Source organism: Lacerta agilis, chromosome 5, assembly GCF_009819535.1.
Source record: "Lacerta agilis isolate rLacAgi1 chromosome 5, rLacAgi1.pri, whole genome shotgun sequence".
NCBI lineage: Eukaryota > Metazoa > Chordata > Lepidosauria > Squamata > Lacertidae > Lacerta > Lacerta agilis.
The window spans coordinates 6,836,354-6,969,977 of record NC_046316.1 but is presented as its reverse complement, the minus strand read 5'-3'; the positions used below and the strand labels follow the sequence as shown (position 1 = coordinate 6,969,977).

At 43.6% G+C, this 133,624-nt stretch overlaps 2 protein-coding genes and 1 long non-coding RNA gene across 3 annotated transcripts; all 3 read right to left on the bottom strand.

The window, feature by feature from the left end:
• Window positions 1-44,917: 44,917 nt before the first annotated feature.
• On the bottom strand, window positions 44,918-70,324 carry ANO2 (anoctamin 2). Its single transcript, XM_033148352.1, has 10 exons — window positions 70,141-70,324; window positions 68,824-68,935; window positions 67,771-67,828; window positions 66,559-66,659; window positions 61,297-61,445; window positions 54,019-54,171; window positions 53,432-53,484; window positions 51,216-51,397; window positions 45,998-46,103; window positions 44,918-45,218 (listed from the first exon to the last, which is right to left on the bottom strand). Exons 1-10 carry the CDS (start codon window positions 70,271-70,273, stop codon window positions 44,937-44,939), a joined length of 1,329 nt encoding a protein of 442 aa, XP_033004243.1. The 5' UTR covers window positions 70,274-70,324; the 3' UTR covers window positions 44,918-44,936.
• Window positions 70,325-101,632: 31,308 nt separating this feature from the next.
• On the bottom strand, window positions 101,633-112,910 carry LOC117046235 (anoctamin-2-like). The gene is made up of 3 exons (XM_033148032.1): window positions 112,749-112,910; window positions 110,216-110,298; window positions 101,633-101,722 (listed from the first exon to the last, which is right to left on the bottom strand). The coding sequence occupies exons 1-3, from the start codon at window positions 112,900-112,902 to the stop codon at window positions 101,633-101,635; spliced, it is 327 nt and encodes a 108-aa protein (XP_033003923.1). The 5' UTR covers window positions 112,903-112,910.
• A 3,742-nt stretch (window positions 112,911-116,652) lies between these two features.
• Window positions 116,653-132,661, bottom strand: LOC117046474. The gene is made up of 3 exons (XR_004426578.1): window positions 132,616-132,661; window positions 124,299-124,363; window positions 116,653-116,781 (listed from the first exon to the last, which is right to left on the bottom strand). It is a non-coding gene; the product is annotated as an uncharacterized LOC117046474 (long non-coding RNA).
• Window positions 132,662-133,624: the final 963 nt, after the last annotated feature.

Genomic DNA, 133,624 nt, shown 5'->3' with positions numbered 1-133,624 from the left:
AATGCTGCCAATTTGTCTTTTAGAAGGCTAGGAGAAAATTCTAAAATATTTGTCCTAGAAACTTACCAAAGCCAATAAGCAATCCAAGTGGTTCGTTAATATAATATATAAAATATGGGATTCCTCAAAATAAGCACTTTAAAAAAAAAAATGTGAGCAGCCTTCTTCCATTTGGAATAAGCTGTTTTACTCCTGGTGTTTCATTGCTTTTATGTGTTTATTGGTACAGTAGGGGGAAATTCCGGTTCAGATTTTAGTTGCTACGGTATTCAGATATAGAAGACGATGTATTTCTGGAATAGGCATCAAAGCCAGATCCATTCAGAGCTGCTGAAATGGTTTTGGAGAATGGAAAAAGACATACTGAAAATTGAGCAAAACCCCTTTTGTGTGGAACAAGCACTCTTTAAGTCTTCCAATCCTCAATGCAGTCCACCTTCAGTTTTGCATAGCTGGTCATATGGAATAGCTAGTACCTGTAGATCAATCCTAATTCTGTCTGCCGATCTTTCTTTCTGGATTAGCGTGCAGATGTGTCTGGACATGTTTGTGTTGCAACACCGCTCCCACACTTCCTTTCATCCCCCTTCCAGCCCTTTCTGGGTTTTCATGTTTGTTTGAATTGTAACTATATTGGTTTAATTCCCCGCGAAGGGGCGAGCTCCCATTGCTCGGTCCCAGCTCCTGCCCACCTAGCAGTATGAAAGCACGTCAAAGTGCAAGTAGATAAATAGGTACCACTCCAGCGGGAAGGTAAATGCCGTTTCCATGTGCTGCTCTGGTTTCGCCAGAGGTGGCTTAAGTCATGCTGGCCACATGACCTGGAAGCTGTCTGCGGACAAACGTTGGCTCCCTCGGCCTATAGAACTTTTCCCTTTTCTTGCGAGGAATCCTATTCAGAATAAGGGAATTTCCCTTTTTTTAAAAAAGGGAAAAGTTGGCAGCTATGATAGAGCGAGATGAGCGCCGCAACCCCAGAGTCATCCGTGACTGGACCTAATGGTCAGGGGTACCTTTACCTTTATATTGGTTTAATAGCAATTTAGCAATGACAAAGAATGAATATGAATGAAGAAACAGGTGCCTGTTGCTAGTCATTTCTATTTTATTGCTTAGTTATACATAGATTTCTATATCGTTAAGGAACAAAATATCTTACGTTTTTCTGCACTTGGGTCAGATTCTGCACACACCCTAGGAGGAGTTGCTCTTTCATTTTGGTGGAAGTGAAATCTTGTCTCTAGTTTCTCCTTTTGTTCCATCAGAGTTCAGTGGCAAAATGTGTTTTACTGTGTTAGTCTGGAAACTGGACCAATGAAGAGATGTGGTGATGCTACAGGTACATTGCATAACCTGCTGTCCTTGCCCATCATTACGCTCCTGAGAAAGAACATATGAATGTTCATCTGCAAAGGCTGGAAAAATGGCTTAATTCGGTTTAAAAACGAAAAGAAAATCTGCTGTATAGTTTGGAAACGTGTTTGTTCACTGTGCAGTTGGGCATCTCTCAAATCATCATAACCAAATTTTGCATGGTGGTTCCTGAGTTCAAGGAGCAAGTTTTCATCTGTGCTTGGATAAAACTGGATGTCATTTTGAATCAATATGGGGGTACTGAACCTTTAAAAACTGCACTGATTTAACCATTGTTTTCATAACTTGTTTCTGATTTTGTTTGGTTGTTTCTTAGAAATTCCCAAGCAATGCAGGGCTCCAGGCTGCTAGCATTACGTGATTTAATAGTTTAGTAATTGTCAAGATATTAGTAGATGGTTCCGTAAGACAAACATCCCCAAATGGAAGGCAAAAAGAAGAGCTAAGAGACAAGTTGACACATAATATTTAATGCTACCTAAGGATTGATGTATGGGACATGGGTGGCGCTGTGGTCTCGCTACGAGAAGCCAAGTTACAGGGAACCAGGCAGAGGGCCTTCTCGGTAGTGGCACCCACCCTGTGGAACACCCTCCCACCAGATGTCAAAGAGAAAACCAACTACCAGACTTTTAGGAGACATCTGAAGGGAGCCCTGTTTAGGGAAGCTTTTAATGTTTGATTATTGTATTTTAATATTCTGTTGGAAGCCGCCCATAGTGGCTGGGGAAACCCAGCCAGATGGGCGGGGTATAAATAATAAATTATTGTTATTATGAACCACAGAGCTTAGGGCTTGCCAATCAGAAGGTCAGCGGTTCGAATCCCCGTGACTGGGTGAGCTCCCGTTGTTCGGTCCCTGCTCCTGCCAACCTAGAAGTTGGAAAGCATTCCAAAAGTGCAAGTAGATAAATAGGTACCGCTCTGGTTTTGCCAGAAGCAGCTTAGTCATGCTGGCCACATGACCCGGAAAAACTGGACAAACGGTCAGCTCCCTTGGCCAGTAAAGGGAGATGAGCGCCGCAACCCCAGAGTCGTTTGTGACTGGACTTAACAGTCAGGGGTCCTTTACCTTTTTAAGGATGGATGTAAATTCACATTCCCTAATTTTAACCATGATTGCGTGTGTGTGCTCAGTATGCAATCCGGAGTTCGCATCTCTGGTGTTCTGCCATACTCATTATTGGGTAAAGTTGCAGTAAAGCAAAAGGTGAACTGCTAGGCATAACAAATCAATCAAGAAAACATACGTGAAGGATAAATTGTTCATAGTTCCAGCATTTTGCATTGAATAGCCCCAAAGTATTAGTTCACAATGAGCGTTCCCCACATCAAACAGGGTGCGCATGTTGCGGGGTTGCGAGGGGTCCCTTTGAATCACGGTGGCAGCTCCTGGCAGTTGGATTGGCTTCACCTTCCCAGGTTGGGATACCTGTGGACTCCACCTACGCTAGCAGCCGCCCAATCCCGGCTGGGAGGTGTTGCCAAGGGGGATTGGCCAGGTAGAGGGAGGGATTATGCACTACACACAATAGATCTTGAGTATTAGTTCACAATAGGCAATTGGTATGGAATGTAGCTCTGAAGTACTGTGAAATGAAGCAGCCAAGGTGTGCAAGTTCATCCAGGGAGAAGCCAACAGGTAAGTAAGTTGCATTTTCAAACAACCGCACGGAAAATTTCTGTAACCCATAATACTCACTCCAAATGCTGCTTTAACACTTCAACTTCAACAGCAACAACCTTCTCTTGTAGCTTTCTAGTGCTGGAAGAAATGAACCACTCAACTACATTATGTGCTTAAAATCTTTAGAATCAATGCTCCTTGGGATCATTCTTTATATTAAATTCACATACCCGTATTTTTCGCTCCATAGGGCGCACTGGACCATAGGGCGCACCTCATTTTTAGAGGAGGAAACAAGATAAAAAATATTTTTTTTCTGGTTTTCCTCCTCTAAATGCCCTGTTGTTGTTTTTTGAGGATCAGCTAAAAGTTTTGCAGCTTTTTTTGCAAAGGGAAAAGCCCTGGTTTTTTTGAGGATCAGCTAAAAGTTTTGCAGTTTTTTTTTTGCAAAGGGGGAAAAGCAAAGAGGAAAAGCCCCGTTTTTATGGGGTTCAACTCACATTTCTGCAGCTTCTAAAGGAAAGGGAGCCTTTTCTACAGTTTCCAGACAGATAATCTAATCAGCCAGTCACATGTTGCTGGGGAAACAAACAACCTCCCTCTGCAGCACATTCAATAATGGAGGCCTGGGCAAGGGGGCGGGGCTGAAAGGGAGCCGGGACTCTTATCTCTCTCCCGATCTCTTGCTGATCAGCTGCTGAGTGGGGTCCTTTCAATACCCCCTTTTCTCTTTGCAAAATAAAAAGCATGATCCTCTTTTGGCCCCTGAGAAATTCAGCTCCAGGGACAACCATTCGCTCCATAAGACGCACAGATATTTCCCCTTAATTTTAGGAGGAAAAAAGTGTGTCTTATGGAGCAAAAAATATGGTATTCAAATCAATGGCTGGAAGGGTTTTTTCCCCCTTGGGGGGGCATACCTTGATACACTTTCCTTAGAAATAAACACTCCAAGCTAACCCAGAAGGAGAATGTATGCTGGTCATTCCTTCAACATACTCCTCTTCATATCCTATATATTTCTTAACTGATTCATTATTGCTTTGCATCTTCTGTGGGATAACCTTGGTTCTTTATGTGAAATTGCATTTCCAAGAGGAACTTGGTAGAGTTTCTGATATGCAAAAGATCCTTTCAGACGACAGAGCTGCTGGAACAGATCAAAGCTCTATTTGTCTAGCATTTTCTCCCATTGTAACCATCTGGCTAGATGTCTATAGGAAGCTCACAGAAGATATTCAAAGGCTGGGTGCCTCTGATCTTGGAGGTACCATATAGCCATCATGGCAAGTAGATATTGATAATGTCTATTTTGGGTCTATGGACCGCAATAGCGCTATGTGTGTGTGATCGTGATACTCTTTAAAGGGTAAAGGTAAAGGACCCCTGACAGTTAAGTCCAGTCGCGGACGACTCTGGGGTTGCGGTGCTCATCTCGTTTTACTGGCCGAGAGAACCGGCGTTTGTCCGCAGACAGTTTTTCTGGGTCATGTGGCCAGCATGACTAAGCCGCTTCTGGTGAAACCAGAGCAGCGCGCGGAAATGCCGTTTACCTTCCCACTGGAGTGGTACCTATTTATCTACTTGCAATTGCTTTTGAACTGCTAGGTTGGCAGGAGCTGGGACCAAACAACAGGAGCTCACCCTGTCACAGGGATTCCAACCGCCAACCTGCTAATCGGCAAGCCCTAGGCTCTGTGGTTTAGACCACAGTGCCACCCGTCCATGATACTCTTTATTTTCCATTAATTTATCTAACAGGTCTGTAGATACATATTTCCTTTGTGCTGACCTGCACTTCCTAGGGGCATCTTGCTAGGCATCGCTGGAAACGGGACACTGAGCTAATTGGACTCTTGGTCTGATCCAGCAAGACTCTTCTGTTGTGCAGCGCCAGGTGGAGGCTATTTGATTTGAACAAGTAGAAACAGTAAGCTGCTTTTTTCAATCAGCTAACAATTGTGAAATTGCACCTATGGCATCATCAAGTTGTACATATTGCAGACAAAGATTGCATGGATTGCTGCAGCCAATAAGGCTAAGCAACAGAATAAACAAAGGAGGTAAGTTGAAGGATGTTAAGAAGGAAGATGGGACTGAGCAGCAACAGGACTTGAGAAATAAAACAAATGCCCCAATTCACCATAGGCAGGAGACCCTTTTCGACACAGGAAATTGGTTTTATTTGAAGTTCCATTTATATCTTGACCTTTCAGTCCTGTTATTTATATCATGACCTTTCAGCAAATGCATTTTTTTTATGATAGCCCAAAATATATAGAACCATCCATTTTATTTATTAGAAACATTTTGGAGCAAAATAAAATCAATGGGATCCTGTGTTCTTTCTGCGCACTTTGCAAGTGCAATTCATCACGGATGTGGCAGGGAGAGCGAAAGAGCACGGGAATCGGTCCTCGAGCCTGAGAAATGAGGAGGAAAGGGTAAAGAGCTAGTTGTGAGGGAATTTGTTTTCTGAAATACTTTGCCTGTATTTGGTTACTGTGGATGGCGGGAGGTTGAAGGAAGCCCAGATGCCTGTACAATAGTAAACAAACACAAGGGTTTCCAAAAAGTCTTCTGAGAACTGGGCATTCTATATGCCTGGTGTTCTGAGCCTTGTATTCTTAAACAGTTAATCCCTTTTAAGCAGAGCTGTAACCATGAATCATCTTAATTGGAAGATTAATCAACTGCAGCTGTAGGGAGGACCATCATCTAATTCCTTCAGTATCTCCAAAAGGCGCCACATCTTTGACAGCCACTCTGAACGGGCCAGCTACGCAAGTGGAGAAGGGCCAGCACAGGGCTAATCTGAATTCTCTTCCCTCTTGGCACCAACATGGAATGGTTAATGCAACTTCAGTCATCGAGTCATTGCTCCCTTCGTCAGGGCTGTGGCCTCAGAGTCATGTCATAGTGGGACAGCTCAGTCCGTAGAGCATGAGACTCTTAATCTCAGGATTTGAGCCCCACGTTGGATGAAATATTCCTGCGTTGTAGGGGGTTGGACTCGATGGCCCTTACGGACCCTTCCAACTACAATTCCATGATCTATGCCTGCCTAGCCATTGTAATTGCTTCCTATATATCAGGCATGTCCAACAGGTAGATCGTGATCTACCGGTAGATCACTGGACATCTGTGGTAGATCACTGGTAGATCACTGGCTTCCCCCAAAGAAGCTGAACAACTGTGGCTCCCCTAAAAAAAGCTCAACATTTTACCTCCTCCCTGAAAAAACTCAACAACTTTGACCTGAACCCCCCAAAAGGGGGTAGATCACTGCCAGTTTTTAACTTTGTGAGTAAATCGCATTCTCTTGGGAGTTGGCAACCCCTGCTATATATATGTAGATCCTATAGCTAGCTATCCATAGTAGTGGGGTGTGAGAGAGCTGGAAATAATGCCAATATATTTCACATCTGGCAAACAATTTGTGGCCTTGGTTTCAGGTGAGTACATGTGCAGTTGAGTTGACTCTGGATTTGTATACTCGATTCTGAGGCATGATTTAAAGCACTTGCCCCAAGGGAACTGGAATCCTTGGATTATGGTGGGAGACTCTGAATGACAGCCTGGTATAGAAAGGCATGGCAGAGAGCAATGGGGACCCAGTGAAGGGATGTTTTATCCCATTAGGGATAAAATAATGATTCCATTCTGTATCGAAAGCACTCCAGAAAAATGGAGGGGGGGGGAAGCAATTGTGTTTCCGAGCACAATTCAAAGTGTTGGTGCTGACCTTTAAAGCCCTAAATGGCCTCGGTCCAGTCTACCTGAAGGAGCATCTCCACCCCCATCGTCCAGCCCGGACACTGAGGTCCAGCGCTGAGGGCCTTCTGGCGGTTCCCTCACTGTGAGAAGCAAAGCTACAGGGAACCAGGCAGAGGGCCTTCTCGGGAGTGGCACCCGCCCTGTGGAACACCCTCCTACCAGATGTCAAAGAGACAACCAACTACCAGACTTTTAGGAAACATCTGAAAGCAGCCCTGTTTAGGGAAGCTTTTAATGTTTAATAGATTATTGTACCGTATTTTTCGCTCCATAAGATGAACTTTTTTCCTCCTAAAAATTAAGGGGAAATATCTGTGCGTCTTATGGAGCGAATGGTGGTCCCTGGAGCTGAATTGCCCAGGGGCCAAAAGAGGATCATGCTTTTTATTTTACAAAGAGAAAAGGGGGTGTTGAAAGGCCCCTGCTCAGCAGATAAGAGTCCTGGCTCCCTTTCAGCCCCGCCCTCCATTATTGAATGTGCTGCAAAGGGAGGTTGTTTGTTTCCCCAGCAACATGTGACTGGCTGATTAGATTATCTGTATGGAAACTGTAGAAAAAGGCTCCCTTTCCTTTAGAAGCTGCAGAAATGTGAGTTGAACCCCATAAAAATGAGGCTTTTCCTCTTTGCTTTTCCCCCTTTGCAAAAGGAGCTTTGCTTTCCCCCCTTTGCAAAAAAGCTGCAAAACTTTTAGCTGATCCTCAAAAAACAGGGTTTTTCCCTTTGCAAAAAAAGCTGCAAAACGTTTAGCTGATCCTCAAAAAAAACCAGGGCTTTTCCCTTTGCAAAAAAAGCTGCAAAACTTTTAGCTGATCCTAAAAAAAAACAGGACTTTTAGAGGAAGGAAATCAGAAAAATATATTTTTTTCTTGTTTCCTCCTCTAAAAACGAGGTGCGCCCTATGGTCCGGTGCGCCCTATGGAGCGGAAAATGCGGTATTTTAACATTCTGTTGGAAGCTGCCCAGAGTGGCTGGGGAAACCCAGCCAGATGGGCGGGGTATAAATAATAAATTATTATTATTATATTACTAGCCCTCTCATTTACCTCCACCACCCCATTTCCCACACAGTCACACATTTACCAAGTTGCAAGTTGGAGAGGAGGGATAATGGCAGCCAAGGCTAACATTCAGGACCTCTTTCTAATCAGTTCCACTACTGTCAGTTCTGTAGGTTTGCTGCTACTGCTGCTGCTGCTGTTGAGTCCACCTGACTCATTGACCAGGCAAAATTTAAAACAAACAAACAAACAAACAGCTGTTGTTCTCAGTTTCAGGTGGGTGGAAGTCTAGGAAACGCTTTTACCACCAACCCTCTCAGCTGCTCCCCTCGCCCCCGCTGCCTGCTTGATTCCTTGGCACCTTTAGGCATGTGTGGGAAAGAAGAGAAGAAGGAAGCTGGTAAACAAGAGGAGCTGGTTGGGACCTTAAAAGTTGTGGGGTGTTCTCAGAATTTCCAGAACCTAGCCAGAAATTCCCAAGCTCCAAGAAGAAAGTTACTGCATATTTGAGGGGGGAGGGGGCAGAAGTATATCACTTCAATACTGACATCCCCCAAAGGGTCAAAATCTCCCCAAAGCCATGAGGAAGAGAGGACTATGAATGTGTGTTACTGAATCCTGAATCTGTTATAGGGCCATTACATTGTCACAGGTGGGACACTTGGACCATGTTTTTTTTGGTATTCACACATGTGTAACAATGTAAATATACATAAAAATTAACAACCAAAATTTAAACTATGTTCTTAATAAGATACTGAACATTTTACTATTTTTTATTATTTTTATGGATATTTTTGACAATTTTATTAAATGTTAAAGTATTGTCACAGGTGGGACAAAAAAAGGACATGGAGCTTGAGATAAGTTTGATTTATGGAAAAATACTGTGAGTTGGGAGGTGAATCAATGATAAACTCAGCATATCTGTTTAAATCAATGTTTATTGCTTACAACTATGCAATCAGAAATTAAGTTTAAGAAATGTAACGATACAAAATTAAGGGGAAAATGCTGTCACGGGTGGGAGAATCATCAGAAGACTTTTAACTTGAACACTTCTGTGAAGACAACGTGGGTGGACTTTTGAAAAGAAGGTCCATAAACTAAACCTCTTTTGTCTTTAGCTTAAAAAAAATGGTTAGACTGCATGTTTGGAATCTTCCTCACCAAAGTCCAGCGCTCATCTAGCATTCTTATCAGGCTCATTTTTCATGGAATGGCCCGTTACTGAGAGTATGGGGCACAAACTCTCTTCCAGGAATCTTAAACTGAAGTGGCAGAGAGGAGCATGAGATCTCTTGGATCTCACGCCCAGCCTCAGAAACAACTCCTCGCCTTCCAAGCCAGTCCAAGAGTGGGTGCGAGATCTGGAAGGTTTAGCTCAGGTTGGAACTAAGAAAGTAACCTACCCCCCAAATTAGCCCTCCCCAAAGTAAAAGTAAGCAACATTGTGTTTTGTGTGCTGTTCCAGGGCAAGCACAGCTGTGTACATGAGAATAAGCCTAGCCCTTCTCTCACTCCCAGCCGGGTGCACATGCTAAACATTAGCCAGAGTGGGACTGCCCATTTCATAGATTCACAGAACTGAAGAATTGGAAGCATCCATGACCGATGGCCATCCAACCTCTGCTTGAAAACCTCCAGTGAAGGAGAGTCCACCACCTACTGAGGGAATCTGTTCCTCTGTTGAACATCTCTTGCTGTCATAAAGTTCTTCCTGATGTTTTGTCGGGATCTCCTTGTAACTTGAATCCATTGGCTTCGGTCCTACCCTCCAGAGCAGGAGAAAGAAAGCTTGCTCCATTCTTCGTGAGACAGCCCTTTGTACAGGTATATTTGAAGATGGCTATCTCAAATACCTAAAGACTTGTTACGTTTCTTCAGCTGGTCAGTGATTTGGGCTGAGCATGGTAATATCACATCACAGTATCATCATATTATGGCATAACCTTTCATTGACTAGAGGCCACATCACCATCAGAGGCACGATGCCTAATCCTCAAATGCGGATTCTATGCACATGTTTGCAAAGGGTGAGAAGAATTGTTAGGAGTAGAATCAGGGAAATGAAATGGGGATCATTTATCAGGTGAAGTGGACTTTAGCCCATGACATCTTGTTGTTGTTGTGTTGTTGTTGTTCAGTCGTTCAGTTGTGTCCGACTCTTCTCATGAGGTGGCCAAAGTATTGGAGCCTCAACTTCAGGATCTGTCCTTCTAGTGAGCACTCAGGGCTGATTTCTTTGAGAATGGATAGGTTTGATCTTCTTGCAGTCCATGGGACTCTCAAGAGTCTCCTCCAGGTTGCCAAAGTACTGGAGCCTCAACTTCAGGATCTGTCCTTCTAGTGAGCACTCAGGGCTGATTTCTTTGAGAATGGATAGGTTTGATCTTCTTGCAGTCCATGGGACTCTCAAGAGTCTCCTCCAGCACCATAATTCAAAAGCATCAAATCTTCGGTGATCAGCCTTCTTTATGGTCCAGCTCTCACTTCCGTACATTACTACTGGGAAAACCATAGCTTTAACTATACGGACCTTTGTGGGCAAGGTGATGTCTTTGCTTTTTAAGATGCTGTCTAGGTTTGTCATTGCTTTTCTCCCAAGAAGCAGGCGTCTTCTAATTTCATGACTGCTGTCACCATCTGCAGTGATCATGGAACCCAAGAAAGTGAAATCTCTCACTGCCTCCATTTCTTCCCCTTCTATTTGCCAGGAGGTGATGGGACCAGTGGCCATGATCATGACATCTTAAGCATAACAAATTGTTCAGTTTTTGAATGTGCCACAAAACTTATTGCTGTTGTTTTTTCCCCCTGAAATAGGTGAATGCAGGTGCCCCTCTGGTACTGTACAATATTGTCCAAATTAATTATTTTGTTAAATTTGCGCAAAATAATAATAAACAAAGAATTTCAGGGGGGTAATATTTTGTCCTTGAACTCATGGTACAATGCTATACATGCCTACTTAGAAACAAGTCCCATTGAGTTCAGTGGAGGTTACTCTAGAATAAGTGAGTGTAAGACCTACTAAACAGTCGTGGAACATTTTGCCACCTCATTCTGATCCATACAGATGTGAAAGGCAGGTTCCACTGGGCAGGAGAATTAGGAAGTGTAAATTGCTTTTGAAAGCTCAGCAGAAATCACCACCCACTCTAAGGAGCCCCAAGGTCAGCAGTGGCAAGCCTTTCATCTTTTTAAAGTAGTCTGATATTTGCACTCTTTTTATTTAGCTTTTGTCAACAGGCTTTACCCTTCCCAGATTACGGACCTGTTAAACCTGTTACCTCGCTGTGCAAGAGAAAGAGTAATAATTACTCTAACCAGTGATTCTACTGTTGGTGAGATTTGCATGCATACGATGTTATGTAGGTCTCTGCCTACGATCAGGACAACACCTCTCCTAGCAAATTCCTCATGCAAACCTGTATTCCCACTCAGTCCAGCCAAGTGTGAGGGGATGGGTTTTAAAGGCTAGCTCTTCAGGAACACGTATTCAGGGTGGGTTTTATTTAAGATATTGTTAAGGCTAATGTGCAAAGAATTGTGTTTACTCATGTGCCTTCCCCGCTGTCAGAAGCAGAACTTGGGCCATTCAAAATCCTTAAACGCATAATTTTCCTGCAAGTGAAGAGTTGCACTACTGAAATCAGTGGGTGACATTTCTCTTGCACAAGCTCCACTCCCTCCCTCAGCGTAAAGCCATTGAAATAATCTTCAGGCTGTATGTTTCTGTCAGTTTGTGTGTGTGTGTGTATTCCCCTAATAATCAATTCCAAACATTCAAAATGCATACAGAAGGCTGGAGGTTCGTGGTTGGTTTTTTTGCTTTACAGATGTTGTGATAAGCACAATTCTCTGTCGGCATGGGGTTGAGTTCCGCCCTGACAGGAATCCAGGCTGGAACCGCAGGTTGCAGGTGGGGTGGAAGTATTTCTGGAATCGATCCAGGGTTTGCTCCTTTCCAGCTTCTTTCCTTCATCTGTCACCATCTCCCTGCTTATCAGGGAAAGGACCGTTTTTCTTGCTTATGCTGTTATTGGTATTGTGCAAGAGGCCATCCATATCTGTGCTACTTTGCAGAGTGCAATAGGGCAGACCCTTCCCTAGGAAGGTTACCTGATTTTGTGCAGAGGGCTGGTGATAGAGGAAGGACAGAGGCTGGAAATTTGACTTGGGTGGATGACAGAGGAAAAGGAGGCAAGGGAACGGCACAAGGGTAAACAGGAGCAATATGTGCTCATTTCTCTGCTCACACTTAGGCTTGGTTAGGGACTAAGAGTGAAGTGCACTCTTGCAGGCAGACACACAGGTGATGGCTGCAGATAGCAGGATCGCACATAGAGGTGCCTCTCTGCCACCCTTTCTCAGCAGAGAGGAGCACTGCCAGTGAGGGTCTGCTTGCTTTCCCTCCCACCCAGACTTGGTGGGATTGGATCCACCAGATTCAAAGCCTCTGGGTCTCACGAGAAGCCCACACATTGGATCTCTCAGGTGCAACAGCCTAGAACTGGTGTCACTAGAAAAAAGAAAGAACCAAAGAAGCAAGGCTTGGGAAGTCGTGGAAGATGCATTGCTCTTCTCCTCCCAGCCCCACTTAGGATTCCTTTCTCAGTTGTTGTTGTTCAGTCGTTCAGTCATGTCCGACTCTTCGTGACCCCATGAACCAGAGCACGCCAGGCACACCTATCCTCCACTGCCTCCCGCAGTTTGGTCAGACTCATGTTGGGAGCTTTGAGAACACTGTCCAACCATCTCATCCTCTGTCATCCCCTTCTCCTTGTGCCCTCCATCTTTCCCAACATCAGGGTCTTTTCTAGGGAGTCTTCTCTTCTCATGAGGTGGCCAAAGTACTGGAGCCTCAACTTCAGGATCTGTCCTTCTAGTGAGCACTCAGGGCTGATTTCTTTAAGAATGGATAGGTTTGATCTTCTTGCAGTCCATGGGACTCTCAAGAGTCTCCTCCAGCACCATAATTCAAAAGCATCAATTCTTTGTCAGTTACCATATGGCAAAGGAATGAATGGGTTGTGCTTTGTGGCAAAGGTAGCTTTGGGGATGGGATTTGAATGAAGGCACCACAGTTTAAGAAGGATATTGACAAGCTAGAATGTGTACAAAGGAGGGCAGCCAGGATGATCAAGGGTCTGAAAACCAAGCCTTGTGAGGAACGGTTGAAGGAGCTGGGTATGTTTAACCTGAAAAAGAGGAGACAAAGAGGAGATATGATAGCTATCTTCAAATATCTCAAGGGTGTCACAGGGAAGGTGGAGCAAACTTGCCTTCTCCTGCTCCAATGGGTAGGACACGAACCAATGGATTCAAGTTACATACAGGAAAGGAGATTCCGACTCAACATCAGGAGGAACTTTCTGACAGTAAGAGTTGTTTGACAGTGGAACGGTCTTCCCTCAGAGAGCCAGTGTGGTGTAGCGGTTAAGAGCGGTGGACTTGTAATCTGGGGAACTGGGTTCGCGTCCCCACTCCTCCACATGCAGCTGCTGGGTGACCTTGGGCTAGTCACACTTCTCTGAAGTCTCTCAGCCCCACTCACCTCACAGAGTGTTTGTTGTGGGGGAGGAAGGGAAAGGAGAATGTTAGCCGCTTTGAGACTCCTTCGGGTAGTGATAAAGTAGGATATCAAATCCAAACTCTTCTTCTTCAGATGATGGTGGACTCTCCTTCACTGGAGGTTTTTAAGCAGAGGCTGCATGGCCACCTGACATGGATGCTTTAGCTATGATCCCTGCATTACAGAGGATTGGACTAGATGAGCCTTGGGGTCCCTACAGTTCCATGATTCTATGCAGCTGTTATTTTATGAAGCCATATGTACACTGGTGCAATGACAATAGAAGCGCATCCATGTATTTTCCCTCTGTTGCCCTTGAGATCTTGGCTCATGGCTGCCATTGTTCCGACTCCTTGGCTTTAGGCTGCTGTAACATGTAAACACATAAGCCACCCTTATAAAAAGGAAAGAGATATAAATGCTCTTTAATAATAAATTTACAAAAAGAAGTAACAATTGTTAGATATATCTGCTGTAAAGGTAAAGAGTAAAGGGACCCCTGACCATTGGGTCCAGTCGTGTCCGACTCTGGGGTTGCGGTGCTCATTTTGCTTTATTGGCCGAGGGAGCTGGCGTACAGCTTCCGGGTCATGTGGCCAGCATGACTAAGCTGCTTCTGGCGAACCAGAGCAGCGCATGGAAACGCCGTTTACCTTCCCGCTGGAGCGGTACCTATTTATCTACTTGCACTTTGACGTGCTTTTGAACTGCTAGGTTGGCAGGAGCAGGGACCGAGCAACGGGAGCTCACCCCGTGGCAGGGATTCAAACCACCGACCTTCTGATCGGTAAGCCCTAGGCTCTGTGGTTTAACCCACAGCGCCACCTACCATCTGCTGTAGCAATTTGCAAATGGATATGATCACTGAAGTGAACATGAGGGATTAAGACCCAGATACTGACCCTTTCTAAACTCCTGAAGGCGTGCTCTGTTCTGATTCTGGAAATCGTGTGGCGGGGTAAGTAAAACATAATCTATAGAGCCAGACATAAAGAAATAGTTGGCCGAGCTTTGTATTTCTCCCCACGTCTACCCAGACCCACACCTGCTTTTCTGAACAGCCCAAAGACCTTTTAAAATGGCAATTTGATACCATACGGCTGACGGCTGCTGGACATCTATCTGCATAAACTGCTCAGCAGATGTAATTTTCAAAGCCAACATCAAATCGACCACCAGCGTGGATGAAGCGGAGGGAAACGGTGATGGAAAATACGTTTGTTTGTCAAAAATATAACAAATGCATTAGTCTAAGCAAGGGGGGAGGAGGAGATGTAAATGAATATGTCTAAGCAAGTAGAGGAGGAGATATAAATGAATGAGGTGAATTTGTAAACTAAGGATGGAGCCCTATACACATTGCTACTGAAGATGAGCCTTGGCTCTCCCCAGTTCAACCCTGTAACATCTCATTGCCATGTGCATTTAATTAATCTCAGACCTGCTTCGTCCCAAGAATAAGCCAACCTCAGTGTCGGTGACATACAGAGAGTCAACTTACACATTTCTCCCTTGAAAAATGTTACTCCAGCAGCCTTCAGTCAGAGGATTTTTGAAGATCAGTTCAATGCCAAGAGAATAATAATAATAATCTGAAAAAAAGGTTTGTCTGTTCACTTCATAGTAACACAAATTTTCCACCTCTGAAGCTGCTAGTTATACATACCTCTCCTTCCTACCTGTTTTCTCTCCAAAATTTCTCTCCTTTTTCAGACTCTCCCCTCTTTATTACTCCAGTTTGCAAGGCAACGAAATGGTGGAATCCTAAAGTGATGGAGAGAATTGTACCAGTTCTGATACAAGTAGATATACCATTGAAAAACAAACAAACCACCAAATCAATCAGAAACTCATCACAAGCAGAAACCAATCCCCTGTTGTAATTTTCTATTTGCAGGGAGTTTAGTAGGGAAGAATTCAAGATGTGACCTTCAACCTTGAAAACAATATATTTCATTCTACTGCCTCCAGATTATATAGAAAATCCAAAGAACCTCTGTGATGCAATCTTCAAGCAGAAATCAAAACCAAGCACCACGACGGCCAATAACAATAGTGTATATTTTTCTATTATGTATAATACCAGTAAGACAATGGATAGTGATCTGGTATTAACACTGTTTCGTGAGTGTCTTCTTCAGCATATAAATGCAAAATGAATAGACCAACAAATAAACAAATAAACAAAAACCTGCATGGAAATGTATCGCAGTAATCCATGAAATCAATATATCTACTATAAATATACATGATACAATGCAACAAAACAATAATAATGTAACATAATAGCCTACCTCAATATACATAGGAAGCAATTTTCTACAGAGCAGTCTTCATAAGAATATGTAACCACTGCTGGTAGTTCTCAGAATTTCAGGAGCTAATAAACCTACTCTAATAAACCGACTCTAATAAACCAGTAGTAATGTACGGAAGTGAGAGCTGGACCATAAAGAAGGCTGATCGCCGTAGAATTGATGCTTTTGAATTATGGTGCTGGAGGAGACTCTTGAGAGTCCCGTGGACTGCAAGAAGATCAAACCTATCCATTCTCAAAGAAATCAGCCCTGAGTACTCACTAGAAGGACAGATCCTGAAGTTGAGGCTCCAGTACTTTGGCCACCTCATGAGAAGAGAAGAATCCCTAGAAAAGACCCTGATGTTGGGAAAGATGGAGGGCACAAGGAGAAGGGGACGACAGAGGATGAGATGGTTGGACAGTGTTCTTGAAGCTACTAACATGAGTTTGGCCAAACTGCGAGAGGCAGTGAAGGATAGGCGTGCCTGGCGTACTCTGGTCCATGGGGTCACGAAGAGTCGGACACGACTGAACGACTGAACAACAAAATAAACCTACAACTGATATAGTCATGAGTACAAATGCGCTTGACATCTCTCTATATAATAAAAAATGGAGGCAAAGTTGCACAATATCAGTGGCTGTGGCATGGAAGCAAGAAGGGAGGCCCACTGAGAGGGGACATTGGTAGCTTGAAAGACTGGCAGAAGTTTTAGTAAAGTGGGGTGGAGAGAGACTGAGAGAAAAATGGTTTTAAACAACGCCGTAGGTTCAAATTAAGCAGGGGTGGAATAACACTGAGGGGGGAAGGAGGTGATTTTAAAACAATGGCAGAGGTTTGAGTAGAGCAAGCAGGGGGCGACACTGAGGGGGTTATGCTGAGTGACAGCTTGACAGCGACCTGGGAAGCTGCTTCTTTTTGGAATGAAATGGATGGGAGGGGAAATGGGTGAGAAGGGGCACTTTGCTGAGCTGCTTCCACCAAGAGGATGAGGGGGCTGCAGCAGGAAGTAGAAGCAAGCAGTAGCATGCAAGTAGGATGTCCCTGCCCCTATCCTACCCCACGTTGACTTTTAGTACTGGTTTATGTCTGTTTGCTCAGCCGCAAAGCTCACAGACTTACTGCTTCAACAAAGCCTGCCTGCCTCCAGACCTTGTGCAGCAGGACACAAAATTTTCAGAAGGCCCAGGATTATTATTGCGTGTTGAGGTCCCCAAATCACCCCTCAAATACATTCACACTTCAGACATAATTTTTGTTTGGGTTTTCGGCAATAATTTAGGCCACAACTTTATTAAAATACAAATTATGTGAGTGGTTGCGTAGGCATTGGTTCAGACTAGCTGTCCGCCAGGACAGAGCTGACTTTTGGTCAGCGACAGGAGAATGCCACCTGGGGAGTGTTAAGGAGGCCGGAGGCAGAGCCCTCCCTCTCCCCGGCGGTCCCAGGGGCTCTTGCATGGCCCTGTCCCCCTACCGGGGGTTCGGACAAAAGCAATATCGAGCCTCTGGATTCCTTTAATGGAATTCCCTGCACCATCATCATTCTGGAAGGGGGGGCCTCACCCCAGAGGTCCCGGGGGCTCTGGCTACAGCCCTATCCCCTACCAGGGGTTCGGACAAAGCATAAAGAGCCGCCGGATTCCTTTAACGGAATTCCCTGTACCATCATCACCATGATTCTGGAGGTGGGCACCACCCTTCCAGTAACCAACACAATAACCAATGCCTAACCGCCAACCTTACAAGTTGTGACTAGTTGCTACTGCAGTAGGCGAAAACCAAATGGCAACAGCCAATCAGCCAAATGGACAAAATTCCTACTGGGCCCCACCCCAAAAGCAGACGACCCCATGACAAGCAGTTGCAAGGTCAATGCAGAGGCCTAAAATAAAGGGAGGGAAGGTGGGTGATCCGAAGCATGCAACCAAGAGGAAGAACTCTCTGCTTGCAGGGCAATATAAAGGATGCTGGGCTGTCCATCACAACATTGATGCATTCAATTCTCCTCAGCAACAGGCAGGGACCTGTAAGAGCTGTGGCCAGCTAACCAAACCCGCCCAGCTACCAGGGGGTGTCTTGCTAGCCCCCACCGCAACGCGTGCTCTCCCAAGTGAGAACCCGATTTGTAACATTATCATCATCATTTTCAAAGTTATATGCCGCCTTTCCTTCCAAGTGAGTCCAGGATGGCAAGCACACAAACAGCGGAATGTTAAAAAGAAAACGCTGTATAGTACAAATGCAGGCTGGGAAAGATGTGAATTTAAAAATCTCATTGAAAGAGGAAGGTCTTCAGGAGGCACCAAAATGACGACAGTAACAACTCCTGTCTGGTTACAGGTGGGTAGCCGTGTTGGTCTGCCATAGTCAAAACAAAATAAAAATTTCTTTCCAGGAGCACCTTAGAGACCAACTAAGTTTGTTCTTGGTATGAGCTTTCGTGTGCATGCACACTTCTTCAGATACCTGAAGAATCTGAAGAAGGTATCTGAAGGTATCTGAAGAAGGTACCTGAAGAAGAATCTGAAGAAGGTACCTGAAGGTATCTGAAGAAGTGTGCATGCACACGAAAGCTCATACCAAGAACAAACTTAGTTGGTCTCTAAGGTGCTACTGGAAAGAAATTTTTATTTTGTTTTACGGTATCTCGTCTGGTATTTAAAGGGTGGGTGCCGCAAACACTGAAGTCCCGATTCCTATTCTATGTGGACAGACCAAACAACAGCAAATGCCTCTGGGCTGATTTCCATTCCTGACATGGGACAAATAAGTAAAGGCCAGCTCCCCTTTCCATCAGAATTCGCTGATACCCCTATTTTTAAGTTCCAAGTGGAACTTTGTTTTTTTACCCAGCCTCTGCAAATATAAAATTATGCCAAAGCGAAGAGTTCAATATAGGCTTTCTTTTTTTTTGGACATGTTATTTTTCTACGCCAGGAAGGTCCCCCATCCTAGGAAGCATTCAAACATGCAGCAAGACATCTCTTTGCACCAGCACGCAGCATTTCCTGAATACAGAGCCTTGCTGGTCTGCTCTTTGTCCTTCCTACAAGAAAGAAAGGGGGGGGGGGGAAACCACTTTAACAGTGTTTAATCTCACCATGCCTGGAGTTGGGGTCAGGAAAGGGACGTGAGTGGACTGCAGGTTAATTGAGGAAGAATTGATTTGAGGCACGATCTAAGTGGGTAATGAATTTGACAAAATACATCGTCTGTGCGGAACATTAATTTGGAGAAATAAATTAATTTAAGAGGAATTTCGTTTAGATGGAATGAGTTCTCTTGAACACAGTGGAATTTCTGAATAAAGACGGTAAGACCAGGAATAATTATGCAGGTTGCGTTTGAAGTACGTAGTAGGGACTCCACAAGACCATCGAGTCAACTGTCTAAAATTACTTAGCTGCACCATTAGACAAGACAACAAGGATCAAAACAGCTGTAAAATATGCGGGGGGGGGGGGGGAGAGAATAAAGATAATGCTAACAAAATAGAAAATTCTTTCCAGTAGCACCTTAGAGACCAACTGAGTTTGTTCTTGGTATGAGCTTTCGTGTGCATGCACACTTCTTCAGATACCAGATATTTTTGATGCCTTTCAAATGAAAATGATTTTCAAGGGAAATGACTCTTAAAGCAAAATAAAATAAAAAATTCCTTCCAGTAGCACCTTTGTTGTTGTTCAGTCGTTCAGTCGTGTCCGACTCTTCGTGACCCCATGGACCAGAGCACGCCAGGCACGCCTATCCTTCACTGCCTCTTACAGTTTGGCCAAACTCATGCCAGTCGCTTCGAGAACACTGTCCAACCATCTCATCCTCTGTCGTCCCCTTCTCCTTGTGCCCTCCATCTTTCCCAACATCAGGGTCTTTTCTAGGGAGTCTTCTCTTTTCATGAGGTGGCCAAAGTACTGGAGCCTCAACTTCAGGATCTGTCCTTCTAGTGAGCACTCAGGGCTGATTTCTTTAAGAATGGATAGGTTTGATCTTCTTGCAGTCCATGGGACTCTCAAGCATCTCCTCCAGCACCATAGAGGCCAACTAATTTTATTCTTGGTATGAGCTTTCGTGTGAATAAAGAAGTGTGCATGAAGAAGTGTGTATGCACACGAAAGCTCATACCAAGAACAAACTTAGTTGGTCTCTAAGGTGCTACTGGAAGGATTTTTTTGTTTTATTTTGTTTTGACTACCTGTAACTGACTCTTAAAGCAGTTGTTTAAGCCTGTCACCATGCTTAAACAAAGGTTTGAGGTAGCTCACTGCCTTTCTTTGGGGGGGGGGGTGAATGTTGAAATGTGAGTGGATGTAATTGCCCTACTTGTTTGTAAAGACTATTTCCTATGAAAGTAAGTTTTACTTGAAATATATGGCACTTCCTTTTCTTACACAGTTCTTTTTCCTTCTTGAAGTTATTCCATTTTGTCCTCTCAGCAACTACGTGGGGTATTTAACTCTTGGCATGACTTGCCCAGAATGAGCAAACATTGAACTCTGTGCCCCAGGAGGTTCTCCTGGCTCCCACTTTGCCAGTAGGCTTTTTATTTTTTTATTTTTACATAAAATATTCTGCTTTCCTCCCCCCCCCATCCGATTTTAATCAGAGTCGGGACTGGCACAGCCTCTTCCACAACTTTCCAAATTTTATATATTGGCATTCGCTACATCCTGTCACTAACAGGGACGCGGGTGGTGCTGTGGTCTAAACCACAGAGCCTAGGGCTTGCTGATCAGAAGGTCGACGGTTCGAAACCCCGCGATGAGGTGAGCTCCCATTGCTCAGTCCCTGCTCCTGCCAACATAGCAGTTTGAAAGCACATCAAAGTGCAAGTTAGATAAATAGGTACCACTTTGGTGGGAAGGTAAATGGTGTTTCCGTTTGCTGCTCTGGTTCACCAGAAGCGGCTTAGTCATGCTGGCCACATGACCCGGAAGCTGTATGCCGGCTCCCTCGGCCAATAAAGCGAGATGAGTGCTGCAACCCTAGAGTCGTCCACGACTGGACCTAATGGTCAGGGGTCCCTTTACCCTTTATATCCTGTCACTATTTGAATGTCACTATTTTGTACATGCAGAGTCCTTCCCCTTTCTTACTTTTCTTGTGGCACTCCTGCTGTCCACTTCGTAAAGGTAAAGGTAAAGGGATCCCTGACCATTAGGTCCAGTTGTGTCTGACTCTGGGGTTACGGGGCTCATCTTGCTTTATTGGCCGAGGGAGCCGGGGTACAGTTTCCTGGTCATGTGGCCAGCATGACAAAGCCGCTTCTGGCAAACCAGAGCAGTGCATGGAAACGCCGTTTACCTTCCCGCCGGAGCGGTACCTATTTATCTACTTGCACTTTTGATGTGCTTTCGAACTGCTAGGTGGGCAGGAGCTGGGCCCAAGCAACAGGAGCCCACCCCATCGCGGGGATTCGAACCGCCAACCTTCTGATCAGCAAGCCCTAGGCTCTGTGGTTTAGACCACAGCGCCACTCGCGTCTCTCTTCATGTTGCCAAGCAAACAAATATTGAATAATGTGCTCTAAATAAACAAAGTATCTGTGACGGCTGCTGAGTTGCTCCTGGATTTTTGTTTTCCCCCAACTGATATTTGTTGCCAAGGGTCTCTTGCTGCCGCCAAGGGTCTCTTGCTGCTTCTTTTTCATGGTTGTTAGTCCAAGTGAAAGCAAAAGGCAGACTTTTATGGCTGCTCCCTAATTGAAGTGCACCGGGGGGTGCTGTGCTGTACCAAAATGGGACAGGTGAGTTGAAACAGGGAAGAATATTTCATACAGAACTACGAAGGCGAAAGTTGGACAGACCAGTGGTTGCAAACATAAATGAGAATTAAACGAAGGATCGACATCGGAGTTGTTTATTGACTAACTAAGAAATACAATGTGCTATTAGATGATCAGCACTCCGCAAAATTCAGAGCATGGGAAGTCACCCAAAGATTTGCCTTTTATATTTGGCTATTTTGATTGTATTGTGATTTAGAATGTTTCAATGTGGTTTGGATTGGATTATTAAAATGGAAAACTGAATAATAATTATTATTATTTTTAAAAAAGGAACAGGCGAGTTGGGTTGGTATAGCACACCCATAACAAGAAGCTTCACTTTAAGACGCCAGACAAGTAACGACTCCAAATATTGAATGGTTTTGTTTGAACCAGTTTCGAAACAAACACGTTTCATGCCTCCACTGTGCCTATCAGGGTTGGTATTTTTTTCCAGCTAGGGGGAAACTTAAATAATCTAATGGAGGAATTGGGTCATGCTCAAATCCAGCACAATGCTATATGGATATGGACCCAAAAATGAGTGCCTGGAACACTTCAAGAACACTGAAAATGTGGAAGCACCCGCTGTTGTTGATTTCCTAATGTTTTCATTGTTTAATTAGCTGCCTGGGTGTAAAGTGTTTTGGGCATTTTCTTCTGGAACTAGAAAGAGGGATTTGGATCTACGAATAAAACATTATGCGTGTCTGGGGGAATGGCACTGTGTTTTGCCTGCTTGCGCAGTCCCCACGACATCCCCATCATGCTCCAAATCCCTCGCTGCTGGCATTGGGAGGTACAAGGGAATAACAAGGCACAGGATTGCCCTCCCCTCCCCTCCCCATGGCGTGCAGCTCACATAGTCCCAGCCTTGGTGGAAATTTAAAGTATCTCCAGTCTGAGTCTAACACTCTATTTGCCACACCTGAGCAGTCTCCAGAAAGGTGTAGCCTTTACACGCACGCACGCACACGCAGAGGTGCTGATGAGTTTTGACACGGACCTCGAGGCTAGTCTATCACGGAAATATATTTAGCATCACCGCGCAAAATAATAAAAAACAATACCTTCCCCAACAAAAGCAGCTGAACTGCAAAAAGGCAGCAGGACAAAGAATGTTTTCCAGAGGTTCTCAGAAAATGAGAACACTTAGTTTTCTTTGGCAAGCGCATTAGTTAATAAGAGCCAGATTTTTTAAAAATCCTCTTTTTTTTTTTAAAGGATCAGCTTATCCTCTCAGACATGTCGTGCTATTACAATTTCTCAAAAGTAACTGTGAAGTATAAATTGGGTACCATTACTCAGATTAGAAAAGATTTAAAGGGAGAAGGAGGTAGTATACGTTTCTGGATGCAGTGGTTTTCAAACTTTCTACCCCCAAAAGGACTCCCCTCCCCATATCGACTCGATCTGTCAAGAGGCATTGCAACTGTAAAGGTAAAGGTAAAGGGACCCCTGAACGTTAGGTCCAGTCGTGTCCAACTCTGGGGTTGCAGCACTCATCTCACGTTACTGGCCGAGGGAGCCGGCGTACAGCTTCCGGGTCATGTGGCCAGCATGACAAAGCCGCTTCTGCCGAACCAGAGCAGCACACAGAAACACCGTTTACCTCCCGCCAGAGTGGTACCTATTTATCTACTTGCACTTTGATGTGCTTTCAAACTGCTAGATTGGCAGGAGCTGGGACCGAACAACGGGAGACCCCTCTGCAGGTATTTGAACTGCCTACCTTCCGATTGGCAAGCCCCAGGCTCTGTGGTTTAACCCACAGCGCCACCCGCATTGCAACTGTAGTGAATCGCAAATGATTCTAGTGAATATACAAGGGTTTATGCACCTCTCATATCGGACATTGGCCAGGACATTGTGACCAAGAACACATCTAACATTGTCTTGGGCTCTCCATTGTAGGGAAAGATGAGAATTGGGTGACACACTGTCTCAGAAAATCTTGTCCGTCACTTCTGACCACCTTATCGAGTAATTCCTGATAAGCTTCCCGGGAATTGCTGTAGCTCCCTGGTAGAGCATCTGTTTTGCATACAGGAGTTCAATCTCCAGCATCTGCAAATCAGGCCGGGAGAATTCCCTGTCTGAAACCCTGGAGAGCTACCACCAGTCAGTGTGGACAATACTGAGCTAGATGCACAAACGGTCTGACTTGATGTAAGGTAGCATTCTGTGTAAGGAACAGTTTGAAAATGATTGGCCAAATCATAGAATCATGGATCCACTGTCAAGCAGCTCTTACTGTCAGAAAGTTCTTCCTGGTGTTTAGTCGGAATCTCCTTTCTTGTAATTTGAAGCCTTTGGGTCCCATCTTCTGACAGTGGAATGGACTCCATTGGAAGCTGGTGGCTTCTCCTTCACTAGAGGCTTCTAAGCAGAGGTTGGATGGCCATCTGTCATGGACATAGCTGTCAACTTTCGGATTTGAAAATAAGGGATCACCTATCAGTCACATGGCAGTGGTGGGCGGAGCCAGAAGCAAAAGTGGGCGGAGCCTGGGCGGAGTGACGAAAGAGGAGAGACGGGGCGAAGCCGCCTCACTATCTGGCGGGAAGGGTCGCGCGGGCTCCTCCCCCCGCTGCTGTTGTTAGTGGCACACTATCTAGCAGCGCCCCTCTCTTGCCCTCATTGATTCTCCCACGCCTGATCTCTGCTAAGCCGAGAGGCGCTGCCAACGTTCATCCAAGTATGAATCCTCCCCACCCCCACCTCCCCCCTCGAAATAGCGGGGTGGAGGGAGGAGGGAGAGGAGCGTGGCCGGGGGGGTGGGGGAACCCTTATGTAGAGAAGGCAGGGAGTCTGGCTACGGAGTTGGCCCGAGGGGAATCTCCCCCATAGCCTCCCGGAGCAAGTCTCCTCCACACCCCCTGCACCACAGGGTCTAGGGGCAGCTCCAGTTAGGTGCTGCTGCTGCAGCCTGAGCGACGAGCGAGCCGGGCTCCTTGGGAGAACTCGGGGACACCGATTGGACAGCGGAGGCCCAATAAGAGACAAAAGCAGCAGGAAGGTTTTCTGTTTCTTTTCTTTTTTTCTGCGCGTAGTAGTCTGGAGCGACAGGAAAGAGTTTTCTCCTGTCCCAGGCGAATGTTTGCAGGAGCTGCTGCCTCCTCCTCCTCCTCCTCCTCCTCCTCCTCCTCCTCCTCCTTCAGGACTTGCTGAGGAGAGGAGAAGGCGGAGGCTGCCAGACCCGCGAAGGCGACGTGCCGGCGTCGGCGGCGAAGGTTGCTAAGGGCCGGGTTTGGAGCCGCCCCCTCCGCGCTCCTCTCCTCTTTCTCCCCCCGCGCGCTCGCTTGCTGAGTGTGAAAGAAGCCGCGTGCCTGGCGCTGGAAATGGAAGCCGAGCCGGGCGGCAGGATGCACGGAATGGAGCCTTGCCTCTCTCACTCCCACCCGACAGCAGCGCGCATGAGGCTCCCAAGCTCGCTCTACCTGGCTGAAGTCGCTCTGCCGGGCCAGCCAGCCCCGTCTCTATTTCACTGCCTCTGCACAGACGAGGGGCCGGCTCTGCCGGGCGGGAACGCCCAAGGGCCTGGCCAGCGTGCCGCGCCCCGCCCACAACCCAGGAAAATACGGGATATTGATTCATACGGGATAAACGCGGGAAACGCGTATAAAAACGTGAGAATCCCGGCCAATACGGGATACTTGACAGCTATGGTCATGGATGCTTTGAGATTCCTGCATTGCAGGGGTTGGACAAGGTGTGGCTCAAGGACCCTTCCAACTCTACAATTCTGAGAGCCCAAAATGTTCCACGCTATTCTGGGACACTTTAGGTTGGTCTAATAAATATATTGCCTTAATATGTATTTTGGAATTTTTCTTAATGGGTTGACATGACTGCCTTTACTTTTTCTTCATTTCTTATGCAGGTGCTGATTTATCCTGCAAATCAGAATAATAATTATTTGCATAACTGAAGATGAATGTTTGTACAAAACCCAAATTTGTATGTATGTGGTTTTTATAGTATGTGCTTTTCATATTGTACCTCCCTCAGGGGCATGGCTGTGTCACCCATTTACAGTCATAATAGGTCCTAATTGGACATTCCATGCAGCAAATTATAGGAAATGAGTTGGCTACCATATATGTAATAAATAGGTTTGAAATAGATGTGAGTGATTGTTACAATGGCCATAATTTCTGGTGGTTTCTGTCCTCGTAGCACTTTGCTGGTCAAAGATAGACTTCCACTGCTATTATATGTATGGTAGCATAGTTTCTTAACTTCATTATGGTGTTTGGTATACTCATTTGAATTCATTAGGTTCAGAATTCATAGCCTAACCTGTTCCGTGCAATGATATATGACACTGAAAAGGATATTCAGAGTCATTTTCTTGTCAACATCTTCTTGCCAATCTGCATACAACTGATCTGCAAGGATGCCTTTTTTAACACGCTGATGCCTGAAACTCATTTTCTAATGGACTTCCTAGGGGGCCGCCTCCTTCTCCACATGGTAACGTGGAGGTGGGCTTTCCCCCTTGTTGGCACTAGTAGTGTAGAATGCCCCTCCCCGCTGAAACAAAAGAGGAGACCCCATTAGTGTTGGCATCCTAGGTAAAAGTAAAGGGACCCCTGAGCATTAGGTCCAGTTGTGTCCAACTCTGGGGTTGCGGCGCTCGTCTCGCGTTACTGGCCGAGGGAGCCGGCGTACAGCTTCCGGGTCATGTGGCCAGCATGACTAAGCCGCTTCTGGCGAACCAGAGCAGCGCACGGAAACGCCGTTTACCTTCCCGCCGGAGTGGTACCTATTTATCTACTTGCACCTCGATGTGCTTTCGAACTGCTAGCTGGCATTCTACTGGCTCCTTCATACACAGTTATTCAGACAAGAATTCCACTGAATTGAATTTGTGGTTTTATTTTTAAAACTACGTTTCACTCTTACGTTTTTTTAAATTGTTTGTTTTGTTATATATTTTAAGTACGGTAAGGATGTTTTAATGTTGCGTATTTTAATTACGGGGTGATTTTATAGTGGTTAGCTGCTTAGGAGCCATTTTAGCAGTGGTATATTAATTAGCTATTAATTACTTAATTAGTAATACATGTAGTGGTGGTTAATAATATTAAAGCCCCTTCCGCCCTTAGAAAGGAGGGGAGGGGGGTTGCAGTTAGCACGAGCCCTCCACGTGCACAGGGGATGCTTGCATCCCCTGGCACTATTGGGGGAGCTCTGGGTGCGGTGACCAGCTGGCTGACCAACCGGTGCAGCCGGCTAGGGCGTGCCCACTGCACTTAAGTGGGCACGCAACCAGAGCTCGCCCTCTTTTCCTGGGCTCCCGTTCGTTCCTGCTTTCGCTTCCCACCCTCCCTTTAGGCTAGGTTTTCCTTGACCTTGCTATGGACCACGGTTGGTCGCCGTTGAGGGGCCTGGTAGGAATTTTTCCACATGGCAAATTGGCTCCGCCTTGTGGTTTTCGCCTACCTCGTAGCAACTCGTCACAACTTTGGTTTGGCGGTTAGGCGTTGGATAAGGTCAGGAAGGTTAGGAGGTGGGGGGGAGGACGGGCCAACACCCCAAGTGCTGAAGGGTACTTCGTAAAGGAGTCCGGGGGGCGTGTCCGTGTCCGGAGCCGTGGGTGGTCAGGGCCTAAGGCACGCCCCAGATCGGTGATCACAGGGTGAGTCCTTAGCTGATGTGCAGCAGCAAGGGCTCACCCAACAGTGGTTATCCCTTCCTGGACTGCCAGCACGTCGTACTGGAGTCGGATATAGTCTAGTTAGATCCAATGCCTAAAGCCAATACCGCTCAACATCCGGAACCAATAAAGTTGTGGCCTTTTATTCTCCATTTAACCTTATATACGGTGTCTTGTGTCTTATTTATTCACGAGAGGGGTCGGGATATCGACATGCAACTGGATTTCTTACCCGTCTGTCACCTTAAGGCTCCAGGGCAGCAGGATACAAGCACATATAAAAATACAATACTGAAACCGTTTAAAACAATTTACAACCAGAAGAAAAGGGTCGCCCAGGGCAAAGAGGCTCTAGGTTATATTAACCTGCTATAAACACATGTAGAAGAATGGAGTAAAAATTATATAGTAGGGTTCTGAGGTCATGCATGCATGAGAACATATATGCCCGTGCCTTTCTGAAAGGTACCCTGTGTTTTAAGAAAGCGGGAAAGGGCAAGTAGCAAACTAATACAGCAGCCTGGGTACCACTTTTCCTACCTGAACAGAAATGGCTAAAACCATCCTAGAGTTTGCTTTTGGGGGCGGGGGCGGGTATTCAGTGGCCACAGCAGGACAAACCGTACAAATTAGCCGCAGCTCCTGGTTTAAAAGACTTGTCTTTTCACCTTCACCTTCTTAGCTGGGATTTTGATGCTTTGGAAATTAATACCAGGAAAATGCCACTGTCCTAAATGATTTAACAGAAGCAATTTATTCCTGTTTCAACCGGAAACTGAAACCTCAGTTTAAATAAAGGATTCTGTCCAAAGCTGTTCTACACACACAAACACACACAACTCACAAGGCAGATTACAGAGGGGGAATTATAAAACATCAAAACATTCTGGACAACAACCACACGAGAAATATGTAAAATAACCGAGCAAGTGTTAGAAATCACCCCAGAATTGATCTTACTAAACATCTTCCAAGACAATAATGCCCACCTACAACACAAAGAACTCATAATCCATCTACTCTCAGCATCCAGAAACATCATAACCAGACACTGGAAAGACCTGTCAGGAGTAAACATGGACCAATGGTACCAAGCAGTATGGGAAACAGCCCTACTAGAAAAACTAACCAGTAAACTGAAACTGACACAGGGACAAACTGAAGAAGACACCTTCACCCCGGTATGGTTCCCCTTCATCACATACACAGCCCAACAAGACAATGACAAAAATTTACCGACAGCATACAAATCAATATGGCTAACCTGACCCAAAATACCCACCAACCCCACTCACTCAGGAAACCGAAGATCACCACAGCCAACCACAAACGAACAACCACATCCCAAGCCAACTCCGACCTCTCTCACCGCCAAACGAGCACAAGCAAACAACAGGGAACCTACATACACAATGCTGACACCAAACCCTACTCATATCAAGTAAAAAAGAAACACAATCACCCCACCCCACCTACCTCCCCGTCCCACCCACTTCCTCCCCCCTTCCCCCCCTTTCTCTTCTAATGTCTCACCAACACTGACTTATAAAAATGTTGTATGGAAAAGCTTGAGAGAGACATTGTACTACCTTTGAAAATCTTTAATAAAAAATATTTTTTAAAAAACAGAACAATTTTCTGAAATAAATTTCAAAATTAAAAACTTCCACCATAGGCTGCAATAAATACAGTGTAGACTATAATCAATGTATACACAGTATTTACACATACGGCATGATGCATGGACTCATACTCTCTGAGAAATGTTGGCAATTGAAATGTTCTCTTTTCTTCATATTCCCCACCCCCCATAAAGCTCCTAGAAAAACCCTGAATTTTCACTTGGCATGGAATCCGATGGCAAACCAGGCCTTATCAACTCCACTTGATAATCCAGCACAACCGTGTGGGTGATTTCTCCTGAAGCCCCAAACTCTGAACCAGAGCACAGCAAACAGGGAGAATTCCACCCCCATTGGAATCTGAGCCGGAATCACTGTTTCCGGTGGGGGTGGAGGCATTTAGGGAATGGCTGCAAAGCCTGCTTGCTCTCCAGAGGAGTCTGAGCCAGTCTCGAAATACAGTCAGGACTCCACTGCGACGAAGGGGGGTGGTGGTGGTTCTGTTTTGTTTTGTTGTTTGCCTGCCTTGGATATCCTGGCATGCGAAACTAAAAAACAAAACAAAATAAAACAAAAACAAAGTCCCTCATGGGGTTGCTTCTTTACAGAAGCAAAGAAACAATTTCGTAAGGGCAAAGGGTTTTCTTTAGTTTTAGTTTTAAAAACTGTCAACATCCCAGACTGTGACGTGAGGCGGGGGGGGGGGCAGTCTAGCTGAGCCAGGAGGCTCACTTAAGACCCCCCCACCACCACCACCTCTGATCATCCAAGATGCAGGCAGAGATGCTTGCTTGTATATTTAAGTTAATTTGTGTCACTGGATTATTTCTCAGTTGCTCTGCTAAATACTGTTAACAATGAATGAATGTGTTGTGTATTGATTCAAGGGTTATAATATCTGTATTACTATTGTCTGTATTCACATTAGGGGAAAGTAACTGCCTTCCTGTTCCAGAAGGAACAGCTACTATTGGTTCATTCAAGTTGCTGCATTTGGATCCTCAGTCTTATTGGTTCCCACCAAAAGGCAGCTTTGTGATTGCTTGAGATTGTTCCCTCCAAAATGTATCCTTTCTAGCCAGTCTTTCTGTCCCTATAAATGTAGCATCCCTCTCCTCAGTTCCCCAGTCTTGTTTGTCTGAATAAAGAGTGTTGCATGAAGAAGCTGTCTCCTGCCTGCTATGTCAGAGCTGAAATCACTTGCTGAATCACAATCCCCACGTTACAACAGAATGGATAGATAAATGAATGAATGAATGAATGAATGAATGAAGCATGTGGCTGCCTATCTCACAGACTGCCAGGTGCCTAGGGAGTGTGTAATATTCCCTCTCCCTTTAAAAGAACAGGTAAACAAAAGATTTCCTTCCTTCCTTGCTGCTCCTTCAGAGAAGCCCGGGGAAACTTACCTGGCGATTCAGTGGAAATCTCCCAGAACCCGGAGAAACTGTCATCAGTTATAACACTGCTCTTAAAAGATATATTATTGTGTGGTCCAGCTTGGTTTCTGCACTGAACAGAAAGGCAGACAGAGTCATCTGGACCTTCTGTAGAATTCAGCCACCATTTCTCCAATGGGAAAATCCATCTCAAATATTGGGTTGGTGAAAGGCATCCTAGATCCCTCTTACAGATGTGGAAGGATGGAGTCTTGCCCATAAGTGATACAGGCAGCAACCCCCCCTTTTTTCTTTCTTTTAAAACCTTAGCTTGCTGTATTGTTTTTAACACTCAATTGGGAGCCGTCCAGAGTGACTGGGGAAACTCAGCCAGATGGGCAGGGTATAAATAATAAATAATCAGCATCAGCATCATCATTATTATTACACCTAAGACTGCCAGGTGTAGCATGGATGAATGTTTACTTTCCCTCAAAAATGGCAACAGGAGCCAACCACTCTCCATTGTGCATTTGAATGTGTGCAGTTTCTGCATTTTCTTAAACAACAACAAAAATCTCAGCTCAGCTCCTGTCATTGCATGACTTATTTTTTAATTATGAACAAAGGAGCTGCTTATCTCACTCATAATGGATGCACGGGACCATCAGAAAGTAACAACGTTGACCAACATACTTTGCTCTCCCACCGGCATTGTGGGGGACAAGCTACATTAGGCTTTAGACATACTTCCTGTAACTGAGCCCTGCACTGTGAACTGTCTGGAATGTAGATGGCCAACTATCTCTGATCAGGTGGGATGCTGCTTTTTAAAAAAATAATGTTATGGCAATTTTGCCCACAATGATACTGATATAAAGCAGGATAAGTCAGAGGAGCTGTTCATTGGCCAGTATTTGAATATTACATGAATATGTTATAAATTCAAAGAAGTGATTTTTAAAACAACACTAAATTGAACAAAAAGTTCCCAAAATCTGACCTGCAAACTGTTAAGTCCAGTTGCGGATGACTCTGGGGTTACGGTGCTCATCTCGCTCCATAGGCCAAGGGAGCCGGCGTTTGCCCACAGACAGCTTCCGCGTCATGTGGCCAGCATGACTAAGCCGCTTCTGGCAAACCAGAGCACCGTACGGAAACACTGTTTACCTTCCCGTCGGAGTGGTACCTATTTATCTGCTTGCTTCACCTGCGGCAAAAACCGCAGCTAGCCCCCTGCCCCCCATAGGTTCGGCACTGATCTATGTAGTGCTCAAAAATGTACAGGGATGGGCTTGAGGAAACAGCCTCCCCTCTTCCCTTGCCCAGGTAGATATGTCAACATTGCTCCAGAAGCAAAACTAAAGATCCCCTAATAAATCATACCGTTGAAGAGATCCAGAAATGTCCGTCGTCCCCCCCCCAAATACCAGTTTACTCAGCTATCTCCTTTGGGTTCTAATTGGCCCACAAGCAGGGGAGGTGGACTATGGAAATGACTAAAAAAAGTCCAGGAATCGGCAGTCTTGGCAAGGAGGTTTGGGTCTAATATTTGTTTCAGCAAAATCCCTTTTCCGCAGGGATGGTGAAGTTGTGTTTGGAATTTTTCACTCCCTTTGGAAGAAGAGGTTCACCAAATGAGACGAGCTCTTCCAGGTGGTCTTTGCATGACTGCTGAAGATTATGCACACGGCTGTCTTCTCACATCACCTTCTTCTCTTTATGTGTTTTCCGCAGTGCCTTCATGGCAAGTTATCCATTGCTTCTAGGAATTCATATTCCAATTCATTCCTTATGGTGCTTGTGTAGTTTATGCCCCATTGTTAGGGTGAATACAAAGCCTGTCTCATCAAAATGTTACTCGGAAATCTTTCCTTCCAAGAAGAAACCACAGGCTTGTATTTCAGGCAGGAGAAACACATCCATTCCACTGTCGAACAGCTCTTACTGCCAGAAAGTTCTTCCTGATGTTTAGTTACAGGTAGGTAGCCGTGTTGGTCTGCCATAGTCAAAACAAAATAAAAAATAAAAAATTCCTTCCAGTAGCACCTTAGCGACCAAATTTGTTCTTGGTATGAGCTTCCGTGTGCATGCACACTTCTTCAGATACATTTCGTGTGCATGCACATGAAAGCTCATACCAAGAACAAACTTAGGAATTTTTTTTAATTTTTTATTTTGTTCCTCATGTTTAGTTGGAATCTCATTTATTGTAACTTGGACCCATTGGTTTGAGTCCTACCCTCCAGAGCAAGAGAAAACAAGCTTGCTCCATCTTGCCCTTGAGATATTTGTTGATGGCTATCTTATCTGTGTGGAAGCTGCCCAGAGTGGCTGGGGTAACCCAGTCAGATGGGCAGCAAATAAATCATTTATGATCACCATCTCCTCCTCTCAGTCTCCTCTTTTCCAGGTCAAACATACCCAGTTCCCTCAACTGTTCCTCATAAGGGTTGGTTTCCAGATTCTTGGATCATCTTGGTTGCCCTCCTCTGCACACATTACAGCTTGTCAATATCCTTCTTAAATTGTGGTGCCCAGAACTGGCCATAGAATTCCAGGTGTGGTTTGACCAAAGCAGAATAGAGTGAGAATATTACTTCTCTTGATCGGGACACTATACTTCTGCATTAGCTTGTTTGCCCCTGTATCACACTGTTGACTCATGTTCAGTTTGTGGTCTACTAAGACTCCTAGATCCTTTCCACATGTACTACTGGTAAGTCAGGTGTCTCCAATCATATATTAGTGCAGTTGATTATTCCTGCCTTAGTGTAGAAGTATATTTGTCCCTATAGAAATTCATTTTTTAGCTTGGGCCCAGTTCTCCAACCTGTGAAGGTCATTTTGAATCCCAATCCTGTCTTCAGGGGCATTAGCTACCCCTCCCAATTTGGTGACAACTGCAGATTTGATTGTTGTTGTTGTTGTTCAGTCTTTCAGTCGTGTCCGACTCTTCGTGACCCCATGGACCAGAGCACGCCAGGCACGCCTATCCTTCACTGCCTCTCGCAGTTTGGCCAAACTCATGTTAGTAGCTTCGAGAACACTGTCCAACCATCTCATCCTCTGTCGTCTCCTTCTCCTTGTGCCCTCCATCTTTCCAAACATCAGGGTCTTTTCTAAGGAGTCTTCTCTTCTCATGAGGTGGCCAAAGTACTGGAGCCTCAACTTCAGGATCTGTCCTTCTAGTGAGCACTCAGGGCCAATTTCCTTGAGAATGGATAGGTTTGATCTTCTTGCAGTCCAAGCATCAATTCTTCGGCTATCAGCCTTCTTGATGGTCCAGCTCTCACTTCCGTACATTACTACTGGGAAAACCATAGCTTTAACTATATGGACCTTTGTCGGCAAGGTGATGTCTTTGCTTTTTAAGATGCTGTCTCGGGTTCTCATTGCTTTTCTCCCAAGAAGCAGGCGTCTTCTAATTTCGTGACTGCTATCACCATCTGCAGTGATCATGGAACCCAAGAAAGTGAAATCTCTCACTGCCTTCATTTCTACCCCTTCTATTTGCCAGGAGGTGATGGGACCAGTGGCCATGATCTTAGTTTTTTTGATGTTGAGCTTTCCTCTTTCACCCTCATTAAAAGGTTCTTCAATTCCTCCTCACTTTCTGCCATCAAGGTTGTATCTGCCATCAAGCAGATTTGATTAGCACCCCCCAGTTCCCTCATCCAGGTTGTTTATAAAGATGTTGAACAACAACAGGTCCGGGACAATATCAGACTACACTGCAAGGTTGTTGTAAGCTGCTTTCCATTTGGACCGAGCCCATGACAGTAAGACAGAAATATAGTAGATTTCCAAACTGGAGGATATGATCTCTGACTGTTCATTATGCTAATATCCTACAGATGTAGTATTAATTCTTTTAAAATTATACTTTGATGATGATTGTAATTGCCATCTGACTTCCAAAACACACACCATTAATCAAGAGATGGTCAGCTGATGCTCTGACTCACATCTGCACTGCAGCCTTAGAACAATTTAATTGCCAAGGAGTCATGGAAATTGTGGCTGAGTGACACAGAATCCTCTCCTAAAACGATCATTTCTTTAACTCTTTCAGGAAGACCATTAAAAAAACCTGTTCTAAAATTGATTTATGATCGTAGTGCAAATCTTTTCCAAGCATATGTCAATACAAGAGTGATACAAGGATGGCAACTAATTGATTGATGGATTATTTGATTTCTATTCTGTTTTAATATATTAAAAATACCTCTAAAAGCAGTGTATGGAAAACTGAAGCAACAACTGACAAAACAAAAATATTACAACAATACACAGTTACATATAAAAATGTTACACGAATACGAAGTTGTCAATATCAGTTCATTTCCCTTCTGACATAACCTCCCTCTGAGTTTACGGGTTCTCACCCAGAGTCCAAACAAACTCTCAGCTCACAATGAGAAGAGTTCCTCGAAACAGCGTACGTCACTCTAGTCTCTCCCTCTAGACCTGCTTTTTATGTGCAGGCCCAAGGTGGATGTTCCTTCCTCAGGCTGCCCACAGCTGTGTCCCATTCAGCTTCACTCTCTACACCCTGTTCCAGGTGCAGCAGATATGTTGGGTTTCCCCGGGGGTCCAAAGAATGGGGGAAGCGGCCCCCCGCACTCACAGCTCTTTCTTCAGTCTCTGTCCTCCTCTCCTTCAGCTCCAGAGACAACCAAAGATGCAATGCAAGATGCCACAAAGAACTAGGCTGAGCACTTAGCAGATAGTCATTGTTACAAATATTCGACTGATGAACTAGTTTGTAAGTGAAATGAGACCACCCCAAAATAAGGGGCTGGCTTCTGCATACTTGGGGAATGTTAACTCTGCGACTTAAAAGAAAATTAAAATTTAAAAACACCTCTAAAAATGCAAGAGGTCGTCATGGTTTGTATATGTAAGACTGATTCCTAAAGTAGTTGGGTTTTTTAACATAGAAAATGGAAATGCCATTTTTAACATAGAAAGATTTGTCATATATCTATCTATCTATCTATCTATCTATCTATCTATCTATCTATCTATCTATCTATCTGATAACACACTGACCAAGGGAGAGAAATTCAACAGCTACTGCTTTCCTCTGCTATGAAAATGTGCATAATTTGAATTTCTGCCTGGGCATAGGGCCTCTGTCAAGTAAAGAAGTTAGTAACCATTATTGATAAGCTAACTTTTTATTATGTTACAGGTAGGTAGCCGTGTTGGTCTGCCATAGTCAAAACAAAACAAAAATAAAAAATAAATAAAATCCTTCCAGTGGCACCTTAGAGACCAACTAAGTTTGTTCTTGGTATGAGCTTTCGTGTGCATCTGAAGAAGTCTCTAAGGTGCCACTGGAAGGGATTTTTTTCTTTTTTTCATTTTGTTTTTATTATGTGTCCATGTTATTAAAAAAAATATTCGTGTACTGCAATTTCATATAAAATATCAAAGCCGTTTACAACAATTATAATGCAATAAAAACCACACAGAAATCAAAACAGATCACCAGCTGAAAATTGTGGAAAATGTGTTTCTTAATTGTTTGAGTGGCACTTGTGGCTTAAAAATAAATGGCCATAATTCAAACTTGCAAAAATCAATATTTTTTTTATAACGAAAAAGTCTTCCCTTGTTTTGCTCTCTCCCCTCCCTTCCACTCTTCTTTGCTTTTCCTACAAAAATGGTTAAATTCTTCCGAAATAAAATGCAGTAGCAGCCAGTGGCAGCGGATGTCTGAGGGCTACGTGTACGAACAGGTTTTTTCGCCTGGGCCTCTCATCTCACTGGGCTTCACATCTGCAGTTTACTCCTGCCTGATGACGGCATGAGGAATAGGTGAACCTCTCCTCCTGGGAGGATGGCAAGTATGCACTGAAAAGAGAATTCAGGTATTTAAATCCTCCACAGTCTCTGCTTATAAAAACATGTGTTGCCTTCAGCAGAAACATGTTTAAGCCACTTGCTGTTATTGCTGCTACAATGAAACCCATTCTACTTTTGGCAAGCCCTCAAAAGTTTCACCTGAGCAGGAATCTCACATTTTGCTTTCGGTGGATTCCAGTGGAAAGAGAGAAGGAAGGGAAGGCGAGACAGAGTCTCAAAGGTGCACAAGATTAAAGGTGTAAAGGCTTTATGCATTAAAATAATAATAATAATAATAATAATAATCAGGGTCATTGAGATGCACTGCTCTGCATCTTCAGTTATGAGAACTGGACCATAAAGAAGACTGATCGCCAAAGAATTGATGCTTTCGAATTATGGTGCTGGAGGAGACTCTTGAGAGTCCCATGGACTGCAAAAAGATCAAACTTATCCATCCTTAAAGAAATCAGCCCTGAGTGCTCACTGGAAGGGCAGATCCTGAAGTTGAGGCTCCAGTACTTTGGCCACCTCATGAAAAGAGAAGACTCCCTGGAAAATACCCTGATGTTGGGAAAGATGGAGGGCACAAGGAGAAGGGGACGACAGAGGATGAGATGGTTGGACAGTGTTCTCGAAGCGACTGGCGTGAGTTTGGCCAAACTGCGGAAGGCAGTGGAGGATAGGGGTGCCTGGCGTGCTCTGGTCCATGGGGTCACGAAGAGTCGGATACAACTGAACAACAACAACAACAAACAAAAAATGTCGATTACAGAGCATGGCTGGGGACACAGTGTTGTGAGGAACATTGTGAAGTTTTGTTGTTTTTTAAAAGAAATGTCATCACACGATTGAATCTTCTTCTTGTGCATCTTGGTATCTGGTGGAACGCTAAGAATGTGTAAAACCCTGCAGAGGGATTTTACTAGTGTCATTGAAATCCCTTAATGCCCCCCACCTCCCTGACCCCTCAATTCCTCACTCAGGTTTCTGCCTGGGCAAGAAGCTGTCTGAAGTGTCACGCAATACTCTATAACAGGATCAATCTGGTTGGTGTACCAGGCTGCTCCATTAATTATAAGGTAAGGTTGTGGTTTGTATGTGTGGCTTCAGGATTTGCATAGCCATGATTATTCAGAAGGTCGGCGGTTCGAATCCCTGCCACGGGGTGAGCTCCCATTGCTCGGTCCCAGCTCCTGCCCTAGCAGTTCGAAAGCACATCAAAGTGCAAGTAGATAAATAGGGACCACTCCAGCAGGAAGGTAAACGGCGTTTCCGTGTGCTGCTCTGGTTCGCCAGAAGCGGCTTTGTCATGCTGGCCACATGACCCGGAAGCTGTCTGTGGACAAACGCCGGCTCCCTCTGCCTATAGAGCGAGATAAGCGCCGCAACGCCAGAGTTGGACACGACTGGACCTGATGGTCAGGGGTCCCTTTACCTTTACCTATTTGCCATGGTGAAACAAAATGTCACCTTCTGGGCAATCAAAGAGAAGGGCTGCAATTTTGAAGATGTTGCTTCAAATTCACGCAGGAAAGTCAGTCTACATGCATAATAGGCCACTGGGTGCTCTACCCAAATCTACCTGGAAGGAGGTCTGTTCTCCTGCCCAAGGTCTCTGAAGTCAGTTGCTGCAACTGAGGCCTTAAGCTACAAATAGGGGAGCCGGGAAAGTGACAGCCTTGAGCAGTGAGGTCTCTGGACATGAACTGAATAGGGACACTTGGAGAGTCTGTCCCACAAATCTTCAGAAAGGGAGTTGAACAGTGGCACCATCTGAGGAGCTGTGCTGAGTCAGAAATTCTGCGGACCTTCTGGAAATTCACCATGGCCAGGAGTCTATTGCATGACTTGAATACATAAATTTCTCCCTGTCATATAAGACAATAGATGTCCATGGATGGATCTAATCACAGCCACTCTCTTACACATTGTTTGCTTCTTGGTTACGGATGTCGTAAGTTTTCCTATGAATTAAAAATAAGAACTCTGAATGTTAATACAATGCTGGCATGGTAGAGAAGGATACTTAGAAAGAAGAAAGACTGTTTCTCCTTATGGCCTCATTTCCCGCAGAATGTTGACATAGTTCATTATTTTTAAACAAACTGTTCCCAGAACAGTTAAACCAATAATATGAAAAGAACATGGGTAGTAAAAAAGCACCAATGCTTATTCATTATTAAACTATCCAAGAACCACAGAAGGTCTAGCATGCTCTTGTTTCAAGGACTATGGTCTTGCACAGTGCCTATTCATTTCAGTAGGCTTGCGCAAGAGACCTTTCTGCCCAATCTGTCTTTTGAGCATCTACACCATTGACTGGTATAAAGAAGGCTGATTGCCGAAGAATTGATGCTTTTGAATTATGGTGCTGGAGGAGACTCTTGAGAGTCCCATGGACTGCAAAAAGATCAAACTTATCCATCCTTAAAGCAATCAGCCCTGAGTGCTCACTGGAAGGGCAGATCCTGAAGTTGAGACTCCAGTACTTTGGCCACCTCATGAGAAGAGAAGACTCCCTGGAAAAGACCCTGATGTTGGGAAAGATGGAGGGCACAAAGAGAAGGGGACGACAGAGGATGAGATGGTTGGACAGTGTTCTCGAAGCGACTGGTATGAGTTTGGCCAAACTGCAAGAGGCAGTGAAAAATAGGGGTGCCTGGCGTGCTCTCGTCCATGGGGTCACGGAGAGTCGGACACGACTGAACGACTGAACAACAACAACAACCATTGACTGGTGTGTGTGTGTCTTTGTGTGTGTGTGTGTGTGTGTGTGTCCTTTTTTACATGCACCTTAGCCCATATGGAAAGTAACCTCACTGACTAAAGGGGAGTCAAATGCAAGTCCTATTAAAAAAAAGCACTTTATACAATATACTATGAAATACTCCTATGAAAAAATGTACACTTGAGCTAAGATTGGAATAAAATCAGGCTTTTAAACGATAAATTATTTATTATTATTAATAAGAAGAAAACTGTTTTATGAAGCCATGTAACCGAAGTAGAAAATTCCCACAAGGCACTCTATTAATGGAATTGTGTTCCATTAAGGATAAAAGAAAGTCCTGTATCATAAAAAGGAAGTCATGTAAACAGATGGGACTTATTTTTCCTCATATAATATATATCTAAAAAGCAAGTATTCTATTATTATGATTGCACACTCTGTTATTAGCCACTTACTGTAGGACACACTTACACAAGATATGAGCCAGCAAAGGCTTTCACAGAGGTCCTTTCCGGCTTGGTTGCCTCATATCCTTTAAGCTGGAGACTGAACATGCAAGGTATGTCATGCAAGGTACAGCTTGGGCCTCCTGGCACGAATTGCGGGCTGTCCGATTCCTAACCTCTCCCCTGCATTTGCAATCCCTTTGTAGACAGCAAAAAAGGAGGCTGGGTGAACTCCTGAGATGGCAACAAGACTGTGGTTGACTTGGCTGACACAAGTGCAAGCATGTTGTAGGAAAACAGTATGGTTCACAACCATAAGCCATGAACTAGATAATGACCATGAACTAAGACACAATATTAGTCATAGCTCAGAACCAGCTGTTGGTTTGGTTGTGTTACTAAAGCCCTCTTCGTGTGTTCAGTTTGAAAGTAAAAAATGGAAGGTCTTTCTCCCTAATCCTAGATTGGAGCTGCCCTCTTTCTGAGTGAATACTTTTTGCCCCCACCCATGCTATATATAAAAAATGTCAAAAGTGACATATTGTTTGCTGGTACCGGGCACCTTAGGGAACACGTTCCCTTTCCTTTCAGACCGGGCCTGACAAGCCTTAGGTAGCTCACACACAGCTGTCAGTTTGCAGTCAGAGGTTACCAGAGTCCCTGACAGGGAGAAACAACTTTCTGACTAAGCTGAAGGGGCAGCTAGCCTGGACTAGCCAAGTTCAAAATCCCCACTCAACTGTGAAGCTAACTGGGTCATGGCTGGCTAGTAACTCTCAGTCTGATGTGTCTCACATGTCTGTTGTGAAGATAAGCAAGAGGAGGCACCATATATACCACCCCGGCGTGTTTCCATACTTGGCGCTGCTGCAGATGTGATGGGAGACCAGTGTATTAAATCTGCCCTATTTTCCTCTACATCACACGGGCATTTCCTGTCTCCAAGTATTAACCTTAAATTGCAGCATTTTTCATCCGAGCAAAATGCACTAAGGCTCAGCTTCTCTTAAGCTGCAGTTCAAAGTGCAATAGAAATGCCTAACTTTAGTAATTTTCTCTTAGTTTACTTCCCCCTCTGCATTCTCTCTGCCTCGCTTCCCACACTCAAAACTCTTCTTTTTCTTCATTTGTGTTTCCCACACTTCAGTTGTGGCACCAGAGGAACTCATGCGACTGCATCTCTTTCTGGTTCCAGAAGATGAACGAAGCCCTTTTTGAATTTGGTTTTGAAAAGCATTTTTTTTTTTGTCATAGAGGTAGTTCCTCATATTTCCCACTGCGTATGAAAGTGTCCTTGAACCCACTGATTCCAGTATTAGCTTTGCGGAATCCTGTTGGATGTGGCCTTTCCATCATTTCCCATCATATCCCAGGAACATTTTTAATGGATTGAATACTGCTCATTGCTTGGGTTTACTTTATATTTCCATATGCTTTTAGGTTTCTGTTGAATAAAGCTGTTTGGGCGGCTGTGCTGGAGAAAGAGAGGGGGAAAGGACCCTTCAGAGAGGTGAAAGTACAATGGCAGTCACTTTATGGGTAGCCTTACCAGTTTCAGGCTGATAAGGAAGGACAGCACTGTGAGAAAATGGTGAGTTCAACAATGGAAAGGGGAGTTGGGCAGGAAAGGGCAATCGGCAGATCTCCAGTTATAGACATTTAGGAGAGGCTTTCATTTGCGACCTGGGGGATGGGAAGAGAAGTCAAAGGTTTCTGTGGGAATGTTAATCCTCGGGGACCGAACCAGCTCTAAGAACCAACCTGCCAAGTTTCTATTAAACTGAGCTTTCAGGATCAAGATAAAAATAGATAAGTGTATCACATATGCAGACAGGGAAGCTGTCAGTCAAGGCTTTGATAACCCGGCAAGCCAGTCTTTTCTTTTCCCAGCCTTGCTTGAGATGGGGGGGATGGGGTGGAGAGGTGGGGAACTATGCAAGACTCCAGAGACTGTCCAGTAGACTAACATACATTAACATTCACAGAAAAAGGATGAAATTCTAGATGCAATTTAACCACAGCCACCTGCTCGTTCTCTCTCTCTCTCTCTCTCTCCTCTCTCTCTCTCTCTCTCTCTCTCTCTCTCTCCCCCCCCCCAGTGGCTCAACTTTCTCAGATTCTGTGGAACAATGGAGGCTATATACAATGAAAATGCATTAAACATTGGGAAAGCTTCTCCTTGAGGTGCTCTGAATGATCTATGAATAAATGAGAACATAACTGTCCAAGACGTTCCAAAGTTCACGCTAAGCGATTCTGGGTGTCCCCATTTTGTGCATTATCATGGACTATTGTGCACAAGATTTGCACCATGTGATTTGCCCCCTTAAGAGCAGAATTTCCCTTCATAAATAACTGACCAAGGGCCCAAAATCAGAATCGAGACCCTGGCATGGGGAGGCATGGGGCTGTGACGGACAACTGAGCCAGACCAATATGGTGATATAATGCCCCAAAATTCCACCAGAAGGCCAGAACCAATCTCTGATTGGTTACCAAGACAGACAGACAGACAGACAGGGCGGAGCCTGCAGGTTTTGGAGGGAAAAGGAAAGGAGCCATTTCTGAGGGAGGGTTCAGATAGTTTGGCATGTGGTTTAAGGGAAATAGTTGGAGGGAGAGTTGGAGAATTGGTTCTGATCTGTGTGTATAACATCCACTCTGAGGAAAATATCTACAGCCAGAGAAAGGAGTCTCTGAGCTTAGATAGCAAGACAGTGTTTAGTGTCTTGTGAAAGTATTCAGACAGGAGTTTACTGGAGGGCTGAGTCTGAGCTGTGGAAGGTGTGAGGATAAAGTCTCCTCAGGTCTCATTCCAGTCAAGAGGGGAGAGATTTTTCCAGAAAGAGAAGACTCCCAAACCAGTTTAGGAGGGGGTGGTGATCCCCCAGGTCTGTTATACTATTTGGAAATACCACAGGAGTGGGATTGTTAAGAGGTTGGGAAACTGACAGAAAGCACCACCTTGTTTGAGAACCAAAGTGTTAAGCTCTAACACCTATGCAATGAAGTTTTAAGAAACTGAAGTAACCAAACTAGAAGCAAGCTGAACATTTAACCAACTAGTCTAGAAGCCTGTAACATGCACTTGATTTACTATAATTATTAATGAGTGAACTGTTTCCTGAAAGAACTTTATCTCCTGACACTTCATTTGCTTTACCAACTTTCTTCTATATAATAAATCATTGTTATTTGCTCAACTGAAGTCTCCCAAGTACCAAAGTTTTACCTCACACAAAAACCCATAAGATAACCTGTGGTGGTTATAGGGTCTATGGATTGAGGTTCACCACAGGGGGGTTTAACTTTTTGCCCCCTGGTGCGAGCCCAATCTTGATAGAAATAAAATGATTGTTGCATGCCACCAATCTATATCTTAGCAGTGTAAGATTCCAGGAGTTTCAGGAACTTACTCGGAGTTTGTTTTTCCTTTGGGAATGAGGGACAGCGGAGGCTGTGGTGTCTTTATGATGTATGGTTTATTTACACATATGTACAACCTGAGCCTATGATAGAGGGGTTCAAAGCATCAAAACTCAAGGATGTCTTCTCTTGTAGCTGCAGCCTTAGATTCCAGCAGAATCTCTCTCTCTGGCTTCTCAGCTTACCGCTTTTTGCATCCAGCTTCTCAAATCTCCACTCTGGCCATTTGTCTTTCTAACTAATAGAAAGTTGATCAAGTAATAAGAGGGGCAAAAAAATCCCCTCATAACAATATTCTTTAAATACATTTAGATGGCATGCCTAAGTGGTAATTTCTGAATTTTACATAGGAACATCTTAATTTACTGTAATTGTACAGCGGCAAGTAATAAATGTGATCATGTACTAAGTTAATGTATAAAATCACATTAAATCCCTCTTAGGGATATCAGTGAACTAAAATGCTGTGCTTCATCTGAAGATGAAGCCACAGGTTATCACTTATAGATATGTTTGCATCAGCTGGTCACATACAGCACCGAAACTCCAACGATAACTTCAGTATTCTAAAATGGACATTTCCCCCGATTAAAGCTAGTTTGAGTGATGCTTCATGGATTCTTGTACTCAGTCCCGATTTCCAAATGTGCACATCACTAATTAGGAACAGCAGGATTGGGCTTTCCCCTGCCGTTTGTGTGGGTGTTGAGCAAAATCCATGATTTAAACTACTATTTTTTATTTTTTTATTTATAACATCAGTGTAACATGGTGCTTTACATAGTTTCAAAAGCAAAAACAGACAGGTCTCTGCACCGATGGAGCAGGTTGACAATGGGGGAGACAACAAAAGGAGGCAAGAAGGAGACAGAGGTAGCAGAGATGGAAAGAGTCGCTGCTCACAACCTAGACAACATACCTATACTCTAAATGGTGCTGGTACCAAAGGACAGGTTGCCACCGTTGCACCACCTTCCTCATTATGTCTCCTGCCCCCTGCCCAGCTTTGCGCCATCATTTATGTCCCACTTGCTCATCAGATGGGACTGCAATGGGACAAGAGCACAAGCTTGGTACTTTTTAAATCACAAGTAGGTTGCCTAGGTTGGAAAAGTATATTTTACTCTTAGAATCGTAGAACTGTAGAGTTGGAAGGGACCATGAGGGTCATCTAGTCGAACCCCCCTGCTATGCAATGCAGGATTTTTTTGGGGGGGGGGGGTCTTGTGGATACACTTCATGAATGGTGCTAGGCACATGTACTAGGTACATGTATGTGGAATCTGATACAAAATGTGATGATGGATTCGAAAGAGGAGAAAATCACGCTCTAAGCCAGTGTTTTTCAACCACTGTTCCATGGCACACTAGTGTGCCGCGAGATGTTGCCTGGTGTGCCGTGGGAAAAATTGAAAAATTCAAGAGAATTACTTTATATATAGTCAATATAGGCACAGAGTTAAATTTTTTAACATTTTCTAATGGTGGTGTGCCTCGTGATTTTTTTCATGAAACAAGTGTGCCTTTGCCCAAAAAAGGTTGAAAAACACTGCTCTAAGCAAAATGTTATTCTCACTCTCTATCAGATATGCATGCTGTGGTCTCTCTTGGCCCTTTTGTACTTTTAGATTGCAATCCTATACTCACTTACCTGAGGGTAAGCCCTGCTAAACTCTATGTGACTTCCTTCTGAATTGGCAGGTACAGGACTGTGCTGTTAGTGAGGCTTCCGCTAATTAGAGAGAAAAATTACTAAATGTCAAAGTGCTCTGTGACTGCAAATATTTTGTTTTTACGGTTCTGCAGCTTTCAGTCCAGCCACTCAGAACGAAGCCCAACAATATGGGCTGATGTACCCATATTGGTACATATGGGTACCAATATGTAGTTCTGTGAAGGAGGTAGGGATTTCTAAGAGAGGTATTAGAACTCTCACCAAACTGTAATTCTCAGAATTTGGGGTGGGGCAGAAGAACCAATGCAGGCAAACTGGTATAAAATTACATGAGTTTGTAACATAAATATACAGAGTGTTTTCACGTAGGACATCCGATTAAGAATACTGCAGAGAAATTTAAAAATGAAGCTTCTGAAAATCAGTATAACCTATTTGTCCGAATCAATATCCATTCTAGACTCAATCACTCCCCCCCCCTCAAGATCTCACCAGGTAAATTATTATTTGATATGTTTCGTACTGGCTGTTATTTCTTGCCCTACAAACCTATATGTGCGTCACGCTAGCTCAGCTGTCATGTTATTCCTCTCCAAATCTTGGGAACTGTAGCAGGGCTAGAGTGATGATGAGAATATTCAGCTGAAGAACCTAAGCGTCTTTCACTACTACAGTTTTTTTGGGACAGAGTGGTGGTGTAGATGTGCCCTGAAGGAATCATACATCAGTGTGGTGTGAACTAAAGGATGTTAAGCTGCCCCGTTGACTTCGGTTGAACTGGCAGAAACTCGCTGCTCGATTTCTCCTTCCTCTCGTCTCATTCTTGCTCCTCTGCTTGTCTCGCCTGATAAAGTTTTCTATCAGTTTCAGCTTCTCGTGCTCTTCCTTCAAGAAGAAATCAACCAGCACGCTCTTTTCTTTCTTGATCTGCTCACTGATGTCCTTGGGTATGTCTGGGATCATCCAGTCAACAAGTACGCTGAGGAACATTACCAGGTTCTGCATAAGAAATAAATTAAATAAGCAGGAGGAAAACGTGTTCCTTACAGCATTGAAAAGATCCCTAAAGCACTTGTTTTGGGGAGGTATAGCCAGGGGTGTAGCGCTGTCTGCCGGCACCTGGGGTGCATGCGCGCGTACCCCCCAAGTGTGGACCGAACGCACTAACCCAGCCCTCGCCGCTTTTGCACACTGGGCAGGGCAAGGCGCAGCAGTCATGGAAGGCTAGCTGAACCTCAAGATGTTTTAATTCTCTTCTACTTTAGCTGGGACCCAGGTGGCGCTGTGGGTTAAACCACAGGGTCTAGGGCTTGCTGATCAGAAGGTCGGTGGTTCGAATCCCTGCCACGGGGTGAGCTCCCGTTGCTCGGTCCCAGCTCCTGCCCACCTAGCAGTTCAAAAGCACGTCAGAGTGCAAGTAGATAAATAGGGACCACTCCAGCGGGAAGGTAAATGGCGTTTCCGTGCGCTGCTCTGGTTCGCCAGAAGAGGATTAGTCATGCTGGCCACATGACCCGGAAGCTGTCTGCGGACAAACGGCGGCTCCCTCGGCCTATAGAGCGAGATGAGCACCACAACCCCAGAGTCGGACACGACTGGACCTGATGGCCAGGGGTCCATTTACCTTTACTTTAGCTGAGACTGTTCCACAAGGGCAAGGGAATTTGAAAGGGTCAATGAACAAGCGTGAATAAAAATCAACGGACAAACAAGTATTGCAGGCAGCAATCAATGCATTACATGTGGCAGTGAAGTAATATAACGCAGAAAGGGTTTACCTGAAAGATAATGACAAAGGCCAAACGGGCAGATAAAACAGTCCAGTACTGCTTAGAAAATTCATACTGGTTTTCAGACCATGGTGGTTCTCTGTAATCCTTAAACCTGTAAAATGGAGCCATTGCTTTAAACTGCACATTTTGGAGCCATATCTGCTATACATAACATGGATCAGTTCAATTTTCCAGCTAGAAAGTTCCCCAGCAGTTGTGCAATTCGTACCCTTCATTTCCAGCAACAGTATTTGGGTTCTCCGATTAGGCTTCAATATTTCTTTTTCACACCCATCAACCACAGCCCAATGGTATAGCCATTGTGTCGGGCTGCAGTCATGGATTGCTTTTAACAATTTTGACTGACATGGGTTGACTCCGATAAATCAAGCAACACATTTGCTTTGAGATATTTTAGGTGAAGTGACTGGTGAATGGAATCCAATAAATAAACAAAGCTGCCCACATTTCACTGGATGCCAGGATTTCACACGTCTCCTCCCTAAATGGTTTTGAACAGAGGAGAGATGCAAAGAGCTTCTGTCTGTGCCCAGCAGTGGCAGATGTAGGCGCCTTTTCTTAGTTGATGGGCAGGAGATGGGAGGCAGAAGTGCCAGCATGCCTGCAACACATTGTGGCACTCTCTCTTTTTCTGCTTTTTTTTAGATGCATCAACCATTTTGTGTCATGTCACTTCCCATGCTCCCCATGGTAGCCATTTTGTGACTGGTACCCATGGAGCTCACTTTCTACCAGCAAGTAAATAGGCTTAATAGTGAACAACTATACACTTTTTATGAAGATAAATATAATAAATTGTTTTGTTAGGCTGTGATCCCCTTGAACTCAGTAGGACTTACTTCTGAGAAAGCATGCAAAGGAGAATGGTTGTTAGGCTCGTAAATATACCAATTTTGTTCTTAGAAAGAATACAGATGTATTTATTTGTATAGAAGGCACAGTTTTAGAACGTCCAACTTAGGTTCCCACAGTGGAGAGTTTCAAAGGAGAAGCATGCAAGTTCTGGCCTATATTTAGTGTAGTGGGATAATTTAAGGATGAGAGAGAGAGAGAGAGAGAGAGAGAGAGAGAGAGAGAGAAAATATGGAGGGAAGGGAAGAGTTGGACCTGCTGAAGGTCCCAGGTTCAATTTCAGTTCTTTTATTCTATTTATTACAAAATATCTTACCCGCTCTTCACGCTAAGATCCCAGGCCGTATTATAACAATTGCAAAAACAGATAAAACCACTACGGTTATAAAAACAAACGAGCTGCTCCAAATGAAACAGAACAGTATAAATTAAGGAGGAGAGGTGAGTCCCACAAAAACAAAATATTTTAACTGTTGCGAAGAAGTGTCTCTGCAACATATGGGAAAGCTGGACAATGAAGGTGCTAGGTGCTTCTGGGGATGGGGTGGGGCGAGTTCCACGACTTAGGGGCTGACACAGAGAAAGCCCTCTCCTGAGCCACTTTTCCCCAACACCTCTGGGGGTGGCAGAAGGACCAAGAATGCCCCCAGCAAGGTGAACAGGGGGTGAAGAAGAAGAAGAAGAAGAAGAAGAAGAAGAAGAAGAAGAAGAAGAAGAAGAAGAAGAAGAAGAAGAGTTTGGATTTGATATCCCACTTTTCACTACCCGAAGGAGTCTCAAGGCGGCTAACATTCTCCTTTCCCTTCCTCCCCTACAACAAACACTCTGTGAGGTGAGTGGGGCTGAGAGACTTCAGAGAAGTGTGACTAGCCCAAGGTCACCCAGCAGCTGCATGTGGAGGAGTGGAGACACGAACCCAGTTCCCCAGATTACGAGTCTACCACTCTTAACCACTACACCACACTGGCACACTAGGTGGAAATTTGGGGCTTTAAACACTAACGTGAGCAGCTTGAACTGGGCCCAGAAATGAGCTGGCATCCAGTGTAGCTGTTTTAAAACAGGAGTTATTTGAGCTCTAATTTGAACCCCACACGAAAATGGTAGTCAGGTGAAGTATATACAGCAGGACAGGGCCCTGTTTCGAAAATTCTTCTTTAAACTTTAATCTACCAGTGCACGTTGACTCTAAGACAGTGTTTTTCAACCACTGTTCCACGGCACACTAGTGTACCGCGAGATGTTGCCTGGTGTGCCGTGGGAAAATTTTGTTTATTTGATTCCTATTCAAGAGAATTACTTTATATATAGTCAATATAGGGACAGAGTTAATTTTTTTTAACATTTTCTAATGGTGGTGTGCCTCGTGATTTTTTTCATGAAACATGTGTGCCTTTGCCCAAAAAAGGTTGAAAAACACTGCTCTAAGACTATCTGCTGAAGAAGAATTTTCAAAACAGGGCCCTGTCCTGGTGTACATACTTCACCTGGCGTATAAACTTCTATAAATAAATCCATCTACGGAAGAGATTATTTGAAACAATTGCATCATTTGAACTACTACCCAGTATTATTTTACTTCTGTGGCCTGAGTTCTTGCCCTTTTCGTGTGGGGTTCAATCAAGAACTCCAACTTCTTTAAGTAATTTGAACCCCCCAGCACAGTAATCTGGCTGCTGCACTTTGGAGTTTCTGAATTATCCGTACACAAACGAGTGTGAAAGTATTCCCAGCAATGAGACCAAGTTATTTATAATAGCAACATAAATTTGAAATGACTGCTTCCAGCGGGGTTCAACCCTCTCTGGAGCAGGCTGTCTTCCTACAACCTGGACTTGAGAATGATCTCATATAACAGAACTGGGAAAGGTGCTGAGTTTGGAGCCTGGAGACTTACTACCAATTGGAAGTGACAGCCCTGATGAAACGGATCACCGGTCTGACTAAGCAGCATATGGAAATACCTGTCCAGTGGCAAATGGCTGCATTTCCACCTGTAAATGTGCACATAATGGCAGTGTGCAATTTTGATATTATATTGGCAAACTGATCAACATTATCTGGCCAATATTGTAACTTATTAGGATGACGGATGTCTGAGAATTCCAGCAAAAACAGAAACGGGGGTGTAAGTTATCAATGTTTGCTAATTCATCCCATGCTTGGAATAAAAAATCTATCCAGCGAATATTTGTCACTTTCAGTCCAAAAATGAACACACCTTTTTTTCCTTTTATACTGAAATCACTTTGCATTAAAATATTGTTGCTTTTGCTTTGAAGAAGCAGGAATTAGCTGTTGATGGTTATTACCATTTTGCAGACAGAGATTTAGAACCAAAGGGTGGACGTTCCCTTGTTAAAAGTCTGTATCTTAAAAACATAGCATATGAATGAAACACACAAATCTTTGTATGAAACAGAGGTACTTCTCAAAGTGATGGGATTGCCTGCAGTATTTGTCAAATGCACACTTGGTTGCAAACTCAGGTTTGCTCTGGTGTCGTGTGGATAAGCAAACTTGATGTTGGGGTCCAATAAATTCATCCTCAGGATCTATACTAAAGGAGTGTTTAACTGAGAACGGTGTCATTTTCATTTTGCCTTGAGCAGAATAAAAAATAATAATAACCCTTGTACTCTGCAAAAAAAAATAAAATAATTATGGCTAATTATATGTCACAGATTGTTGACAGATTTTTGCCACTGTTGCAATGTTCATTTAGAATGAATACCAGATATTTCAGAGTAGTGGATAAAAATGTTGCCCTACCTATGCTAAGAATGCATCACTAAGGAGTATTTGAATTTGTTATGGATTCAGTTAAAGGCACCTTAATATCAAGTGAAACCCATAATGGGAAATTCCGGCTTCCATGTAATACCATTGACTTGTATAAGGTCAACTTTCTCCCCAAATATTTTTCAAAAATGAAATGTGCGCATCTGTGTGTTTAATTGAGCCAAAAGACATTGCTCATAGCCTCCCTCTATCTTAAGAACCCAACTAGGTGTGAAGCCTCCATGACAGTTTTTGGTTTTACTTAAATTCCTCCATTGAGGGCTCCAAATTTGATCAGAGCGGGGGGAAGCGAAAAGGGCTGATCAATCTTTCCCCATGTTTTTCTGATCAAAAGCTCAATCCCAAAATTGTTTTCCACCTGTGGGGAAAACTTACTATATCCATTCAGAATGTCTTAGAGCTCAGGAAACAGAAGAAGAGAAGAAGAAGAGTTTGGATTTGATATCCCGCTTTTCACTACCCGAAGGAGTCTCAAAGCGGCTCACATTCTCCTTTCCCTTCCTCCCCCACAACAAACACTCTGTGAGGTGAGTGGGACTGAGAGACTTCAAAGAAGTGTGACTAGCCCAAGGTCACCCAGCAGCTGCATGTGGAGGAGCGGAGACGCGAACCCGGTTCCCCAGATTATGAGTCTACCGCTCTTAACCACTACACCACACTGGCTCTCACAGGGAGATTAAGGGACATCAAGCTCAAGAGGAGCACAAATTTTGGGAAATTGTCGGACCCCTAGAAGTGCCTTCAGGCCCAGATGCTGCCTGCAGAGCTTACTGTTGATTTCCATGCTGGAGCACTGGAGTCAAGGCACATCCATCCACATCGAGACTTGACTTCTAGAGACTTGAGGAAGAACGATGAACCTCAATCATGGCAACTCCAGTGAACATGTACACACACTAACAATATTTTAAGAACAAAATAAAATAAAAAATTCCTTCCAGTAGCACCTTAGAGACCAACTAAGTTAGTTCTTGGTATGAGCTTTCGTGTGCATGCACACTTCTTCAGATACTGAAGAATCTGAAGAATACTGAAGGTATCTGAAGAAGTGTGCATGCACACGAAAGCTCATATCAAGAACTAACTTAGTTGGTCTCTACGGTGCTACTGGAAGGAATTTTTTAATTTTATTTTGTTTTGACTATGGCAGACCAACACGGCTACCTACCTGTAACTGGAATATTTTAAGAAGGCATCCACAGAATGCAAAACAAGGACAGTGAGTTATATGGGCTAGGGGCTGCCCCTAGAAAACATGGATACCTGTTGGATACTATTTTTTTGTTCTCATATTTGTTTCCAAATGATTAAAGAAGAAATATTGTGTGTGTTTCCTAGGAAGTCAAGTCTTGGGCACGCTGAGCTTAAGAAAATGGGAGGAGCTTACAGAAAGGGCAAATGTAGCTGGAAAATTTACCTTTTGCCTTTCAATGGCAGAGGTCAGTCTTACTCTAATTTTAACCCACTAAAGTTAATGGAACCACCTACCCAAATTGATCCTGCCATAAGTCTTAAACACAACAGCCAGCGATTGGTAAGGCTGCTTTACCTGCAAAGGGAAACATCCTGTTCAAAACTTGAGGCTTCTGGCTGGGTTCCAGCCTTGAAATCACTGACGTTGAAGTATGAGAGAGTGTGATTGATGAAGCCATGCATGGTTCCGTTGTGACTATATGCATATTGATAGACAAGGCGCGGGATGAAATCAGAAGTGACAGATATGACAAAGGCCTGCGAGAAAAGAAAAACCTTTACCACATGAACACAGATATGCATGGTGCACTTTGGAGTCCATTTATGGATGACGACAGTGATCAAAAAGATCTCCAGAAATCCCCACAGAAGCTGTTTGTGACTTGAGGACAAGAAATCAGATTCTACCTTGAGTAAGAGCACGTGTTGCGGTCGGGGCCTGGCAAGACACTTCCCTGTCCTGTCGGGTGGGGCCGGTAGCCGGCCTTAGCTGCAATAGGGTCAGGAGGTGTTGCTGGGCAAAGCTAGATGTAGCAACTTGTGATGGACAGCTCAGCATCCTTTATATTCCTCTGCACATAGGGTGATCTCTCTCTTGGCTGCGAGCTTCGGATCACCCCCCTCTTTTCATAGGCCTCTGCTCTTGACCTTGCAACTGCCTGTCATGGGGTCGTCTGCTTTTGGGGCAGGGGCCCAGTAGGAATTTTTCCATCTGGCTGATTGGCTGTTGCCATTTGGTTTTCGCCTACTGCAATAGCAACTTGTCACAACTTGTAAGGTTGGTGGTTAGGCATTGGTTATTGTGTTGATTTCTGGATGAGTGGTACCCACCTCCAGAATCATGGTGATGATGGTACAGGGAATTCCGTTAAAGGAATCTGGTGGCTCTTATGCTTTGTCCGAACCCCCGGTAGGGGATAGGGCTGTAGCCAGAGCCCCCAGGACCTCTGGGGAGAGGGAGGCTTTGCCCCCAGCCTCCTTAACTCTCCCCAGTTGGCATTCTCCCGACGCTGACTGGATGTCAGCTCTGTCCCGGCGGACAGCTAGTCTGAACCAATGCCTACGCAACCACTCACCAAATTTGTATTTCAATAAAGTTGTGGCCTAAATTATTGCCACAACCCAAACAAAATTAATGTCTCCAGTGTCAATTCTTTTTTTGGGGGGGGGGGTGGCTTGAGGATCTCGACATGCAACTAGTTAGACTTTCAAGTATTAGGCCCTATTGGTCTCCACAGCAGTGTGGAAGAGCATCCTACCAGATTGACCTGCAATCTGGCTGTTTAATAAAAATAGATGTGCAGTGGATGACTGGCCAAGGAGTCTGGGCATTTGTTCAAGAGCTTTGCATAGGGAGCCTTTAATGCCCTTTTAATATAAATCTTGGATAGATTTTTACTGCCATCATTTTGATGTTAGATAACAGTTTATTCGTTTAAAAGATGAGTGAGCAAAGAAGGATGATAATAGAAGGATGAGCCTTGTGGCAATTTATGCAATTGAAATTGAACATATTGTTATGAGGGTTTTTTTGGGGGGGAGGCAGGTTGCATGCCTGAGCCCCCCCTTCTAATTCCTGGATCCAACATGGATTCAATTGCTGGAACAGCCCAGTAATGGCCCGCTAAGTATGAGTTGTTAAGGGAACAAAGGGGAGTGGCTGTGTGCCAGATAGTGAGAAGGATAAAGCCTGAATCTGAAGCAGAGTTTTGGGACTGCAATGTGAACTCAAAATAAAGCAGCAATGGGGGTTAAGGCTATTGATGGCTTCTAGCCACCATGGCTAGGCTCTACCTGCCGTGTCGGAGGCAGCAAGTCAGTTGCCGCGAAAAGTGACACAAGAGCACTGGATCAGGCCAAAGGCCCATTTGGTCTAGCATCCTGTTCTCACAATGGCCAACCAGATGCCTACAGGAAGCCTGCAAGCAGAACCTGAACATAGCTCTTCCCACCTGAGATTCAGAGCAATGCCTTCAGAGATGTACTGGAGGTAGACCATTTTATGTTTAGCCAAGCTTTCTTGGACTCAGACTCTCAGTTTAATTTGTGGTGTATAATTTCATTTTGTATTAATCTAGGCTTTAGGAAATTTTATGGAATGTTGTTGTTGCATTTTTATCATTTTTTAATGTAAAGTACGTAAATATTTTTATTACATTAAGTGGCACACATTTTTATAAACAAATAAACTGATGTTTAAAGAAGAAAAGCTTGAAATTCTTGACAATTTAAGTCAAATCCCCTCTTACCAGAGCATACATAAGCATACATAAGCAAGAAGCCAATACTCACATTAATTATTACTGAAAATTTTCCAATGCCACTCAGAATGTTAAACCAAATCCCTGTAAGAGAGAAGAAAGATTTGTTAAGCTGTGCAGGTTCCATTCCTGTTCTCATTGCAAACCAAATTCCAGACCTCATATTTTTCCTCTCCTGCCTTTGTATACACTATCTTTATCATAATTTTAAATTTAAAAACATACCTATATCTTTTGCTAAGATTTGTATTTAAAACAACCAGGAAGAAATAGACAGGAAGCAGATACAGAAGTTAGATAAGACGTAGTTATAGATGAAGTAATGTTAAGGTGTTAAAAATTAACAGAAAATAGTTTTTTAAATTAACATTAGATTATAAAAAGGTAAAGAAATTACTAAAGATGATTTACAAGGAAAGCAGAGAGAGGGAGTGAGGAAGTCAATTATACAATGTTATAAAAGAGGATTAGATATAATTAATTGTTTTTATTAATTTTTGGTTGTGTATTTTGTAGTAATGTTTTTTTGTTGTTGTATGTGTTGTTTGTTTGTGTTTTCTTAAAAATCATTATTTTTTTTGGAAAAAATAATAATAAATTTAAATTTTAAAAACATACCTATATCTTTTGCTCTTACTGTATCTGGCCTCCTCAGCTCAGTGACAAACTTTTTGGCATCCAGGCGAACTTCAATGACATTGTTGAGCAGGGCAAACACAGGAGCCAGAGGAAAGGAAGCAACGAAGAGCGTGACGAATCCAAACTGTATAACTAGAAGATAGAAAAACGTAGTTCCTAAGGGCTGTTGGCAAGAAGACCGGAAAAAACCAAGTCTGCCATCACTTGCAGAGCCATGACATATAGTGCTATGCTTATATAATATATATAGAAACTTTTAAAGTCATGGTGTGTTTGTGTGCATGCCACTGGTGTAGTGGTTAAGAGCGGTAGACTCGTTATCTGGGGAACTGGGTTCGCGTCTCCGCTCCTCCACATGCAGCTGCTGGGTGACCTTGGGCTAGTCACACTTCTCTGAAGTCTCTCAGCCCCACTCACCTCACAGAGTGTTTGTTGGGGGGGAGGAAGGGAAAGGAGAATGTTAGCCGCTTTGAGACTCCTTCGGGTAGTGAAAAGCGGGATATCAAATCCAAACTCTTCTTCTTCTTCTTCCCTCTTTGGCGGAGGGCTTGTTTCAGCCACCCTGAAGGAGATAGCTGTGAGAAAGCCCAATTGAATCTCGAGGATCCTAGCAACGGTCAGTTAGTTGTGAATGGCATTTTCATGGGGAAATTACTGGATATTATGGCTGAACTGCTTACATTGGCTTGGCCATGCTGATAGTACCAGGATGGTACCAGCTGGAGTTCAACCCTATTGATTGCCGCATTCAACGCAACTGATCACAGGATCCCTCTGTTTAGGCTCTCTAAATTGGGGGGTTTGAGGGCACATTTTTATTCAGGGGATCCATTCCTCCCCAGAGAACCACTTCCATGAGCTGGCATTATCAGAGTTTTCTTTGGCCCTCGTGTTAAGGAATTCTGTTTGAAGAACTGTGTTGTTGTATGAGACCAAAGGTCTATCCAGTCTAGCATTCTCTTCTCACAGTGGCCAACCAGATGCCTATGGAAAGCCCACAAACAGCACATTAGATTCTCCCACTCCAGCTCTATGGCAACTGGCAGGTGTTAAACAAGATGGCGCTGAGGTAAGACGCTCTTATCGGAGCTCGAGGAAATTCTTTGTTAAAAGCCTTTGTTGCTGGTCCTTCTCCTGGTCCTTCTCCTGTTTCTTTTTATCCCTCCTACCGTACCTTTCTTAATCAAAGGAGAAGCTATTTCATTTTTGGATATCTTGTCCACCTCGGTGTCGTCACCTAATTTTAACGAGTAAAAGTAGCTTATCAGGCACTCCCTCCTGGATTTCCTGATGACTCCTCGCATCAAATCCATTCCAAGGACTTAATTCTCAAAAACTCAAACATTCAAGGCTTTTAAAATTCCAAAACTACCAACCCACAAATCCCCCCTCACCACTTCTAACTTCTTCGACCTCCCAAACCTCCTAATCACTTCAATAAACAGAACGAGAAGGAGAGGAAGAACTACTTCAAGGGAGTGCTCTAATCGGCAGCCAATTCCAACTCTAAACTAGGTGACATTGCTCCTTGCTGGCCATGGGTTTCTTTCCTTCTGCCTTTGATTTTCTCTTGCACTGACCCCCATGTATTGGGATCTGTGTCTGATGCAGTAAAATCACAGGTGTGATTTTAGCTAGTGGCTTCCTAACCCATGAACTTTTGTTAAGAAGGGCCAACCAGGGCTATGCAGCCAAACTGACTGCTTTGGTGCAAACTATGGAAGGGAATGGGATGCGGGGGGCGCAGTGGGTTAAACCATAGAGCCTAGGGCTTGCTGATCAGAAGGTCGGCGGCTCAAATCCCATTGCTCGGTCCCAGCTCCTGCCCACCTAGCAGTTCAAAAGCACGTCAAAAGTGCAAGTAGATAAATAGGTACCGCTCTGGCGGGAAGGTAAACAGCGTTTCCGTGCACTGCTCTGGTTCACCAGAAGCGGCTTTGTCATGCTGGCCATATGACCCGGAAGCTGTACACCAGCTCCCTCGGCCATTAACACAAGATGAGCGCCGCAACCCCAGAGTTGGACACTTTACCTTTACCTATGGAAGGGAATAGTGGTGTGTGCTTTGTGAACATTTTGCCCCTTCTGAAACAGACCTCCTTTCCACTAAACTCCTCCTTTTTGGCAAATTATTTTGCAGCATTTGTGAAAGGATGGAAAACTGTTTGCAAAGCAGTGAGGGCAGGGGAAAGGGGGGACAGCTTGTTGTTGACATAACTGAACCAAGGCCCTGTCACATTGTGATGCAGTAAAAAAATAAGCCAGTGCATAGGAACAAGATTCACATTCAGATGTGCATCTGCATGCAATTCTACACATTTGCACTTTGTTACTTTTAAAAGAATGCACATTTGAATAGAATATCACTGATTCTTGTAATGGGAATGGTATTTCTTTCCCCCTAAAGAGCAAGCGAGCAGGGAAAATTTGTGCAAAAGCATAGAAGACTGGCATGTGGGTTTGTTTATGAACATTTTTACGCCCCCCCCCCCAATAATGTTGACTTTCACAGCAAAAACCAAAACTGACAAAAAAAAATTGATGCGGCGCTACAAATAAAGAGCCTGACTATTGTGTGTCTGCAATAGCCGCTAATGATTTCTCAAGTAATTGATGTATACAACATGCCTCCACAAGATGCTCCAAGATGACACTTTCAAATCCTGCCACGTCGCGGAGATTACAGAAGAATGTGGCAATATTTCTTTTGTTTTGATGGATTCTCCTGCTTTAGGGGGAATTCTTCTACATCTTCAGAATTAATCCTAGAAGGCTTAGAGACCCCGAACCTCTTTCTGCCTCGCTTTATATGGATGCTAGACTTCTGACTGCCTTCAGCAGGAAAATAATTAATTCTGTTATATTGGCTTTTTGGAAACTTTCCAGTGAAGTACCACAGAAATCCTTGGTTCATGCTTAGTAGAAGGGAAGGGGGAAAATTGGATAGTAAAATACATTCTTTTCAATCTAGATAAGATACAATGTTTTCTTTATTTTCATTGTACAAGTAAAACGTTGTACAAGTGCAACGAAATTGAATGCCATCCCATAAAAACAAGACAAGAAACAAAAAACACATTTTCAGCCGCACATGCACATACATACACACCCATCACAACTCTACAAGGTCATATTATCTGGTTACAGCATTTAAGATGGTTATAGCTCTGGGGTAGAAACTATTTTTTTAAAATCTGTTTGTTCTTGCTTTAATTGTTCTATATCTCTTGCCCGAAGGCAGTGGTGCAAAAATACTGTACCCTGGATGAGATGGATCCTGTAAAATATTGTTTACTTTTTTAAGGCAGTGGGAACTGTATAGCTCTTCCAAAGTCCACTAAACAGAAGTTCAGTGACAGACACGCCAGCTGGATGCAGGACAGAGAATCTGCTTGTGGGATGGTGTCCTGCATATCCTTAGAACGTTTATTTGGCAAAGGAAAGTATATCCTACCCTTAAAAAAATTCTCAGGACATGAAGCAGGGCTGGAGCTTAGGGTCACTGTTCTTAAGTTTGACTTTCTGATTTTAATCTTCGCTTTCTGTTGAGGGACCAGCCATCACCCCTGACCGCTGTATGGCAATTATGCTGTAAATATCCTGCTAGGTTGCCTTAAGTCTCAACATTTGCCCTGTGCAGTCTCTTCGAACAGTGTTCCCATGATGGCAGATACAAACCAGGTCTAGATGCAGTCAAGGTGCAGCTCGTTTCCAAAGCTCGCAAAGTCTTCAGCTAATTATAAGAGAGTGTATTATTATTGATTTTTGGCTTTCAAAAAACCCCTCACGTTATCAAGATTAAGTTATTATTGCAGCAGTATTGGTGTTCTGGCATGCAGGACACTTACCACATGTCCTTACCACAGCACATTTAGTTTCTGTTTAAATTATATTTCATTTCTAGTTTGAAGTCAGCTAGTGAAATGTATAAAGCATCATGCCAGCTAGTGACAGGGCGCTGCTTGTTCTAGCAAGCATTCTGGGCAGATTTCACAAAACAAAATACCTCAATCAGCATTGGCTACCAGGGGCAGAACTGCACATTGTAAGAAACAGAGGGGACAGTACCAGTGCTGTCAAGTATCCCGTTTTCCCCGGGATTCTCCCTTATTTCAAGCAGTTTCCCGCTGCTCTCCCTTATTTTTTATTTCCCTTAAATTTCCCGTTTTTAATGGAAGCAGCTCCTCCCCTGCTGGCCAGGGACTGGGTGGGAAGACCTCGCCTACTTGGAGAGAAAAGCCTCAGCCCTCAAAGCAAGTGGGAGCCGTTTCCCGTGCTTACAGGGGGGTGTATTCCTCCCCCTGCATCAGCCCCTATCCGTTGCCGCCGAGCCCCTCAGCCAGCCAATAGGGTTAGCTGGTGGGCGAAGCCTGGCTGCCTTTGAGCAGCTGCTGCTTCCTGTCCTGTTTTGATGGGATCAGACAAGAAGACAATGGGGCTCCATTGCGCGGAGCACATGGCTGCCCTCCTCTTTGCTCTGCTCTGAGCCTGAGCCCGCTTGGAGTTTACATTGCTGCTCCGCCCACTTTTGCTTCTGGCTCCGCCCACCACTGACATGTGACTGTGTCCGGGATAGGTGAGACTGCTGATCCCTTATTTTCAAATCCAAAACTTGACAGCTATGGACAGTACTGAGAAACTGGCCCTTGTTGGGCCTCGCCTCCATCATGCAACTTCCTTTGGGCCTAGATCTCATTATGTTGTATGTTTCCTTGCTCTTGCTCCATTAACAATGTGGAAGGAAAGGCGTTCAAGATAATGACATCAGGACCAGAGTGACTTGTACTATAGAAGTGGAGGCGGGTATCTGATATGAGCCTGCCACTTTTGTTGGCAGATCTGCGTTTCTTATTACACATGCTTTTGCTTTTCTCACTCGCTGGATCATTTAAGTTCTATTCCGAACTTAAAAATGGAAAGCGTAATGCTGGTGGTCAACAAAAGAGGTTCAAAGACTGTCTCAAGGCAAATCTAAAAAAATGTAGTATAAACACCGACAACTGGGAAACACTGGCCTGCGAAGAAGAAGAAGAGTTTGGATTTGATATCCCGCTTTTCACTACCCGAAGGAGTCTCAAAGCGGCTAACATTCTCCTTTCCCTTTCTCCCCCACAACAAACACTGTGTGAGGTGAGTGGGGCTGAGAGACTTCAGAGAAGTGTGACTAGCCCAAGGTCACCCAGCAGCTGCATGTGGAGGAGTGGAGACACGAACCCGGTTCCCCAGATTACGAGTCTACCGCTCTTAACCACTACACCACTCTGGCACTGCGAGTACTTCAGCTGGAGAACAGCCTTTACCAAAGGTGTCATGGGCTTGGAAGACGCTCGAACTCAGAACACAAGGGAGAAACGTGCTAAGAGGAAAGCACGCTTGGCAAATCCAGACCGTGATCAACTCCCGCCCGGGAACCAATGTCCCCACTGTGGAAGGACATGTGGGTCCAGAATTGGACTCCACAGTCACTTACGGACTCATTGTTAAAACTGTGTCTATGGAATACAATCTTACCAAGCTACGAGTGATCGCCAAAGAAGAAGACTTTTGCCTTTGGAGGACCTTACACGTTACTCTCATCTAGGGGTTCCCATATATTGTTTCACAATATCTCCCCCTAACATACAGACAGGTAGAATTGCCCTGCTCTCTCTCAGTTCATACGGCCAAAAAGGACCACTACAGGTGAAGAATCACACAAAGCTACACAGATTTCAAAACTGAATCCAATCAAGGTGGCATTTTAGGATTAGGCTAAATCAGTATTTCCATTCCTTCTCAGGGGCATGTTGCTGCATTTAACCGCAACATTATTTTTTTATTGCAGTTAAAAATTTCCTTTCTGAAATCGGTGACTCTCTCTGCGAGTCCTGTTCTTTTACCCAGTTTTGAAAGTATGCAAACATTCTCCACTGAAGTGCTCCTTTCATCTTCATTTCTGCCTGATGCCCTTTCAGAACAATCTCAACTGACAGCTTCAGTGCAGAGCATCTCAAAGAACTTCCGCTCCAGGTGGGTGGTCTGTGTCAATCAGCAGCGAATCTGACAGCTGAATTTAGTGATACGTACTGTGCACCACAGGGAGAAGGAGGTTTAATTTTACCCTAGCTTTCCATCTTTCTTGAATCTCATAGCCAGGACTCAGCATATTGTGCTGCTTTGTAAAATTACAAAGATGGTTTGCCATTAATATTAAAGATAATCAGATTCACCTGCTGGAATATATATATATATGTAATTGGAATAAAAATATTTAAATTGTACCTGAAGCCAGAAGAGGCAGGCCACTGATATTGGGTTGAGGACTTCTATTTAACAATAAATTGCAGGAAGAAACTGAATAGCTGTGCAAGCATAGGTTGAGGCAGGGGTAGCCTTGCCACATCCTCCTAACCTGTATGCTATAGGCAAGCCAAACTCTGCCCCAAGCACAAGTAATGGGTTTTCCTGAGCGTGTCTGGCTCCTCATCTGTTGGTTAAGGGAGACTCACCCGGCACCCATCTCCCCAAGCCCCAGGACTCCGAATGTGTGGTTAGAGTGGGTCTCTGTGCAAGGCCTTTTTGCAATTGTGCCTCTTCATTTGCATATAGTACCGTTCGGCGTTATTCTCTCTCCTGTTTAATTTCAAGCTGTTAAATTAGGTTAGTTTATTCTGATTGTTTTATGCAATGCTGTATGGGTATGGATATGTGTGTGTGTGTGTGTGTGTGTGTGTGTGTGTGTGTGTGTAACTCGAAAAATTAGAATGTTGTGGAAAAGTCCATTTATGTAAGCAATTGTTTTCATTTGCTACTGGAGTTTTATATATGAGATAGACTCATGACATGCAAAGCGAGATATGTCAAGCCTTTATTTCTTATAATTGTGATTCGTGCAGCTGATGAAAACCCCAAAGTTGAAATGGTTAATTTGGGGTTCTCATCAGCTGTACGCCATAACCATCACAATTATAACAAATAAAGGCTTGACATATCTCGCTTTGCATGTCATGAGTCTATCTCATATATTGGTTTCACCTTTTGGAGTTGAATTACTGAAAGAAATGAACCTTTCCACAATATTCTGATTTTTCGAGTTTCACCTGTATTGCAATTACTTATTGACTTATTTCTAATTATTCCTAGTAGGTTTTTTAAAAATGTTTTTAAAGAACAGGAGTAAATTCTGCATGCTTTATAAAAGTTGTATAAACAGCTTTTTAGGGGAAAAAAGACTGCTTTGATACTAGCTGCTGAAAAGAGATATTTCAAAAGCCTTACTCATTTCCATGTATTCTGGGGTCAGCCCAGTGAAAGGTTCCAAGGCGTGGTCCAGCTCCCATTGCTGAGGTGGCTTGGAAGGATCAGATTCATTAGCCTTTGTCTCGGGCCTCTCATCCTTTAGCTTCCGGAACAGTTTTTTTAACTTACTGGGGAATAAAAAATAAATAATTAATGTTGGCAATAAATTTAAGCAAAACAGGTTGGGGATCTCAAACAGAACTTTTAACAGCCTGACTAGTTGCCCAGGGAAGCAGCTTAAAAGAAAAGCATTAGAATCATAGAATCATAGAGTTGGAAGACGAGACCACAAGGGCCATCCAGTCCAACCCCCTGCCAAGCAGGAAACACCATCAAAGCATTCCTGACAGATGGCTGTCAAGCCTCCGCTTAAAGACCTCCAAAGAAGGAGACTCCACCACACTCCTTGGCAGCAAATCCCACTGTCGAACAGCTCTCACTGTCAGGAAGTTCTTCCTAATGTTTAGGTGGAATTTTCTTTCTTGTAGTTTGAATCCATTGCCCTGTGTCCGCTTCTCTGGAGCAACAGAAAACAACCTTTCACCCTCCTCTATATGACATCCTTTTATATATTTGAACATGGCTATCATATCACCCCTTAACCTTCTCTTCTCCAGGCTAAACATACCCAGCTCCCTAAGTCGTTCCTCATAAGGCATTGTTTCCAGGCCTTTGATCATTTTGGTTGCCCTCTTCTGGACACGTTCCAGCTTGTCAGTATCCTTCTTGAACTGTGGTGCCCAGAACTGGACACAGTATTCCAGGTGAGGTCTGACCAGAGCAGAATATAGTGGTACTATTACCTCCCTTGATCTAGACGCTATACTCCTATTGATGCAGCCCAGAATTGCATTGGCTTTTTTAGCTGCTGCATCACACTGTTGACTCATGTCAAGTTTGTGATCTGCCAAGACTCCTAGATCCTTTTCACACGTACTGCTCTCAAGCCAGGTGTCACCCATCCTGTATTTGTTCCTTTCATTTTTTTTTGCCCAAGTGTAGTACTTTGCATTTCTCCCTGTTAAAATTCATCTTGTTTGCTCTGGCCCAGTTGTCTAATCTGTTAAGGTCATTTTGAAGTGTGATCCTGTCCTCTGGGGTATTTTTTGTTTGTTTTACGTAGCAAACATAAATGTGTGTGTGGAAGAAGCTCAGGGCTCACTGTTGTCCTCCCATTTCATCCTCACAACCATCTTGAGGCCGAGATGACAACAAACCAAGGAGCTTTCTGGCAGTTCACCAGGGATGTGAGACAAGAGCTCTCTCTGCCCCACTGCCTGAACTTACTTAAATAAACACGTAAAGCATTGTCCTGGAAAATAAACTTTGGAGTATAATAATCAAGTATTCCCCAGGAATGACACCAGAGATACCAGCTTAAGGACACACATGGGGAAAAAAAAGATGCTCAAAGAATGTTTCGCATGCACCCCATGCCTATGTGTAAAAATCCAGGTTAATCCTCTGGTGCCAGGATCTTAACAAAGGGCCACGCTAAACCTTCCTCCCTGCAGCCTGCAATAAATCCCTTGAACCTGAAGTATGCATGCTATGCAAAAGAGATTACGGTGGAGTGATAGGTCTATTTATTAGCTACCTGTTCAAACAAAAAAGTTTTCTTTTACACCTAAACAAAGTGGGGAAGTAATGGCAGGTATTTGTAATAAAAAAAAACCCCATCAATTGAAAACTTTTGAGGGTAGAGAGCTGGACTTACAGTGCAATGCCAGTGGGGTCCAAACTTTTTTCAAAGAGGGCCAGATTTGATGAAGTGTAGGGCCATGGATTGAAGTTGTAGAGGTTTCGTTAGGATTTCACCCCCCAAAAATAAACTGCCGCAGGGGCCGGATTAAATCGACGGGCGGGCTGGATTGGGCCCCCGAAATGGGCTGTGGTGCAATCCTATGGATGTCTACTCAGAAGCAAGATCCATTTCTTACTCTCAGATAAGTGTGTCTTTTTATTATTATTATTAAAGATTTTCTTGGTTTACAACGTGTGTATAATGTCTCTCGTATTTTTCCATAAAACATTTTTACAGATCAATTTTAGTTGTTGAGACATTGGGGGGGGGGAAGGAAGTGGGTGGGATGGGTGGGAGGGTGGGGTGGGGGGAGGATGTTTCTATTTTCCTTAATATATGTAGGATTTGGTATCAGCGTCGCAAAAAAAAGATAAAAAAGAAAGGAATCTGACAAGGGTTTGCTCACAAAAAAAAGATAAGTGTGTCTGATGGATTATTATTATTATTATTATTATTATTATTATTAGGTTGTTGTTGTTGTTGTTTTGTTTTCCTTCCCCCCCTTTCCTTGTTAACTTTGCAAATAATAATAATAATAATAATAATAATAATAATAATAATAAGTGTGGATTGCAGCCCCCATATTCTTAGTTTTGTTAAGAATGGAAAAAAGAGAATTGGACCTCAAACTGGTGCCATATGGAGAATTGAACAGAGTGAAGGAAAATGCTCAATGTGCTTTGACAAATATGTCTTCATTGAGGTTGATGATTCAATCCCCCTTCCCCTGTTGCTACAAGGTGCTTTGCCAGTTTTAGTCCTCAGGTTGCTCTCAGATCACATCTGGGATCACATCTGAGGAAAGCATATTTGTCAAAAAAAGCAAAAAAAGAGAGCACTGACTACTTCCATCCAGTATAATGCATTTGCCATTACCAGTCTGAGGTTCACTTTTCATTTTTTTGCTTTTCTGGCCATTACTGGTTCCACTAACGTTCTGTTTCATTCTTATCTCCCTCTGGTAGGCTTCCTAAAGTAACTATAACGAGAGCCAGTACAAATCATCACTGTGCAGACCTAAAATATGATTAACAAATAGCCCCCGTGAGTACATTCTTGGCTGTGTATCCTGGAAGATCTGCTCCCTGCCTTGCAGGCCTTTTTCCACCTGGCCTAGGAGGGCGGTGGCTGGACTGACTCCAGCTACAAAAGCCGAGACTGCTGGACAGACTCTTGGGCTGGGGTGTTGTTTGGGGTTCTTGGTTGGGTGGCATACACCACAAAAAGTGGGGGAGAATAGTTTGTAGATATACCGTCTTACTGATCAGCTCTTTGGGATGGAGGTGCTGAGGTTTTAGCCCTCCCAACCAAAGAGCTAACTGGCATACTTGCAGCCAGAAATAACATTACATATAGATATTGAGTGCCTTTGAGTTACAGTAAATTCCTAAAAGGTTAATACCTTGTCCAGTGACGGTCAACTGGTGGTCTGAGCTAAATATGGCCTTTTTAGCTGGCTCCTGATGTCCCAGCCAACTTCTAACGTGTGGTACCTTGTTTCACTCATAAAGGGAAAAAGATACTGCTACATAGTAACAACATGTTCTTCTGGCCAATTTACTGTTCTTTGCCTGCCCTGCCACCTCCCCCAGTGGTGAAGAGCTACCTTGACCAGGGCCAACTTTGGGCAAGATCATCATCATCATCATCATCATCATCATCATCATTTATCATTTATACCCCGCCCATCCGGCTGGGTTTCCCCAGCCACTCTGGGCGGCTCCCAACAGATTGAATAAAACATCAAACACTGAAAACTTCCCTAAACAGGGCTGCCTTCAGATGTCTTCTAAAAGTCAGACAGTTGTTTACTTCCTTGACATCAGACGGGAGGGCGATCCACAGGGCGGGCACCACCACCAAGAAAGCCCTCTGCCTGGTTCCCTGTAACCTCACATCTCGCAGCGAGGGAACCGCCAGAAGGCCCTCCTTGGAGCTGGACCTCAGTGTCCGGGCTGAACGATGGTGGTGGAGACGCTCCTTCAGGTATACAAGGCCATTTTTATCAGACCCATTTTGAGCGAGATCTCAACCAAAACTGTGAGAAAGAGATGTTGTGGAGTGTGCAAGATCTCACCCGATTTGGGGCAAGATTTCACCCAAAATTACTGTGACCTAGCCCAAAATCGGCTGTGATCACTGCCGCGGCAGGAGGGGTCAGCGGCACTGCCCATTTCGCCTCAAACAGCAAAATTGGATGTGCTACCCCTGCTACTAAGAGATTTCACTGTCTTACGGAAACTCTCTTGACTTCCCTCACATTTGCTCAGACGTCTTTGCCAAAGCATTCCGAAATACTTGCCGCAAAATTCCTGCTACAGATAGCATTGAGAGGCAACCTTGTTTATGAAAATGAAGGCTGCTCCCAGTACTGTACCTTTCCCCCCCCCCCACACATGTTCCTAAAAAATTGCAATATCATTCTCGTTTTAAAATGTGTTCCAAGTAATTTATATTAATCAACTGACTCATCAGGAACTAATTTGTTAGGGGGGGAAACCACAGCACCCTTTCTCTTATGCTAATTAAGTTTGACCTCCGTTGAATTCACCCATCCATTTGTTTGTTCGTTTATTTGGGTATTGTTAATTTTGCTCACTACAGCTGCCCCCCCCCCCCCCGTGGATGTTATATTACATCAAATACTTATTTATTATATGATTCTCTCCACCCCCACCCCGCTTTCCCCCTATATAGTATCATGTATTGTATATTTTGCTTTGTTTTGAGACCTTTGGGTGACAAGCAACTAATTAGTTTAAACAACAACAATAATAATGTATACTTTTTTTTAAATCCCTTCCAGTAGCACCTTAGAGACCAACTAAATTTGTTCTTGGTATGAGCTTTCGTGTGCATGCACACTTCTTCAGATACACTGAAACAGAAGCCACCAGACCCTTATATATAGTGAGAGGGGGAGGGGTATTACTCAGAAGGGGGGTGGGAATGGGTGGTTGTCTTATAGGTGTGGAAAACCTGTTGGCGACTGTTAACGACTGCAATTGGTCTTACAGGAAAAAGCATGTATAATGAGATAAGAATCCAGTGTCTTTGTTCAGACCAGGTCTCTCCATGGTTTTAAGTGTGGTAATGAGTTGCAATTCAGCAACTTCTCTTTCCAGTCTATTTCTGAAATTCCTTTGTATTAAGACAACTACTTTGATATCTTGTATAGAATGTCCTGGAAGTCCTAGAAGTGTGCAGGCACACGAAAGCTCATACCAAGAACAAACTAAGTTGGTCTCTAAGGTGCTACTGGAATGATTTTTTTTTATTTATTATTATTTTTTTTACTATGGCAGAGCAACACGGCTACCTACCTGTAATAATAATGTATGCAAACCATGATAATATTTCAGTAGGCTTTGGCAAACCAAAAGCCACGGCCTGATACCTTACAGAAACAAGAGTATGAATGTGAATGTAATACATACGGGACTCCAATTTCAAAGATGTTGTTTTGGATCAGCTGTTTTCCCAGCATGATGATGCTCAGCTGAATGCAAAGCTCCATCAAGCAGCCTCCAGGAGCACACTAAAGGGCAAGAGAAAAGGGGGAGACACAACACCACTGAGTTTTCCGGAGAGTGGGTAATTCAGGGGCAACACCCGCAGGGCTATTGCTTGTCACTGCCGAAGTGCATGCAAGCAACTGGGCATTCCCACATATTTGCCTAGCATCAATCTGAGCTTCAGGAAAAACGGCAGGTTTATGAAACCCAGCTGATAATAATGACACCCTTATATGTTTTTGCTTGCTTATAATCAGAATTAGACTATTGCATACTTTCAAGCAGCACAGCAGGTTTATGAAATATCTATTTTGGCGATGCAGGAATCTGTCCAGTTTCTCCCTTTTACTCATTTCCCCCCCATCTTAAATCCAGTTCGTCCTGTTTCTATACCAGTTTGAATTGTGTGTGTGTGCGTGTGTTTAATGAAAATTCAGCAGCCTTTTACTCTGTGTTTCTCCTGCTGCACATTTTGTATGCCCTTTTACCTAATGTAACACATTGTACAAGCAATTGTCTGTAATAGAATGCATATACAGGTGAAACTCGAAAAATTAGAATATCGTGGAAAAGTCCATTTATGTAAGCAATTGTTTTCATTAGCTACTGGAGTTGAATATATGAGATAGACTCGCGACATGCAAAGTGAGATATGTCAAGCCTTTGCTTGTTATAATTGTGATGATTATGGTGCACAGCTGATGAAAACCCCAAAGTTGAGATTGTGAATTTGGGGTTCTCAACAGCTGTATGCCATAATCATCACAATTACAACAAATAAAGGCTTGACATACCTCGCTTTGCATGTCATGAGTCTATCTCACCTGTTCATTTCACCTTTTAATTGAATTACTGAAAGAAACGAACCTTTCCACGATATTCTAATTTTTCAAGTTTCACCTGTATATACATATTTATGCACACTTTCTCCTAATACATACTTTTGTGTGTGTTTCTTGGTTAGTGAACTACACAGCAAAACTCAGAGAAGAGCATATTTTGAAGGATAGCTGTGTTTTGGTTCCCATATTATTTTGGATGCGTGAATTCAGTTAGATTCACGTTAAAATGCTAAGCAAGCTGAATCCCTCTCCCTTCTCTATTTCAAAGTAAGATTTAAAATTGGATACTTACCTCTTCCATTCGGTAACCAGCAAATACATACACATAATGTCCAGGTCGGCCTACAAATCTGAGAACATGCACACACATATAGATTAAATCAGTATCAGAACAATTCATTAAATAGCTTACTTTGTGCAGCCAAGTGATGAATACTATTTTAAAACAAACATAGGACCATTATATTTTATAACTAACTAAGGTTATATATTTCAGCGGGTGGCGCTGTGGGTTAAACCACAGAGCCTAGGGCTTGCCGATCAGAAGGTTGGCGGTTCGAATCTCCACAACGGAGTGAGCTCCCGTTGCTCGGTCCCAGCTCTTGCCCACCTAGCAGTTCGAAAACACATCAAAGTGCAAGTAGATAAATAGGTATCGCTCCAGCGGGAAGCTAAACAGCGTTTCTGTGTGCTGCAGAAGTGGCTTAGTCATGCTGGCCACATGACCCGGAAGCTGTACACCGGCTCTCTCGGCCAGTAACGCGAGATGAGCGCTGCAACCCCAGAGTTGGACATGACTGGACCTAATGGTCAGGGTTACCTTTACCTTTACCTTAAGGCTGCAATACTTAGGATTGGGTGTGCAAAAACCCAGACAGCTAACCCACCATATCCAACATCCTGGTAGGCCTGAGCCAGCAGGGCAGAAGTGTGGGTGGAGGAGTGACCCCCACCCATTCCCCTGCTTGCCACTGGAAGCTAGTGAGGGGAGAGGAGAGATGCTGATAGACTCCTGAGCATGTCTAAATCTTCCCCCTGCTTGGGTGTGTGTCAGGGGACCAAGGCAGCTTTGGATTCACCCCTTCCCAGCTGATGGCATTCAGCTGATGAAAACCCCAAAGTTGAGATTGTTAATTTGGGGTTCTCATCAGCTGTACACCATAATCATCACAATTATAACAAATAAAGGCTTGATATATCTCGCTTTGCATGTCATGAGTCTATCTCATATATTAGTCTGACCTTTTAAGTTGAATTACTGAAAGAAATGAACCTTTCCACGATATTCTAATTTTTCGAGTTTCACCTGTACCTACTTTATGCTAAAGAATCATATTCAACCCACCTTCCTTTGAAAAATGCCACGTAAAAAATTGGTGCATAGGAGTTCACAAATTTCAGAAGGAAAGCTTTCATAATTAAATGCTCCTCGAAGGTTTTTTCTGTTTTTGGTATCTCTGTCGTGAAGAAAGCAGAAAGACAGGTGTATGCAAACAACTGATAATTTATGTGACAATAAACCAATAAGCCATATTCTGTGATCAAAAGGGATGCTGATAAGTTTGCAAAATGTCATATTTACATATGAAAGAAGGACCATGTCAAGACCTGTTTGGGAGTACAGGATTCTTAGCTTCCACGCTAGCCTCAGACAGAGGGAAGGGAGTTAAAAAATACACTTTCTCTCTGACTTGGGTTTCATCCTCAGCTTTCAGGTACTGAGTCAAGCATGGGTAGGCAACGTCCACATTTTGTTTCTGTCATACTGATGCTTACTTCATATTTCCTCTCCAGATGATAATAATAATAATAATAATAATAATAATAATAATAATAATAATAATAATAATAATAGTGCATTTGTGCTGCTGTTCGCGTGCTGCAGCCTTAAAACTTCCCGTGCCGCCACACGGAAGGGGTGCCGGCTTCTCGTGCCCGCCATCTTGGGTGGATATGCGCAGTCCACCAAAGATGGCGGGCGCGAGCGGCTGGCACCCTTTCCGAAGGGGTGCCGGCCACTCGCACCCACTCAACATGGCATGCACAGTCCACCTGGGGTGCTGCGCACACACGCTAGGGGGCAACGCGGCTCACTACGCCCCTGGCCATAGCCCCTTCTTCTTCTTCTGAGAGCCAGTGTGGTGTAGTGGTTAAGAGTGGTAGACTCATAATCTGGGGAACTGGGTTCGCGTCCCTGCTCCTCCACATGCAGCTGCAGGGTGACCTTCTTTGAAGTCTCTCAGCCCCACTCACCTCACAGAGTGTTTGTTGTGGGGGAGGAAGGGAAAGGAGAATGTTAGCCGCTTTGAGACTCCTTAAGGGGAGTGAAAGGCGGGATATCAAGTCCAAAACTCTTCTTCTTCTTCTTCTTTAGTCAATAACTGAATAACTGAACCACAAACCTTCTGGTTAAAAGCCAGATGGACTGACCCCTTGTGCCACATGACTGATACGATTGTTGCGGAATCCCTGATAAGCTTCTGGGGGATTTCAGCGTTTTACAAAATGTAGTACAGTATAAAACTCCTGCTCTAAATGATTGAAGGAGGTTTGAATATTATAGAATGAAAGAAGAGTCCTACTTTGTGGAACCAAAACAGTTACTGTACATTATTGGCAAGAAGCGGGACAGATGCACTTATGAATGGTGAAAAAGCATTACCCATTTCTGTCAACCATTTGGCAACCATTCCATAAATCTCATCTAGGATAAGTATCACAACAAGGTTAATGATGACAGCCGTTGCTGTCACCGTCACTCGGACGTTAGACTTGGTTGACTCATTGGGACTCATCGACAGTGCTGCCGCTGTGGTTATCCGGTACACAATCACACCAAAGACCAATGAAAACGTCAGTGAAATCTGAAAAGAGACACACGGGTATTCATAGAAATGCATACATTCGTGCATTTTTGCGCGTACAGTAAATCTTCTTGCTGCAGTTAATGAGCTTGAGTGGCATTAGAGAACCCAAAGGCCCAACTATTAAGCAGCTTCCTCTGTGAAAGGAAATGCTCAGCACATGACTGGCCAATGGGTTTTCTCCATTGACCTTTTAGGTTTGAATTAAATAGTATTGGTGCAGGGCTGTCCCTGCTTATGCCACCACAGCACCATCCAGTTTGCTGATCTCAATTCTGAACTGCCTGGGCATAGGAGAACCACTAATTTTAGGATATTCAGTACTGGCTAGAATTACCGAGCCTCAATTTCCCCTGTGCATCTAAATGTGCCCCCTAGATCACACGAACAAATGTGGCTCTTTATCCTGTTGAGGGCATGCTGTCTTTCGAGGACTCTTTTGGTGACCCACATGGCAGGGTCTTCTGGTGAGTCTGCCTCTCCATTATTGACAGTTTATGCCTTTGCTCAGAGAACTATTATTCTCCTTGTTGGATCTGTAAAGGATGACTGCTATTAGCATCTTTAAGAATATGTATATCTTCCCAAGGCATTCCACAATCTGAAGCTGACTCTTACTTCAACACTGGCAAGGCAACATCATCCTCTACTGCACTGGGTGGCGCTGTGGTCTAAACCACAGAGCCTAGGGCTTGCCGATCAGAAGGTCGGCGGTTCGAATCCCCGCGACGGGGTGAGCTCCCGTTGCTCGGTCCCAGCTCCTGCCAACTTAGCAATTCGAAAGCACATCAAAGTGCAAGTAGATAAATAGGTACCGCTCTGGCGGGAAGGTAAACGGCGTTTCCGTGCGCTGCTCTGGTTCTCCAGAAGCGGCTTAGTCATGCTGGCCACATGACCCGGAAGCTGTACGCCAGCTCCCTCGGCCAAAAAAGCAAGATGAGCACCGCAACCCCAGAGTCGTCCATGACAGGACCTAACAGTTAGGGGTCCCTATACTGCACTGGAAGGCAACGGGCTAGTTGACTGACACAGACCAGCCACATGCCACTCTGCCTGGCACCTCCTTGGCACCTGCTCAAGTGCTGCAATGCAACACCTGTGGCACCAGTGCAAAGGACATGAGCAAAGCAACACATATATATGTGCAATATCTGCTGGAGTTCATGGTCTGGACTGTCTCTCTCTCTCTGCCTAGTAGCTCAGTTAGGGTCTTTCCCAGTGATGCTTTTTTGTGATGCATTGGGAGAAGGTGACAAGATAAGACAACCAGGCAGTCCAAGGAGCAACAAGCAAGTATTGTCAGTGCCTGGGTGGCAGCTCAGGAAGATGGTTACCACTGTGCTCCAACATCCACGACCTGAGATGTTCTGGGAGAGGCAGCCATGATCTGGCAATTTAGCTGGTAAGTGAACAAATCCTGCACGAAGCACTGAATCTGGACTTGGTGGTACAACAGACATTTTAAACTTTTACAATTCTTAGTCCATCACCAAATCAGTCTAAAAGAAGGATACACTGATGGAAAACAGCAAATGTAATGCATATGTTAGAGAATATTGATTCATTCTGAAGATCCATGCGGTTACGGCAAATTTAATATAGGCTACTGTTAAAGAAGCAAGAAAATAAAATGCAAAATTACCATAAATAAGATAGATGCTAAGTTCACTAGATAGCCAGGGGTACGGTCCTTCCAGGTCAGTTTTTCCTTTTCATCCTAGTACAAGCCATAATAGGGAAAACATCAGTTATGATACTAAGTAAATAAATAAGGTGAAATGTTAAGCGCAATTTGGAATCTGTGTGATGAAATACAGTGCAATCATAAACAGTTTATTCAGAAGTCCCATTGGGTGTTATTCAACTAAGCTTTAACTACCTTAAACAAGTTTCTTAATTTCAGTGGGTCTACTCTGAGTAAAACTTACTTCCCTATCACTGATGGATTCCAGTAGATCTTAGTCCCTAATAAGTGTGAAAACGATTAGTTGCTACTATGCCCCCATTCCTTGCTTTCAGTTAGATTTTTATCTGTTAATCTGGGTTTTTCTTAGTTTCTTGTTTTCCCACTCTTAAATTCAGCCCTTCACATCTCCACACCATTTTTGTGATGTTTTAAAGTGCGCGTGAAAATTTATGTGTGTTCATTGCGATATTTGGAGAAGTGCACGTTTCTGTGCTCTCATTCCCATATTGTTTTGTGAAGTCCAAATTGGGTAGATTCATATATTAAAATGCAAACTGAACCAAATTTCTCGCTCATCCCAAATTTTACCCACTATATGAAGACACATTATCTGTAACTGAAAAAGCAGACTGAATTTTTACTGTAGACATTTCTTCCCTATGGTTTCCCCCCTCAATTTTCATATTTTGTGGGAAAATGCACATGAAAATAATGTGCATATTCATGCAGTTCTTCAGACTTGTAGATAGATGCAGAAATAGTACCACTAACATCACAGACAATTGCATTTGCTCAGTAAAATCTATATTTTCCATCTATAATCCTTTAAAGAACCACTTTCATTTCCTAGGGTCAGGGAAGAAGAAGAAGAAGAACCCCCCCCCCCCTCAATTTTCAAAATTAGAAATTAAGAACTAGCATTTGTCTTAGTTCATTATTTTCTCTGGCTTACTCATTCTGGTCTACCTTCTACACATTATATCACTAACATACCTTTCATGTCATGTAGCAGCATAAGTAAATAAAGTTGCCCTTGTGACCATCAAAATATGTCCCTCCAACCCCTACACCACACAAAGAAACGCACAGCAAGATCCACATATGTATTCACAGCTGCTTATATTATTTTCCTAAAGATGACTATGCCATGGCTTCTGAAACCTGGGGTGTGTGAACATCAGAAGAGTAGCTGTTACATCTAAGTCAGGGGTGGCCAACTCCCAAGAGACTGCGATCTACTCACAGAGTTAAAAACCGACCCTTTTTGGGATGTAGGGCAAAAATGTTGAACTTTTTTTAGGGGACCCAATCTTGTTGACCTTCGTTGGGAGGAGCCCATGATCTACCAGTGATCTACCACAGACGTCCAGTGATCTACCGGTAGATCACAATCTACCTGTTGGACATGCCTGATCTAAGTAATGTGGTTGGCTGAATCAAAGACTGTATCTACCAAAAGGGTGCATCTATTTCTTAAGAACACATCTGGTTTTGCAAACCCCAATCTCCAACCCCCCCAAAAAAATCATCAGCAGAAGTAGCCAAAGAATGGCTACAGATATGCTTTTTTGTAATGCAGATCGGGTCCTCCATCAAAGAGGGCATGTGTTGTGGTGAGACCTGGAAACCGACACCCTGTGTTGTGGGCAGAGGCGTAGGAAGGTCAGGTGGTACCCGGTGCAGAAAATTTCTTTTCACCCCCCCATTGATTCCCCCCATGCAAAAATGGTTTTACGTTATTTCCTATTTTCTTACAAAGGAATAATAACAAGTAATAATAATAAAAAACTTTTATTTATATCCTGCCCTCCCCGGCCGAAGTCGGGCTCAGGGTGGCTAACATCAGGTACATAACATTGATATAAAATCAAACAATAATTAAATTACCTCCTAAAAACATCTCAAAATCAAATTAAAGTCTAATGAGATGGCTTTCCACAGGGTTAGGGTTGGGAACAGTAAGTGCTCCACTGAACTGAAATTTCAGCCTTCATGACATAGGAAAACAGCCAAGTGAACAGCTATTTTGGTGGAGGAGGGTCAAGATATTAACCGATATGCATGAAATTTCATATAGAGCTATATAATCCCTAGTATAGTAAGATAAGATCTTTGGAGCAGATATTTTTTAAAAAGTTTTTTTATGAACTGCCCTAGTAGGGCAGTAATTGTTCCTTGATAATTTGTCACCCCCTCCATTATGAAACATGGGGTAGACCCCCTTGCTACGCCCCTGCTTGTGGGTGGGTATGATTTGTCTGCCACAACACCCGATTGGAAGGTCCCTCAATGCTGGGTTCAATCGGGCCAATGGGGTGCAGTCCAAATGGATCAAGGGATCTATATATACCCATGCACGTGACCCAGAGCTTCCTCTTTTGGCCAGTGCATCAGAAACCTGCCCACCTCTCCCTACTTTTAGGGCTTTTGCACTTGACCTTGCTATGACGTCGTGTGTCATCTGTCATTGGGACAGGGGCATGGCAGGAATTTTCCCCACTTGGCTGATTGGCAGTTGCCATTTGGGTTTCGCCTGCCGCGTAGCAAATCATCACAACCTGTAAGGTTGCGGATAGGCTCTGGTTCAGGTGATTGGGATGGGAGAACGCTCTCGCCATCCTTATGTGAAGGGTATTCCGTTAAAGGAATCCAGGGACTCGATGGTTTGGTCAACCCCTGAGAGGGGGTTGTGCCCGTGCCTGAGTCCAGGGGGACATTTGGGTGGTGGAGATAGCCTGTTCCCATTATCCAGGTGTTCACCCTTGGCTGACCTATGCTGGAGCCCTGGGTCAGTGCTACCTGCATGGCAGGGAGCTAGTCGAACCAGAGCCTATGCAACCACCCACTTTCTGTAATCAATAAAGCTGTGGCCTAAATTCTGCCAAAACCAAACTAAAATTGGAGTCAAGTGTGAATTTATTTAGGGGGGGGAGGTTTCTGGGTCTGAACACGCAACTATGGTCAGAGGACAAACTAAGGGGACCTGCATTATCACCCTCTGGAAATCTTGTATGTGTCATGATGAATCAGGACTGCTTGCATATCAGAAAATTGGATGAGGACAAAACTCAGCTGCTATGATTCTTCCTCTCCCTACCTCCCCTCCACCTTTTTTTAGGGGGGGGAGAGTGTGGATGCAAGGCCTATGTGCATATGAATGTATGACTAGTACAGAAAGTCTAAGAAGCACTGAATGCATAAAGATGCCTTGTAAAATGTTAGGCCACTGATTCATCTGGGCCAATGATGCTTATACCATGTGGCAGCAGCTCAGGAAAAGGCCCTTCCTAGCTCTGGCGACTTAAGTTTCCTGCTTTGTGATTTGGGCTGTTCATTTTAACACAAGCTTTGTAGATATAACACAGCCTTCTATATAGAAACTTTAAGCTACAATCCTAAATATGCAGACTTACCCAGGAAAAAGTTCCACTGAACTCAGTGAGTCCAATATATGATTGAACTGCTGACTGTTTTTTTTTTTACACCATTTTTAAAAATAGTTTTAAAATCCCAAGAATACAGATGTCTTAAAGAGAATATACAAGGGATTGACCCAGGAACTTTATGTGCCCTGCCACTTCCCATATTGCTAGAATATTCACTGTAGAATGGCTGCTATTGAGCGTTGCTCTGGCTACTGGAACTCCAGAGGTTTTATATGAGAAATCATGTGCCATTGTAATAACATTTAATTTTCTTTTTAATTGATGGTTTAACAAAGTCGCAACTGATTCATTTTAACTTACCTACTTCTTATATTTAAGCAAGCAAGCCAACCAAACACAATTACTTAAAGTTGACTGAAACTAGGAGGATATATTTCAAATTAATTAAACGGTTCAACCGAGCAAAGCTAAGTAAGCTAGGTTGGTACGTTGCAAAGCCCATAAAAATAGATTAACTTTTGAACTTCATTTGAAAAGTTCAATTTTGTTTCTGTGAGGTTTTCTTCTGTGTCACAAAATCAATAAAATATCACCCTCCATATATATTTTACTTATAAAAGGAGCATTTTTACTAGCTTAATTACTGGGACAATAAACAGATACCAAAGAGACAGAGCAATTTTTAAGTCTATAATTTCATTTTAATTACTCCAGATCAATAGCAGTATTTGAACTGGATAGTCATTAAAGTTACTAACATGCAGCTTTAAGATTAATGCCATGTGCCTACATCTGCTCTTCCACAAACTGTCAAATAAAATCACAATTATTCCGCTGCCTTCACGATGTTTTTCCTGCTAAAATTAAAAAACACACAACATGCCTTGCTAAACAGGTTCCACCTGTCCAAGCTTTTACATCTCTTGACAGAAAGTATTTTATCACAAAACTATTGCAAAAATTACCCATTCAACCAACATTATTTGCTGTAATAAAATCAACTTGGGCTTAATGGAAATAAGCCAGTTGGCAAATTTACTTTGCAATTTGTATTGCTCAAATTACAATGTTATGCGGAAGTCTCTTAGCAGCACCTACAGTAATGGCCCTTTCGCCTGCCTCTAGGTTACAGATAAATTGGGATAGGAGTACGACAAGGCTGTATATTGTCTCCCTGCTTATTTAACTTATATGCAGAACTCATCATGCGAAAGGCTGGGCTGGATGAATCCCAAACCGGAATTAAGATTGCCGGAAAAAATATCAACAACCTCAGATATGCTGATGATACAACCTTGATGGCAGAAAGTGAGGAGGAATTAAAGAACCTTTTAATGAGGGTGAAAGAGGAGAGCGCAAAATATGGTCTGAAGCTCAACATCAAAAAAACTAAGATCATGGCCGCTGGTCCCATCACCTCCTGGAAAATAGAAGGGGAAGAAATGGAGGCAGTGAGAGATTTCACTTTCTTGGGTTCCATGATCACTGCAGATGGTGACAGCAGTCACGAAATTAGAAGACGCCTGCTTCTTGGGAGAAAAGCAATGACAAACCTAGACAGCATCTTAAAAAGCAAAGACATCACCTTGCCGACAAAGGTCCGTATAGTTAAAGCTATGGTTTTCCCAGTAGTAATGTACGGAAGTGAGAGCTGGACCATAAAGAAGGCTGATCGCCGAAGAATTGATGCTTTTGAATTATGGTGCTGGAGGAGACTCTTGAGAGTCCCATGGACTGCAAGAAGATCAAACCTATCCATTCTTAAAGAAATCAGCCCTGAGTGCTCACTAGAAGGACAGGATCTGATGTTGAGGCTCCAGTACTTTGGCCACCTCATGAGAAGAGAAGACTCCCTAGAAAAGACCCTGATGTTGGGAAAGATGGAGGGCACAAGGAGAAGGGGACGACAGAGGATGAGATGGTTGGACAGTGTTCTCCAAGCGACTGGCATGAGTTTGGCCAAACTGCGGGAGGCAGTGGAGGATAGGTGTGCCTGGCGTGCTCTGGTCCATGGGGTCACGAAGAGTCGGACACGACTGAACGACTGAACAACAACAACAACAGGTTACAGATATTTTCCTCAGAAGTATTGGAGGAACCTAACAGGGGGGAAGTGTTGAAGTGGTACCTAGAGAATAATTCACTGCCTTGCCAAATCCTTCCTTCCCTATCCAACACGCAATACTCTTACATGAGACACACACTTATTCCTGCTCTATCGACACATAATGGCACTCACTGATTTTACCCAGCAAACCAGTGAACTGGTTGCAACTGGCCAGATGTTGGACTCAGCTACATTAGTAAAGAAAAACCATTTTGTATTCATTATAAAACACTGCGACGCCATATGGCGCAGCGGAGTCCCGTCTTTCGCCAACTTGATTTCCCTTTACGGAGTTTACCATGCTTTTAACTGAAATACTTCTTTGATGTGTCTAGATCCAGCCATTATATAGGATATGATACCACAGTCCTGAGAAACCCTGGAGGATAATTCCCACAGCGAGGAACAACATTCCAAAACCTTCCAAAAACCTTCTCCTGGAACCACTGCAAGTAACGACGGTGGGACTCTGGCTGGCAGACCCAACCCTGAGAATGTGACTCAGCCACAAAAAAAGTTATTGACAGTGATTAAAAGTGACAAGTGAGAGGAGGATGTTTAGCCCTTCCCACATTCTCTGCCTTCTCCTTCTCTCCAGAGGCCTTGTGTCCTGGGCTGCCCCTCATACACATACTTTCCATGTAACTCCTCTGAGTATATTTTTCTTTCTACAAGATCTACAACATGATATAATTGTCAATTTAGATGACATGCTATAACACTCCTTATATTAAGGGGAGCCAGTGTGGTGTAGTGGTTGAGTGGTAGACTCGTAATCTGGTGAACCGGGTTCACGTCTCCGCTCCTCCACATGCAGCTGCTGGTTGACCTTGGGCTAGTCACACTTCTTTGAAGTCTCTCAGCCCCACTCACCTCACAGAGTGTTTGTTGAAGGGGAGGAAGGGAAAGGAGAATGTTAGCTGCTTTGAGACTCCTTCAGGTAGTGATAAAGCGGGATATCAAATCCAAACTCTTCTATTTCCTATACAACGTGCAACTATTAACGTTCCTTAAAAACAGATGAACTATAAAATATTATTAAAAATGAGTAACAGCAAGGATCAAGGGCAACAGATACAGTTGGCTCAGATTCGAATCAAGGAGACCTGATGAGAATAGGACTTCAAATGCTATCTGGGCACCCCTTTGGGAGCACTGAGGTTTTGTTCCTCTTTACCGCAACATAAGAATTGGGGCCCTACTAGCATTTACACCAAATTTCACCAAAATACAAATGTTCACAGCGGATGTAGGAAATTCTCTTTGGGGGCAAGAGGAATCTGAGGCATTTGAGAGACCAGCAACATATATCAGATGGGAAGGGCAGTTTGCACATCTTCATGGAGGACCTGAATGGAGACCATTAGGCAAGCTGTTTTGGGTGTGCCACCCTCTGCCTCTCATCATCACCAGGAGTCCTGGGGGATGAGGTCCAAGGTTACTGAAGAAGTTCCATTAAGTGTGCAATGGCTGCAAAAGCTGGGGACCAAAGCTGCCAATTATTTCCCCCTAAACTGAATTTTGAGGGAATAAGAAATAATTTAAAATTTTAAAAATATATCCAGGGAAGACCTGCATATATCTCCCTTAGCACAGACACCCTCACCCCAAGTCTGATCCTATGACTGGTGTGGATCTCAGACATAGAGTGTTACCCACATTAATATCCCCTTTTCTATATTAATTTTGCTGTTAAAAAAACAAGTCTGCACAGCACAAATCACTTACATTGGTACATACAATCCAACAGAACTCAATGGTGCTAATGGAACAACCTCTTAAACTTAAAAGCATCAATGTGGCTGCAAAATGGAACCGTCCTAATAACCTTTCATTTGTGCCCAAGCAACGACGACCAAATTAGCAACAGATCAGGCATCTGGAAACTTTTAACAAAACGTGCATCTTTATTAGGAAAAGATTTGTTTTTCTTCCGCTGGGCACCATTCCTTAATGTTTTGTTCACCACAAATGAGCTTGATCAGATAGGAGAAAACTAAACAAAGAACAAGTTACTTGTTTGTGCAAGGAAACATGTTTGTTTTACATTTTTAAAAGGTGAAATTCAGAATGGCATTAACTTCAGGGTATGACAGTAGCGACAAAACCAACTGCATTTGGCAATCTGCTTTACTAAGGGCAGGAAATGTTCTGTTCCTGATGGATAAAGTTCAAGCCAGGCAGCCCCTACTTGAACCCATGGCTTTTCTGCTTTCCCAATAACTACCTAATACTAGATTCTCAACATTTGATGTAGAAAACTTCATGGCAACACATTACACACACACACACACACACACACACACACACACAGTTTTCAAGATGTGCAAATGTACTCAATGAGCAAGTTCACACTGTCATGAAGTGATACAAAATGACAAGCATATTTCTAAAAACCAAAGTTATGTACAGTGTACCTCGACTTACGAATTACTCGACATACGAATTTTTCGACTTACAAATGAAAAAAGTGCCTGCATGCCTACGAATTTTTCAACATCCGAAGGACATCTGTTGGCGGTTTTAGATAGGGTTTACTTGACTTACGAATTTTAGATGCAGTTTACTCGACTTATGAATTTTTCGTTTCCAATGCATTCCTATGGGGAAATCGCTTTTTTCGACTTATGAATTTTTCGACCTACAAATGTGCATTCAGAACGGATTAAATTCGTAAGTCGAGGTGCCACTGTATGTTGTGCCTCAACATGCTTGTGCTCTGCAGTTAGGAAATAGCATCACCCTGGGACCTGCAATGTGCGGCAGAGGACTCTGATGAGCACGAAGCTCAGGCTTCTTCTAAAGTGGGGAGAACCATCCTTATGCCATTTGGGACCCTCACAACCAGATGACACAGCCTTACCGAAGAACTTGACACCCCTGATCTACCAGCCTTGCGGAAGTCAAAGACTGCAAAATGAGGTTCAGGTAACAACCCTGGCAGCTCCTCTAGGCAGGCATAGAGGAGCTACATAAAGCTTCAGCTCCTTGCTGGGGCAACAACTTCAGCCAGCTAAACAAGGCTATTGTTTTTTCTCTGCCTTCTGTGCAAGACAACCTCTGACTGCACCTTGTCTGCTATGGTTTGATTTTGCAAATGTTGACTGGACTTGATTTGCTTAACCTGCCTCTGATCTGACTTCACCGGATGCTACCTGCTTCAGGTGTGGTCCTCGGGCAATCATAGAAGAGGACAGGTTAAGGTATGCCAACAGTCAGGCAGGCTAGCGCATTTCAGAACGGCTTGCCGTCAGCTAGGTGAAATATTGCCTTATGCACACACTGTTTGGGAAATTTTAGAACTCCTCAATCTGCATTGCTAATGGAGAAGATATCTAACTAATCGTTTTATCTATCATCAGTCCTGCTATTTGCAAACTCAGGTGTTGAGTGCTGACAGAATTGGAGCCAAGTGAATTCCACAGCTAAGTCTGACTTGGGAGCCCTTCCTCCAATTAGTGGTTGATGTTTGTAATTACTCTGGGGTGAGAGAGAAGCACTATGCATGTTACAAGGAGATCCCAGCCAGGTCCCACACATTGCAGCTTGTATTGGAGCCAGGGGCGTAGCAAAGTAAATTGGTACCCGGGGGCAAAAATAAAATAAAAATTGTCAACCCCCCCCAGAGGCGTAGGAAGGTCAGGTGGTACCCAGTGCGGAAAATTTCTTGTCACCCCCCCATTGATTCCCCCCCAAAAATGGTTTTACGTTATTTCATATCTTCTTACAAAGGAATAATAACAAGTAATAATAATAAAAAACTTTTTTCTATATCCCGCCCTCCCCGGCTGAAGTCGGGCTCAGGGTGGCTAACATCAGGTACATAACATTGATATAAAATCAAACAATAATTAAATTACCTCCTAAAAACATCTCAAAATCAAATTAAAGTCTAATTAGATGGCTTTCCACAGGGTTAGGGTTGGGAACAGTAAGTGCTCCACTGAACTGAAATTTCAGCCTTCACGACATAGGGAAACAGCCAAGTAAACAGCTGTTTTGGTGGAGGAGGGTCAAGATATTAACTGATATGCATGAAATTTCATATATAGCTATATAATCCCTAGTATAGTAGTATAGTAAGATAAGACTTTTGGAGCAGGCATTTTTTTAAAAAAGTTTTTTTTTTTTTATGAACCGCCCTAGTAGGGCAGTAATTGTTCCTTGATAATTTGTCACCCCCTCCATTATGGAACATGGGGCGAACCGCCCCCTACGCCCTCCTTGCTATGCCCCTGATTGGGGCAACAGAAACAGGTTTCTTGCTGTCCTCAGCAGCCCAGCTGACACTCGCAAGACCCAATTTTTAAATTGCTGGCAATGAGGGTAGCTGGATTTTCACACCCTTGCCTCTCACTCTCAGCTCCCATCTCCAATATGAGAAAGACAACAACACCGGCCTACCTTACAAATCTGGTGTAAATATTACCAAGGTCAGGTAGTTCAGAAAGCAGGGGACAAAATGGCCCTCTCCCAGTGGGAAGGAAGCAAATTTCAGTCTAGTAGTTCATAAATGAAACAGATTCAAAGACATGCCCCCTGTTTTATATTATCTTGTTTTCATGCTGAATTTTGACAATGGAAGTAATACCACCAGCAAATGGAGAGAGTATATAAGGCAAGGCAGGGGATGTGGGAAAACATCCAAAACATGGGGAGTGGGGCAGTACGAGAAAAACTGGTATGAATATGAGATGTGCATGTATGTCGTGCTTCCTTGACAGGTTTAGCCCCAAAGCATGCTGGCATGCTGGAACACATGTGAGTAGAATTGCCAGCTCTTTTAAAAAGTGCTGTTTGAACAGGGCTTGTGGTGGAAGATTTGAAAAAAGGCTAAAGGGGGAGTGGAATAGTCCTGAAATATTTTTCTGGCAACTGTCCAGAAAGAAAGCAAAAGGGCAGTTTGGGCTTTTTTTCTGTTTAGGTGACAGTCCTAGGTAAAGGTAAAGGCACCCCTGACTGTTAGGTCCAGTCGTGGACGACTCTGAGGTTGTGGTGCTCATCTCACTTTATTGGCCGAGGGAGCCAGCGTACAGCTTCCGGGTCATGTGGCCAGCATGACTAAGCCACTTCTGGCGAACCAGAGCAGTGCACGGAAATGCCGTTTACCTTCCCGCCGGAGCGGTACCTGTTTATCTACTTGCACTTTGACATGCTTTCAAACTGCTACGTTGGCAGGAGCAGGGACTGAACAACAGGAGCTCACCCCGTCGCTTAGATTCGAACCGCCGACCTTCTGATCAGCAAGCCCTAGGCTCTGTGGTTTAACCCACGGCGCCACCTGTGTCCCTTAGGTGACAGTCTTGCCTGTGGCCAATTAAGCCAATTGCAGCCCATCGGTTATGTATGGCAGGCGACCGAGAGCTTGATAAACCTCATGTTTCTGCTCTCTGCGAAAACCCAAGCAATAAAAAATAAAGTAAAGTAAAGGGGGAACACTTGGTAAACGACTCTCCGTGGCTGATAGGCTGCAATTCAGCTTGGTGGCTCTGGATCACAAATTACGTTGGCTGCCACAAAGACACTGCCCAGTTCGCTAAGACACTAGTCGCAGGTGGCATCCAAATTCTAGGACATGTTCTTTATTTCTTTTTCTAACTTGCTCAGTACTTAATGAGCGAATGCATCACGAAATGGACCGCAGGACCAGCTTTTGTGCCATGTCAAAGCACAGCTTCTGTTGGGTAAAAAGCCAAACTTCCCTGAGCTTGTACAACTACTTATCCACACTACTTCCTCTTGTCCTGCTGCCCCCCAAAAAACTACTTTTTAGCACTCAATTGGAGCAAACAGCAATTCAGGTTTTCTCTGAACTGATGTTTGCTCCAGTTTAGCATTGAAGAGTGCTAAGGAGCAGTGCAAAGTGCGAAAAGCGCTCGGACTCGGACACAGTACAAGTGGAAGTGTGGGCAAGCCCTCAGTTTGGCCTGAATATCAAATCTCTGAGTTATTTGTGTTCATTTAAATGCCTCTCATCCCTTTTCCGACATGGTAAAGAGTTAAGCATAAGAAATAGCCAAGAGGGACAATTAACTGCTGAAGATTTTAAACACACTGCAATACTTTATCTGTGGCTTGCCCTTCAAGAAAGGTGCTATGATGTCATACCCTGTCTATAGCAAAACCTCATCTGTGGTTATAGTTTGATAACACTTTCATTAATGAAAGGTGTGCCCCCTGCTTAATGCTTGACACAGGGGGAAAAAAGTGTAACATCAGCAAAATGTTAATAGAGAAGGGAACATGGATCTTACAACCTCCCTATATACTTGCCCATCAATCTGCCTAATTGTTACCTTTTCACCTTCTGAATTCCTGCTTCCTTCTCCTTTCTGCTGAATGTTGAAGCAGCACTGCTGGAGGGATAAAGTTTCATTTCACTCTCAAAAGCCAACCAATCCGTAGCTGGCAACTTTTCCCTTTTCTTGCGAGGAATCCTATTCGGAATAAGGGAATTTCCCTTTAAAAAAAGGGAAAGGTTGACAGCTATGAACCGATCCAAAGTGCCTCTTCCTACCATTGCACCCTTAGAATCCTAGAATCCTAGAGTTGGAAGAGACCACAAGGGCCATCCAGTCCAACCCCCTGCCAAGCAGGAAACACCATAAAAGCATTCCTGACAGATGGCTGTCAAGCCTCTGCTTAAAGACCTTCAAAGAAGGAGACTCCACCACACTCCTTGGTAGCAAATTCCACTGCCGAACAGCTCTCACTGTCAGGAAGTTCTTCCTAATGTTTAGGTGGAATCTTCTTTCTTGTAGTTTGAATCCATTGCTCCGTGTCCGCTTCTCTGGAGCAGCAGAAAACAACCTCCCTCCCTCCTCTATATGACATCCTTTTATATATTTGAACATGGCTATCATATCACCCCTTAACCTTCTCTTCTCCAGGCTAAACATACCCAGCTCCCTAAGCCGTTCCTTGTAAGGCATCGTTTCCAGGCCTTTGACCATTTTGGTTGCCCTCTTCTGGACACGTTCCAGCTTGTCAGTATCCTTCTTGAACTGTGGTGCCCAGAACTGGACACAGTACTCCAGGTGAGGTCTGACCAGAGCTGAATACAGTGGTACTATTACTTCCCTTCCGCTATACTCCTATTGATGCAGCCCAGAATTGCACTGACTTTTTTAGCTGCTGCATCACACTGTTGACTCATGTCAAGTTTATGGTCTACCAAGACTCCTAGATTAAGCTGGATAATATTCCTGGTTATGGGGGTCACCTTTGGTCCTGGAGGCCACAATTACTGGCCCTACAGTAGCATTTACTTTTGCTTTGTGCCTCTGTTTGCAAGATTTCTCTGACAAGTTCGTTGACAAGCAGAAAGGGTTCAAAAGTCTGCATCGCCACATAATGTTAGATGGGCATTAGTGAGGCTGGCCCTTTCCCCCTGTCTCTTCCAGCAAAACTCTAGGTGATTTGGAAGCACCTGCTTGGGTAAAAGTGGGAGGCACTTTGAGGAAAGCTGAAATGCTTTTAGTAAGACTAGCGAAGTATCTTTGGGCAACCTATGCATTTAACTGCAGGCTGGCATGGAGATACTAAGCAGGTGTAGCTTTGCCTGGCATGGAGATGCAGTGACCAGCTTCATATGCTGAGTTTTTTACTTTTAAGATGCTGTCAGAGGCAGAAGAAGAAGAAGAAGAAGAAGAAGAAGAAGAAGAAGAAGAGGAAGAAGAAGAGGAAGGAGGAGGAGGAGTAGTTTGGATTTGATATCCCGCTTTATCACTACCTGAAGGAGTCTCAAAGCAGCTAACCTTCTCCTTTCCCTTCCTTCCCCACAACAAACACTCTGTGAGGTGAGTGGGGCTGAGAGACTTCAGAGAAGTGTGACTAGCCCAAGGTCACCCAGCAGCTACATGTGGAGGAGAGGAGACACGAACCCGGTTCACCAGATTACGAGTCCACCACTCTTAACCACTACACCACACTGGCTCTTATCCACTACATCACACTAGCAGTGGAGCAGGGGCTGTAACCCCCCCCCAAAAGGTGGTAATACTAAGCATCAGAGCATCCCTTGAGATGCTGCTGCTCATCTCTCCCTTGAAATAATAATAATTAAAAAATAATAATTGTCCAGTAGCACCTTATAAGTTGGTCTATAAGATGCTACTGGACAATCCGACTGCGGCAGACCAACACAGCTACCTACCTGAATCTCTCCCTTGAGATATTGATTTGCCAGTGGTAGGTTAATTGTTGTTGTTGTTGTTGTTGTTGTTGTTGTTGTTGTTGTTGTTGTTGTTGTTGTTGTTATTTTGTACCCCGCCCATCTGGCTGGGTTTACCCAGCAACTCTGGGCGGCTTCTGGGATTAAAAATAGATTAAAATGTTCAAAAAGTGTTTTCACCATGCACAGTGTGGTGGATGCTGAAGGATTAATTTTTCAAAGAACATTTCAGTCCCCTCTCATGGCAATACTAGTGTTCCCTGGCACACAGATTGGGTATCACTTGAAGTAGCAATCATTAGGTTTTTTATTTTATTTAGTCAAACGCTTTTAGGAAAAAAGAAAATTGCCAGATAGCACTGTAACACAAAAACAGCACTCCAGGCTTTGTGATGTTTCTTACAGCACAAAAATGCGTACTGCAATTTTTCAGGCAGCCGTACATACTTATTTTACTCGTATCGAAAGGAAAATGCATTAGGCAATAGTTCAGTTCCTGGAAACAGAACAAAGAGTAAGTATATATTCATATGAATTCCATGCATCACTCCTTTAAAATCACATCTGTTAATGTAAGTATGTTGTAATCCTTTTTTTTTTTGATTTGTTGAAATTGAATAAAAATATTCTTTTAAAAAAATCACTTATGCATATATCTTTAATCGCATGTAAAAGGCCCCTGGGATTAATTGGGATATTCAAGGTAAAACGGAAAGAAAAGAAAGAATTGCACTTCAAAGATGAGAGCCCTGCTCTTCTTTTTTTTGCCAGTCATTTCTGGCACTTCATTTCTGTTGCCTTTGATAAATCCCTTATTGTTTGGTGAAGGATACGATGAAATCACATAGAGCTTTTATAAATCCTGTTCCAAAATTATGAGTTTCAGGACTGTCTTAAGTGCCCAATTTGGTGACAGGCCAGTGCTTCTGGACACACTTTGCTTTTTTACCTGCAGATTCTTTTTTACCTGCAGATTCCCTCACACAATTCATAGGATGGAAATGGAAAACGAGACTTTGGCATTAGAGTTATTCTTTTGGGGGTGGGCGGAGGGCGTTTATACATATCTTCAGAGACTGAACTGAGCACTCTCGCAAGTTTGGATCTGATATCCCAAGAATCCCAAATTTCCAGAAACAAAGCTATTTTAAAAAAATCCCCCCTTTGTCATACAACTGTAAAAGTCCATTATGCACGAAGGACTAAATTTCTTTTCTCTGCCACATACATCTGCGTGGAAAAATTAATAACCAAACAAAACCCCACACACCGCCAAGAGCATTGATGTGTACACTTCCAAATATGGCCATCAGCTGAAGCCCCAAAACTAAACCAACAAGCTTCACGTAGACAAAATTTCCTTCGGCCATTAGCATAACCCATTCTCTGATGTTTCTGTTTTTAATGCCTCCAAAGGAGAAACAACCTTCTTTCTTGGACCCCATTAAAACTTTCCTGAGTCAGTCTGGTAATGGTTATAGATTGGGGCGGTGGGTTCAACTTTTTGGGCTATGGGGCCAGATCTTTATCTCCCAACATCCTGCTAGCCAACTTTTATTTAAAAGGTTCAGAGGAAGAACTTACAAACAATATCAAAGTGCACTTAGATCAGGTGCTTGGTAGTGAGCCTCTCCAGCATTCCTACCATTCAGCTGAAGCCCAAGGGAAGATGCCATGAGTTACCTTCTCCTCTTGGGACTTACTCAGATCAAGAAGTGCAGCCAGCTAGGCAAATGCTTACTGAAACAAACACACACGCCCAGTGGCAGAAAAAGGCTCCGCGCTACCTGGGGCGGCAAAAGAAAACTCCCCGAAGGCGAGACATCTTGAAAATGTCACCCAGGCGCACTCTATGGGTGGGCCGCCACCGCTTCCGCAGCCCCCTTTTAAGCCGCAGAGCGAAAAGGGGGCTCACAGGGCTGTTGAGCGCTATCGGCGGCTCCCCGGCGATTGTGCACGGCAGCCCCACGAGCCGCCTTTTTGCTTTGTGGCGCAAAAGGGGGCCGCGGAAGCGGCGGTCCAACGACGGAGTGCACCTGCGCGAAATGTCGCACAGGCACACTCCGTCGTCGGGCCGTGCGCCCGCTGCTCCCGGGGTGACGGAGGGAGCGGCAGCACGTGGGAGTGGCTGGAGGGGCCGCCGCTTGTCACCCCCATGCTCCGCCGCTTGTCACCCCCCTGCCCTGTCACCCAGGACGTACCGCCCCTACCGCCACCCCCCAGCAGCGCCCCTGCACACGCCGCCATCCCCACTGGCCCTCTCTCAACAATAAAGCAAGTTCCATGCAGCACCCACTGAGATTCTAAATAAATTATACAGTGCTCTACAAATGAGACAGGAAAACACGAGCTTGTTCTGCGGGAGAAGAAATTCTCCAAGAAATAGGGGGAAAGGTTTTGGAAGATCTCTAAGCTTCTTCAGGAATAGCCTCTCAGCCCCCTCTTGCACGGTGGTTGAGACCAATCACTCCTTCAAAGAAGCAGTAAATAATAATAATACTAAATAATAAAGTTTCTGTTACAAAATTGTACAAACATAAATCATAAAACAGCACATAAACCATGACATGACTGACAAAAAAAATATGAGTCACTGGGGGGTAAATATGAAACATATTATTTTACAGTACATAATAATGAGGTGATTACATAAACCAGTTCAATGGATTCTTCAATAAATCAACTGGGAAAATGCAGAGGTATATGAGTGAGCTAAAGAGTATTGCCTGTTTATTATTGCAATATATAGATAGATAGACTTGTAGAGTTGGAAGGCACCACAGTGATCATCTAGTCCAGCCACTGCAATGCAGAAATCTAAAAGGCTGCAGATGTTTCTAGATAAACAGGTACTTCTTGTCCATGTTTTGTTTCATCTGTATATTTAATCAAATCATACCATACAGCATAAAAATATCTTGTTTTTCCTCTCCCCTTCCCACATTCAATTTTTGTGTCAATTTTTCCATTATGGCTGGTTGACTAACTGTATTATACAAGCAATCAATATTCATTAATTGCAAAGTTCTCCAAGTTCTGGCTATTACCATTCTAGCTGCTGTTTGTAAATGTGCTTGTAAATGTAAATTCCTTACTTCTCAGTTTGTCCATATCTGGAGTATATACAGGTGAAACTCGAAAAATTAGAATATTGTGGAAAAGTCCATTTATGTAAGCAATTGTTTTCATTAGCTACTGGAGTTTAATATATGAGATAGACTCATGACATGCAAAGCGAGATATGTCAAGCCTTTGCTTGTTATAATTGTGATGATCCTGGCGTGCAGCTGATGAAAACCCCAAAGTTGAAATTGTTAATTTGGGGTTCTCATCAGCTGTACGCTATAATCATCACAATTATAACAAATAAAGGCTTGACATATCTCGCTTTGCATGTCATGAGTCTATCTCATATATTAGTTTCACCTTTTAAGTTGAATTACTGAAAGAAATGAACCTTTCCACGATATTCTAATTTTTCGAGTTTCACCTGTATATCAGATTACTCTGACAACTGAGTCTCAATGTTTTCGAACTAACCGTTAAAGCGGGAGATTATCGCTGACTCCCCATAGCGCTATGCTTTCTTCTGTTTGAAATGAGTAAACCACACATATCGATGTGCCATTTTCACTGATGTAAACAGAATACTGTATTGAATTTCATAGAATCATAGAAATGTAGAATTGGAAGTGACCTCAAAGATCATCCAGTCCAACCCCTGCAGGAAACTCCATGACAGATGACCACCCAAACTCTGCTTAGAAACCTCCAAGGCAGGAGAGTTCATCACCTCCTGCGGGAGACCCTTTCACTGTCAAACAGCTCTTACTGTCAGAAAGTTTTTCCCGATGTTTAGTTGGAATCTCCTTTCTTGAAGCTTGAAGCCATTGGTTCGGGTCCTACTCTCCGGAGCAGGTGAAAACAGGCTTGCTCCACCTTCCATTTGACAGCCCTTGAGATACTTGAAGATGGCTATCATATATGCACTCAGTTTCTTCTTCCCCAGGATAAACATATCCGCCTCCCTCAACTTTTCTACATAAGGATTGATTTCCAGACCATTGATCGTCTTGGTTGCCCTCCTCTGCACACATTCCAGCTTTTCAATATCCTTCTTAAATTGTGGTGCCCAGAACTGGCCACAGTATTCCAGGTGTGGTCTGACTAAGGCAGAATAGAGTGAGAATATTACTTCCCTTTAGAGTGAGAATATTACTTTGAATAGGGTGAGAATATTACTTTGAATTATGGTGCTGGAGGAGACTCTTGAGAGTCCCATGGACTGCAAGAAGATCAAACCTATCCATTCTCAAAGAAATCCGCCCTGAGTGCTCACTAGAAGGACAGATCCTGAAGTTGAGGCTCCAGTACTTTGGCCACCTCATGAGAAGAGAAGACTCCCTAGAAAAGACCCTGATGTTGTGGAAGATGGAGGGCACAAGGAGAAGGGGACGACAGAGGATGAGATGGTTGGACAGTGTTCTCGAAGCGACTGGCATGACTTTGGCCAAACTGCGAGAGGCAGTGAAGGATAGGCGTGCCTGGCGTGCTCTGGTCCATGGAGTCACGAAGAGTCGGACACGACTGAACGACTGAACAACAACAACAACATTACTTCCCTTGATCAGGAAACTATACTTCTGTTGATGCAGCCTAGACTAGCATTAGCTTGTTTGCTGCTGTGTCACACTGTTGACTCATGTTCAGCTTATGGTCTACTAAGACCCGTAGATCTTTTTCACATGTACTCCAGGTGTCTCCCACCTTATATTTGTGCAGCTAGTTATTCCCGCCTACCTGCAGAACCTTTTAACAGGTGTCCCTATTGAAATTCATTTTGTTAGTTTGGGCCCAATTCTCCTCCAATCCGTTAAGGTAATTTAGAATCCTGATTCTGTCTTCAGGGGTATTAGCAACTCCTCCTAGTTTGGTGTCCTCTGCGAATTTGATAAGGATCCCCTCACTTTCTTTATCCAATTTCTTTAGAAAGACATGAAAGTTTCAGTGAAATTTACCTTCGCAGTAGGGTGGTTTTTTACTTGAACATGAAAAAACTTCTGGGGGCGGGGGACCCTTTTCTCTCTTTTGGTATGTGTTGACTTTTTTTTCCTTTTTTCTTTTTTTTGAAAAAGCAAAACAAAAATCAATGGCCCCATATGGCAGAATCTGATGTCCTCAACTAAATGTTCTTCAGGCCTGCCACAAAGATGGCCGGAGACACATTTAGGGGTGCCTGACCGGTTCGGTTCACACTGGGAACGGAACCTTGTTAGTACCACAAGGGATGCCCCAACTATGATTTAAAATGGAGTTCGAGAGGCGGGGGACACCCAATTCTGGCATTGCACAGGGTGCCACTGAAATATGAGACCCTAAGGTCTGCCACTGAGATGGCAACCCCCATATCTGATTGCCTTCTGTGTCTTTAATGCCTAGTTCTAGGTTCAGTGCGGTCCCCCACCTTAATGTTGTTACTGTCTGTAGAGGTGTCACCACATTGCCACTTGCCCAGAGAGCTAATCAGTCACCACCACCACCACCTGTTCACTTTCTTGTTGAGAAAGATCCTAGAAAGAAAGGAGCAGCATCTTTCTAAAAGCTAGAACAGGCATCCCCAAACTTGGCCTTCCAGATGTTTTGGGACTACAATTCCCATCATCCCTGACCACTGGTCCTGTTAGCTAAGGATGATGGGAGTTGTAGTCCCTAAACATTTGGAGGGCCAGGTTTGGGGGTGCCTGAGCTAGAAGAGTGTTGTATGCACCCTAGGTTTATGGTGGCAGCAGCACAAGAGCGTTTGACAATTCTTACATTTATTGAATATTATTATCTGGAGCATTTATATCCTACCAATCACAAAGTGTATTTTAAGACACTTGCTGTGCAAGAACTGGATAATCTCAGAAATCATGTTTTCAAATCCTCCCAATGCTGAAGTAAGTTGCTCTTTCTTTACCCAAGTCATTTTTAATTCTAGAGTGAATTTCCACGCCTCATAATGGGACTGAAAACTGGATACACTATTGCAATGATATAATCAGGTGATAATTTTGCCATGTGATCAGCTCTAATGTATAGTAGATATATAAATAAACAGGAGTTCATTGATTAACAATTCGAGAGAAGGTTATAGCCTTCAACAGGGGATTGTTCACAATTGTGGTATGATTTTGTAATCACAACAGCTGCAACAATCTGCTGGGCAGGTCCTGACATCAGGTAAAGACATTTTTTTATGTCAGACTTTCTAACAATAGTAGTAATTTAGGCTTTATTAGATAAATTAACATGTATATTGCGATTTTTAAATGAAATATTTTATTTTGTGTACAGTGACCTCAGTTATGGTGACCATATGGTGAAGCCTCAGATAAGTGGGTTATTAATAAGACCAAGAGCACTTAGTAATGGGGGGGGGGAATACTGTTGGATACCCCATTGACTGTTGGCATCATGCAGCAACTACTGAATTAGCAATTGAAAGAGTTCAGAGATGTATAAAATTGTTAATGAAAATGGATCAGAGAAAGATGATGCTAACAAAGACATAGAACCTTTGGAGAATAATATTGATGAAGAACTGCTACAACAGGAGAATGGAATAGTACTGTAAGGCAGTAGATGCTGAAATGGGGAGGACCTCCACACAGGTGTCTGGAGGAGTGAAAGTCAAACGGTGAAGTTATGATGTTGGAGGAGAATAAGAAATACTGTATTGTGAGCTGGCAGAGACAGAGCTGAGAAAGAAATGATTCTGTGTACAATTTGGAGTGAATTTAGAGGGAAAAGCTACCAAGCCTCTGGCAACACTTCTGGAAAAAGAATGGAAGTGGAAGAACTTTTTTTTCTAAATTAGGATAGAAAAATGGAACAACAGGAAATGGGAATGGAATATATGGGACTGGGTGCAAATTAAAACAATAAGTAAATACAATAAATAAATAACTATGGATTAGTGCTTTAATATATGACCACAGCAAAGAGACACATGTGTGAATAAAGATGAAGGATTTATTGGAGGTAAATTTGTTATGTTGGACTGGAAGAAGACTATTGTTGAGATTTATTGAGAAATTTTCTGCACAGCACTACTTAATATAGCTCTTGCTCAATGTTGCCCTGAAATTCAAGCTCGGTGAGCATACAGCAGGCATAGGCAAACTCTGGCCCTCCAGATGTTTGGGTCTACAATTCCCATCATCCCTGACCACTGGTCCAGTTAGCTAGGGATTATGGGAATTGCAGTCCCAAACATCTGGAGGGCTGGAATTTTGCCTATGCCTGGCATACAGGGATTCTGCTGATACAACTTTCAGCCAGGATTCACAAATGTGAAGTCCCCATTTGTAAGAACCATTGTTATCCTGCAGCAAGATATTTGCAGCAGATGCAATTGTAGATGCCTATAAAATATTTCTGCAATCATATAAGCTGTGGCAGCTGAGGTTAAATCCCCCACATGTAGAATCGAAAAAGGACCTCTGCATGAGTGCAAAGAAATATCCCTGAATCAGAACCAAATGGGGCTATGAGTGGAACTGAATGGGGTGTTTAACAGGGATACCATTTTGATCCACACCAAGAAATCCCTAATGGTGAGTGAGAGTAAATGAGGCCAGTGCATTATGAGAAAGGGACAAATATCTTCCTTACCGTGCATCTGAATCTTCTGAAAACTAAATTCATTGCCAAATACTTGCTCCTGGGTTTGATGGGCCATTGGCAGGGGTTTCCATGGCGACCACCCCTCCAAGAAGCACTTATGGTACTAGCCGTTCATTTTCATCTGCCTCACAGAGGGTTGGGGAAAACAGCAATAAAATCCTTGCTGTTTGTTCACCTGCTCTTCATTCCATACAAATGTAACAATGGTTAGCAATGGGAAGAAGTAGTCACTGCTACTCACTTGGCTGCCCTCCCCACTCCTCCTCCTTAGTATCTCCACTTGCTTGCCCATTCAAGCAGATGATCAGAGTTACGGTAAAGTCTGTCGTTTAGCTTTGCGGCTACCTGCCCTCTCCATCTGTCTGCTGGAGGAATGTGACCACGTTACACTAATTCTTAATCCTGATTGAACCCAGACGGTAGATTCCACATTTTTTTCCTCAAGGAAAATATTTTACAGTTGAACAGAGCTCTCATTCCTTGGCTTGAGTTCCTGGAGTAGACATTGGGAACAACAACAACAACAACCTATTTCTGAATCCCTTTCTAAAATTACTCAGTTTAGTGTCTGTTAAGTTACTTTCTCCAAGTTGAAAACGTCAATCAAGATGCACAACGTGAGGCTTAGGACTAATATATTTTCTCGTGAATCCTGCAAATTCTTAAACGGGGCTGGAAATGCCACTGAGGGATTGTACATCATGGTAACAACATCCCTCACAGGGCCATTGTACAATGTCCTTGTGAAGAACAGTACACCATCATATTCATGCACCTCATTTCTGTCTCCATTTCGGTATGTCAGCTACTGCACTCTGTAGCAACTCAAGAAGCTAATTCATGTAAAACAAAGGGGGAAAGTTAATGTGCAGCTCTCAAAACACCTCATGAACTTGTGGCCCTCCATTTTCTAGACCTAGGTATGCACTTTCTGTGTCCCAGCGCTCCCCCCCCCCAGCTATTTTCCCCAGGAAAAAAACGAACTTTACTGGAGCAAACGGCAATTTGAGTTTGCCACAGATTGTCATTTGTTCTGATTCAGCAGCAAAGAGCGGGTTTGGGGGGTTTTTTTGGCTGGAGGAAATAATAAAAGTGCTTGGACACAGATCTGGGAAGCCTGGAGCTTTGCCTAGAAACATGGACCAAATGGAAGGGTGGCTGAGCCCTGTGTCGGATTTTCTTACTGGACGAAGCCAATGGAGCATGTGCTGCTCTGAAGACAACAGGTTGCCTTCAGAATTTTACCTCAGGGTATGACATCTGACCATGTTCACACCGAGCTTCAGTTTGTGTTGAATGGAGCCTGGACACTCAAATCCAATAATGCTTTAAAAATTCTAGCACCAATCCTGATGTTCTAATTCAGGAAAGCCAAGGAAGCCAAGTGTTACGGAACAGAAAAGATGCAAAGTAAATAAATAAATAAATATGAACTACTTTATTGAACTAGACTCCTTTAAAAAAAAACAAACCACAACTATAATACAAACATAAGTCTTGGGGGAAGAGTGATCCCTTGCTTTCCATCCCTGGTCCAAGGGAAGGTAGACAATCAGAGTAGTCCTCGGAGGAGGGGATCATTAAATACTAGGATACACTATTTTAGGATATGTGAAGGAGAAGAACCCTGCAGGATCAGATCATAGGTCCATTAGGCAGCATCTTGTAACTAAGAGTGGCCAGCTGGATGCCCACAGGCAGACGTGAAGGAAACAATTGAGGACAAGAGCCTTCCTGCACAATTTGCTGCTCAGCAATTGGTATTCACTGGTCTACTACCATAAAGAAGGCTGATCGCCAAAGAATTGATGCTTTTGAATTATGGCACTGGAAGAGACTCTTGAGAATCCCATGGACTGCAAGAAGATCAAACCTATCCATTCTTAAAGAAATCAGCCCTGAGTGCTCACTAGAAGGACAGATCCTGAAGTTGAGGCTCCAGTACTTTGGCCACCTCATGAGAAGAGAAGACTCCCTGGAAAAGACCCTGATGTTGGGGAAGATGGAGGGCACAAGGAGAAGGGGACGACAGAGGATGAGATGGTTGGATAGTGTTCTCGAAGCGACTGGCATGACTTTGGCCAAACTGCGAGAGGCAGTGAAGGATAGGCGTGCCTGGCGTGCTCTGGCCCATGGGGTCACGAAGAGTCGGACACGACTGAACGACTGAACAACAACAACAACAACAACAAGGTCTACTTCTCAACAATGGACTGTATCAGTTCTATCTATGTATTTAATTTAATCCCATGGTTCCTAACATGGGGCACACGCCCCACAGCAGGGCATTTTGATTTTTAAGGGGGGGAAATTTGGAAGCTTGTTTAGACCACGTAAATGGCCTTTTAGGCATCCTCCACCTGAATAGGAGCTCACTTTTTGAATAATAAGAATTATATATCACCGGGGTGGGGGTGGGGCATCAGGGTTTTAGAGATGCTCAGGTGGGACATGGCCCCCCAAAAAAGGTTGGGGACCACTGATCTAATCACCTTTAAAGCCATCTGAGGCAGTGAATGTCTTTAATTCTTATGCTAGTGGATGCTTGTAAGAATATTATACTTACGCATCATTTACTATGTTATAATTCCATATTTATGAATAAATAATTATGTGTTTTGAAAAAGAAGAATCCCAATGATTAAAAAAACCTCACACGCAATAGGGTGAGGACTCTCATCGAAGCCTTTTTGGATCACCTTTTTTTTTTAAAAAGAACTTGTCATCATCTGTTTTCAGGTGCGTGTAATTATTTTTAATTATTCACTGTTTGTTCCGCTGCTTAACCTTAGGCATTCATTATAAATGTTCCAGCCTTTTCAGCTTCCTTTTGAAATACTAGCACCTTTAGGGCATTGTTAGAGTGATAAATCAACCTTGTGTATCTGTTCCACTCCTGACAAACTCTTTCCCCCACTTTCAATCTAGCAGATAAAATATTTACTGCATCATGGGGACCTCGATGGCAAAATGTGTCATGCTCAGAAACAGTACTACAACAGAATAAAAAACCTCTAATAACTGAAACATAATCCCCAGGAGCTAAATTATTGATTTTGTGTAACACACCTTTATAAAATGGAGTTAAGTATGGTGACAAAACCAAAACCAAACCAAAATGCCGGATGCTTGAGTTGACATATCCCCATTGTGAGCGTAAAGGTGCCCTTGCACAGCGCATGAGAAATGACTCGCCTTCCCGTATTCCATAAACAGCATAAACACACAGCTTTCAAATTGCCTGTAATGCCACTGCAGAACATAAGGACTTGGGGGCTTTGCTTTTGCCCACTGCCAGGGCTTGAAGTCACAGCGTTTCCATTTATAACATCTATAACCAAAAATAGTGTATTATATAAACCTCCAATGACTCACACATCAGACTCCCCCTCCCCTCTAACAGATTCCACTTTTGCCTGGCCTTGACATGTTTGAGACTGTTCCCTTCCCCAACCATTTGACCCTATCCCTCTTTTGCCCCGAATCATAGAATTGTACAGCTGGAAGAGACTCTGAGTCCAGCCATCCAGTCTGAAATCTCAGTTGAAGCATCCATGATAGGTGGCCATCCAAACTTTGCTTAAAAACCTCCAAGGAAGGAGAGTCCACCCAAGGGAGTCCGTTCCACTGTCAAAGAGCTCTTACTGCCAGAAAGTTATTCCTGATGTTTAGCCAGGACAAGGGACCCAGGTGGTGCTGTGGGTTAAACCAGAGAGCCTAGGGCTTGCTGATCAGAAGGTCGGCGGTTCGAATCCCTGCCACGGGGTGAGCTCCCATTGCTCGGTCCCAGCTCCTGCCCACCTAGCAGTTCGAAAGCATGTCAAAGTGCAAGTAGATAAATAGGGACCGCTCCAGCAGGAAGGTAAATGGCGTTTCCGTGCGCTGCCCTGGTTCACCAGAAGCGGCTTAGTCATGCTGGCCACATGACCCGGAAGCTGTCTGCGGACAAACGCCGGCTCCCTTGGCCTATAGAGCGAGATGAGCGCCGCAACCCCAGAGTCGGACACGACTGGACCTAATGGTCAGGGGTCCCTTTACCTTTACCTTAGCCAGAACATCCTTTCTTGTAAGTGGTTTGAATCCCACCCTCCAGAGCAAGAAGGAAGGAAGGAAGGAAGGAAGGGAGAATTTATTGGCCAAGTACATTTTCTAACATACTTGGAATTTTGCTTCGGCTACATTGCAATGTAAACATACCTTATACAAACACTGTTCCACTAACAATACAATGACACAGCAATGAAACCCCACCCATAACTGACCTCCCCTTCCGCTACACAACTACGAATTTAACAATTTAATGGCGCAAGGGAAAAAAAACTGTTCCTGTGCCTGGCCGATTTTGTGTATAAAGTCCTGTAGCTACGTCCAGATGGAAGTAAATCAAACAGATGATGACCGGGATGCAAAGGATCTGCAACAATTCCCTCTGCTCTCTTCCTAACTCGGGTAGCATAGAGTGTCTCTATTGAAGGCAAGCTAGCACCAATTACCCTTTCTGCAATTCTTACTGCTCATTGGAGCCTTTTCTTGTCTATCTTGGAGGCTGTGCCGTACCAAGCAGTAATAGAATTACCGAGAACAGTTTCAATGATGCCTCTGTAAAATTGGATCAACACTTCCTGGGGCAATTTAAATTTCCTTAGTTGACGCAGGAAATACAACCCCTGGTGGACCTTTTCAATAATAGGCCTACTGTTGATGTTGCCTGACCAATTTAATTTTTGAGAAATTATAGAGCCCAGGAACTTAAAGGACTCTACTACTACAACCATGTTACCAAGGATGGAATGTGGCGGCAGGACGGAAGAGTGCCTTCTAAAATCAATTACCATTTCCACTGTCTTTTGGGCATTTAGCACCAAATTCTGGTGCACCACGAAACAAGATGGTCTACTTCCCGCCTATACACAGATTCATCGTCCTCCCGGATAAGTCCAATAACAAGAGAAAACAAGCTTGCTCTATCTTCCATGTGACAGCCTTTTAGGTATTTGAAGATGTCTATCATATCTCCTCTCAATCTCTTTTCCAGGCTAAACATTCAACTTTTTATGGCTTTTGATCTGATTTCATTCTAACGTAAATTCTGAGCCATTGTTCCATATTTATTTATTCATATTGAAGATGAAGAAGATGATATGAACAACCTCTGTACTTCACTCAGTCACAGTTACAGTTATGGCTTTTTATTCTCCTTTGATTTGGTACATTCTCAAAAAATCAATGAACCTGTACCGTATTTACTCGAGTCTAATGTGCCACTGAATCTAATGCGCACCTCAATTTCCAGAACCTTGAAACCCCCAAAAAATATTTGCTGGCAAATGTAAACGTGTAATCAAATCTAAAGTGCACATCACTTTTCGCAACGTAATTTGGCCAAAAAAGGTGAGCATTAGATTTGAGTAAATACGGTATTTTAAAAAATGAAGCTTTAACAATCACACAGTTCTACCCATTAGACAAGTACCAATTGTGCATAGCAATGGATTTGAATATTCTAACCGGGGGGGGGGGTCATAATGGTGAGTTCAAGAATCCATCAGACTCCAGCACCAGTATATATTATCACCCATATTTATTTATCTTTCTCTCTCTCCTCTCTCTCCCCCTCCACAAAGGTAGCTTTATACAGGAAAGGGGAGAACATCAGTACGCACTGGCAACAAACTCTTCTCGGTACACAAGTTTGTTTGTGTGTCTGTATATAAATATATATTGGTGAAAATCAAGGAAAACACTAGTTTCTGGTACTAGCTTTCCTATGGGAGCTACACCACTGAACAAGCCCAAACACAGTTTTAACCAAAGCAAGGTCCACACAATAGGTCAACACAATGCATAAATCTGTCCTACAACATCCCCTTAACAAAGCTGAGCAAGCATTGTGCAAAGCAAATCTCTGATGAATATGGACATTGTTAAAACTTCCTTAACTTGGCAGCTTTATCAAACGGACAAAACATCCGCTTTGTAGAAGGCAAAAAGCTTATCCGCATCCTCATTATCCTGTCAGGGTTTATGCATGCATGACAGCCACTGATATTAATGGAAACAATTATCCCATTGCATACATTTTAATGCACCATGATAGTCTGGGCAATGGAAGAACTAATATTATCGTCTACAGTCTTTGCTCAGTTGCAGTTCCTTGCCTTTTATGGGGAAACCTCAGCCTGGTGAGAACGTTATGCTCATTTTGGGATGAAAGATGCGTTACTAGAGTATGGAGAAGTATTACTCCAAAGCAGTTATGAAACGCAGCATTATAGTATCTGAATTTATGACACCACGAACTCCATTGCGATTCTTGTTGGGTTGTGTAAAACCCTCCCGCAAGAAATCGAACATGTCTTTGAAACTGTTTTGGCTTCTGTTGAAATTCAGATGGTTTGTCTCAGTATGGTAAACTTTGATGAAACTGGGTGGGTGGAGAAAACCCCTTGAGAAGTTCTGGTTGCGTTGAAACTTAGTGCTTCCCTTGTAGGGGACTAAACAGCCCATTGGGCTTTACCATCCAGGCAAGCTCTAGGAAGAGGCAAATTGCCTCAGTCAGAATGGGTGGGAAATAAGTACCCTACAGGACCTCTGCTTATTTTCCTCACTTGCTCACAAAGCCACCTATGCCTGCCCTCCCAGCTCCTATGGCTCTCCAAAGAAATCCTGTCTTCCTCCTTTCCTCCACCACCACCACCACGGCCCTGGCTCCTTCTCTCCCCAACCCGCCACCTTACTCATTCATTGTTTTGCCACTACTAATGCTGTGGAAGGTCTCACTGTGCCTCTGCCTCACTCTGAGAACAAACCTAGTTCTCAGCTTAAGCCAAGAAAAAGTTAACTTTATGAATTTGAAAATTTGTGTGTGTATATATATATATATCCGAGTCTTGAGAACCACTGAAGAAGCCCGAAACCTTTGGTGGGAGTGTGCCACATGCAAGCCCCAAATAAAGCACCCCATTGGGGGCAAATAACGGCCTCCTAAAACTACAGGATTGCCTGGGCGAAACAGGTGAAAAACGCCGGCACCCTTTCTACATCCTTACAGTATTAACATTTGTCTGGGAAATCACCTACTCCTCACGTTATTGGAAATTTCAGTGAACTTACCTTCGTTGATATCTTCAGGTATCTAAAGGAAATCTAAAGACTGTGTTTAACATCTGTAAGACTGTTCTCAGACTTGTCGGGTTAAAAGTCTTTGTGGCTTTTGTATAAGACTTTATATATACTTTTCAGAATTTTGATGATCAATATACGATAAAGAATATATTATTGACTTGGGGATTATTGTGCGCCGCTAACGTAGATCAGTCTGAGAACAGGCTTCGGAGTCTTTCCTCAAAGAAAGGCATTCTGGGTAAGGTGGTCAAAGGGAGTGCCCGTGCCTCTGTGACTTTGCCACCGTGGTTAGGAATTCTCTTTTAAATTTAGTATAAACTGTTTAGCTATTAACTAAAAAAATTAAAAAAAAGACTTCAGCTGCCACGACAATGCCACAGTGGCATAGAAACTCTCTTGGGCCACCTTGCCCAGAACACCTTGCTCTGAGGAAAGACCACAGGTATCCATTTTAAAATATGGGGCAGGGGAGGGCTGGGCCCCCTGGAGTTGGCGCTCCTGCTCTGGGCTATTCAGCTGACCTCATATTGGCGCAGACCTACACCTTCTGCCTCCTGAATATGAGGGCAACCAGAAGGTATGCCTGAGATATCCCTACCAGCAGAAAGTCTCAAAATGAGCGAAGCCAGCCTGGAATCTACTGGATCCCAAGATGCTCTTACAGCAAACACTGGCTGGCATCAGACTCCATCTGCCTGTCCCCCTACCTTACCCTACTGCCACCATAAATGGCCAGGTTGCTGATGTGGCAGTGACTGTCCCACTCTGCAGAGTCTAGGCAGTGGCAGCAGAAACACTGAATTATCCAAAGCTGTTGGTTAACCAAGCAATTCACCAGAAATAAATATCCATTAATGTGTATATTATGAAAATGAGTCTTTTTTTAATACTTAAGGATCAGTCATTAAAAAACATCAATAGAAAATTATCTGTTTCATTTTCAATTGTTTCATTTCAATCTGTTTCATTTTCAATTAAATGGCAACCTCCCCACCCATCCCAAAATAAGCAAGAACTTGTCTTTTGGAGTAAAACCCGGTTTATTCGACCAAGGCTTTAATCAATTAAAGGTTACAGCCCTAAGAAAAACATAATATGCATGTTGAAAAGAAATGGAAGGGGAAAATACAGTAAAACTGAAGTGTCATACCTCATCCTGACATGTTTTTTTGCATTTTTCAGTTTGGGATTTCTTCTGTAGCAATTTGGTTTCATATTCTGGTCTGGGGTGTTCCTAAAGAAAAAATTAAAAACGTGGGGCAAATTTAACATCAGAAGATTCGTAGATAATCAAATTGAATAAAAGCACATCAATACACGATTCAGTGGCTCACAATTAAAAAAAACACACCAATCAGATAAGAAACACTTATCTGGTTACACTGTAACACTGATATGGTTATCAAAATGGGAAAAAAGAAGTCAAACCTTTACCAGATCCTTGGGACGTTTTTGGCAATGGAGAGGAAGGGAGAACACATTTAGAACCGACACCTTGCAATATTTACTAAATAAACAACTTCATAGGAAGAAAACTAAGGCATAGCGTACAACACTTGGACAGCTACATAAGGGAACACTTAAAACAATGGTTTTTAAACATTTTAACATTAGCATTTTCTGATGTTAGGCTCTCACACACTAAAGAATTATAAAATCACAAAACATCCAAAGATTCACCCCACCGTACACCAGAAATGTTGTATTTATATCATTTAATGAGCTGCCGATCAAAGGAAATATCGCAATATTTCAACTGGACATGAACATGATGACACGCTACGGGTGGTTGGAAACCAGAAATTTGCCAGTTGACACAAGACAAAACTAAGTCACACTGGACATTATAACTGGTTTTGAAATAAGATGTGGCATTTGCCCGTTGCCTGTTTCAAATGAATATACATTGATGAGGCCTACACAACTCATGAACCAAGCTAAATCCTCCCCGGCTCACTCAAAGAATTATCTCTCAGAGCAGCTCGCATCAAGCAGAAAAGTATAATGGCAGGCACTATTCACAATGATCGCTCCCCACATCAAATGGGGGGCGACGTTTGTGTGGTTGTGCGCAGCCCCTTGAGCTCCTAGGCGACACCTGGTAGTTCGGACTGGCTGCACCTTCCCCCAGGAGGGATACCTGGGGTCTCTGCCTGCCCCAGCTAAGCGCCCAATACCGCCTGGGGGAGGCGTTGCCAGGGGATTGGCCAGGTAAGGGGAGGGACTACCCAGCCCACACATTAGAAGGTGTAGCTTACCTGGGAAACAGCAGTCGGGCTCCAGAGCTTCTCCCACCCCCACTCCCTTAATTAACTCTTATTTTTGCAGGTTAACCTCTTCTCCACAGGTACGCAGGCACTGCTATGTCAAGGCTGCTGTTGAAGGGCCGGAAAGGAATTTCCCTGCATTGGCAGGTTTTGTCTTTCCTGTAGCAAAATGTCACAACTTTGGCGGTTGCAGGCCTTGGGCGGAATCCTTTAGTCATCTTCCTAAATGGGGGCGTTGGGCTCCACGCCCCCAGTGCGGCGGTGATACCAGGGTTCCCATTAAAGGGGTATTGGGGGGAGGCATTGACCATACGCAGAGAGGTTGTCATTGCTCTCCCCCACCAGTGGCGGCGAACGGGGGACGGGCTCTCTGCTTGAACATACGTTCTCCAGAGCTAGCCCAATCCCCGCACATTCTGGATAACCCTGAAGTTTCCCAGTTCCCCAGCTGGCGGGCTGGGAAGGATAAACGCCCAATGCCTGAGCCAAGGTCTCCCTACATCCAAATCTTAATAAAGTGGTGGCCAATTTTAAACGCCCAATGCCTGAGCCAAGGTCTCCCTACATCTGAATCTTAACATACTTCCTTTCTGGTGTTCTTGCTTGAATAGAAGCAGTGCAGCTTCGCGTCAGACCTTGTTCCTGTGGCCGGTGGCTGAAGCCAGAGTGTACTTTGCCTGACAGCTTCTCCGATACTGCGCAAACCGAGACAGGCAGCAAAAACAGGAGACAAGTCAAGCAACAGGGCCTGTTCAGCTTCCTTCACCAGCTTTCTTTTTAAATACAAAGCACCTGAAGCAATGACGTCATTTTGGATGTCATTGTGGCGCCGAACCGTATTTTAAATGTTTCGCTGAGCGTAAAATATGATAAATATTTATAGTTCAGCTATAGCAGGTTTCACGTTTTCCCGAAAGCTAAATTAAGTGGAGTATTCAGACCACCGATACAAAGCGTGTTCTCCTTCATGGAGAGCACGTGTTGCGGTGGGGGCCTAGCACAAGACACCCCTCTGCTGCTGGGCGGGATCGTTTAGATGGCCAAGGACTATGATTGGGTTCTGTGGGTTGTTGGGGAGAATTGAATGTTGCAAGTTTTGATGGGCAGCCCAGAGGCTATATCTGTTTCTGGCACGCAGCGTGAGCCCCTCTTCGCTGCGTGCAACGGATCACCCGCCCTCCCTCCCAATAATTTAGGCTTCTGCATTGACCTGGCTATGCCTGTCATGGGGTCGTCTGCTTTTGGGGCAGGGGCCTGGTAGGAATTTTTCCATTTGGCTGATTGGCTGGTGCCATTTGGTTTTCTCCTACTGCGTAGCAATTAGTCACAACTTGTAAGGTTGGCAGTTAGGCATTGGTTATAAATTGGTTGGTGGAGGGGCAGGGTTGGCTGTGGCTGCCCCTCCAATGCTGCTGCTGTGTGGGGAATTCTGTTAAAGGAATCCAGGGGCTCACCATGCTTTTGTACGTACCCCCTGGTCAGGAGCTAGGGCCACGCAAGAGCCCCTGGGAACATTAGGGGAGAGGCGAGGGCATGATCCCCTGGCCCCCATTCTCTCCCCAAAGTGTTTTCCCTTTACTGACTTCCTCAAGGCGGGCGGATGTCAGTCTGTCCCCAGGATGGGACAGATAGTCGGAACCAATGCCTAAGCAACCACTCACATTTTGTATTTTAATAAAGCTAAAAATTATGCCAAAAACCTTAAACTTAGATTTTTGTGTGAAGTGTGTGTTATTTGGGGGGTGGCTTGGGGACCTCGACACGCAATAACTAATACCTGATGCAATATATTAAATATATGATAGAGAGATCCCTCTCTTCTCTTTCTCTCTCGTTCACAGACCACACATAGATCTCTCCCTCTCTTCCCAAATGCATCCCTCCCCCAACCACACATATGTCAGAGAGTCAGTAGAGGTTAGAGAGCTTCGGCCATTAAATTCACTGGGTGAACTTGGGCCAGTCACTGTCTCTCATCCTAAGCCTACCTCACAATAAAAAGAGGAGGGGACGACTGAGTTCTTTAAAGGAAAGGTGATATAAATGTATTAAAATAAAATAAAATAAATCTCCCTTTTCCTCTCTCACACAGAGAACACAACGACCTCCCTCTCTCCCTCCCACACAGTGCTATTTTCCCCTAGGGGTACTCTCATTTTGACTCAAGAAAAACCACCATTTTACAGTTCAAATCGGGGGAAATAAATACAGTAAACGGACAAAAGTACAAAGATTCACAAAATGCTTAGGGGTATGCGTACCCCTGCAAACCCGGAAAAAAGCACTGCTCCCACATCACAAATACATGTTCTCTCTCAGACAAATCACCTCAGAATCTCTCTCACAGGTTCTATATGGGGGCATTCAGAAAAACCCCTCGACGGGGCAAAGGGAGCACTTGCCGTCAACTCCATCTAGCTGGTGGGAGGCAGAGGCATGAGTCTGCAAAGATACACCAACTCCTTCCTTGCTTCCCTAGCTTAACTTTTTTTAAAAAAAAATCAAGCCCAGCCCTTTTCAGACTCCCCAGCACAGGCAAACGTGGCCAGAACAAATGGATGACACTCATACCTGAGCATTCTGCCAGGAAAAGAAAAAGAAAAAGAAAATCCACTCTTTTTGTGTATCTTTTTTGGTCTATAGGTCACAACCAGAGAGTTGTTCATCTATAGCGTGGGTAGGTAAACTAAGGCCCGGGGTCCGGATCCGGCCCAATCGCCTTCTCAATCCAGCCCACGGACGGTCCGGGAATCAGCGTGTTTTTACATGAGTAGAATGTGTGCTTTTATTTTATCATCATCATCATCAACCTTTTATTGGCATCAAACAAACATACATACATACAAACAGAAGCGGATTGATACTTTCACAGTGGCACAAACTATGTTTGAAGGGAAAAGAGACAAGACTTGTAAACTTGCAGTACTAGTGGGTAACCATCCCTTGAATCATAAAAAATGGGTGGATAAACACTCAGTTGCCAACTCCCTGTCCCAACTGTTGGGGCATATTCTTCGTACATCTGAGATTGTGGATATTCTATGGCTGCCCACCGGGCCCTACCTGAGGCGTATGGTTATCAACTTTAGATCTAATCACCTACCTGCTTTTATTTAAAATGCATCTCTGGGTTATTTGTGGGGCATAGGAATTCGTTCATTCCCCCCACAAAAAAATACAGTCCGTCCCCCCCCCACAAGGTCTGAGGGACAGTGAACCGGCCCCCTGCTGAAAAGGTTTGCTGACTCCTGGTCTATAGAGTAATAAGGATACTTGAAAGCAGGGTGAGTAAAGATGAATGCATTACCTCTGTCCCCTTTGCCAGTCTCCTCAGATTTCAAAGTTGTGCCCCCCTTCTTGATTTAACGCAGATGAAAAACACCCAGACAGCTTTAAGTTTACAAGTTTCTGACCTCTTGGTTTAACTCTGAACTTATTTTCACCAGTGTGGTTTAGCTGAAATTATTGGAGTCACACAGAATAAGAGAGGGAAGGCGGTTTGACTTAGAACAATATTGTAAATGACTCTGATGTGTTGAGGAAGTCTAAATATCCATGTACGGAGAATATATATATATCCACATCACACACATCCACTAATGCTGGAAGCAAGCCAGTCCAGCTGCCAGACACTTATTGAAAACCATGTGAGCCAAGCTAAAGACCAAATAATTGCTCCAAATGAAAACTGAGAATTCCCATCTTGGAAACAAAAAGCAAAGTCCTGAATTTTGTACTTATGCAAACGCCTTGTTGACATCAATAGGACTTTTTCTGTGACCAAGGAATAGACTCAAATATACTGTTTACACTATGAAAGTTACCTATGGGAATTTTAAAATAACTTGGATATCTGTTGGGTTTTTTTTTTTAACAGTTCTGACATCCCATAATATTTTTTTCTGTTTGAAACAATATACTCCCCCTACTACATATAACTAGCAGTTGGATAGATTGAAGGTTCAACCCTGGTCTGGAGACTGGAGAATTTTCCTACATCAAACGGCCTTCCCTATCTTAAACAACAATCATAATTATACCGTGTTCTGAACTGGTGTAAATCCAGTAATTTAAACACACAGCAGAAATAAAATACTGAGAAACAGAATTACTTGCCACTAACAAAAATTCCATCAATGACTAACATCAAAGACAGAAACAGAGCTAATGCTGGAGTCTTTTTATCCCTGCTCTAATGTTCAGTTCTGATTCCCTTCATTTTGCGTGTTTAGACCTTTTAACCTGACCCTAGAAATAAATTCAGTCAGGACTCAAATTTTGGTTTGGTTTTTGGCAGAATTTAGGCCACAACTTTATTGATTACAATCAAGTGAGTGGTTGCATAGGCTCTGGTTCGACTAGCTCCCTGCACCCTTGCAGGCAGCGCTGAAACAGAGCTCATCGTAGGTCAGCCTAGGGTGAACACCAGGTATAGCAAAAGGCGGGAACCCCCGGCCAATCCGCCACCATGATGAGCCCTGGATTCCGGCACGGGCACAACCCCTTTCAGGGTTGACCAAACCATTGAATCCTTGGATTCCTTTACCAGAATACCCTTCGCATGGGGATGGACAGACCTTTCAGCCACCCCTATCATCTGAACCAGAGCCTATCTGCAACCTTACAAGTTGTGACGATTTGCTACGCGGAAGGCGAAACCCAAGTGACAACAGCCAATCAGCCAAGTGGGGAAAATTCCTGCTGTGCTCCTGTCCCAACGACAGACATAGCAAGGTCAAGCGCAAGCCCTAAATATAGGGAGCGGTGGGTGGGTGTTCCGATGCACTAGCCCCAAGAGGAAGCTCAGGATCACGTGCATAGGCTTAAATAGGTCCCTCGAAGTCCTTTACTTGCGTCCCATAGGTTAGATTAAACCCAGCATCGAGGGACCTACCAATAGGGTGTTGTGGCTATCCAAACGGTCCCACCCACAACAACAACAACAGGGTCTGATTGCCAGGTCGCACCACAACACGTGCCCTCTTTGAGGGAGAACCCGATTTCTCGTCCATCTCAGTTGCCCTAATGGCAGTTCACTGTGTCAATCTCAAGTTATTTCTTTTTCTTTTCTCCAGTAATCTTTCTAATTTTGTGATTAAGGCTAAACACCTTTCCTATCCTTTTAATCTTCACACTTATATCATTTATTAACTTTCTGACTCTTCCCCTGTCTCCCCTCCCCACTCAACATCTGCAGAATCTTAGAATTCATCCACATCGTCCACCTCTCATTCTGACATGTAGCTACTAGAAACAAAGGGAAAGGGGGTTGAAATGCAATCTGTGTAACGGGCAAATCTAGAAGGCTGAAACTCATGTTAACCAGTCTTTTAAAAACATCTTGAAAAGGTAGATTAAGGGCAGAATAGGTTAGTGATATACCAGGGACGGATACAAGAAAACACTAAGATTTTCACTGCATGATAACTGGGCTCAGCAACAGAAAAGGGAATCTTCCTCCAAAAATTATTCTAGACAAGAGTTACTATAGTCCAAAGATAAACTAAGGTGAAAAGGCTTGAGCAATTTATCTGTTTTTCCTATGAAACAACCGATGTCACATTTTCCACCAACAGCATATAACAGGAACGGAAGTTGTATAAAGAAAACTTAAAATCTCAATGCCATGTTATGCTTATTATCAATATTACATTAGTAAACAAACTCATGGCTGGATGGTTTCCTCCAAAACCAACTTTATTTGGTACTGAATATATCCCAATATCCACTCTCACGACACTTCTCTGTTCCTGTGACAGCAATCATCTCATTCTAGTCTGAGGCAAGGTAAAGGCAGGTGGCGCTGTGGTCTAAACCACTGAACCTCTTGGGCTTGCCGATCAGAAGTCCGGTGGTTCAAATCCCCGTGACGGGGTGAGCTCCCGTTGCTCCATCCCAGCTCCTGCCAACCTAGCAGTTCGAAAGCACACCAGTGCAAGTAGATAAATAGTGGGAAGGTAAATGGCATTTCTGTGCGCTCTGGTTTCCATCACGGTGTCCTGTTGCACCAGAAGCGGTTTAGTGATGCTGGCCACATGACCTGGAAAACTGTCTGTGGACAAACGGCGGTTCCCTCGGCCTGAAAGTGAGATGAGTGCCATAACCTCATAGTCACCTTTGACTGGACTCAACCATCCAGGGGTCCCTTTACCTTTACCTTACTTTAGATTGAACCTCTTTTTGTCCCAATGTCATATCCGGCCACACCCGATGGATTTATTATAGCAAGTCTCCACCTGATGTTTTGTTTTATTACAACTGAAAATCATGGAAATGGGAATCTCCCCATCTGAATTACTGGAGCAGGATATAAAGGTAAAGGGACCCCTGACCATCAGGTCCAGTCGTGTCCGACTCTGGGGTTGCGGCGCTCATCTCGCTCTATAGGCCAAGGGAGCTGGCGTTTGTCCACAGACAGCTTCCAGGTCATGTGGCCAGCATGACAAAGCCGCTTCTGGGGAACCAGAGCAGCGCACAGAAACGCCGTTTACCTTCCCGCTGGAGCGATCCCTATTTATCTACTTGCACTTTGATGTGCTTTCAAACTGCTAGGTGGGCAGGAGCTGGGACCGAGCAACGGGAGCTCACCCCATGGCAGGGATTCGAACCGCCGACCTTCTGATCAGCAAGCCCTAGACTCTGTGGTTTAACCCACAGCGCCACCTGGGTCCCCTGGAGCAGGATATAGTTCCAGCTAAAAGAACAGTAACCTGTAAATTAGAGAAGATGGACCTGCAGCAGAAAATAGTGTTGGGTAAGGGTACCTGTTCACCTCTAAACATTGGTTTATTACCCCTTCCAAAACTCCCAAATTATTTGAATTCCTTAACTTCCTCAGCTCATAGATACACCTTTATAAAGGCAAGAATCAATACCTTCCCATCAAATGTGTTGGGAAATAGATTTTCCAATGGACAAATATTGCTCTTATGTGATTTTAATTGTGGAGCACTAGAATCGTTGCATCATATAATTTTTGAGTGTGCTCTTCACTCATCGTCTAGGAGTAAGTTTCTTGCCCCAGTTCTAAAGGGTATTGCCGATGATTCGAACGAAGCCAAACTGAGATACCTACTGAATGATGAAGACCCTTCAAGATCACTTACGGTTGCCAGATTTTTGATCAGCGTCCTATCCCTAAAGAAGAAAAACGGACTTCTGGGCGGCTCGGACTACCCTTTTAAATCATGATTTAGGTTGTAATTATGAGATACCATAATTGATGTCTTTTTATAAATTTATGAACAGAGGGTGATGTTTTGCTGTAAATTTTACTGTTTAGTCTGCTAACTTAAAGTTTTATGGAAGTCTTATTGTTGAAAGTTTAAGTACATATATGTTGTTTTGGGAAATTGTTGCGCGATGGGCCAATGGCCGTAATAATAATAATAAAAAAATATCTTTGTTTTATTGTAAACTATTTTGACTACTTAATAAAGTAATAATATCAAAAACCTTACTTCTTCCTCCTCCAAGCCAGTTAGGTCCCAGAAATAACTTAGTCTCATCTGCAAACGCTTCCAGTTTTCAAGGAACATGGTGGCTGAGAAAGAAAATCCAATTTTAATCAGAAGAGCCAAAATTGATTATTCTGATTACCAGTATGCTGAATATTCAAAGTCTCCTCATATAGATATGCAGCAAATCAGAGCCTGAGTAGTCTAGATTGATGTCTAGAGTTGGTAGAGTATCACCAGCAGCACAGGGAATTTTTCTGAAACGAAGCACTACTTTTTGCCTTACTTGAACATGTTGCCAAACAGTTTCATTGCATGACCTTAAAATTCTAACACTGCATGTAATTGAGAGAAAATTGATAACATGCTTTCCAGAGGTTATATTTTCCCATACCTTGAATAGAACACCAGATCTCATTCAGTCTTGAAAACCTAACACTAATAATTTGGGTGCATTTATCATCATCCATCTTCAAATTCCTGAATATTAGTCTGTTACGGTCATCATGAATGATAACCTATTGGCCTCACTGCAGTCAAGGGAGTCTATTATTATTATTATTATTATTATTATTATTATTATTATTATTATTAATAATCAAAATACACACTTACATATACAAACACATACACATAGAACAAATACACATTTAACACACCTACACATATAGATCTAATTCCAAATACATTTTCATCCATATATTTTTATTACAAAAACTCTTTAGAAATATAGGTTCATTCTAGCCTCCTGTTCGCTTCAGTAAGGCTGAATTTGTACATAATCTCATCCATGGGCTTCCCACTTTATCCCTTCATTAAATTAGACATTTAACATGTTTTCAATATGTATATAGTCTTTCTAAAATGTCACGAGTGGTAACCAGAGAAAAGCAGATCAGGACTTCACTTGCATAGTTGTGGGTCTGCACCGACCTCGCCAGGGTGGTAGCAGGCATAACAGTCATTCACCACCACAATCATTTCCACTGGCTACACATGTGCAATTTCCAGTGCCCAAATATCTGAAAATGTCTATGTATTAGTCCACATATAACATTTTTTTTGTTTTTTTAAAATGCTTTATTGGTTTTTAAACTATATAACAAAATATTAAACAGGTGTTACAGACACAATAAAAATAAACAAACATTCATTCCTTAATTGATACTTGTTTTGTACATCATTTTGTAATGAATTTGATCCTCCCATTATGTTCCCAAACTGAATACCTTAATTACACAAAACAAACTAAAAAATATTTTTTTTTTCTTCCAGTAGCACCTTAGAGACCAACTAAGTTTTTTCTTGGTATGAGATTTCGTGTGCATGCACACTTTCTCCTCGTTGTTCTAACTACTTTAAATTTATAAAGTTGACCTTTAAATTTATAAAGTTGACTTTGCAGAAACTCAATCAAGGCCTGCCAATGGATCGATATTTTGACATTTTTTTTTTTTTACATAAACTCAGTAAATATCCCACTCTGTGGTAAATTTTTCATCTGTAACGCCTCGTAGCCTTGCTGATATTCTTGCTAATTCAACATACTCTCTTAATTTGTTTTGCCAGTCTGATTTGGATGGGCATAGGAAAAACTGAACAAATGTATTTTTTAAAATGGCCTATAACTATTCTAGGGACGCAGGTGGCACTGTGGTATAAACCACTGAGCCTTGGACTTGCTGATTGGAAGGTCGGCGGTTCGAATCCCCGCGACGGGGTGAGCTCCCGTTGTTCGGTCCCAGCTCCTGCCAACCTAGCAGTTCGAAAGCATGTCAAAGCGCAAGTAGATAAATAGATACTGCTCCAGGCAGGAAGGTAAATGACGTTTCCATGTGCTGCTCTGGTTCTGCGGCTTAGTCCTGCTGGCCACATGACCCGGAAAAACTGTCTGCGGACAAATGCCGGCTCCCTTGGCCAGTAAAGCGAGATGAGCGCCGCAACCCCAGATTCGTTCGCGACTGGACTTAACTGTCAGGGGTACCTTTACCTTTACCTTTATGGCTATTCTGTCACACTCTACTAGCAAATAGTATTGCTATTACAAGTTGTGGCTGGGTGGTTTATTTTGCAAAGAACCCCTGGAGAAACTATAGAGCTGCATGGTGCAACCATTGCCCATGCAGGAAATCTACTATGCTGAAGATTCACCTCTTCACCTCGGTGCTTGACACTTGAAAGTCTGTATTTTCAGGACATACCCTATTTTCTTTGATTGCATTTTCTGTACTTTTAAAAACTGTTTTTAATGCTGTATTTTAACTTGTTGTTACCTCACCCCAGAGCAGCACACGGAAACGGCGTTTACCATCCCACCAGAGCGGTACCTATTTATCTACTTGCACTTTCGAACTGCTAGGTGGGCAGGAGCTGGGACCGAGCAACGGAAGCTCACCCCATCGAGGGATTCAAACTGCCAACCTTCTGATCAGCAAGCCCCTGCCCACCATTGCTGCCCACCCACCCACCATTTAGCGTCATCTTATGAATGTTGCCCTATCTAATTGAGGCATATAAGATTCAAAGCAAAACTTACCCCAAAGCGCCATGAAAACGGAGAAAAAGACGGTGGCAGGGTTGTCAAATAAGTGGCTGGCTCGTGCTGTGCCACAAGCACTACTAAGGTTCCAGTAGTCACATGTCTTGTCGCACAGAGGGCACATGGTGAAGGCATTACGTTGGTCACACATCTCCTTGCTATGAAGAGCAAAACCCAAAAGGTCAGAATAACATGTAATCTGCGAGGGAACAGACTTTCATTCAGTGAGAACAGAATGGCAGAAGTTCAGACATCCAGATGGTGGCTAGAGAAGGGAGTATTTATTCAAATTCATTGGTTGTTTTCCTTCTTATTTATCTATTTGAAATATCTGTAGGCCACGTTTCTATTTTTTTTTTTAAAAAAAAATATTCATAGTGGCTTACAAATGAAAACTACGACAAACGGCAGCAGGAACAAAAGATAATTAAGGTCTTGCCCACTTCTTTGCAGAATAAATCAATACAATTTAATTACAAAAAGAAAGTGAAAAATGGCTCCAGTAAGGCAATAAAATTTTTGAGAATCACTAAGAACCACTAAGAAGCATTTCTTCGGGCTTAATGCCAAATGAAATTGAAAAATCATCCTCCTCTAGGTGTGGGAACTTGACAAAATGCTAAGTGGAGGGTGCTATTTAGTGGCACCAAGAAATACGCAGGAGAAGGAGGCTTGAACCCTCCCTTGCCCACCATTTTCCTTGCCCCCTCCCCCTCCCCAGCCATTTCTCCCATGCAAATGATTGCTGCAGGTGGAAGAAAAACGGACGAACACATAGTAGTGTGGAGAAGAAGCAATCTCCGAGTGATAAGTTCTAGGTGGAGTGCTTACCTAGGTTCAGTTTCTATTGGAAGGAGGTCACTGGGGGCTTTTGATATTTCAGAATATCAGAGTTTATACCAGAGGTTGTATTTCCTGCGTCAACTAAGGGAATTTAAATTGCCCCAGGAAGTGTCGATCCAATTTTACAGAGGCATCATTGAAACTGTTCTCGGTAATTCTATTACTGCTTGGTACGGCACAGCCTCCAAGATGGACTAGAAAAGGCTCCAACAAGCAGTAAGAATGGCAGAAAGGGTAATTGGTGCTAGCTTGCCTTCAATAAAGACACTCTATGCTACCTGAGTTAGGAAGAGGGAATTGTCGCAGATCCTTTTCATCCCGGTCATCATCTGTTTGATTTACTTCCATCTGGACATCACTACAGGGCTTTATATGCAAAAAATGGCTAGGCACAGGAACAGTTTCTTCCCTTGCGTCATTAAATTGTTAAATTCGTAGTTATTTAGCGGAAGGGGAGGTCAGTTATGGGTGGGGTTCCTTTGCTGTGTTATTGTATTGTGAGTGGAATAGTGTTGTTTACGTTTATATTGCAATGTAGCCGAAGCAAAATTCCAAGTATGTTGGTACTTGGCCAATACAATTATTCCTATTCCTGTTCCTATTTATTTGCAAATATAAAAGGGTAGACATAGGTGAAGGCACAGCTTAATCCCCAGAGAAAGAGATGCTGTTCCTTTACAAAGCCTCCGAAATCTGGCAAGCCCTCTCTGGTTCTCCGCTTCCTCTCAGCCAATTGTCACATTTGCCACCTCAAACTTAGTTTCTATTGCTTCTTTTCATAAATACCCTCAGCCCTTTCTCTGAACGGTTTTTCCTGTTCAGAACGTCCTGCATCAAGAAGCAGTTAGAAACACATGACCTTTGCATTCTGAGCTATCACAAATCTACCAGCGATACTCAATTTCTCTGAGCAGGACTTACAAGAAACTCCGCAAAATACGAAGAGACCGACACTCAGCGTGAGCAGTTGAAATACAGCGAGCATAAAAGCATGTTTCTCCTTCAAAAGTAACAGTAGCATCGAACCTTTTAAAACTGGGTGGAGAAGCCTTGGACCCGTTCCAGTTTGCATACAGAAGTAATAGATCTACTGATGATGCTATCTCTATTGCTGTTCATACTGTACTGAGTCATCTAGAACAACAGGGAACCTACGCAAGGCTGTTGTTCGTGGATTATAGTTCTGCTTTTAATACAATTTTACCAGACAGGTTATTTTTTAAAATGACCAATCTGGGTATACATCAGAAGATCTGTTTGTGGGTAAGGAATTTCCTGACTGATAGGCCGCAGACAGTGAGAATGGGATCTTACTATTCTTCTACCCTAGTATTAAGCACAGGAGCTCCTCAGGGATGTGTGTTAAGCCCCTTTCTTTATTCCCTGTACACATGTGATTGCACCCCACTGTATAATTCCAACACAATCATCAAATTTGCGGATGATACAACAGTGGTGGGGCTCATTAGTGAGAATGATGAGTCTGCTTATAGGAAAGAAGTACAGGGGTTAATTCAATGGTGTAAAGAAAATAATCTTATGCTTAACACCAAAAAAACCAAAGAACTTATAATTGACTTTAGGAGAAAGAAAAGTGTATTTTTACCATTGCACATAAATGGCGAGGAGGTGGAGAGGGTTGGCAGTTTTAAATACCTGGGCATTTACATCTCCGAGGACCTCTCATGGACTGTAAATATTAATATGGCTGTGAGGAAGGTGCAGGGGAGGTTGTATTTCCTGAGAATGCTCAGGGGATTGAATCTATCTCAGCACCTACTCCTGTCCTATTATCACAGTACCATTGAGAGTGTCTTAACCTATAGTATACTATCGTGGTATGGGAGCAGCTCTGTAACGGATAAAAAAGCTTTACAGAGAATAATTAAAATTGCCCAGAATGTTATTGGGCTCCAACTACCAACCCTGGACGAGATCTTCACGTCTCGCTGTTTGAAGAAGTCACACAACATCCTGAGAGATCCCACCCATCCTGCTCACAACCTTTTTGAACTGTTGCCTTCGGGCAGAAGATACAGGATAATGAAAACTCGAACCACACGCCTTCTGAATAGTTTCTATCCAAGAGCTTTGATTGCACTTAATAATGATCTCAGGGTCAGTAGTAAGTAATAGTAAGCAGTGAGTAGTAAGGAATGAGACAGGCTTTTAGGTTATGCTATGCTTTTAATAGGTTATGTTATACTCTGGATTATGTTATGTTTTAATAGATTATGTTTTAATAAGGATGAGAGTGTTGGAGATATGTGCAAATGTGTATGGTAAATCCGGTCTTTGGGTGTTTGATTTTCGTTGTTGTGTATACTGTGTATATACGGACAATGACAATAAATAAATCTAAATGGACTTCCAAATATTCTTGAATGACAGCTCTCAATATACCTAGTTTGGCCACATCTGGAGGGCCAAAGTTCATCACCCCTCTTTTAAAATACAAAAACAACATTCTTATGGCAAGAAGACAGCAGAGGGTGCTACAGATACAGTTTTGCCAAAAACTCCACCACTTTAGATATTATAAGAGAGTATTTTTGTAAGACAAGGAAATTACATTCTTGTTGGAAAGGTGGGGCCTTTTTTGTACCCACAGTAATGTTACTTTCAGTACACCTCGCCGAATGATAGCACAGTTTCAGAATGTACAATACGGAGTTAAAGGACAGAAGTCACATTTATAGTGTAACTGGGAAACTGCACAGCTTCTAATATGTTTGCTTGTCTTTCACCAAGATTGCAAAATCACTACAATATTTATTTAATAGCAATAATTGTGACCACAATCATCATGCTTACAGTAGCTAGGCATTGTTCAGAGAACATTAAGGTGAAGGTACTCCTGAGGAGACGCGGATGGCGCTGTGGGTTAAACCACAGAGCCTAGGGCTTGCTGATCAGAAGGTCGGGGGTTTGAATCCCCGTGACGGGGTGAGCTCCCGTTGCTCGGTCCACCTAGCAGTTTGAAAGCACGTCAAAGTGCAAGTAGATAAATAGGTACCGCTCCGGCGGGAAGGTAAACGGTGTGCAATCTTACCTAGGAACGTCACTTTCAATGGTTAAGCATCCGTACAGGAACACGATGATTCCAACTACCGAGGATGGAATAAGAAACTCTGTGTACAAGCCCAGCCAGGCAAAATACATTCCAATTTTTTCTCCAAAATACTTTCTAAAGAAAGAAAACATAATGTAAATTTCAAAAGACTGTTAACAGTCCTTCTAGGGTTTCCTCAACAGTATCAATGTCTTTTTACAAACAGTTCGGTTAACCACCCATTGTAAAACAGATAAGTAAAACTGCTTTGATGTGCAAGATATGAAAAGAAAGTGAACTCGCTTTTTGCTATGGACTCATCTACCATCCCCTGGTATGTCCCGGGTAGTACCTTAAGGTCCTCAAATAATAATTTGTTGGAGGTCCCGAGCCAGAAGGATGCTAGGTTGCCTTCAACTAGGGCCGGGGCCTTCTCAGTACTGGCCCCGACTTGGTGGAACAGTCTATCACAAGAGACCAGGGCCCTGCGGGATTTGGCATCTTTCCGCAGGGACTGCAAGACGGAGCTGTTCCACCTGGCCTTTTAACCCTGATGTTTCCTTCTTTTGGTGTGATTGGTGGGCTACTTAAAAATGAGGCTGCAGTTTAGATTTAATTTTAAATTGTATTTTAATCTGTTATTTTAAATTGATCGTTTTTATGTTTTTTTTGTTGTGATTTTATTGGTGTTAGCCGCCCTGAGCCCGGTTTGGCGGGGAAGGGCGGGGTATAAATAAAATATTATTATTATTATTATTATTATTATTATTATTATTATTATTATTATTAATCACATACTGGGCTACACAAATGCTACACCATGGAATAGCCCCTCATCTTGCAGTATCTGCTTAGCCTCTGCACCAAACCCAAAAGGTTCTATACTTGAGTGATCTCGATTAAGGCAGGGTAGACATCTAGATATGTCAGGGGATCCTCCGGAGGCAGCGGGGAGCCAGCTGAGGTGGAGGGAGGGACCCCTGATGTTTAAGGTACCCAGCACCACCAGAGAAGCCCAGAGACTTCCTGTGGGAGCGACAGGCAGGGAGAGAGTTCTGTGGTGGAAGGGCAGTCAGAAGTTGCAGAGTCCCGACACCAACTCAGCAGTTCAGGGACGGAGGGGGAATCGGTAGTTCCGTCGCCCCAACTATGGGAGGAGGAAAGGAGGAGACTTGGTTGTTTTGTTGGGGCACCACTTCCGGAATCTGAGAGTGACTAAGACGGCCATGGAATTTGAGCTCTGACTTGTACATATCTGTATAACAAACTGATGTAAATATACAGATTCTGAGTCATCGCCTTTTACTCGTGAGGAGCACCACTGGACCCTTACAGGTATCAAATCAATGAAGGAAATCTACTCTAGCACGACCCTCTTATGGGCAGTGCTGTCAAGTATCCCATTTTCACCGGGAATCTCCCTTATTTCAAGCAGTTTCCCGCTGCTATCCTTTATTTTTTATATCCCTTTAATTTCCCGTTTTTTCAAAGGAAGCAGCTCCTTTCCCTCCCCCTGCTGGCCAGAGACTGGGAAGACCTCGCCTCCTGGCAGCCTCAAAGCAAGCGGGAGCCATTTCCTGTGTTTACAGGCGTCGTAGCCCACGGGCAGCGTTTCCAAAATACAGTAAGCCCACTGCGGGCGTTCACACCAGTGCCGCCCACTTTTGCTTCTGGCTCCACCCACCACTGCCATGTGACTGTCCCCGGGATAGGTGAGGCTGCTGATCCCTTATTTTCAAATCCGAAACTTGACAGCTATGCTTATGGGTGACCTACCGACTTAATTCCCAGGCTAACATCTCTTTTCCTGGCGTAAATGGGCAGCACAGTTTTCAGCCCCCATTGCCAGAATGCTTTACTATAAGATCAAGGGAAGTTCTAGGGTATTTCACGCCATGCAGCAGCCTGGGATAGCAAAAAGATGTTGGCCAGCCCTGCTTATTCCCTTTTGGCAATACACAATTGCTGGCATTTATTTATTTTTTTCTAATTTTTTCTAATTGCCAAGTATCTTCTCTGAGGGTTTGCCGGAAAGGTTACATTCATCTGTTCAGTGAGCAGTAAATTTATAGACAAAGAAGTTTGAAACAATCAAGTTCCTTTAAATATTTAGGAGGGGGGGAAATTAGGACATGTTTATGTATTATTAAACACAGCATTATAATTGTTAACATTGTCGTGTTGTCAACGTATCACTTAGTCATACCAGATTAACCAGAACAGACAGATATTATAAAGGCTTAAGATCTGCTTTAGACAAAAGAATGAGCGATGAGCATGAACGGAGAAACAGACAGAGAAAGAGAGAGAGAGAAAAAAAAACACAGATAAAGCCATAACAAGTGGCAAGTGCGTCTAGTTGCTAATCCTAGATAGTTCATGCTTACGCTTGGGAAACGATGGATGACATTTAAACCCTAGCAATTTTCAGCTCATTTGCAATGCATTAGACATTAATTGTCTCATTTCTATTCCCCCTGTATCACAAAGTTAGAACTAAAGAGATCTTTATAAAACTGTAAGAGTGAAAAAGCTCAGGATTGGACATTCTCTTTTGTTTGCATGATTCAGATCATTGTGCCTTGTACTCTCAACAAGTTCTCTTCCCCTGTAGATGTGTCTGGTATTTTATTTTATTTCATTAAGCAAATAAAATTTGAAGAAGCCTCAGAAAAGAAAAGAGCAAAATTGTAAAAAGGTTGGCATTCGGAGCATAAAGTCCAATTAGTTTTGTTTCTAAATCAAGAGATCCATGGTATTTTGGAGGGACCTGCCTCTTCTGAGTCCAAGCAATGTGGTCCAGAATTTAAATCAATATTTAAGATGATTTGCCAGAGAGACAGAAACAAGATGTACAGAACATGGAAAAACAAAACAAAAAAATTAAAATTAAAAAATTCCTTCCAGTAGCACCTTAGAGACCAGCTAAGTTTGTTCTTGGTATGAGCTTTCGTGTGCATGCACACTTCTTCAGATACACCAAAACAGAAGTCACCAGACCCTTATATGTAGTGAGAGAGGGAGGAGGGGTATTACTCAGAAGGGTGGTGGGAATGGGGGATTGGCTGATGCGTGTGGAAAACCTGTTGATGACTGTTAATGACTGCAATTAGTCTTAAAGGAAAAAGCAAGGGGTGAGATGGCTAAAGATAGCTTTGTCATGTATAATGAGATAAGAATCCAATGGCTTTGTCCAGACCAGGTCTCTCCATGGTTTTTAGTCTGGTAATGAGTTGCCGACAAAGGTTTGTATAGTTAAATCTATGGTTTTCCCAGTAGTGATGTATGGAAGTGAGAGCTGGACCATAAAGAAGACTGAACGCCAAAGAATTGATGCTTTTGAATTATGGTGCTGGAGGAAACTCTTGAGAGTCCCATGGACTGCAAAAAGATCAAACTTATCCATCCTTAAAGAAATCAGCCCTGAGTGCTCACTGAAGTTGAGGCTCCAGTACTTTGGCCACCTCATGAGAAGAGAAGACTCCCTGGAAAGGACCCTGATGTTGGGAAAGATGGAGGGCACAAGGAGAAGGGGACGACAGAGGATGAGATGGTTGGACAGTGTTCTCAAAGCAACTAGCATGAGTTTGGCCAAACTGCGGGAGGTAGTGGAGGATAGGGGTGCCTGGCGTGCTCTGGTCCATGGGGTCACGAAGAGTCGGACACGACTGAACGACTGAACAACAACAACAAAATGAGTTGCAATTCAGCAACTTCTCTTTTCAGTCTATTTCTGAAATTCCTTTGTAATAAGACAGCTACTTTGAGATCTTGTATAGAATGTCTGTGGGGTCACGAAGAGTCGGACACGACTGAACGACTGAACAACAACAACAACAACAATAGAATGTCCTGGGAGATTGAAGTGTTCTCCTACTGGTTTCTCTGTCTTGTGATTCCTGATATCAGATTTATGTCCATTTACCCTTTGGCGTAGGGTTTGGCCTGTTTGTCCAATATAGAGAGCTGAAGGGCACTGTTGGCATTTGATGGCATACACAATGTTAGAAGATGAGCAATTAAATAGTCCTGAGATGGTATGTTTGATGTTGTTGGGGCCAGTAATGGTGTTGTCTGGGTTTATGTGGCAGCAAAGTTGGCATCTGGGTTTATTGCAGGCTCTGGTACCAGTGTCCATGTTGCGTCCTGTTGTTGTATTATTGTGGGTGAGGAGTTGTGACTAGAACATGGAAAGATCTTTAGGAGATCAGCAGCAAAACCCTACTTATATATGTTCAAAAGTACAGTTCACTGAGTTTACTTGCAGAGCAAAGGGCACTGTCAAAAGTGTTTTGTGTTTTTTTTTTTTTATAAAAAGCAGGTATAAATACTCACCGAGAGTTAATTAAGGCACAACCCACAATAAATTATCCTATGTATGACCCATTACTTCCGTTTCAGTGTATCTGAAGAAGTGTGCATGCACACGGAAGCTCATACCAAGTACAAACTTAGTTGGTCTCTAAGGTGCTACTGGAAAGAATTTTTTATTTTATTTATTTTGACCATTGGAATTGAGTCAGGCACAGGGTGTATCAAAGGTACAAAGATATACAGAGCGAAATGCTCTTGTTTTCCCATAACATTAGACCTCATTGTCACTTAATTAAGTTGATAGGCCATAGATTCAGGAAAACCAAAGGGAAAATGCTTCTTCATACAACCAATAATTAATTTAGGAAATTTGCTTTCTCGCGATGTAGCTGGATTGAAAAGAGGATTGGGCAAATTCATGGAGATGTCTGGCGATGCCTGTTAACCAAGAGAGCCAAATTTAACATCCAAGGTCAGAGGCAATATGCCATTGGGTAGCAATTGCTGGAGACAACCATGGGCGGAGGGTTAGAGGGTTCGACTGCACGCTCTGCTGGGGAGTTTCCTAGAGGTGTTGAGCAAAGTGGTGAAAGGGTTTGCTGGACTGGAATGGCAACCCAAATTTGAATAAAGAAGGAGTTGAGGGATAATAAAAAGGGGGGGGGAGAGATGCATTTTACATGCATGGGCCATCTGGAACAGCATTTTGATGTGTGACATAGACTGGAAAGAATTTGAAATGCCTTTAGGACAGAAAGGGGCAAGATTTTTAAAAAATACACTAAATGTTGCTGAGTCACCTATTTGGGATGCTTATTTGGTTTCTTGCATACCTCTGTCCCAGCCTCTCTCTTTCAACCTCCCACATTCACGCAACCATGAGTCATATGGTGCGCGGCTACTTACCTGTGTTACACAACAGAATGGTAAGGAGAAGTCAGATCTGTTGCAAGACCTGGCAAAAGGTAACTAGAAAAGCTCTGGCAGGAGCAGTTCTTGAGCACAGGAGGGGGAATCCAAATGCTGTCTCATAACTTCACTCCGCCTGGGTGCTGCCTTACAGACGCATGCCTCCGTGTTGTGGTTTTCAAACTTCCTATTTGCAGGGAACCCTTTCCACACGGACCTGTTTGCGGATCCTGTACTTCCTGCAGGATGCACCGCTGAATTATGTTCTAGGCTACACTCTCAGTCTCAACAACTTGCTAGCTAGGCCTGATGCTCCTCCAGCATGGAAGTGAACTGCTGATGCAACAAGAGATTGCTCTTTTCCTCCAATGGCCATTCCCTGCATTTCCCTGCTCAGTGCTGAGAAAGGGGAACATGGGCTGTGTGTGAATAGGGTGGGGGGTGGGTGGACGTTTGTGGCTGGTGTGGGGGCTGCCCCTTCTACGTTTGCCTTTGGCCCTGTTCACTGCCCATAGGGACTGTGGCCCACAGTTTTTAAAAGGTTATGCATCTCTAGATTATATAACCAAACATTTGAATTAATGGAAGTTCTTTTTACACACTATTTAAACATGATGATGGAATTACAACAGCCCTGGTTTCTGATTTGATCGTGGAATGTCCCTATTTCCCACACCAGTGTTGTTGTTGCTGCTGAGCTCAAGGAGGAGGATGAAGTGAAGGCGGTGAAGGTCCTGTGTGAGTGTCTGGAGGCGGTTGGAGGATGGATGGCGGCTAATGGATTGAGGTTGAATCCTGACAAGACAGAAGTATTGTTCTTGGGGGACAGGAGGCGGGCAGGTGTGGAGGACTCCCTGGTCCTGAATGGGGTAACTGTGCCCCTAAAGGACCAGGTGCGCAGCCTGGGAGTCATTTTGGACTCACAGGTGTCCATGGAGGTGCAGGTTAATTCTGTGTCCAGGGCAGCTCCATCTGGTACGCAGGCTAGGACCCTACCTGCCCGCGGACTGTCTTGCCAGAGTGGTGCATGCTCTAGTTATCTCTCGCTTGGATTACTGCAATGTGCTCTATGTGGGGCTACCTTTGAAGGTAGCCCAGAAACGACAACTAATCCAGAATGCGGCAGCTAGACTGGTGACTGGGAGCGGCCGCCGAGACCACATAACACTGGTCTTGAAAGACCTACACTGGCTCCCAGTACGTTTCCGAGCACAATTCAAAGTGTTGGTGCTGACCTTTAAAGCCCTAAACGGCCTCGGTCCAGTATACCTGAAGGAGCGTCTCCACCCACATCATTCTGCCCGGACACTGAGGTCCAGTGCCGAGGGCCTTCTGGTGGTTCCCTCACTGCGAGAGTCCAAGTTACAGGGAACCAGGCAGAGGGTCTTCTCGGTAGTGGCACCCACCCTGTGGAACGCCCTCCCACCAGATGCCAAGGAGAAAAATAACTACCAGACTTTTAGGAGACATCTGAAAGCAGCCCTGTTTAGGGAAGCTTTTAATGTTTAATAGATTGTTGCATTTTAACATTCTGTTGGAAGCTGCCCAGAGTGGCTGGGGAAACCCAGCCAGATGGGCGGGGTATAAATAAATTATTATTATTATTATTATTATTATTATTATTATTATTATTATTATTATTATTAGCCTGCTTGGGCAGCTCATAGCAAGCAGCTGTTGGAGAGCAGGAGAGGCTATGGCTCAGTCTTGTGTGATGGGCCGGCTCTGAGGGGCCGGCAGAGGACAGGGCTGCCCTGGGCGGTGAAGAAAGTTGGAGCACAGCGCAAGGAGTCTTGATTTTTTTATATATATAAAAAATGCTTTGTGCATCTGCGCCTAATCTTTCCCCTTTCTAAAATTTGTTTATTGATGTGTGTTTTCCAGTCTACCAAAGAATAAAATCAAATAAAATCAGGATTAAGGGGTTTTCTCAGGACAGTGTAGGGTGTGTGTGCTGTGTCCCATTGATATAGTGGTGGTGGAAATGACAGGGTCACAATATATGGGAGGTTGAGGAGGGTCAGTTGCAAGGGAGTGAGAAATGTCCCTATTTTCATCTGAGGAATGGGGGGGGGTATGGAACTGAGCAGTTAATTGTACTGGGTGGTAAATATTTTCCTAAACAGAAAGAGGAAATCCCTTTGACTGCTAGGAGACGGGGATGCAAAAGTCTCTCGATGACTTCGCCTCTCAGAATCTAACTCAGAACCTTCGAATCACCTTTCATTAATGTCACCTTTCATTAAATCTTCTGCAATAAAATCTGTGATTTAGTACGATGGAAAGGGAGAGGCTAACCGCCCACCTCCCGATGCAAGGCCCCACTGACCAGAATCATCCCCTAGTGAAAACCAGTGCAACTTTCCCAGTTTTGCCAAAGAAGGAACTTCACAATTTTGCCAAGAAGCCGTTGCTGCGCAATTAATTACCTTACAAGATCAATAGGCTGAAACTTGTAAAACGATCCATATCGTGCCCATTCTTGATACAGCAGCTGTGGGGGGAAGGAAATAGATACACTGTTGATATACTGCATTTAAATGACCCCCCCCCAAGGAAGTTTCAGGGCTTAAATGGAGCCATGTCTGAGTCCCATGAGATGTGAGCTCAGGTTCGAAACCTGAACATGCTCCAGAACATGCAAAATAATCACAAAAAGCGTGTCATGTAGCACATATATGAACAGCTGGATTAAAATGCAGAGTATCTGAGGAAGAAGATGCTTGCTATGTGGAGAAAGAAGGCCCAACACCCCTCTTTCAAAATTAACCACTGACGTTAATTATCAGACAAAGCAAGTCACCCCTCTGCTGCTGGGTGGGTTAGTCTAGATGGCCACTACTGTGATTGGGCTCTGGCTGTCATTGCGGAGATTCATATGTTGCAATTTGTTGATGGACAGTCCAGAGCCTATAAATGACCCTGCACTCAGCGTCGGAGCCCTCCTGGCTTCGTGCAGCGGATCGCCCGCCCTCCCGCCCTGTCATTAGGCCTCTGCATTGACCTTGCTATGCCTGTCATGGGGTCGTCTGCGTTGGAGCAGGGGCCTGGTAGGAATTTTTCCACTTGGCTGATTGGCTTGTGCCATCTGGTTTTCGCCTACTGCGTAGCAATTAGTCACAACTTGTAAGGTTGGTGGTTAAGCATTGGTTATAAATGGGTTGAGGAGGGGCAGAATTGGCTGTGGTTGCCCCTCCTATGCTGCGAAGGGGCAGGTTGGCTGTGGCTGCCCCTTCAAGGCTGCTGCTGCAAGGGGAATTCCGTTAAAGGAATCCAGGGGCTCACCATGCTTGTCCGTTTCCCCTGGTCGGGGGACAGGGCCCACGCAAGGGAGAACGGGCGCACATTATCTCCCCAAAGCGTTTTCCCCTATACTGACTCCACAGGCGGGTGGATGTCAGTTCTGTCCCCAGAGGGACAGATAGTCTTAACCAATGCCTAAGCAACCACTCACTTATTTTGTATTCAGTTAGTTGTGGCCAAATTAATGCCAAAAACCTTAAACTTATATCTGGTGTGAAGTGTGTTTTACTTGAGGGGTGGTTTGGGGACCTCGACACGCAAAGCTATTCAGCTGACAGTAAGGCTTCAATCACTGAAATTTCTTTCTCACTGATTCACCTGCCTTATCTCAATGCCACGCCAACACTGCTTACTTTTCTACAGTCAATAAAATTCTGGTCCGTTTCAATAGGTTGTGTTCTGGTTATTTGCCCTGGCACCTTGACAGGGGTTGGGGTGGCACCTGACTTGCAATGGGGTTTATTGCCACTTAGTGTGCTTCAGATAATCCCGAGTCTATACACAATACAATCTTGGGTTGTAATCTAAGCAAATAAACCCAAAAAGGCTAAACAGGAAGGGGCAGAGTAGGGACTAGATAAATAATGTGCATTTATTTGTCGTTTGTGACCCAGGTGGCGCTGTGGGTTAAACCACAGAGCCTAGGGCTTGCTGGTCAGAAGGTCAGCGGTTCGAATCCCCGCCACGGGGTGAGCTCCCGTTGCTCAGTCCCAGCTCCTGCCCACCTAGCAGTTCAAAAGCACGTCAAAGTGCAAGTAGATAAATAGGTACCGCTCCAGTGGGAAGGTAAACGGCGTTTTCGTACGCTGCTCTGGTTCGCCAGAAGCGGCTTTGACATGCTGGCCACATGACCCGGATGCTGTACGCCGGCTCCCTCGGCCAGTAACGCGAGATGAGCACCGCAACCCCAGAGTCATCCACGACTGGACCTAATGGTCAGGGGTCCCTTTAGCTTTACCTATCTTATAGTTTACCCAGCTGAAAGCAGTGGGGCTTGCATTCCAAATAAACATTGTCAAATCGGGCTGCATGCCCTGGACACAACTATAACTGAATAGGGTTTACAATAAATTCAGACAAGGTGTCAGTGGAAGTTCTGAATGAATGGCACACCCCTTATGTACCGCGTGTGTTCCAGTTTCCTGGCAACTGTTCCTCACACATCATTGCTCCTCAATGACCTTTCCAGGGTATCGTCTTTTAAAACAACTACCGGTATGTGCAGGCTATGTAATCCAACTAAGTCATATACAGAGACGATCCACTAGAATCAATGAACGAGTTAGTCAACACCAGGGATTTCGGTGAGTTTACTGAACTGGGTCCCCCCCCCAAAAAAATGACCCCGAATTTTTTGAATTTTATTGACACGGATGCTACATTTATGTTGTATTTTATGCTGTTTTAAAGCTGTCTTTTAAGTCGCTTTTAATCAATGTTTTTATATTTGCTGTTAGCCGCCCTGAGCCCGATTTTTTAATCGGGAAGGGCGGGGTATAAATAAAACTATTATTATTATTATTATTATTATTATTATTATTAATCTTAGGAATAATAATAATAATATTTATTATTTGTACCCCGCCCATCTGGCTGGATGCAACCTTGTCCAATCTTAAACATGATTACTATTGGAACTTGCATCGGAGCAAACATGGATAAAATTGCACTGAAAAGAAAATTAAATGCCCACTATTCTGCATACTGCAATGAGTAAGGTTCGTTACTGACTTATAAGAATGATAATATATTGTGAGATAATTATGTATTTCTAGTATATATTAAAACAAACAATAGGGGCAGCCTGCGTAGCCACCTATCAAGATGGGAAATGTTGCTGAAAATATTGGAGTTGCAGCTTTTCTATAGAACAGGTGAAACTCGAAAAATTAGAATATCGTGGAAAGGTTCATTTCTTTCAGTAATTCAAGTGGAAGGGACCAGCACAATATGTAATGGAAGAATGGTACAAAGAGGTTTGGGATATAGCTATTAATGATAAATTAACATGTGTCATTAAAGTAAGATGGGGAATACCCCAAATTAACAATCTCAACTTTGGGGTTTTCATCAGCTGCACGCCATAATCATCACAATTATAACAAGCAAAGGCTTGACATATCTCGCTTTGCATGTCCTGAGTCTATCTCATATATTCAGCTCCAGTAGCTAATGAAAACAATTGCTTACATAAATGGACTTTTCCACGATATTCTAATTTTTCGAGTTTCACCTGTATATTTACAATGAGAATTGTTGGGACAAAACGACTCACTGCCTCTTCTTTTTAAGGAATATTATTGCAATGTTGAAAAGTGCTTGCCTCTCTTGTCATTATTTCGGCAGTGACTGTGAAAATTTTTTTTTGATTAATTCATATTTCCCCCTCTTGATCTCATTCTCAACTGGCTTCCTTTGTAGCCAAAACTGAATTGCATTCATTGATGGGATTCCTTATTTTTTTTTTGAGATCGCCCAGCCAGCTAATCTGGGAATTGTTGTCCTCAGGCACATCATCACACAGATAAATCTAACCGGCCATGGATCATTGTGATCCATCACGCTCACTAGTTTGCTGGCATCCGGAGAAAACAAGAAAGCTGAACCGGTATTAGTGAGAGCAAGTGCACCAAGACGGATTAAATAAGAATGTTCTCACTATTAAATCATTTTTAAGGAAATATCCCATTGAGGCTGAACCAAAGTTTCGTAAAATCACTGGTTTTCCTGAATTCTGCGTTTCATTTGACACAGAGGGTAGGACCTGAACCAAGGGATTCAAATTGCAAGAAAGGAAACTAAACATCAGGAAGAATTTGCTGACAGCAAGAGCTGTTGGACGGTGGAAAGGTGGCAGATTCTGCATCACTGGAGGTTTTTAAGCAGAGTTGGATGACTCTGTCATGAATACATTGCAGGGGGTTGGACTAGATGACCCTCGGGGTCTGTTCCAACTCTGCAGTTCTATGAATATTTGCATCGTTTGTTTTTTCCCACAACAAGAACCCGAAGGTGGTTGATTAGGACTGGCCTTTGCTTAAACTGGTAGTGTGATACAAAATTGGTTTATTTTACAGTGAAACATTACCAAATAAGACATAATAACAATGGAAGATTAACAAGTTAATTTATGTTTATATTTTGTTAATTGATCAAATGGATCTATGTATTATTAAACAAGTTTTTTTGGGGGGAGGACTGGCCTTTGCTTTATGAAAGGGATGCGGGTGGTGCTGTGGGTTAAACCACTGAACCTAGGGCTTGCCGATCAGAAGGTCGGCGGTTTGAATCCCCACAACAGGGTGAGCTCCCATTGCTCGGTCCCTGCTCCTGCCAACCTAGCAGTTCGAAAGCACATCGAAGTGCAAGTAGATAAATAGGTACCGCTCAGGCGGGAAGGTAAACAGCGTTTCCGTGCGCTGCTCTGGTTTGCCAGAAGCGGCTTAGTCATGCTGGCCACATGACCCGGAAGCTCCCTCAGCCAGTAACGCGAGATGAGCGCCGCAACCCCAGAGTCGTCCGCGACTGGACCTAACGGTCAGGGGTCCCTTTACCTTTAACTGCTTTATGAGTTGGTACACAAATCTTAATCAAGGGGGCTTCCTTACAAGAAAATAAAACCCCGCTAGTGTCAGTCTACCTTTGTCTGAGGGCCACACACTACAAGGAAATGGAAGCTGCATTATGTACCTTAAAGGAAACAGCATCAAAAGGGTATGGGGTTGAAAAACCGTTTTTTAAAAAAAATGTCTCCCTTCACTTTAAACCTGATCAGGGCATTTCAGGAAATTAAACACTGAAACTATTCAGGTTCAGATAGAAAACAGATGATGTTATACGTAGAAATTCTATAGTCAAGTCTTACGGCTGGGCCATAGAAACATGTGTGAGCAATCAATGCAGTATTTCTGGAAAGGACCTTTTATGTTTTTAATACTTAACACTTCATAAGAGGACCTAAATGGGCAGGTTAAGGAGAAGGGCAGCCCAACTTCTGGGGGTGAATATTTTTCCAGGCACTAAGTCTTTTTAAAGTAGCGTTTCCACTTTTTGCTGCGATATCCAGTTAGTCCTTGCAAGATTAGCTGCTATGTCAGCATTTTGCCCTCCAGAAGAAAGTTCCAGCTACCTTTACTTGGGGAGGACACAGATAAAAAACGACGGATATATTTATTCAGGCTTTACGCGCCTCCATTTACTGATGGCTTATGGATCTCTGACAACACGTTATCCATTTGTGGATTTTCAGCACCCCTTAGTGGCCAGATGCTGTGTTGCAAAACTCTCCTGGGGGGGGGCAATCCCACCAGGAAACTTTCCTGTCCATTTGGCACATTTAGCAACTTGCAGTATTCAAGGAGCCTGGCAATCTTTCACCGTTCAGGATGGAAAGCAAGGCAAACAAGGGGAAGACTCACCGCAAGGTATGGTGCAGTGGTAAGCAAGACCTCTGAGACTTCAGAAAGGCAGCTAAAACACGCACCAGCGGCCTGACTAACCTTTTGTCGAGGAAGTTCAATCTGAAGAAATGTGGAACATTTTCACCCGAGCGAATAAAAGCAAATGGACCACTAGGAATTATTAGGAAATGAGATGGCAGCGAACAAGCTAATGTTGCTGTATCAACCTACAGTTGTGGCCAGTGCTTTTGTTTCTTTAAAAAAAAAAAAGTTTAGGGGTACTGTCATTTTGACTCAAGAAAATCACAGTGTTATAGTTCAAATTGGGAAAAATAAATACAGTAAATGGACAAGAGTACAAAGATTCACAAAATGTTTAGGGGCATGAGTACCCCTGCGGCCCCCCCCCCCCCGAAAAAAAGCACTGGTTGTAGCCACATTTAGAAAATACATATACAGGCATGGGGTCGGCCATCCCATTTCAAGGAAGATGTTATGGACTAAAAGAAGAATATCGAAAATGAATGGCCATCTCCTTTAGAGTTATATCTCAGGTTGCGTTCACTGAGGGTTACGCGTTTTCAGGTTGCACTCCGCACCAAACCTGGAAGTACCAGAATGAACGGCGCGCACTCATGCTCAGAAGCGCTAAATCGTGCTTTGTGCATGCGCAGAAGTGCCAAATCATTACCAGTGCGTGCGCAGATGCGGCGCTGCGGCTTGTGAACGTGCCTCCTGCACGGATCACGTTCGCAACCCGAGCGTCCACTGTATTATGAAAAGTTAAAGCATTTAGCTGAGGAAAATGAGAGCCAAAGTATAAATTAGGTTATTCATGCTTTTTAAAAAGTACTTAATGTGGTTTTAAGGGGGGCGGGAATATGTGGGACTCTGATCTGGAATATGCTCCCAATCCGGATAAGGGCCCTATTATTACTGTTATTATATTTTCATTTATACGAGGCCTTTTCCCCTGACAGGGACTCAAGACAGCTTACATATAAATTAAGAACAGGTAAAAACTTGAGGGGGGGGATCATTAAAAAACAAATAAATATTAAACTATAGCAGCTTCTGAGAATCCCCCGGAAAAATAATCTCTCAGAGGACCTGTTGATGGCATTTTACCATTGTACGGTTGAGAGTGTATTAACTTATGGTCTGTGTGTGTGGTTTGGGAGTTGCACGGTCAGGGGAAAAACAATGCTGTCCAGGGTTGTAAGGACTGCGGAGAGAATAATTGGGTGCCCTCTTCCCACCTTGGATCAAATCTATGCCTCCAGGTGCCAGAAGAAAGCTGGAGAGATAGTGCAGGATAGTGCGCACCCCGGAAACGATCTCTTTCAGCTTCTGCCTTCTGGAAGAAGGTACAGGGTTATAAAGACCAGGACTAGCCGCCTGAGAAACAGTTTCTATCCAAAAGTGATTTTGGTTTTAAACGCAGTGTAAGGCAGTCTCTACGGGAGTATCTGTATTTAGTAGTGGGGCATCAGAGTTTTTAGGGGGGTAACCAGGTGCAGATTTTTCAATTTCATTGTTCTGTATGGGACAATGACAATAAAGATTATCGTATCGTATCTTATCGTATTCTTCTTGAACCCCCTTCCCCTGCTATCTTCCCCCTAAAGTTCTGTAAACAACTAAGGGAATTTTCAGTAGCAATTTTCTGCACTGGGAGCAAATTCCAGACTGTTTTAAATGCTTCATCTTCTCTTGCTACCTTCCAGTGCAGGAAATGGCCTGGGCATATAAATGACCCATAACCTTCCTTCTTCTTTTTTCTGAAATCAATGCATCACTCCCGTTCCTCTCCAATTATGAAACTAGTAGTTCTGCTTTTGTTTCTTTATTAGAATGGGATATAACGCTGGAAGCAACTATGGCAGATTGGTTTTTTTTAACAGGCAACTTTCATAAATTATATCTATTTGACCATTTCTACAAACAGTTATGAGGGATGCGGGTGGTGCTGTGGGTTAAACCAGTGAGCCTAGGGCTTGCCAATCGGAAGGTCGGCGGTTCAAATCCCCACGACGGGGTGAGCTTCCGTTGCTCGGTCTCTGCTCCTGCCCACCCAGCACGTCAAAGCGCAAGTAGATAAATAGGTACCGCTCCGGTGGGAAGGTAAACGGCATTTCCATGCGCTGCTCTGGTTCGCCAGAAGTGGCTTTGTCATGCTGGCCACATGACCCGGAAGCTGTACACCGGCTCCCTCGGCCAGGAAAGCAAGATGAGTGCCACAACCCCAGAGTCGGACATGACTGGACCTGATGGTCTGGGGTCCCTTTACCTTACAAACAAGTTATACTGAAGACACCCGGTGGAAGAATAACACAGAGGTCATAGCAACACAATATTGTTGTGAGTTTGGGGGGGGGGGTTCTCCCTGCATGATGCCTGCGTTCCCTGTAATTCTTGGGGTCCTGGAGGATTCCATTGTTGACTTGGCCAGGCAAGTCTCTTGGTGAGTTAAAGGCTATAAGTATGGTTAGTATAAGAAAGGTAGATGCTTTGTGGCAGATGGTCCTCCTACCTCACCTGGCTGGTAGTAAGGAAGACAAAAGCCAGCATGGGATGTGTGTGAGCTGGGCTAGAAGCAGGCAGAAGCCAGAGAGGGAGAGCCGTGCTTGATTTCTGCAGGAATACAAGGCTGTGACTATGGGAAGAAAGAAGCAAGACCCTCTTGGAGTGTTAATGCTGTGAGCCCCTCCATTGTAGGCTCAGGTTGAATATCTGTGTAAATAAACCATGTAAGTCTCTGCCATAGTCTCTGTTGTCTCTTGTTCCAAGGACACTGAACCCCTGGAATCTTGCACCACTTGGAGACTGGGGTGGCGGGGAACAAATATGGATACAATCCAATGGAAAGTTCCTCTACGCAAACACTATTGAAATCAACAGGAGCTGAGAAAGAGCAAGAGAGCTTCAGACTGGACTGTGTCCAGTTTGCAGTATATTTTCCAGCACAAAGGCTTGGTTGCAGTGAACGGATCGACACGTTCAAGCCCAACACCAACCAAACTGAAGATGTAAATTATTTTACCTTTCTTTCATTCATTTCTTTGTCTTCACCGTCATATTCACCCTGAAAAGACAATAATATTGGTAAGAAATATTGTAGGGGGCAGGAGTCACCTGCTGGTGAAGGGCAGGTAGCAAGAACAGCAGCAGCAGCAACAACAATTTTTAGTATTAAAGTGCTTTAAGTCAAACATGGTCAATATAATCCACATCAATGCCTTCCCTGTCATTCAGAGGAAACCCCTAGAGGTTTTAGAAACTATTCATTTCTAACTGCCACAAAGTCTAAGTACCGTGGTACCTCTCGTTACAAACTTAGTTCGTTCCGGAGGTCCGTTCTTAACCTGAGGTACCACTTTAGCTAATGGGACCTCCTGCTGCCACTGGTGGGTGATTTCTGTTCTCATCCTGAGGTAAAGTTCTTAACCCGAGGTACTACTTCCGGGTTAGCAGAGCCTGTAACCCGAAGTGTTTGTAACCCAATGTGTTTGTAACCCAAAGGAGTCCCATGCATAAGCCCAAAACCAGGATACTGCATTATTATTATTATTATTATTATTATTATTATTATTATTATTATTAAATTAATAATGAATCGTACATAAATAAGCATAAAAATGTGCACCCCACCACCGAGACCATTCGATTATACCTATCCAACTTACCAAAATTTCAACACTTCTTGTGCTGGTTTAACCCCTTTCCGTTTTAACAGTACAAATTCTACGAACACCCTCCATATCTCTTCAAAATCATTTCTCCTACATACAGGTGAAACTCGAAAAATTAGAATATCGTGGAAAAGTCCATTTATGTAAGCAATTGTTTTCATTAGCTACTGGAGTTTAATATATGAGATAGACTCGTGACATGCAAAGTGAGATACGTCAAGCCTTTCCTTGTTATAATTGTGATGATTATGGCGTACAGCTGATGAAAACCCCAAAGTTGAAATTGTTAATTTGGGGTTCTCATCAGCTGTACGCCATAATCATCACAATTATAACAAATAAAGGCTTGACATATCTCGC

Excerpts from the sequence above, each read along its gene's own strand:
- LOC117046235 (XM_033148032.1), bottom strand. The coding sequence starts at position 112,902 with ATGTGTGACCAACGTAATGCCTTCACCATGTGCCCTCTGTGCGACAAG. Across the intron at positions 110,299-112,748 it reads CGTTTTCATGGCGCTTTGGG|CCACCATGTTCCTTGAAAAC; the intron begins GTAAGTTTTGCT and ends TTTCTTTCTCAG. Across the intron at positions 101,723-110,215 it reads CTGGCTTGGAGGAGGAAGAA|GAACACCCCAGACCAGAATA; the intron begins GTAAGGTTTTTG and ends TTTTTTCTTTAG.
- ANO2 (XM_033148352.1), bottom strand. The coding sequence starts at position 70,273 with ATGAGTCCCAATGAGTCAACCAAGTCTAACGTCCGAGTGACGGTGACA. Across the intron at positions 51,398-53,431 it reads AATTTTCAGTAATAATTAAT|GCCTTTGTCATATCTGTCAC; the intron begins GTGAGTATTGGC and ends CTTTTCTCGCAG. Across the intron at positions 45,219-45,997 it reads CCTTTGTCATTATCTTTCAG|AACCTGGTAATGTTCCTCAG; the intron begins GTAAACCCTTTC and ends TTTCTTATGCAG.